Source organism: Colossoma macropomum, unplaced genomic scaffold (assembly GCF_904425465.1).
Source record: "Colossoma macropomum unplaced genomic scaffold, Colossoma_macropomum, whole genome shotgun sequence".
NCBI classification, from domain to species: domain Eukaryota; kingdom Metazoa; phylum Chordata; class Actinopteri; order Characiformes; family Serrasalmidae; genus Colossoma; species Colossoma macropomum.
Genome location: NW_023494786.1, coordinates 34,407,131 through 34,529,985, shown reverse-complemented (window position 1 = coordinate 34,529,985; position 122,855 = coordinate 34,407,131). Strand labels below are relative to the sequence as shown.

Genomic DNA, 122,855 nt, shown 5'->3' with positions numbered 1-122,855 from the left:
GGCAAGGAAAAACTCCCTAAGAGAAACAGGAAGAAACCTTGAGAGGAACCAGGACTCAGAAGGGGAACCCATCCTCCTCTGGTCGACACCGGATAGTAAACATTGTTAGTATAGAGTATTATAGTACAAAAAACAGGGTAAAACGTGAAGGAAACAATTAATTTGAATAGTTCAGTTCATGCAGCAGAAGCAGCAGCATCAGTGGGGTCAGGTTGTGAGGGTGAGGTTTGCACGGTGAGCAGTGGCACCCGATCAAGGCAGCAGAGGCAGCAGCATCAGCAGCAGGATGGGCAGCTGTTCAACTCGGCAAAAGAAAGAGAGGAAAAACACAGTCAATGGGTGATTGATTAATTTGAATTAGTTTGAATGATTGATTGGTTCAAGTGAATAATTTTGAATAGTTCATGCAGCAACAGCAGTAGTATCAGTGGGGTCAGGTTGTGAGGGTGAGGTTTGCACGGCGTTGAACAGCAGGAGGCTCAATGTTGGTAACCCGGTCCAGAGGGCTGGCGAGCAGTGGCACCCGATCGAGGCAGAAAAGGCAGCAGCATCAGACGCACAGGACGGGCAGCTGTTCAACTCGGCGAAGAAAAGAAAGGAAAACACACAGAGAGGAAAACACACAGAGTTAGTTCTGTAATGGGTGACCGATCACAAATTACAGTGTTAGCAGAGACTCTGGCAGGTATAGAACTAACAGGGAAAACTAATTACCAAAGGCTTGAATATACAAGTAGGTTTTTAGCCTAGACTTAAAGACTGAGGCTGAGTCTGAGTCCCGAACATTAACAGGAAGACTATTCCAAAGCTGGGGGGCTTTGTATGAGAAAGCTCTCCCCCCTGACGTAACTTTATTAATTCTAGGTACTAATAGTGAGCAGCACCTTGTGATCTAAGTAGGCGGGATGGTTCATAGTGAGAGAGAAGTTCACTCAGGTACAGCGGGGCGAGTCCGTTTAGTGCTTTATAAGTCAGCAAGAGAATTTTATAATCAATCCGAAATTTTACTGGCAACCAGTGTAAGGCTGATAAAACTGGGCTGATATGGTCAAACTTTCTGGTTCTAGTAAGAACTCTGGCTGCAGCGTTCTGGACTAGCTGAAGCTTGTTAAGGCTTTTGCTGGGACATCCAGCCAGCAGGGCATTACAGTAATCTAGCCTTGAAGTAATAAATGCATGAACTAACTTTTCTGCATCCTGTAGAGAGAATGCATTTCTCAATTTAGCAATATTGCGAAGATGCAGGAAGGCTGTTCTAGTAATATTAGTTATATGTGTGTCGAAGGACAGATCAGGGTCTATAATGACACCAAGGTTTTTTACATATGAGCTTGATGCAACTGAGAAATTGTTAAGTTTAAGTGTAAAATCAGACAGTTTGTTTCTAGACGCTTTTGGACCAAGAAGCAGAACCTCTGTTTTATCTGAGTTTAGAAGGAGAAAGTTACTCGACATCCAGTCCTTTATGTCTTGTATACAGTCTTCAATCTTGCTAAGTTTAATTCTATCATCTGGGTCGCTTGCTAAATATAACTGAGTGTCATCGGCATAGCAGTGGAAGTTTATGCCGTGTCTACTGATAATGGTGCCCAGTGGTAGCATATATAATGTGAATAATACAGGTCCTAAAACAGAGCCTTGTGGAACACCATATTTTACTTTTGTGAGAACAGATGATTCACCGTTTATATTAACAAACTGATACCGATCAGTGAGGTAGGACCGGAACCAGGAAAGAGCTGTTCCTGTTACCCCTACAAGGTTTTCTAGTCTGTCTAGTAAGATAGTGTGGTCTATTGTGTCAAATGCCGCACTAAGATTGAGGAGGACTAACAAGGACACATGATCTTGGTCAGAAAATAATAATAGATCATTTACAATTTTTACTAGTGCTGTTTCTGTACTATGATGTGGCCTAAAACCAGATTGGAATTTTTCATGTATTTGATTCCTATGTAAAAAGGAGCTTAACTGTTTTGCTACAACTTTTTCCAAGATCTTAGATATAAAGGGGAGATTCGAGATGGGTCTATAATTTGAAAGTTCGCATGGATCGAGGTTCGCTTTCTTAATCAGCGGTCTAATTACTGCTAGTTTAAGAGATTTTGGGATGTACCCAAGGCTAAGAGGAGTTTATTATTGACAGAATAGGCTTGGTTATTTCTGGCAGAATTTCCTTGAGTAAACCTGTAGGAATCGGATCTAACATACAGGTAGATGATTTCGCGGAAGAGACTATTTTAAATAGTTCATTTTCTTGGAGTAAGGTAAACGATTCCAGCCTCTCTGCAGGAATTATAATATTTTCAAGATTGAGGCTGGCATTATGGGGAAGCAGGTTTCTAGAGTTTAATTGCGTATTCTGAATTTTCTGCCTAATTTTTTCAATTTTATCACTAAAGAAATTCATAAAATCGTTGCTGCTATAGGCTGATGGCATCTGGGGTTCACTAACTGTTTTGTTCTCTGTTAGTTTAGAGATTGTGCTGAAAAGTAATCTAGGATTATTCTTATTGTTTTCTATGAGAGAGGAGAGATAAGCTGAGCGTGCTGTAGCAAGTGCTTGTCTATAGTCTGTAAGGCTCTCCTTCCAGGCGGACTGGAACACTTTTAGCTTAGTCAGGCGCCATTTACGCTCAAGTTGTCTGGCGTTCTGTTTTAAAGCCCGAGTGTTGTCATTATACCAGGGGGCGAGTTTTTTCTGCCTTACTATTTTACTTTTTAATGGGGCCACACTATCTAGAGTAGATCGAAAACTATTCTCTAAGAGCTTGGTCATAGCATCTAGCTCAGTAGGATTAGATGGACAGATGAGAGCGGCTGATAATTTAGGAAGGTTTCTAATAAAGCCACCAGCTGTGGAGGGAGTTATTGTCCGCTTGACACAATAACATGGTGATGAACGCACATTACCACTAAAGTGAATTTCGTAAGAGATTAGGTAATGGTCAGAGACTGCTGTGCTCTGGGGGAGAATGGCTAAGTTATCTATGTTTACACCAAAAGTCAGTATTAAGTCTAGAGTGTGGTTGTGGTAGTGTGTGGGCCCCTTTATGATTTGGGTGAAACCTATGGAGTCTATGATAGATATAAATGCCTTGCTTAGTGCATCTTGGGGATTGTCTAAATGGATATTAAAATCTCCGACAACTATTATTTTATTTGAAAGCGTTATTAGACTTGATAGAAACTCAGAGAATTCCTGTAAGAACTGAGAATACGGCCCTGGTGGCCTGTAGACTGTAATTAGTGTAAAGGAATTTTTATGTGTTCCTTGATCACTTATATTAAGAAAAAGAACTTCAAAAGAAGAGAATGTATAGCCTACTTTCTGCCTCACGCCTAAAGCTTTAGTATGGATGGTTGCTATACCTCCACCTCGGCCGCTTAAACGAGGGCTATGTGCATAGCTGTAGCCTGGGGGTGTGGCTTCGTTTAGACTAAAGTATTCATCGGGTCTAATCCACGTTTCTGTGAGACACAGAGCATCAAAGCTGTGATCGGTAATAATTTCATTAACAACGACAGCTTTAGGAGTAAGGGATCTTATATTAAGCAGTCCTAGTTTTAGACCAAAGGTGCTGTCACTGCAAACTGGTGTAACTGGTCTGATATTAATCAAGTTACTGAAGCAAACTTTTCGAGGCTTTTTGATGCTTTGTTTTATTCGGGGAACAGACACAGTCTCTATTGGGAGAAACCTATGAGCATTTATATTTATAGAATGAGCATTTGTTACCCTATTTACAGTATAAAAGCTAGCAATCGCATAATCTTCAGCAGTAGCACTATCATAATGAGCTGTAGCGTTTCTATCTTTGCCGCTACTTACGTGGCCTTCGCTCTGGAGTCAGCGGATGGCCCTCTCGATGTTCCGTGAGAGAACTATGGATCCCAGGCGACTGGGGTGGAGGCCGTCCCTCCGGAAGAGCGCTGGCTGTTCCCAAAACGAAGCCCAGTTGTCCACGTAGGTCAAGCCGTTGAGGGCGCACCAGCCGCGGAGCCAGGACTGCAGCGCGAAGAGCCTGCTGAACCGCTCGGATCCCCTCCTGTAGGTGGGTAGCAGTCCGGAGATGACGATCCTGGCGTCCGTCTTCTTCCTGGCGGTGTCCAGCAGCGTCTGGTAGTGCTCCTTCAGGACCTCACTTTGCTGGTCGAGGATGTCGTTGGTCCCGACATGGATCACCACGGTCCCGAAGGCGTTTCGTCTGAGAGCCGAGGGGAGGCGCCTGGCTATGTCTAAGACACGAGCACCTGGAAAACAAGAAACAGTGGCATGGGTGTTTTTAACCTTTACTTGAACGTGGCGGACAATGGAACTACCAATAACGTAAACAGAGTCCTGTGTAGAGCGCCGGGGCGCTGGGGCGGGTGACGAGGTCCGGGGCGCTGGGGCGGGCGGCGGCGAGGAGGCCCGGGACGTAGGTGAGGGCGTAGGCGGTGAACAAAGGACGGCGAAACGGTTGCCGGAGGTGAAGATCGGCTGGGGCGGCGGTGAGGGTCTGCAGGGCCCTCTGTGGCGCTGGCGTTCCCAGGGACCATGCGGGGCTGGCGTGAGAACGGTGTCTCCCGGCATGCGGAAAGACGACGCTGGCGCCACCACCGAGGGGGAAACTTCCCGGGTGGCTTCGAGCATCGACTTCTGCCGAAGGAGCTCGTCCTGCTTCTTCAGTAGGACGGTGATCTGTCGGTCCAGCCGGGCCAACTCTACGCTCAGAGTCTGGAGGGCGCGTTTCTGGGCGGACGCCATGGTGGATGGGCTGAGGGAATAACAGAGAGATAGATAGAGAAAAAGAGAGGGAGAAGACAAAATAAGAGGGAGAGGCGTGAGGGGGTTAGCGGCCTGCTAACTGCAGAATTTTCAACTAATTTTCAAGTAAAGTTTTCAAGTAAAGTTTGGACGCTGCTCGATCTGAAGTTCTAAGGTGACGTGCTCTCTGTCGCTCGCAGTGACGTGCTCTCTGTGTGAAGGCACTGATGAAGAGAAGTTATGGAATTCCGTGTCCGTTACACCACCAGACTCTGCAACAGCTTCTTCCCTGAGGCGATGAGGTAAAGCAATTTTAAGCATAACTCTATAGATGTGTCCGAATTCACGGTGTATGAAGGCGTGTCCTTTGAAGGCTGCATAGACCCATGAAGGCTGAACCAAAATGAGACGGTCTGCACTACCACGGTTTCCTCCCTTACCCCTGAAACGCCACTCCTGCCGCCATGTTCCTGAATCCTTGCCGGCATGCAGTGAATCTCGGGATATGCTGGCTGGTGAAGGATCCTCCAGTTGGCTCCTTCGTTGCCATGGAAGAGAAGGACACATTTCTTGGCCACATATGAAGAAGCCTTCGAAATGGGACAGCCAATCGCACCGCTGTGACACAGTCGGCCTTCAAATGCAGCCTCCGAAGGATGCAGCCCCTGAATTGGGACACAGCTTTTAAAAGATGTTTACTGCGATTGGCTGTTTGTTGGTGAGTAAAGGAAGGATTGTTGGGTTTGTACTGCTGGTTTGGATGTGTGGGTTTTAGAGAGAGGAACTCAAAAGTAAAGTAATGTGTAGTGAGATTTACTTTTTCCAGGCAGTAATCAGCAGAGTTGCTGTGTAAAAGTAGTGATGGCTGAATATTGAATACACTGTCCTAAACACAGTAATGTATTTTGGTACAATACATCAAAACGTTACACTGTAACACTGAGATTAATAACTGATCACACTGATTTATCAGTCTACTCAGGCTTTAGCAGAGCTCAGTAACACTGAGATTAATAACCGATCATCACATTGATTTATCAGTCTACTCAGGCTTTAGCAGAGCTCAGTAACACTGAGATTAATAACCGATCACATTGATTTATCAGTCTACTCAGGCTTTAGCAGAGCTCAGTAACGCTGAGATTAATAACCGATCACATTGATTTATCAGTCTACTCAGGCTTTAGCAGAGCTCAGTAACACTGAGATTAATAACTGATCACATTGATTTATCAGTCTACTCAGGCTTTAGCAGAGCTCAGTAACACAGAGATTAATAACTGATCACATTGATTTATCAGTCTACTCAGGCTTTAGCAGAGCTCAGTAACACAGATTAATAACTGATCATCACATTGATTTATCAGTCTACTCAGGCTTTAGCAGAGCTCAGTAACGCTGAGATTAATAACTGATCACATTGATTTATCAGTCTACTCAGGCTTTAGCAGAGCTCAGTAACACAGAGATTAATAACTGATCACATTGATTTATCAGTCTACTCAGGCTTCAGTGTTTGTAAAGAAGCTGTCTTTAGAGTTTGTCTAACGAGCATGTTTGCTACATGTTTTGCACTGTTTCCAAAACAGTTCATAAACAAGCATTGATGGTGTTTCTTTTGAATATTGTATGTTTTATTTGTATTTAGTGGGTCAGTGTTCTAAAAGCGTTCTCCTAACAATGTGAAAAGTAACCACAATCTGAATACAGACTTTACAAACTGTAACTTGGACTGAATACAGATTATTCATTTCTGTATTCTAAATATGTATTCCAAATACTTGTATTGTGTTACATCCCAACCCTTTTAATCAGTATTCTGTAATCCCATCACAGTTTGAGAGAAGTAACTGCCCCAACACTTGTTTATATGTATAGAGCTGTATCAGTAAAATATAAAACATTCTGTTTCATATAAACAATCCAAACCATTCAAATAAAAAACAAACATTTAGCATGACATCACTGTTTATATGCTGCTTACAATTTCAGCTCCTCCAACTCAAAACATCTTCCAGCATCCTTGAAAGGCAGTATATTGATATATTGCCACCAAACCACAAGCTTTTCTTTTACTCACTGTTACATATGTCGCTGTTGTCAGAAGAAAACCTCGTATTTCCATTTTCCTCAAATCTGGACGTTAACCAGGCCACAACATCTGATTAAAGGACGTTCTCTCCAGCTCCAGCTAAATCTTGCATGCAGGAACATTACCTTGCTGAAAATTTCTCATGATTGGTGATTAACTGGAAATTATTTCTCAATATTAGGTCTTGGCAGTGGTGCAGTACAGGATCTGGTTTGAAGCCCAAAGCCACAAAGGTACGGCTAACTGACAGCTGTAGTTTATGGAAAAGACTTATATTGAGGAAAGCAAATAAACAGAATTGTGTCCAGGAGAACTGTTGTGAGAGACTGTCTGAAACCGCCCCAAGGTTTCCAATGAGTCAAACTGAAAGGTCTTGACATGCCCATGTATAAAGTGCGGTCTGCAAGTTAATACAAATGATTTGACTATTTCAAAAAATTGAATAAAAAAATCATTTCCATATTACAAACCTCAATTCCTCAGTGCAGTGCTAATAATACCACAAAGTATTACATTCGCTTTGATCTGTGTCAAATTGAAAACAGTACATAAACACAACACTTGATATTTTACACTACATATTTCATTTTTGAAAATATTTGTTAATTCACTCTTGCAACCCGTTCCAAAAAAAGTTGTTACAGGAGAATGTTTACCACTGTGTGACATCACCTTTCCTTTAACAGCACTTATTAATGGTTTGGGGACTGAAAACACAAACTGATCTAGTTTTGAAAGTGGATTTTTTTTTTCTTTATACAAAACCTTTACAACTGTACGGGACCTTCGTTATTGTATTTTGAGTTCAATAATAAGACACATTTACACATGTAGAATGTTTCTTGGTGTGTCATGTTGAAATAAGCATGGGCGTCCCTGAAAAAGACGGTGTCTAAAAGGCAGAATATTTTGCTCAGTGTTCAGTGTTAATGGTGCTTTCACAGGTGGAACATTTGGAACATTGCTGCGAACACTGTGTTTACTCTTTGTTTACTTAATTCCTGTGTATATCCTACCTCAGTAACTGCTGTGTTTGTGTATGTTATCTGACTGATCACAACATGTTAAATATCTCTGCACCTTATTCTCACTACCTCATGTCTAGAAATGAGTGCTGTGTCAGTGCTGCACTGTCCTGTCCGTTTACTGTGTTTAAGGTCTGTTTTATTTATTGTATTTATTGTATTGTTTCTAGTTTAATGTTTTGCACATTCACATCTGCACGTTTGCACTTTGTACTGTCTATTGTGTTCCATGTTGCCCCATGTTGTTTCTGGAGGAACGTAATTTCACTCCACTGTGTACTTGTACATAGATGGAATGACAATAAAAGCCTCTTGACTTGACTCTTGACTTGACTTGAGGTGCAGGTTACCCCCTAACACCCATACACACACACACACACACACACTATGACAGACGCTGGATTTTGAACTTTACGCTGGTAACAATCTGGATGGTTCTTTTCTGCTTTGGATCTGAAACATTGACCCATCAGACCACAATACACATTCCCACTAAGCACCAGTCCATTTCAGATGAGCTCAAGCCCAGAGAAGTCGGTGGTGTTTCTGGATGTTGTTGATATATGACTTCCACTGTGCAGAGCACGGTCTTAACCTGCATTTGTGGATGCAGCGACGGACGGTGTTTATTCACAATAGTTTGTCAAAGTACTCCTGAGCCCCTTTGGTGACCTCCATCACAGAAATATGCCAGTTTTTAATGCAGTGTTGTCTGAGGGGTCAAACGTCACAGGCGGTCATTTGTGGTTTTTGGCCATTAATGGACAAAGATTTATCTGGATTTCTTGAATCGTTTGGTGATATTTTAGACTGCAGAGTGTGACTTCTCCAAAATCCTTGCAGTTGCTCGCTTAGGAACACTGAGTCTCATTCACCCACCGTTCTTAGGAAGAAATGTCTTCTTAAAACCCACTTACCCACTTAGGAAAGAACAGAATCTACACACACTTAAGAGCACAAAGGTGAGAACAGTTCTGCGCTTTAAGAACAAGTCAAGTCAAGTCAAATTTATTTATATAGCGCCTTTTACAACAGATATTTTCACAAAGCAGCTTTACAGAGAATCCGGGTCCACGCCCCCCGTGAGCAAGCCTTGGAGACAGTGGCAAGGAAAACCTCCCTCAACAGGAGGAAGAAACCTTGAGAGGAACCAGACTCAAATAGGGGAACCCATCCTCCTCTGGTCGACACCGGGTAACAGCACAACACCGGATAACAGCACAGTCATGAATCTGACATAAACTTTTTCTTAGGACCTTTAAGAACAAATTTTCTATATTGAAGAATGAGGACCGATGTTTTTAAACTGTTGGACTTTTTGCTGATCCATTTTTGGTAAAGTGGTGAGCCTCAACTCATCCTCACTTATAAAGGACTCAGCCTTCCTTGGATTATCTTTTTATACTCATTACTTCACCTGTTTAAGAACATTAACAACATTTTAAACAACATTCCTAGTCTAAAGTTGCTCCTGTCCCAACTTTCTTTGGAAGGCGTCAGTTTCAAAATGAGTGTGTATTTACTAAAAACAATAGTGATGAGGTAAAACATTACACAGCTTGTCTTTGTACTGTTTTTGCTCAAACGCATGTCAAAGTTGGTTAATAAATCACTGCTTTCTGATTTTATTTGCATTTCACATCTTTTTTCCAACTTTTGAAAATTGAGGTTTGCATGTTGCTTCAGTTTTTTTTATTTGTTGACTATTTATTAATCACTAAACTAAATATACCAAATTTTATGCTTTTTTTTTTGCCTTGCCCATTCTTTGCCCCAGAATATTCAGATTAGAAGAGATTAAAAAGTGTCCGTTTAACAAAGGCAGTTTCTTCTGAAGCAGCTCATTCAGGACAGAGGTTTATGATGTTGTGACTTCTGTAACACTGCCAGTATTCCAGTGAAATACGCTTAGGGAAATCTTCTGAAACCTGTTTGGTTAGAGACACGGTGCCGGAGGGAAGCTGCACTGAGATCAGGCTTTGAAGACACAGAGGTAATTGACCTCAGCTTTTCTCACTCACATATTCCTTTATGTTCTTTGCTTATTTCCAGCTAATTGGATTCATTATGATTGCAGAATGTTCGGTGGCCGTCCGCACTGTTGACAGTACATGAATTACTGAACAAAACAGCAGTTAAAAAGAGTTGTTACAAGATTGTTTGAAAAGATTGTTACAAAGGAAACACTTTACTTTCATCTTCTGAATCTGTTTGATTTTAATCTTCTCTGTAAAACATTTTCATTTTTTGTAGGAAAAAAAAATTAAATGCATGTAAATAAACCACACGTATCCTGTACCTCACACTGCTGTTGTTAATTTACAGAAATAGTATTTAAATCCACAATAAAAAACGATCACCTTTACTTTACAGACATTTTAGTTTATTTTATGGTTGTTACTGTTATTATTATGGTAGAATAATGTATGTCAGAATGTCTAGTGACTTAGTATTGCAAAGTAATGTTATCATTATCCAATGCTATATACTTATTATTATTGATTTTGTTGGATCTGCTAACTCGTCCCAGAGTTTTCGAGATATTGACACCATTACAACTCTGGAATGTTCAGTCTGATCGGGAATGATGTGCTTGTCTACGGCTTTTTGATCGGGTGTATGATTTCTGTACAGTTGTTGTTAAATGACGGTTTTGCTCGCCATAAGAAAGAATGGGGTGCAAAAGTTTGTGCACCCAACTTATATCATGTTGATACAAGCCCATTAACAACACTCTATTAACCATGCGGGGACCCATAGCAACCACCTTGCAAAACCCTAACAACCACCTGGAATACCATAGCAGCCACTTATCAACACCTTTGCAACCACCTAAAATACCATAGTAACAATCACTCTGCAGCTTCTTCAGCAAATGCCCTTTTGTATTAAATTGAATTATAGTAAAAAATTGTATTTCTGAAAAAAAAAGAATAATTTTATTGATTTTCGCATCATTGAAAAAGCACTCACAGGGTTTGTCTCATTTTTCACAGGGTAATGTTAAAAAATTAATTAAGGTTTGTCTGCTGTGAAGAAAACTCTCTTCATCTTTGTAGATATCTATCTCTGAGCTGCTATCTGAGGACATATTATCAGACTGTAGGCCGGTGTGGACAAAAAGGGCTGGTTTATTTGGATTCCAGTCTGGCTGGGACTATTTCTGGGTCTTCAGGGCCTCCGCTGAACTGAAATAGGAACTATAAATAAAAATGATGCCAGTGTAGATAATGATTCATTCCGGCAAACCTCCTTAAGTAAATGAATAGGAGATTGGTATAACCTGTTAAAAGTTACGAGTGGACAAAAACAGGCTTGACTTTGTTTTAAGATTCTTGAATGTTATTTTTATTTGCCTCCATCCAAGTGATGAAAAACAAACATTCTGTTCGTTGTGATGTCAACATATGATGAAATGATGTTTGGAAAATAACTGCGATATGCATACGAATATTACGGGGAATTTAATGGGGCCTAATATTGTTCCTTGGGGCACACCAAAAAATCATATCAAGGGGGTAGAACAGTTCACAGATGCCTGGTGTGGACATTTATAATAACTATGAAAAATTATTTATATCAAAAATTCACTGAAAGCAAAATCGCAATTCAAATTCATTTTAAGGTAAATCAGGGCTGCTGCCTCTATTCTACGTTCCTCAATAAATAAATAAACAATCAGTTTATAAAACAATAATTAAATAATTAAAATAAAGTAATTAAATTAGATACTGTTGTGAATAAATGATCTACAGTAGGTATTTAAACTATAAAAATCAAGAAAACTGATTTAGAGGTCATTTCATTTTATAAAAAAATATATTTTAAAAATATTTTATCATTTTTTTACATAACATTTATATATAGCTAAATTATATGATATCAACTTAATTATTAGAAGTTCGTGTTGTTAACAGACACGCCCCTCGAAGTGAAGAGCCAATAGGCGAGGAGCTTCTATGTTCCGTATATTTCTAACTGATTTTATAAAATAGGTTTTCTGTTTTTATGAAAATGATAATAAGCCATTCAGCCTGGCTACTAGCGTCCCGCCTCAGCCTGGCCAGCGTATTTGCATATCGCGCTAGGATTAACTACATTAACTACATATGATGATTTGCATATAGCGCTGGGATTCTAAAAACTCACAAGGGGGGCGGATAGCCAGCCAATCGCAGCGCGGGTGGGCGTGGCCCGTCGCTCCTAAAGAAGAACAGTAACTCGGCTGGAGTCAGTTAGCGGAGAATCTGAGCAGGGCATACCGAGTTTCACCTCTCACAGCCCGGCATACAGCAGCACGCACACCGCCGCGGAGTAGCAGCCTCTCCAGCACTGAGACGGAGCCAGAGGAGCGCAGTTTAACCCGACACGCGAAGAAATAAGAGAACAATAAAGACATTTCCACGGAGTCAACATGGCGAGCGATTCTCCAGCGCGAAGTCTGGACGAAATCGACCTTCTTGCTCTGAGGGTGAGTTTATAGTGATTTTATAAGGATTATAAGGGCTTTAAGGTGCTGTAATGTCACCCTGTCGCGTAAATAACGCAGCCCTGCTGCCCTCTCACTGTCTGTCCGTGTCGGGATGGAGCGCTGAGGGCGCTTGCGCTGCTTTTGGATTTCTGCTGTGCATATTTTAATTGTGTAATTTGTGCAACTTTCTTTCTCTGACCTTGTCTGTCTGCTGGAATGTGAGCTGCAGCTGCACTCAGGTGCACATGTCACATGATGTTGGACATTAGACGTTGTGCCGTCGAGGCTGGATGGTTTGAGCGCGTTTCTGAGCTGAATGGACTCTGAATTCTGAGATTATTGAGGTTTTTATTGATGCTCTCCAGTCTGGTTGAGCTCCCCGAATGGAGGCCGGTGTGGTTGTGCTTTGCACCATCACTGTGCAGCCTGTCAGATCTCAGATGTGCGCTGGTAGGTTGCACACTCCCCGGCCACTTTATCAGAAACCCTTGCTTTGTAGCTCTCCAGATTGAAGCCCATCTGTTGATGCACAGTTTGTGTAAGCGGGCCTCCAGCCCTCCGTCAGTGGTCAGTTTCTCTTGGATTTTGGATGGATGTTTTTGGGTGGTGGACCCCTCTGAACCTAATCAACCCAATAAACTGTGTGGCAGCATATGGGCTACAGTTATGGACTGCACCTACAGATGGACTACATATACACCTATACAGTAGAAGCACAAGGTAGGTGTTTTCTAATAAAGTGGCCAGTTAGTGGAAGCACAAAGTAGGTGTTTCTAATAAAGTGGCCAGTTAGTAGAAGCACAAAGTAGGTGTTTCTAATAAAGTGGCCAGCGAGTGGAAGCACAAGGTAGGTGTTTCTAATAAAGTGGCCAATGAGTGGAAGCACAAGGTAGGTGTTTCTAATAAAGCGGCCACTGAGTTTTATAGTGCACTGACCTGTCTTGGCTTCCATCTAGAGGTGCTGGTGTCCTTCAGTGTTAGTGCTGGCAGTCTGCCTCTAAGCTTTAGCCTCTAATGGACTAAGAGGATGGTGGTGGGAATGTGGAATGTGTTAGGAAGGCGAGACAGACAGAGCTGCGGATGGACAGATTGCAGCAGTCTGAGTGTTTTTAGTACAGAACATGCATTTGAGTGTTTTTCTCTTACTTTGTACATGAATGTTGTGCTGCACTGCAAAGCGTGGTCTTGGCATGTGAAATAATATTAAATGTCAACTTTATATCTAATATTTCTCAGTTTTGAGTCTATCGGAAGAATATCATAACATTATTTATCCTATTTTTATACATTTGTAGGGAAATTCTCCTGCACTTATAGGTACAAACATGACTGAAAGTAGGCAAAAACATCTAGAAATAGATTGAATAATTGAATACATGTTCTTACAGCAGCCTCATGATGACACATCACATGTATAGCCTACATTTAAGATGCCCTCGTCTGCTAAGCGTGTTGTGTGTTTCAGTTTGACGTTACAAAACCTGCATTGCATCAAGTGTTTCAGTGTTTGAGGAAGTGTTAAAGCGATAGTCCATGTTTGTAGACAACAGTGAGTCACAGAGTGTCAGAAACATAATCAGGCCTATTAGAGACACTGAACAGCTCCACACAGTTTAGGACAAGTGTGTGATGATGTAGGCCTGCAGGTAGCACAGTGCTAATTGTTGGGCTGCAAACATGTATTCAGAAATGGAGCTTCCTGGACTTGTGGTGCTGTTTGGATGCACTCTTAAAAAAACATGGTTCTTCAAGGGTTCTTTAGTGAAGAAAATGGTTCTATATAGAACCACGAACACTTAAAGAACCATTTGCATGATTAAACGGTTCTTTGAATGGTGAAATCGTTCTTCAGATTGATGGAGGATGTGCTGTAGATGGTTCTATGTTTGATCTTTTTGAAAAGTGTTCTATATAGCACCAAAAAGTGTTTTTCTGTAGTTTTTATCATAACAATAGCAGAACCCATTTTGGTGCTACATAGAAGCCATTTCAAAAAGGTTCTATATAGAACCAAATACCACACATTCACCATCAAACTAAAGAACCATTTCACCATGCAGAGAACCCTTTAAGCATACAAAGGTTCTTTGAGGATTCATGGTTCTATCTAGAACCATTTTCTGTATTAAAGAACCCTTGAAGGTCCATTGTTTTTAAGAGTGTTGTTACAACAGAAGAGCTCTTTCATGATGCAAAGGTCGCTTTGATCATGCAAATGGTTCTTTCAGTGTTCACGGTTCTATATAGAACCATTTTCTTCACTAAAGAACCCCTGAATAACCGTTTTTTTAAGACTGTACATTTGGGGCAAGTGGGGGAGACAGAAGCATTTTTCTCCATCAATCTAAAGAACCGTTTCACCATGCAAAGAACCATTTAATCACGCAAAAGTTTCTTTGAGCATTCATGGTTCTATCTAGAACCATATTATTTACTAGAGAACCCTTGAAGATCCATTGTTTTTAAGAGTGTTTATACAACAGCAGAACCCTTTCATCTATCACTTTAATCTGCAGTTTAAAGCCCAAGGGAACCTAAGTCTGTGTTTTCTTCATTAGTAGGTTAATGTTGCTCTTGTATGTTTACAATATACAGGTACAGACTCCTCTGAATAACCTCCACTGTCCAGTAAACGGTCAGCGTGTCTGTCCAGTAAACGGTCACCGTGTCTGTCCAGTAAACGGTCACCGTGTCTGTCCAGTAAACGGTCAGCGTGTCTGTCCATTAAACGGTTAGTGAGTCTGACCACTAAATGGTCAGTGTGTCTGTCCAGCGCTGCCCTCATTCCCAGAGTGAAAGATAACAACCAAGCGAAAGCTCAGCCAGCACCACTGAGCTCACACCCTGCACTCCTTTCTCCTCGCCTCACTCCAGCTGCTGTGTTTAGTTCTGCTTCACTGGTGTAGCAGGCTGGGAGTGATGGACTGAGTGCTGTCAGTCAAGCATGCTCATTAGAATATTAGACCACACCCACACAGTTCTCAGAGAGTTCTAATTTTTAAGCCACGTTTTTTATATTTTTATATTTGTTTTTTTGTTGAATGCTTAATATAACACTCGATTTTAGCATCACGCACTCTTAAAAAAAGATGGTTCTTCTTCAAGGGTTCTTTAGTAAAGGAAGTGGTTCCATATAGAACCATAAGCACACAAAGAACACTTTGCATGATTAAAGGTTTCTTTGTATCATGAAAAGAATTGATGATGTATGGCTGTAGATTGTTCTACATCGAACATTTTTAAAAAAGGTTCTGTATAGCACACAAAAAGGGTTCTTTAATTGTAACAATGTCAGGCCTTTAACAATAGAAGAACCCTTTTGGGTGCTATATAGAACCTTTTTAAAACCGGTTTTATATAGAACTGTGTACAGCACATTCCCCATCAATCTGAAAAACCCTTTCAGGATGCAAAGAACCCTTTAATTATGGTTATGGTTCAATATAGAACCATTTTCTTCACTAAAGAACTTTTGAATAACCATCTTTTTTAACAGTGTAGAAGGACTGTGGCTGTGTGACAGTGCGCTCTGTGGGACTGTAAGCAGCGTGTCTGTGTAGTGTCTCATTAAAGACTCAGTCAAGGTCTCTGCTGGTCTGCATGAGGAGCAGTGCTGTGTCTGTCGCAGTGGAGGAGATAACTGGACTCACCTTGACCTTCACCTTGTTCCTCCTGCACGTTCTGCCAGGGTGCTGGCGCTGTGGAGTGATGGAAGGTGTGATAACGGCTGTGTGCATGTGGGCTGTTTTTAGATTTTAGTTCATATGGTGAACTCAGTGTCCTCTGAGTCAGTGTCTGTTTCTGGAGTCTGGAATCTGCTTTCTTGAGAAGTTTGTAAGAATTGCAGAGAGTCGCTGAGAAAGCTGGCCTTCCTGCCCGGCGTTTGGGTCTCTGTGTTGGGCTGGGAATTCTCACCTTTCTCACTGGGCTTTACCCATCAGGATAGCCCAGTTTTATTACATGGATTAAATGACAAATTATTTAAAATGCAAATTACAATTATGAGAAAAATTACAAGCCAGTAATTTGAATATGAAACTGAAAAAACTGCATTTGTAGATGTTGATAAGAATGTTTTCCATGTTGTCCATTCATGTCCAGCAGCCAAATTTAGTGTGATGAGGTGTAAAAAACGTCACAGAAAATGTTCTGATGGGTATAAAGAGATTAAACTGTGTGCACACGCTTAAAAAGGGTTCTTAGGTAAAGGCAGTAGTTTTATATAGATATATAGATCATATGAACTGTTAAAGAAGCATTTAAGTGCTTAAATTGTCACAGAGCAAAATGTTATTGGTCAAAATGAGCTCTTTGATGGATTAGGAGGCTTAAAGTGCTTTTATTGTGGAAAACTGAATTTAGGTTCTCTTTGTTGTTTATTTTCTGTATGCAGACTGTAGAGTGGGAAGTGATCAGCATGTTTTGAAACTTAATGTTTTTTTTTTGCAATACATCAACTGTTTAATTTCAAAAGAGAGGGAAATGAGTTTTTTCAAGATGTGGGCCCTTTAGAGATCTCTTTGATTTTTTTATGGGGTTGAATGTTTGTTCTTTATGATGGGAAACACTGTTTCTTTAAGTAACTTTTTAGAAAAAGGTTCTGTATGGGATTAAAAAGCATTGTTACAAGTTGAGAACCTTTTTAGGTTCTGTATAGAACTCTTTTTGGATTCTTCCTCTTCCTGTTACATGGTCTGGCTGTAGATTTTCTGTCTCATGGCAGTGGACCACTGTTTTCAACATGACAGCATTGTGACCAATCAGGGACAGCCGTCTGACCAATCAGGGATGGCCTTCTGACCAATCAGGGACATTCTTTTGAACAATCAGGGACAGCCTCGGACCAATCAGGGACAGTCGTCTGACCAGTCAGGGACAGCCTTCTGACCAATCAGGGACACTCTTTTGAACAATCAGGGACAGCCATCTGACCGGTCAGGGACAACCTTCTGACCAGTGAGGGACAGCCTTCTGACCAATCAGGGACAGCCTTCTGAACAATCAGGGACAGCCTTTTGAACAATCAGGGACATTTATTTTGAATAATCAGGGACAGCCTCGCGGCCAATCGGGGACAGCCTCCTGACCAATCAGGGACATTCTTTTGAACAATCAGGGACAGCCTTGCGACCAATCAGGGACAGCCGTCTGACCAGTCAGGGACAGCCTCCTGGCCAGTCAGGGACGGCCTCGCGACCAATCAGGGACGGCCTCGCAACCAATCAGGGACAGCCTCCTGGCCAGTCAGGGACGGCCTCCTGGCCTGTCAGGGACAGCCGTCTGACCAGTCAGGGACAGCCTCCTGGCCAGTCAGGGACAGCCTCCTGGCCAATCAGGGACAGCCTCTTGACCAGTCTGATGCAGAATCATATAAAACAGCATCGTAATTGGGCGGTTAACGGTGGTCTGGCTGAGCTGTGGGTGAGAGAGCAGAGAATCAGTTCACCCAGAAGCAGATCTGTGACTCATGTGGAGGATAAATGCTTCAATGAAGCGCTGCAGCCCCACCATTCATAAACACACGCTGGCATCATCCGCCGCCACTGAGCCGCTGTTACACCCCTCCACCCCGCGCAGCACAGAGCCGTCTGAACGGGCATTAAAGCGGAAGATCAGCTAAAAAACCCAAGTGCTTTACAATAAAACACAAAAAGGATCACCATCAGCACAACAGCGTACAGACAGTCTTGGTGGGGCGACTGCAAAAGCACGATCCCCTGTCTGTTTAAGGCGAGACTGCAGAACGGTTAAAATGATTGGGACGCAGACCTTAAAGATCCTGAGGGCGCATGCATACAACAGCATGTCCACAGCATACGCAGGTGCATAAGACTTCAAAGCTGTGAAAACCATCAGTGCCACTTTAGACTGGATTCTGTAGTGCACTGGGAACCACTGTCTGTGTTTACATGCAAAGATTTTGGCCAGTCTGATTGAATACACTCCGATTATAGATTAAGACTGAGGTGTTTATTCTCACTCTACTCAACAATCTGATGGAAAATCTTTGTTTACATGCTCACTACAAGTAATCTGATCCAAAATGACGCACATGCGTAGAAAACCACTTAGTGTAGACATTACCATGGCAACGAGCATCACGTGAGTCCAGTCAGAGCGAAGCGGGTTTTCAGCTGTGCGCTTGTGTTTTTAAATCGCTTTAACAATAACAGTAGAAGAACCCTTTTCAAAAAGGGTCTACACAGAACCATGTGTAGCACGTTCAACCCTTTAATCATGCAAAGGGTTCTTTGAGTATTCAAGGCTCTATATAGAACCATTGTCATTACTAAAGAACCCTTGAAGAACCATCTTCTGTACGAGTGCAGTAAAATAAATTTTTATAAGTGGAGATACTTATTACTCAGATTTCTTTGGAAAAGAACCCATATAGGGTTCTGCTACTATTACAAGCTTGTATCGTAACAGTAGCAGAACCCTATGTAGTTTGTGTGATACAGAACCCTTTTCAAAAAGGCTCCATACAGAACCATCTACAGCACCATATGAAGAATCCTTTCATGATGCAAAGAACACTTTAACCGTTCAGAAGGGAGCGTTCAAAGTTCTACGTAGAACCATTTTCATTGCTAAAGAACCATCATTTTTAAGAGTGCAGTTCAGACTGATGTGTGGTGATGTGTTTGTTGGACTCCAGATAAGAGTTACTGCACTAATCTGCATTTCATTCACTTTACTGCATTTATCACAGAAGTAAATGCTGTATTTGTATTTCTGATGCTGGTAGATTTAATCCCAGTGTATACATTTTATGTATTTCCATCAACAGACGGGTTCATGAGAAATATCAGTGTTGGAGATTGGCCCTGTGGTCAAACTCCATGTTGTTGTTGATCCTCTGAGTGTTAATAAGTTACAGAGACACACTTCTGCTCATTTTACTACACCCTTACTGTTTATTTACTGAATTTAACACACTGGAATGCTGACACGCTGTAAATGCACCACCATTTAAACCTTCACAGTCGCCTCAGATATCAGTCGGGTATTAACAGTTACTGTTGTTTCTTCTACAGTAGTAACTTGTAATACAATATGTTTGAAATCAAAAACATTTCAAGCTCTGAGTTATTGTTTATTGTACACTCTGTACTGTAATGATCTGTTTAGCCTCGTTTTGGTCAGGTTATCTACCTGGAGCTGATCTCCACTTTGAAATGTGATATTGCAAAGAATTGCTGTTTATTTGCTGAATTTAATCTTCTGGGTAGAGGATGTGTCAACTTATTTACACTTCGAAAAACAACAGGACATGGAATCTGACCCAGCGGTGCTCACACTTTTGCGCATGACTGAAGCACAACACAAATATCAGTTCTAGATATCAGCTATCAGCAGATACGTATATCAGTACCATCAGTCTATCAGTATCGGCCCACGGTTCCCACATCGGTGCGCCCCCCTTTTCAGCAGGGTGAGTGTGTGTTTTGTTTCCCCGTTTGCAGACACCACACCCCACCACACACACACACACACACACACACACACACACACACACACACACACACACACACACACTGCCGAGTGTGAGAAAAGGTGATATCACTCTCAGTGTGAGACAGTAGGAGTGTGACAGGTCCTGCAGATGCAGCTGGCACAGAGAGGTTTACTCTCTGTGTGTGTGTGTGTGTGTGTGTGTGTGTGTGTGTATGTGTGTGTGTGTGTGTGTGTGTGTGTGTGTGTGTGTGTGTGTTTAGCCAGAATGTACTGACAGTTAACTCTTACACATCTAGACTCATTACTGTCTCACTGTGATAATTTATGTCACAGTACAATATAATATGCTTTTTGAACATATTGTGTATATCATCAGTACATGACCAACACTGACACTGCATGTTTCATTATAAAGAGAGCAAAATTAGTCCTGTTTAACTGGATTTAGTGCCAGATATTCAATAAAAATTACTGTTTTTGATAGTATTTTTAAAATGTTGCACTACTGGTTCTTTTTTATCTGTTCCAACAGATCAGATCTCTCAAAAATAAATATTGTGCATCATGAAAACCTCTTAAAGTATCACAATATTAAATTGTTGCCCTCCACTGTTTACATATATATATATATATATCCATTTTCATTTTTTTTTGCTTTACTACACTCTTAAAAAAGATAATGGTTCTAACCTTGAACACTCAAAGAACCATTTACAGTGTGAAAGAGATCTTCAAATGGACAGACAATGTGCTGTAGATGGTTCTGTGTAGAACATTTTGGAAAGGGTTCTATATAGCACCAAAAAGAACCTATATAGGGTTCTGCTATTGTTATGATGCAAGCTTGTAACAATAGCAGAACCCTATATAGGTTCTAAGTTATAAGTATCTCCATTTTAAATAAAATTGAAAAAAAAGAAAAGAAAATGGTTCTTTATAGAACCTTGAACACTCAAAGAACCCTTTGCATGATTAAAGGGTTATTTGCTTCTTCATATGGATGGAAAATGTTCTGTAGATGGTTCTGTATAGAGCCTTTTTGAAAAGGGTTCTATATTGCATCAAAAAGAAGCAATATAAGGTTCTACTGTTGTTAGGATATGGGCTTGTAACAATAGCAGAACCCTATATAGGTTCTTTTCCAAAGAAATCTAAGTTATAAGTAACTTCATTTTAAATAAAATTAATTTGTCGCACTCTTAAAAAGGGTGGCTCTTTAAAGGCGCTAAAGAAAATGGTTCTATAAGAAAAGAACCATTTGCATGACTAAAGGGTTCTCTGCATGGTGAAAGTGTTCCTCAAATGGATGGAGAATATGCTGTAGATGGTTCTGTATAGAACCTTTTTGAAAAGGGTTCTATATAGCACCAAGATAGGGTTCTGCTATTGTTACGATATAAGCTTGTAACAGTAGCAGAACCCTTTTTGGTGCTGTATAGACCCCTTTCACAATGCAGAGGACCCTTTAATAATGCTAAGGGTTCTTTTGGGTGTTCGTGGTCCTATATAGAACCATTTTCTTTACTAAAGAACCCTTGAAGAACCATGTTTTTGAAGCGTGTGCATCATTTGAGCTCAGCAGCTGTGCGTCACACTGTGTGGGGGTTTCCTGATGAGTGGACCAGTAGAAGAGCTCTGAAATCACTGGGATTCAAAGCTCTTTACATTGACTCCCATTGAGAGTAAGGAGGTTTTTGGCCTCTGCTGTAAAGTTCCTCTCATGATAAATCATATTTATACACACAGTCTCTGTTTCAGTAACTCAGACCCTTCTGCCTTTTTAATCTCGCCGTCAGAAATAGTGTCAGAGACGCAGTGTCGGTCATTTCCGCTCCGCTGAAAAAGAGCTGACCACACATTCTGGAAGGTCAGCTTTGACTTGAGTCTGAAAGTGAGTCAGCTGAGTTGTCTGATGCTTACCACACTGTGGATCCACTGTATTTACAGCCTCGACTACAGACCAGAAGGTTGGAGGAAAGATCAATTTTAGGGCTGCACAGTACATCGGTTATTGATTGGTATTGCTTTGTTACCCAGAAATAAAGGTGCTAAACTGTCACTGGGTCAGTGCCCCTCTTGAACCCTCAAGGGTCCATCTCAGTACCTTTAGTCAGGGAACATAACTGAACCATAATCCACTGAAATGATATGTTCTAAGCTGTACTGACTCCACACACCCCGTCTCGCCTCCAGGCTTTTATTTTACTGTTCTGTTTAAAACATTCGGTTATGAAAAGGTACAAATACGAACTTTTCACCTGGAAAAACTTATTTAAGGTTCACAATCAGACCTTAAAACCACTGTTGTACCTTTGAGGGAACATTTACACTGTTTAAACCTTGATGAACAAAAAATGTACCTGAACAGAACCTTTATTACTAACAGTGTAGTCTTCAATACTGATTTCACAGATTGATATAACATGCAAATGAGCCCTCTAACCAATCACAGACAAGTGATGCATGAAGACATGAAAATTTGGTCAAAACTGAAATCTGATTTTTATTTAATTTATTTAATATTTTGAATTTAACATTTTAGTCACTGCTTCTCAATTTCATTACCATTAAAATGATTTATTAAAGCTGCAGTACGTTAGTGTTGGGGATTTGGAGACCCCTCTGGTGGAAATGTGTAATTGCACCCCGACGTGTGAAAGAACATTCTGTAGCGTGGGTTGTGCTTCGGCCCCCTTCCCTGAGCAGATGAATCTGCTGATTATAAAGAGAATTTAAAGAGACCTCAGTCTAAACTTGGTGAAGGTGCATCTTCCAAGGATGTGAGTGAATTATTACTATTGTCATTATACTTACTTGCAGTTTGTAAGGTGGGCTGTGTTTCGGACCCCTCAAACTGTTTGAGCTTTGATCTGTGCTGACCAGCACAGGAGTGTGAAACAAACAGCATTTATAATCACTGTTTATTGTGTTTATTACTGTTAAAATTATATAATAAGAGTTAAATCTGGTCTACGTTAAAAAAATTAATAAAAAACTATGGCTGTTTTTCTGTTTTGGCCAAAAACAGAAAGAGCCGTTTTTGAGTAATGTTGCCTGAAAATGCTCAGTGATCAAAATTTCGGTGTGCGTCTGTCGCAGTCTGTGTGGGTGGAGAGCTCTAGACACAGGGGAAGTAAGAGTGCAATAGGAAAAGGTGTTGTGTCATTAGCAGAAAGCTAACGCTAGTCTCTCCAGCAGCGGTTTAGTAATGAAGGAACTGAGAGTGTTTAATAAGGTCAGTGCAAAAATGGTCAGTGTCTGCCTTTCAGTCCACTCTTCTCATTTGGTAATACGATTTTACACTGCTGCTGCTGTTCACTGCAGAAAATGTATCTTAGTGAGAGTAAACATCTTAAACGTAGTCAATAAATCTAAGATTTCTCACTTATGAGACTGTCGTAAGAATATTGTGAGATTATTTAACTTATTTCTAGACATTTTTACTTGTTTTTAAGCAGTTTTATCTTATAAAAGTATCTTATTTCATTGGCAGATCATGTTACTTGTTTTAATCATTATTTCTCGAAATGAGCAAAATTATCTTCATTATTTCTAAAACAAGTAAACTAATCTGCCAATGGAATAAGACACTTTCACCAGATAAAATCACTTAAAACAAGTAAAAATGTACAGAAACAGGTGGAATAATCTTATAATATTCATATAACAGACTCATAATGAGTAATATTAAATTTACTGACTACATTTAAGATGTTTACACTCACTAAGATAACATTTTTTGCTTTAACCAAATCTGATTCTTTTTCAGTTTGTGTCACAGCCTACCTTTTAAAATATATATAAACACAGAAATATGAATATACTTAATACTTCAGTGGCCTTTTATTGTTCCTCTAATAGACAGATCAATAATAAGTGTTTCTATAGCAACGTGATTTGTGTTCTGAATGTGTCTCAGTCGCATTGCATCCAGCAGTTCAGGCCTCTTTTACACAGTGATAGGAAACACAGTAGTTTTCTTTGCCCCACAACACCCTGTGTGTGTAGTTTTAGAATGAAAAACATCTTTTATAAAACTACCATAAAACAGTGTCTCAGTCATCAGGCAGTGAATTCATAACCATTTCATGTAGGAACTTTCTGTGAGGGAGCTTTTAGAGGTGGACGTCTGGTTCCTATCACCACCACTGTGAACAGTAAGTTTCTCACCAAACCACTCTGTTTACATCTCAACCACTTAGTCATTCAGGGATTTTTTGCCTTTTGATTTTAATATCAAGATTAAGTTTGGTTTTCTAAATGAACTGTTAGTATGAACTGTCTTGCAGCCTACAGGACCACCCAAATCCCAAATCTCTTGCAGTTTGGTGCAGTCATGTGGCCCATCGTCCATCCAGTTTGACCTGAAAATGGCGTTTGTTTTTGTTGAAAATTAGAACTGCGTTATTTTAAGTGGAACTGAATTAGAACGTTTTCTTCTTTTTAAGAGGAAAATTTCACCTGAGAAATTTACTCCACTGTTGTTCACCAAAGCCTGAACTTTGTCCATGCCAGTTAGCGATTAGCACAATGCTAATTGGTGCACATATTCTTCCCTTAATTGTTAGCTACCTCAGCTTCATAACTTCGTTGCCATGCAAACCCCAGACACCAAACACGTCTTGGCTGATCAGCTGGGGGTGTTAATATAATCTAAATGTAAGTATGACTGTCGCTTTAACTCCAGACCTCCGCGATCAGGGCGAACGCCGTCTGTGCCGTTTGAGTCTGGATGTGAAAGAGCTGCTGTGGTGATGCTGTCTGAGCCGAACTGAACCCAGATCAGTGGAGGCTGCCGCTCACATCTCTCTGAACATGAAGAGAAGCCCGTCTGAAGAACATCTGAGACGCGGTTCTCAGAGAATCCTCAGAGAACAGCTTTTTATTCTGCTTATTAAATCAGAGACGCGCTGGAGCAGAACAGCACTGCCTTCACGCTGGTCATAGCGCTGTTACAGCTTTCCCTTCACACTCCGCTGTGTCCTTTATTACTTTTGTCCATTTCTTACTTCGGTAACTTTTTCCATAGCAGGCCCGTGCCTGGCGTTAACTGAGTTACCATGGTAACAGCCCCAGTGACGGAAAAATCTCATTTTGTGTTGGTTTAAAAACTCGTTCATTTATTGTTTCATGCAAAACATAACAAAACACTTAGATTCCCACCTGTAAACATAATGACACAATCAAAAGTTCACCACTGGTGAAACAGCATGGATAAGAACCCATCAATAGGAAAACAGTAGGGGTAAAAATCCACCAATAGATGAACACCGCTACTAAAAATCTACCAATCAGAGAACAACACTGCTGTAAAATCCAAATAGAAGAAGGACACTGCTAAAAAATCAACCAGTAGATGAATGACACTGCTAAAATCCTCCAGTAGAACAACATTGCTAAACAATCAACCAATAGAAGAACGACAACACTAAAAATCCACCAATAGAAGAATGACGGCGCTAAAAATTCACCAAGAGGAAAACGGCACTAATAAAAATCCACCAATAGGAGAACAGCACTGCTAAAAAATCAACCAGTAGGAGAACAGCAGTGCTAAAAAATCAACCAGTAGGAGAACAGCATGGCAAAAACTCCATCAATAGGATAACAGAATGGCTAAAAATCCACCAATATGAGAGCAGAATGGCTACAAATCCACCAATATGAGAACAGTACACCTACAAACCCACCAATAGAAGAACAGAATGGCTACAAATCCACCAATAGAAGAGACATATGGCTAAAAATCCACCAATAGGAGAGCAGCATGACTAAAAACCCATCAATAGGAGAACAGAAAGGCTAAAAATCCACCAATAGAAGAACAGAATGGCTAAAAATCCACCAATAGAAGAACAGAATGACTAAAAATCCAACAATAGGAGAGTAGCACGACTAAAAACCCACCAATAGGAGAGCAGAATGGCTAAAAATCCACCAATAGAAGAACAGAATGACTTAAAATCCACCAAAAGGAGAGCAGCACGACTAAAAACCCACCAATAGGAGAACAGAATGGCTAAGAATCCACCAATAGGAAAATAGCGTGGCTAAAAATCCACCAATAGGAGAAAAGCAGGGCTAAGACAGCAGAAAAAGCAGGCTGTGTGAGGCAGTGTGACGCTCTGGTCGTCTCTCTGCCCGTCTGAGTTATTTCGGTTCAGTAAACACAGGGAGAATCCAGAGAGCTGCAGAACTAGAACACACTCCATTTACTCCCCCCAACCCCCACCACTCCAATCCAGGGTTATGAGACCAGGGAGTCATCAGGGACAGAATTAAAGCGATAGTTTGGAGAAATATCTAGTTGTTGTGATATCTTTCTCCACACATTCGTAATACGAACACTCAGGCTGACTCAGTGTCTGATGAGGGAGGCTTTGTGTACAGTATTTTTAATTGTTTATTAGTTATTGTCACAAATATTCACACATGATATTGTTTTCTTATAAATAAACCTGCTTAGGCTTTAAAATGAAAACCAGGAACCAGGGGTCGCCATGACTACAACAAAAATATAGGCATTTTATTTACTATCCAGAACCACCAGTGAATCTACACGAGTCCTCTGAGTTTATATGGAATGTTGATGATGAAAATAGTGGAAAATCTGAAATAATAAGTTTTCTTTGGGGACTATTTTGCCTCACAGCGCCCTGCATGTATCCCTCCACCATGAATGGAGTTTAAGTTCTCTAAACTATCATAAAACAGTGTCTCAGTCATCAGGCAGTGAATTCATAACCATTTCATGTAGGAACTTTCTGTGAGGGAGCTTTTAGAGGTGGACGTCTGGTTCCTATCACCACCACTGTGAACAGTGATGTATCATTGTTATACATTTACTACACATTCTTACAGAACCTAGAGGATCCTGTAGACTCTCCACGATATACAGACGTAAGAAGAGAAACTTATTCCTGAGACGAGTTGTCTTGGTTGTAGACAGTGCAGGGAGGATGTGGTCAGTAGTGGTCAGGAACCCAACACTGCTGATCTTTGTTACAGGAATGACGAAGCTGAACGTGTGGAATTTACTGATAACCGTTCTCAGCATAATATATCTCTATGTAGTTTATTCTCGCTCTCTCTCTCTCTCTCTCTCTCTCTCTCTCTCCTCTCTCTCTCTCTCTCTCTTCTCTCTCTCTCTCTCTCTCTCTCTCTCTCTCTCTCTCTCTCTCTCTCTCCCTCTGTTTCTCTGTCTCTCTCTCTCTCTCTCTCTCTCTCTCTCTCTCTCCTCTCTCTCTGTTTCTCTGTCTCTCTCTCTCTCTCTCTCTCTCTCTCTCTCTCTCTCTCTCTCTCAATTATTGTGGTGATTAATTTGAGTACATTTGGTATTTTGACAAGACGTGAGTTGTGGATTACAGTGTGTGGTTATTTTGAAGGGGAGCTGTTGGGTTTGAGGGTCCGTCTGGCTGAGTGCTCCGCCTCTCGATGTGGGATCTGAGCACTACCCTCAGTTGAGCTGTCTGAGTGCTGTTGACTCTGTGAGGGGAGTGATGAACGGCCTCGTCTGCTGTGGGATGCAGTTGAGTGGTGATGAATATCAGCGCTCTCTGAGAGATAATTACTGTTCTGTACCATAACCTTCATCACTCTGTTTATGAGAGGAAGCCGCAGGAACGTCTTCATTTCCACAGAACAGCTTTAGTTAGTCCCCCCCCACGTAGTTAGCATGGTGCTGACTGTATGCCTCAAGCATGTGGAGGTGTTCAGTATCTCATACAGTCTTGATTATGTGGTTTCTGACACTGTATGATACGCTGTTATCTACAGACGTAGCTATCTGAGGGTTTCAGTCACATGAGTTTTCTCTTGTAGCCGTCATATTTGGGACCAAATTTCTAGCTTTGCTGCTCCACCCTAATGTGTGTAACTAGAGGCAAAAGATAGCTAAAATTACTCTCCTGAACTCCTGGTCCCACTTAAACTGGTGGAAAGCTACCAAATTAGTGTTTTCCTGATATATTTATCTCATACTCAGCCCCTCGCTATTCTGGAGAGTCCCTCAAAGCATTTAACAGCACAGAAACCCACCGTCTCTTCACGTCAGGGTGGGTAAAGGATCCCATGGTGTTGCATAAAGAGGAGAAAACGAGGCGAACGACATCAGCTAATTAACACAGATGTGATCAATGCTGGCCTTTAGATATCTTTATCTAATGTTATCAGCTGAGAGATGAACAGTCGCCCCCTAACGGAGCTGCAGACAGCTGGTATAACTTTACTCTCTGTTTCTGATTTAAATGAGGTTTGAATGGAGAAACATAAGCGTTAAATATCAGACTGAATGTCGTGGGTCGGAAAACGGCGTCGTGTTTCGACAGACGTGATTCTGTAAGTTTGCTGGTGCAGTTAGTTCAGAGTTCAGCTCCAGTCCTGAAACCCCTGCACTGCATAACTGTGGTTTCCTGGTTAAAATACCTGATATTATTAGCTGATTAATCCCTTCCTGAGCTGAACGAGGTGAACAGCAGAGAGAAACACTAAACTATACAGTGCAGGGGCTCCAAGCCTGGAGTCTGAAACACTGAATTAAAGGTCTGTGTGTCTCTCGTCTCTCAGCTTCTGTCGCGTCTTACAGGTGAATCATTCACAAAGCACAGCAGATTGAAGGCGTCACGCAGCACAGTCACTCCCTGATTCAGTCCACAGAATGGCAGTGTGACGTCATGCGAAACACAAGAATAGCTTAGCTAAATATAGTAGCAGTCTGAATTTGTCCGTCCTGTTGTTTCTGATTACAGTGTGTCATACAGTCGGCACAGTTTGAGGCCTGTGCTAATTGGTGCCATAAAAGCTTTCGTTATCTGTTTGCTACATCAGCCTCGTAGCTCCAGTGCTAAAACTAAAGGATCAAACATCAAACACCAAACACGTCCCAGTTGATCGACTACATTTGCTGTATTGTGTAAATTTTTCTGCCAATTTCTTGATTTAAAGGTCCCCAGTGTGTGTTTATGACTGTGCATTGTTGTGGTAAATGCTGACCTCATGCTGTCCTCTCTCCAGGACCCTGCTGGAATCTTTGAACTGGTGGAGCAAGTGGGCAACGGCACATACGGTCAGGTGTACAAGGTAAGAACATCATTGTCTTCTTCTTATTAGCTGTGTTCCTCGGTCCGCTTTTCGCTCTGTGCGCATTTTATGATTCGCTAGACTGTTTTTCAGGCCAACTTACTGTTGTTTGTTTTCTTCTTATTATTATTCTGTGGTCAAAATTTTGCGTCGCTTCTTTTTCTACAGCTTTCGAGCTAGAACCACAAAACTTTGCTGATACCTGATAAGGTTGCTTGACTGATCCAACTTAGTGTTGACAGTGTTTGTTCGAACAGGTTCTGACCGACTGTAATACACTACAGGAAGTGTAGGGGGCGATATGGCTTCTACTGTTTCATTTAAAAAGCCTCTATAATGTTCATATGATCCACACAGTCACTCTGACAGACTGTTATACACTACAGGAAGCGTAGGGGGCGACATGGCTTCTACTGTTTCATTTAAAAAGCGCTCTATAATGTTCATATGATCCACACAGTCACTCTGACAGACTGTAATACACTACAGGAAGTGTAGGGGGCGATATGGCTTCTACTGTTTCATTACCTGCATACTACTGTAATGTTAGGCATGCAAAAACACATACTGAAATACTGGAATATTGGATATTGGAATGTTTTATCTATTATAAATCTATAAGAAAACATTGGTGTATTGTTTTTATTTTCTATATTACACTAATGTACTTCCTCCTGTTACAGTTTTCATTACATCTTTTATTTTTTAATAATTCTGAATCGTACCAGAAGAAATTTCCTGAAGAAACGTAATCCGCTCAGCACTCTGCTCCGTTGCTGTTCATCCTACAATCTCCCAAATGGCTGGATGTGTGTGTCTGGGTGGTTTGGGATGTAATTCTGCTCGCTGTTGTAGTTTTAGTGTAGTGTGATTAAAACGTGTCCGGCGTAAGCGGTTTGGACGGACAGACGGCGTTAGAGAGGAAGCCGTGCTGGAGGGGCCCGAGGCTGTGAGCAGAGCTTTAAATAATTCAGATAATTCAGCTCGGCACATTTACAGCACTCACTCTGTCTCTCTGTCTCTCTGCTGCTCTACTGCTCAGTCCATTACTGACCACCACACTATAAAACCTCTCACACACACAGAGAATGGACCTCCAGCAGAGGAGAGGCAGGTTAATGCTTACTGTGAATCCCATATAAACACAACATACACTCACACTTACACCTGCAGCGCAGTACATCCACAAATTATATACATTTTAGATTTGATTTTAGTGTCTTAGTTGATTTTGTTTTCCTCATTTTACTTTTTTTATCATTCTTTGTGTTCCACTTAATACAACCCCCTTTCCAAAAAAGTTGGGACGCTGTGCAGAATGTGCAAATCATTTAAACCCTATATTCATTGAAAATAGTACATAGACAACATATCAAATGCTGAACCTGAGAATTGTTATTGTTTTTTGAAAAATATTTGAAAAAAAATCATTGCATTTTGTTTTTATTTACATTTTGCTCAGCGTCCCAACTTTTTTGGAAATGGGGTTGTACTTGTATTTCGGAAAAAAGTCTTAAATTACAGTCGAAGTTGATGTAAAAATATTTCTTTCCAAGTAGTTTTGGATCATTTCTGTTGGTCTGTTTATCACAAAATTTTAACACAATACAAAAAACAGCTGGAATATTCATCCCCAAAATAAAAGGCAACAGTGGAGATACAATGTTTTTGCATGACCGTGATATTTTGCTTGTTTTGATAATTGTGTGTTTTAAAGTGCCTAAACTTCATTTTAGCTTCCATACTGTGCTAATTACAAACGTGTGCAAAAGTCTTGGCACCCCCCAGTCAATGTCCGTGGTATTCTAAGTGAAAAAAGTTTCAGAGAACACACTTCCACTCATTTCAATGCACAATTCTTGTTTACTTGCTGAATTCATGCATAAGGAATCGATACATAAGAATCTGGTATCACTGTAGGAAGGAGAAAACTGTCATCAGTGCATCCCTAAGTTATCGCTGCTGTCAGAACAAAACCTAGTATCTCCAAAATAAGACCTTTACAGGAGAAGCAAAAAACATACTTTACTGTTCATGTAAGTCAATGGATCCAGACTTTTTTCTAAGCAAAATGACAAAAATGGAGATACCAGGTTTTCTTCCAACAGCAGCGATATATTAATGAAAAATATCACATTCGATTTCTATTCCGCTGTTGGAAAGACCACTAGGGGGCCCGCAGGAAGAGGCAAAGGGACAAGACCCCACCCCAGCCCTCCCTGTCTGTCTGTCTGTCTGTCTGTCTGTCTGTCTGTCTGTCTGTGTGTCTGTGTCCCAGTGTACGGTGGTGTCAGTGCTGGAGGGATTGGCCCACATTCACTCTGCTTTATCTCCTCCTGCTGTTACCATATGGTCAGTCAGCAGTGTGTCTGTTCGACAGCAGAGCTCTGAAGGACTCAGGCTGCCAGATGAAGGGTGTTCGAGTGTGTTTAACTGTATGCAGCCTGGCCGACGCCTGCGTGTTGTGTTCTTATGAGTCTTAATCATGTTAGGCCTGTAAGGATTAGTCCATCATCAGCGCTGTTGGCCTGGGAATTTCCTGGGAGTTTTTCAGGTTTTGACATAATGTGAAAATTTACATTGTGTGTAAATTTCATGATGAATGGACTAAAAGAAACGACCCAAATGACTTGGAAAAATGTCCGGTTCCATTGACTTACATCACAGCAATGTATACTTAAACCTGTACTTTATGGCCTGGCATTATTGCACTATTTATGTTTGTACAGTCTATTACTGCACTATTCATATATGTACAGACAGTTACTGTACATTTATTTACTCTGCATACTTATCATTTTACATATGCTGCTCTCACAGTACACATTACCCACATTTGCATTCTCTCCGCTTACTCAGTATGCATATTACATTTATTCTTACAACATCTGTATCTGTCAATTGTCGGTTACTTTCCTGCACTTCTTATGTAAATAAAACTGAATTTGGCACTTCTGGTTAGATGCTATCTGCCCTTCATTGGTTCTGTACCTGTACTGACAACAAAGTTGAATCTAATCTAATCTAATCTAATCTCATGTCAGGTTTCCCAAAGTATGGCTCTTGAGGCCAAACTGGCCCACCAGAAAGTTATTCTACCCCCAACCCCCCCAACACCCATATATATTTTAATGCTATATAACACTTATGAAATTATTTTCTTTTCTTATTGTCTTTTAGTATTTTAGTAAAATACAGTGTAACGTTATAAAATCCACTTTTATGTGAAACTCTTTGGTAGGTAGGATGGTGAGCAACAATGGTTTTAATGACTTGCTGGATTAATACAGAATTCAGTCGATGTCATTTGTGTGTTTATTTTTTATCATTTTATCGAGAAAGATGATCAGATTTTAGAACAAAAGCTGTCATTTTATAACATCTGCGATTATGATTTTGATTCCTAACACCACTCATGAATACATACCAGGCATTAAAAATGCATTAATAAAGTCATATATTCTGTACTTTTTTTAAGAATGTAATTTTAAATGTAATTTTAGAAGTATGAGTCTAGTGTTTATTTGATGTCATTCCTGACAAAGACAAATTTGCTAGTAAAATAATTTTACATAAATCAGTTTTTTCAAAAAATGTCAAACCGTTAATTAGACTGAACAATACATACAATTCTATCAACCATTTATATGTTTGCTGCAGTCCTTATCTACATTGTGCCGGTCTTGCAGGTCTTCTGTGCAGTTATAGAAAGCAGAATCTGGTTATTTCAGCAGCTCAGTCAGTGCGACAGTGAGAGATTTGTATGGTGGCTGATTTCTGAGCCCTTTTGTTGCTTATTTTCACACCAGAACAGCAGCGTTTCCAGATTTGCTGAGGGAACTCAGCAGGGCCGAGAACAGAGCCCTGTGGCACGCCGGCGTGTGAGGTCTGAGGGTGAGAAACTGTGTGCCTCCTCTTTAAGGATTTTGGGTGGCAGGGTTGAGAGAGCAGCGTCCAGCTTCCTTAATGAAGTTCCCTCGCTCCTTTGTTTTTTTTTTCCTTTCCTTCTTTGTCCGAGTACCACGGGGTGAATGTGTAATTGGGTCAAGGGCTGATAAGCCTGAGTCGTGAGCTGCTTTTTGACAAGGACAGCAGTCACTGTGGTGCTCCTGAAGGCTTCAACACAATCAATGTCTGTTAAATCAAGGCTGTGGAGAGCAGTGGTGGGGCTGTGATCGGGGGCCCAGTCCTGCCCCTTTGTCGTTGGTACACTGCTCATATTTGAACTTCTGCTTCTGATTTTGACCAATCGGAATTCCAGCTTCACTGATAAACACAGCAACGAGGCGTTTGCTAAGTGATTCGACCTCGGAGTGGAGCAGCTCCTTACAGGGGGAAAAATCTCTTCAGAGTTCATCACCACCACATATGGACTAAAAGCCTGAACACGACTTATTCAGAGCACAAAAGTAACTAAGCAGCCGTTGTAACTGTACACACTGAGTCAAATTACACGTTTTATTGATTTTCACATAAGTGAACACATCCTCTACAGAAAACACACTTCTACATTTCTACAATTTAGTGCACTATTTAAAATGTGGTCTGTGCAAAATGTTTGTATACTTTTTAATGTGTACAGTTCAGCAAATAAATAGAAATTGTGCACTAAAATATGCAGTAAATTCCATTTTACATTTCGCTTATATCTTTCAAAAAACAATAAAGTTTCTCAGTTTCAATATTTGAAATGTTGTCTTTGTACTATTTTCAATCAAATATAGGGTTGAAATGATTTGCACATCATTGCATTTTGTTTTTATTCACATTTTGCACAGCGTCCCAACTTTTTTGGACAGGGGGGACTTGTATTTAGTCGCTGTCGGAACAAAACCTCTTATCTCCAAAATGGTAACTTTACAGGAGAAGGAAAGTCATTCTTAAATTACAGTGGAAGTTAATGTAAAGATATTTCTTTCCAAGTGGTGGTGTAATGTAACGTGTGGACAAAGACACATGATAAAATGTAGCCTGTGCAAAATGTTTATTATATTTTTTTATGTGTACAATTCAGCAAATAAATAGAAATTGTGCACTAAAATATGCAGTAAAATTCAATTTCATGGTCTGTTCTCTGTAGAGGATGTGTTGAACCGGTTGGTTGGTCTGTTCCTTCGGTTTGTTCATTCGTTCATTCATGCATTCATTCTTCATCTGACCCGCTAATCCTCCTGGGTTATGAGGGGGGGGGTGTTGAAGCCTATCCCAGTGCTCACTGGGCAGTTCAGTCTTTTGCATATGGCTGTGTTTATATAACTTACTAGAAGCGTTTTTTTCATTAAGGGTGTATTTTTGAAGTTTTTCAGTAACAAAATATCAAAATACAGTGTAATGTTATACCCCCCCCCCTCCACCACCACCTGGTTCCCCTCTTTTTTTCTCTTAAATAACGTGACTTCTTGAAGCTGCTTTGGAGGAACTGCATGATGATTGTGGTTTTGGTTGTTTGTAAATTGACTTAAAATATTAGGAAAAAAAACTGCTGCTTGTTTCTGTCATGTCCTGCTGTAGTGAAGCGATGGTGGGACCCGTGTCAGTCTGTCAACCAGGAGGAGATGGTGGGGGTCTCAGAGGAGGCAGAATCTGGGGCACAGCTTAACCGTAGCTTAGCCGAGAGAGAGAGAGAGAGAGAGAGAGAGAGAGAGAGTCAGAGAGGTTATTGGGATTTTTTTACTGACTCCATCATCATCTTCTCTCTGCTGAGTCACGTCAAGCCGCGACGGTTTCTGCGTATTGGACAATTTCCACATCACACCCACTTAACCCTGTAAGACCTGAGACTACAGACGGCCTCCTGAGCTCATCGTCATGTTTCTGACTGTAACCTTGTGGTATATTAAACTGCCATCAAGTGATCTGTAGTGTTAGCATTAGCTCATTAGCTCCTATCACTTCCCCTTGTTCATTTTTTTAGATAATAAAGCATGTTTTCACATTGTTTCCTCTGTGTGCTGATACAGTTTGGAGCTTTCACCTCAGAAGAAACCCAGCAGCTCTTCATTAAATCCGGCTGAGGACCTTTTACTTTGGGACGCTGTTTGCTTCCCTGCAGTTCCCCGAAAATCCGCTCATAAACTCTTACAGAGGCTCTAATATCAGAATTACTCAGTCTGCTCGACCCTAAACAGCACCAGAGACCACGTAATCAGTCTGTTAGAGATTCCTGAACAACTCTGCACGCTTCGATGATGTAGGCGTGCGGTTAGCACCATGCTAATTACTTGTTAGGCTTGTAGCTCCAGTGCTAAAGCTCACAGTCCATTACCCCAGCCTGACTGACTGCTGGCGCTAATTAAAGTGCCTGTAAAAATAACCTAAAAAAGAAACAGACTTTCCCCCACAGAAGAGTCCAGGTGCGGTCCACTCTCCCACACGCTTCAGCAGGACAGAACAGGAGCTGTGGTTGTGGCTGATGTGTCCAGCTGTGGTTTCAGACATTTAACATCTGCAGTTATACTATTCCTCAGAAAACATCAGATTTGTTTTTATTTTGTTAGGGTGTTGGTACCAATGACAAAAAAATAATAAGCAAAAATATACAATTGTACACATATGTATATAATGTACACACACACACACACACACTTATCACTGTTGGAAGAAAACCTCAAATCTCCAAAATGATAACTTGACAGGAGAAGGAAAAAACATACTTTACTTTTAATGTAAGTCAATGGAACCAGACTTTTTTCCAAGTCATTTTGAGTCGTTTCTTTTGGTCCATTCATCATGACATTTACACACAATGTAAAGAGCAACAGGCATTTTCAGATTATAGCAAAAACTGAAAAACAGCAAAAATGGAGATACGAGGTTTTGTTCAGACAGCAGCGACATATATGTATATATGCATATGTGTGTGTGTGTATGTGTGTATATATATGTATGTGTGTGTGTGTGTGTGTGTGTGTGTGTGTGTGTGTGTGTATATATATATATATATACATACATACATACATACATACATACATACATACATACATACATACACATATATGTGTGTATGTACTGTACATTACAGTGTGTGCATTATAAGTGCATGTATCACTAATATATCTTTAATGATCTTGTGTGTCTGGTTCACTGTACACCTGATTAATTGTGCAGTAATGATGTGTATTTGGGTGTTATGAGAAGCTCATGCACATCTGTAGAAGGTTCTGAGAGGATCAGAGAGGAATACCTGCTCCTCTCCGTCTCTGCAGGGAGGGATGGGAATAAAACGCTGGCGTCTCTGGATCCGCACTGTCGGGGCTGATCTGAGAACAGACGCAGAGTGTTTTAAGTTATTTTGGATGACATTGACCTATTTCTGACTGAGCTTCTATAAAAATCCCTCCCTCTGCGTCTGCAGGGAGAGAGAGAGAAAGAGGGAGAGAGGGAGAGAGAGGAATACTGTAGCTGAATATGGTCATGCCAATAAAGCTTATTGAACTGAACTGAACTGAGAGGGAGAGAGAGAGGGGGAGAGAAAGACGGAGAGAGAGAAAGAAGAGAGAGGGAGAGGGAGGGAGAGGGGACAGAGAGAGGGAGAGAGTGAGAATGAGAGGGAGAGAGAGAGGGGGAGAGTAAGAAGAGAGAGGGAGAGGGAGGGAGAGAGAGGGGACAGAGAGAGAGAGAGAGAGAAAGAGAGAGAATGAGAAAGAGAGAGAGGGAGAGAGAAAGAGGGAACGAGAGGGGGGGGAGAGAGAAAGAAGAGAGAGGGAGAGGGGACAGAGAGAGAGAGAGAAAGAGAGAATGAGAGAGAGAGACAGAGAGAGAGAGTGAGAGAGGGAGGGAGAGGGGAGAGAGAGAGGGAGAGAAAGAGAGAGAATGAGAGAGAGGGGGGGAAGAAGGGAGAGAGAGAGAGAGAGAAGGTAGAGAGAGAGAGAGCGAGGGAGAGGGGAGAGGGAGAGGGGGAGAGAGAGAAGGAGAGAGAGAGAGAGATGTGGTTTTACTGGGCTACATTATGTGGACTTAATCATTTTACAATCATATTCTAATATAAAACGATTGTGCTATATCATTTATAGGGTACTTTTATTTTTGATTAATATTCAAGTTGAAAGATTTAGAGTTTCATTTTTAAATGTAAAAAATGCTTTACCACATTTTCATGTCACTACTGAAACACAGAGTTTTAGTCTTTGGACGGGGCCTTATTTTAGCCACGCCCCTGCATTCTAGAGCAGGAAGTGAGGCTGCATCCCTGTCCCTCACGGCCACATGGTGAGCAGTTAGATCCCACTGTTTTGAAGTAAATTGAGTCCCAAAGTCTGAAAATCAGTGTTTTAATGTAAAATATGATGATTTTCTGTGTGAAAAGCTGTTCAAAGCTGTGTTTTGGAGCTTAAAATGAGCTAAAATTGTCACTGAAACAGTCACTACTGAAACATTCGGTACAGTTTGGTAGAGTTATGATTGTTTTGGTAGTGACAAAATGGAATGTTCAATCATTAGTTTTAATAAAATAATCATAATTCAGGTTTAGAGTCACTCAGAGCAACAGGATTTTAGTCTAAAGTCCAAATCAGTTAAAATCCCAAATGTGTTTCAGCTCTGACTCTGAACCAGTTCAGCAGAATCATCCGTCTATAAACTAAAACAATGTATGAAATTGAATCAGAAACTTTACACACACTGGACTATTACGTCTTCTGTAAGCGTTCTATAGCGCAGTGTGTAAGGTTTCAGCTCCGAGTGCTGTGTGCTTGTGTGTTAATGCAGTCACTGTTCTGTCTCTCTCTCCGTGCTGACCCTCTCTGTTTCCCTCCTGATGGAGTATCTGCTCAATCTCCTTCAGAGGAACATTCAGATAAAGCCCTGGTGGAAACCCGACACACACTCTGCTCTGTTTTTGTTTGTTTTGTTGCTGTTTTGTTTGTCTTTGTTTTATTCCTGCACGATTCAGATCTAAACGGCTAACGGCGTCTAAAATCAGATGATTCAGACTTTATTTACCATTAAAGAGATTTTGTGTTGTGTTATAACATAATGTATCGTATGTGATAACGTCATATTTTATTGTATTGTCATGTTTTGCTTTGTCGTATAGTGTCATATTGTATAATAGTGTGCTGTATTGTGTCGTGTTATATCGTATTGGGTTGTCTTGTGTCGTATTGGGTCGTACTGTATTGTATGTATTGTATTGTGTCGTATAACAGTGTGTCGGATTGTGTCGGATTACGTCGTATTGGGTTGTATTGTATTGTGTCGTATTGTATAATAGTGTGTTGTATTGTGTCGTATTATAGCGTATTGTGTCGTACTGTATCTTATAACAGTATGTGGTATTGTATAATATTGCATAACAGTGTGTTGTATTGTGTTGTAATATATTATAATGGGTTGTATTTGGTCGTATTGTGTTATACTATATCGTATGGTATTGTGTCATATAACAGTGTGTCATATAAGGTTGTACTGTATGGTATTGTGTCATAACAGTGTGTCATACAAGGTCGTACTGTATGGTATTGTGTCATATAACAGTGTGTCATATAAGGTTGTACTGTATGGTATTGTGTCATATAACAGTGTGTCATACAAGGTCGTACTGTATGGTAGTGTGTCATATAAGGTCGTACTGTATGGTATTGTGTCATATAACAGTGTATTATGTTGATTCACCTCATGTGATGTTGTATTGTGTCATGTTTTGTCTTGTCATGCTGTGTCATATTGTATAATAGTGTGCTGTATTGCGTCGTGTTATATCGTATTGTTACATCGTGTCCTATTGTGTCGTATTGTTTCGTATTGTATAGTAGTGTGTTGTATAATGCTGTCGTGTTGTGTTATACTGTATCGTATTGTATTGTATTGTATAATAGTGTGTCGTTTTGTGCCATATTGTATAATACTGTATAGTATTTAATAGTGTATAGTATTGTATAATAGTGTCATTAATAGTGTGTCATTGTGTAATAGTGTGTTGCATCGTATTGTATCGTATTGTATAGTTGTGTGTCGTATTATATAATGGTGTATGGTATTGTGTTATACTGTATTGTGTTGTATAATGGTGTGTCATTATGTAATGGTGTGCCATATTGCATCATATTGTGTCATATAATACTGTGGCGTTTTGTGTATCAGTAACACAGTAATTTAGAGCTCAGAGAGCATTCGGAAGTCCAACATTCCAGATCTGGACGTTTGTAAGGTCATGAAGAAACTTGAATTTGCTCAGCACTCAAAATTCAGTGTCCAGTGCGTGTAAATGTTCTATAGCGCAGTGTGTACGATTATAGCGCAGTGTGTACGATTCCAGCTCTGAGTGCTTTACTGTGATGTTTGTGTGTTAATACAGTCACTGTTCTGTCTGTGTGTCCGCGCTGACCCTCTGTTTTTCTGAGTATCTTCTCAATCTCCTTCAGAGGAACGTTCAGATAAAGCCCTGGTAGGAACCCGACACACAGTCTGCTCTGTTTTTGTTTGTTTTGTTTGTCTTTGTTCCATTTCTGCACGATTTAGATCTAAACGGCTAATGGCGTCTAAAATCACACGATTCAGTCTGGAGCTGGTAGAACCCGCCTGACGATCGTTCGCTCCAAAACAGAACCAGACTTCCGTTATTAAAGCGAATCTTATTCTCTCTCCTCCCACTCTTTAGCCTCCGCTTCACTCTCACTGGATGGAGAACATCACAAATATTACAGTAGTGCTGATGGTTTATTTCAAATTTAACATCATGAGTATTTCAGGAGTTACACCGCTGACACGGTCTGTCTGCTGCACATGGATCTGTCAGCATTTTAGCCACATTTATCAGAAATATTAACAGGGATTTCATCAACACACTTCTCAGAGTGAGCCTTTTTTCTCGAATGAGAAAAAATACAAAAAGACGTTTATTTTTCTTTTAAATGACATTTTATTTTTCTGTAACTTCAATGACGGAAAATCTTGGGATTGAGAAATACTATTTGGTGCACGTATTTACAATAATTGTAGCACAGGACCGACGATTTGAATGCACTTTTACATTTTACACCAAAATAAACAACCACCAAAATTGGTTTCACATTAAAATATGACTAAAGTCATTGGTGTGACCTGCTTTTCACGCATAGCATGAGTAAAAACCACTCAGATCAAAATCAGATGATTTATCATGTTTTTTTATTGGTTATTTTAGGAGTAGAAAAGACAGAGACTACACAGACATCAGCGTCCTGTGGTTTACTGTGATTTTGAGCTCTGTTTTCTTGGCTTCAGACTAGGGCTGCACGATTTTGACCTAAAACGCGATGTACGATAAAGCTTGTAGTAGTTTTTAAGTTGTGCACCTCTGTGTTTGTAACTGGCTGTTTAGCCTAATGGTTAAGTTACTGGCCCCTGAATGTGAGAGCAGGTTTAACCCCAGAGCAGAAAAGCCCTCGTATGGCCTCCAACGGTTTGTGCTGGTGACGTAGTGAAGTCTCTGTGGTGCTGTGTGAGGGATTCTGATCTGTTTGGTCATTAAACCGCTCTTCAGAGTAATCACGGTTTCTGTATACAGGTTCCTGTGGGAGGTGAGACCCTTTTTAAGCTCATTTCCTTCTTCCCTGTCGAGCGACAGCATCATAGCCCTGCAGTGAATGTGTGCAGCAGGTACGCTGGAGCTTCGCCACAGTGCTGTTAATGATTACATCTAATTTTCTCCTGTGAGTCAGATGGAGCGGCGTTCCGCAGTAACTGCTGCTCTTTTCCTCATTCCACAGCCGTGAAGTGAGTCAGTGTTGTGCTGTGAGTCAGTGCTGTAAAGCAAAATTAGCTGCGGATACGCGGGCCTTAACTTTTAAACAGGGCCAAATATCACGGGAGTTAAAACGGCTACAGAAAGCAGTCGTAGACTCCGCAGCGAATAAATCTACAGGAAAGAGAGATCAGTTCACCGTGGAGGATTAAGTAATTCTAACTCAACATGCCGCCCGGCTGCGTTTTAGCCTCGGGCTCAGGTTCATAAGCGTCCACAGCATCGAGACGCACACAGATACACCTTCAGTTTTAGTTTAGCAGTAAACCTGCAGTGGTTCTGCTGAGCTGGGCAGCATTGTGTACTATTGTGTCGTATTGTGTAGTATTTTGTCATTTGTTTGCTGTCTATCATTGTTGTATCATATTGTGGTGTGTTGAGTTGGATTGTATCTGATTGTATCATAATGTACTGTATTGTGTCATATTGTATTGTCATGTTGTGTCATATTGCACCATAATTGCTGCATTGTATTGTGTTGTGTGGCATTAGATGGTATTGTTGTATCGTATTGTATCATAATGTCAATCAATCAATCATGAGTACATTGAGGGAGACCCTTATTGACAATGTAGCCGAGCCAATACAGAGATCAGGAATAGAGAAGTTGGATGGTAAAAATAACACAGCATGTGCTAGAAAGTAATCATAGTGCAAAAATTTAAAAAGTTAAAAGTGAAGAGTAAAGAAATCAATAAACTGTGAAAACCTCAATAGTATAGTAGCTTAATAAATAGCAGATCAGATAAGGATGAAATAAATGAAAAATACAATTCATGAAATAAAAGATCATTAGAAGATGTAAGACAAATAATAAAAATAATAATAATAATAATAATAATAATAAATAAATAAATAAATAAAAGCCAAAACGTACTAAAATAATATTAAAAGTGAAGAGAAATCAGGTACTACTCAGAGAACATTCAGACCAAACTCAGCTTTCAGCTCTGGGCCTTTGTAGGTCAGTGCAGGGATGTGTTGATTTGCTCAGCACGGAAAATTCAGTGGAAGTGGATTCTCACCTCTGACACCCCCCAAAAAAAAACAGTGTCACTCCTACCATTCATTCAGGCCACCACTTCAGAGGAAATCTGATGCAGTGTTTGTGTAACGAGGGCACGCCTGGACTCGCTCTTGGCACAACTCACACACGTTTACCTCTTTCAGAGGAATCCCACAGTCAGTCAGGTGAGGCAGACGGGGATTTAAGTGTGTTATTAATCTCAGCTGAGTCAGTTCCAGTGTATTCAGACTCTTTATTGTGAGTGAAAGGAGGAAAACTTGAGATCATTTCTCAGTTACTGCTGTTAAACTGGGTCTCCGTGATGTGTGATACACACACACACACACACACACACACACACACACACACACACACACAGCCAGTCAAAAGTTTGGGGACAAATACTTTGTGGTTTTTAATACAAACAATCAGGATTTCTTTGTCTGTTTGCACTAACATATTAAACATGTTAAACAGGGAACTGTTTTAATCTAGTCATTTTTCTTTGGTTGCAAAATTGAGCGAACAGCTGCTAAAAGCCCTTTTCTTTCACTTTTCAAAATAAAAGTGCAGGGTAAGACAAGCTGGCGTTCCACTGGTTGGTTTGAGTGCCAGTCAGACGTCCTCTTATTGTCTGAGTTGGCGCTTCTTGGCCACATTGACGAGGTCTGGCTTGTGAGCTGGATTGAAAAGTAAAAGTAAAAGTTTAAATGTTAAACATTTGGCAGATGAGGTGAGGTGTGTGAGTGGTGTTATTCTGTGTGTGTATGTGTGTGTGTATGTGTGTGTGTGTGTGTGTGTGTGTGTGTGTGTGTGTGTGGACTTGTCTTGCTACCCCTGTGTGAACCAAATATCCTGACGATGACAGAACAGCATGACATTTTTGTACAAGTGAGGACCTTTTTTGCTCTTCCTCGCTTGAAAACGTGCTGTTTTCACCACTAATTCAACTTTTTCAGCAGAAGGACATTTTTTGCGTAATTCGGTGTGTTCAGAGTGATTCAGAGTGGTTTGGTGTGAAATGGTTCAGATGTCTTTACAGTGTGTGATAGGAACCAGGGGTCGCCATGACTGCAACACAAATATAGACATTTTATTTACTATCCGGAACCACCAGTGAAAATCTGAATAATAAGTTTTCTTTGGGGACTATTTTGCCTCACAGCGCCCTGCATATTATGTATCCCTCTGGTTCCTATCACCACCACTGTGAACAATTCTGACTCGGTAAGTTGCTCTAGAACACCAAACCACTCCGAATGACCTATTTTCATCTATTATGCTGGAATTTTGAAAAATAGGTGGAATTCCCCTCTAAGGTCCGGCTTAGCTTTAGGTGTAGGTGTGATATTATTTGCCCGCAGTAGTACAGAAGTCATAGAAGGTCCTCACAAGTATAGTGATACCAGTTTGGTGTGTGTTTAGATTATCTCCAAGGATGAAAATTCCTTCTCGCTTTATTTCACCCAAACATGTGCCAGCCAACTGCCGACCGGCACAGAAACATTGCCTCTCTCTCTACTCTGCCTCTATTCCTTATCTTAGGTCTTCTATTCCTTTTCTTATCCACTGTTCCTCCCCCGGGAGAATTCCTCCCTCCGTCCTGCACGCCAACCTCACCTCACTGCAGCTCACACGCTCCGCTGTAACATTCCCAGGGTTGGTTTTTCCCACCCAGAATGTTGAAATGTGTTGCTGTGCTTATATATAGATGCTTAAAAGTCCCAAATATAGGCGCCGCTGTTAGGAGTGAATAATTTAAGCCTTCCTCGTTGCTGGTGAATTTTTAATGATTCTGATTCTGGAGTTCTGCTCAGAGATGTGTTTTCTTGTTCATCTCTTTCACATCTGCTACACGGAGCGACTGTATCGATGACATGAAATCAGGAGGGGGCGCAGTTTGAGCCTTCGAGCCTTTACTGACAGGTTACAGTGAGATGCCGTGTCACAGTGGACAGGAAACGCAGCGTAAGAGTCACTGTAACTCTCCAACCTGCCTTCTGTCTCATTCATAGTGTTGGATTACATCATTAAGGACGCCCCGCTGGTGTTCTGGTGGGCTGTAACTCTAATAGAGCTCGTCTCATCACTGCTATTGCAGCTACAGCCCTGCAGGTGGATGAAGACCAAACAAAACAGACCAGAATGACCACGAAGGAGACCAGATGTGTGAACACTTTACTCAGATAGCGAGCATATGTCGGTCCAGTGGTTTGATAAGGGTGGCACTGCAATGACTGCTTGCCACTGCTGGTCCACCCGCGGACCACCCAGATCCCATGTGTCTAACACAAGGCCCGCGGGCCAAGTCAGGCCAGTGACACAGTCCTATTAGGGCCACGAAATTATTTTGACCTTAAAATCTTAAGCTTACCTCAGAATCAGAATCAGAATCAAGCTTTATTGGTTTTGGTTACAGGAGCTCACAGTGCACAGTATGAGACAAACATGTACATGTAGTAAATAAAATAAAATAAAATAAAATAAAATAAAATAAAATACTAAGGCTTATTGTTAAGTAACTACAGGGACTTCAGTACAAACTGGTTGAGCTATTCTTGTGTGTAATGACGCTTCTCGGTGTTTAAAGGGTTAATTGTCTGTTATTTTTATTATTATTATTATTATTATTATTATTATTATTAGTCCATTTCATTCTGAGATGCACTACAGTTCCCAGCATGCACTGCAACATAGTGTGTGTTCTAACCCCCAACAGCAGTCTGAACAAAAGGAAAAGATGCCTGGTGTGTAGGTCAAGCAAACAGGCAGTTTAAAAAAATACCTAAAACAATTTATTTTTATTTAGAATTATTTTTCAATAAGTATTCAGTGCCCGTTTTATTATTGCAGTTTTAGCATATTTTGAATAAACATAATATTTTTATTATTTTTTATTTATTTTTCTTACATAGCTCCCTCCTGTCTCTGTAGTTTGTGTATATTTTGTGTATATTTAATGTATTTCAGTTTCAGTATTTTCTTTGTAGTTTTATTTCTACTTTGTTTACTTTCTGTAGAGTGACTATCTGAGCCTCACCACAAGCATTTCAATGCATGAATGTCCTGACATGTTGTGCAAATGACAAATAAACTTGAAACGTGAGACTTAAACAGTGGCCTGTTCGGTCATGGCGGAATGTTGAGTATTAAAGACATATAAACACAGATCTGCTGAGATTGTTTAATACGGCCCTATTAGTGGTTGAGTTTGACACGCCTGACCCAGATTACTGTCCTGCACACAAGCTCTAACTAGTCTTTAATCTCCTTTAAAAACCGATTTTAAATGCACACAGACTTTTAATTTGGAAAATAAAACTAAAGACAAATGTTACAAACAACTGAGAGAGGAAGAATAACGACTGGGCCTGATATAAAATGATTTTATAGAAAGTGTTGCTCACACATTTCTAGATTAAAATTATTAACTAAACTAATTTACAAAGTTTAATTAAATAAAGGAATGAAGGAAAAATCAGGAAATTGGACTGTAGGTGGAAAATGAGTGATGATAAGAGGAATTTTGTCTAATACACTGCTTGACCACTGATGGGCTGCCCGGAAAACGCTCAGCAAAACACCAGTGGACCACCAGCTTTGCCATTAGTGGGCCAACAGTGGTCCACTGTCCTAATAATATCAGACTCTGCAGAAAACACTGCGAGGAGAGTATTAGCTAGAATGATGGACCGGATGTGGAACTTGCAAGTTCAGAACAATCCAGCATTTGAGATTTGATAAAAATGCATAAACGTGTCCATCAAAACTGCCAAAGCTCTTAAATAGTAAACACAGTTAAGCTGGAGTGACATTCGTATTCTCCAGCGTCTCACTCAGACTCTCGGTTCCACCTTAAACGGTGCAGCGGAACCTTTCTGAAAAGTGTTCTATATAGTACCAAGAAGGGTTTCTTCTTTTCAAAAAAGGTAAAAGTAGAACCATCTACAGCATGTTCTCCATCAATCTGAGATTCTTAGGCCTTCACGATACAAAGAACCCTTTAATCATGGAAAGGGTTCTTTTGAGAGTTCGTGGTTCTATACAGAACTGTTTTCTTTCCAAAAGAACCCTTGAAGAATCTTTTTTTTTAAGTGTGTTGTTTGCTGTTGTAACTAGAGCAGAACCATTTTTTGTTCTATAGAACCATATACAGCGCATTCTCCATCAGTCTGTAGAACCATTTCACCATGCAAAGAACTGTTTAAGCATGGAAACGGTTCTTTAAGTGTTTGTGGTTCTATATAGAACCATTTCTTTACTAAAGAACCCTTAAATAACCATCTTTTTTAAGTGTGTGTTGTTACAAGCTTGCTGTTGTAACTAAAGCAGAACCCTTTTTGATGTTACATAGAACCATATACATATGCGCATTCTCCGTCAGTCTATAGAACTGTTCAAGCAATGTTTAAGCATGCAATTGGTTCTTTAAGTGTTTATGGTTCTATATAGAACTGCTGTCTTTACTAAAGAACCCTTAAAGAACCGTCTTTTTTAAACTGTATGAATTAAAATTCGTTAGGGAGTGATTCAGTGAGTCATCTCTGTTTGTCCTGCGATTTGATTCGATTGTTTTGGTACGATTCAGAATCACTTCATTTGAAAATAACTCACTTTTTTTTTTTACTTAGACCAATATTTATCATCGTTAAAGTCAATTTTAAATGATTATGTCGTTCTCAAACTGTAATCTTCTGATCAAGGCGTTCCATCAGCACGGTTCTAGACCCTCGGTGCCCACCGAAGATCCTGCAGATGATCTCAGCAGCATCTTTCTCCAAAATAAAGCAGCAGTGAAATCTCGTCTGGGCTCCACTTTCCTGCCCTACTTTCCACCGAACGCCAGCTCGCTCAGCGTCTGGAGGGGTTTCATATCTTTTTAGCAGAAAGAAGGAGACGTGACTCACCTGGGTGGTGAGAAAAGAGCTGTCGTTGTTCATTTCACAAGTTAAAAATAAGTAAATGAATAAAAAACTAAAAATCTGAGAGTAGCACGTCTTCAAATGCAGAAGTTTGAACACCCCTGGTGGAATGGCTTTTTATTTTCGGAGTTTCTCGTTCTTTACAGAGGACACGCTGTTTAAGCAGTAGAACACAGAGGGAGTGTGTTATAATGAAATAACATCACGGCTGTGATTTGGTCGCTGTAGATCATCACAGCCGTGATGTTATTGGCGATAACACACTCCTCGAGTGTTCTGTTGCTTTTATACAACAGTCAGAGTACGTCAGAGTAACGAGCTCCGCCCACTCACTGCACAGCCGGCAGTTCGTTCTCCAGCTCCTCACACTAAACTCCCAAACTGTCATCACCACTGAGCAGCTTTTCAGTCGGCAGCTGTGACAGAAGAACAGCTAAACAACCTGGAATCAGCCAGAAATGAACCCAACACCATTCGCCAAACGTGTAGTCTGATCTTCAGAGTCTGACCAAATCAGACTGAGCCATAAAACTGCCGCAATATTAAGTTCAGCTCAGTTTTGTCAGTTTTTCCAGATCAGTATTAATGTTGTTTTGTTCCAGCCAGTCTGTAAAGCATCTTACAGCCCATTTAGTTTGGCGAATGGTGTTGGGTTCATTTCTGGCTGATTCCAGGTTGTTCAGCTGTTCTTCTGTCACAGCTGCCACCTGAAAAGCTGCTCAGTGGTGATGACAGTTTGGGAATTTAGTGTCGTCTCATCTTCAGAGTCTGACCAAATCGGCTGTCGGTCAAATGTGATCTTAACAGTGTCCATTTTCTGTTTGTGGGAAAGTAAGAAGTAAAAATGAAAAAAATCATTATGTTTTCTGCTGATTTTAGTGCACAATTTGTGTGTATTTGTTCAACATTTTGGAAACATTTTTGGAATTTAAAATATAGAATGCAACAGGTGCCATAACTTTTGCACAGGCCACATTTTATGTAATTTTTTTTCAGAATGTGTTAAACTCAGTAAATAAACAGTAGTTGTGTGTTACAGTGTGCAGTGGTCTCTGTAGAGGATGTGTGATTTATTTACACTCAGAAAATCAACAACAACATGGAATTTGAGCAGGGGCGCGCAGACTTTTGCAGTTGGCGGTGAATCGGTTCCTGATGTGTTCCGTCAGCTCGTCACGCTAAAGGGCAGCGACTCAGGTTCTGGCTCTGGGTTTTCTGTGCTAAGGTGTTGATTGGGCATTACTAACCAGGCTTCATACAAACTCTGATACATACAAGCCCAAATATATGTTGATGTCTGTTACAGTCTTTAGATAAAACGTATGGAATGTCTCTTACAAGGTTCCTCCGTCCACGTTTAATCTAGAACAGCTTCTAGAACAACAGAAATTAGCATGGTGGGGGTGTTTTTCCTTGAGTTTTGGCATTTATGTCCTGAACTAAAGGCCAAACTCTAATAGTCACAGTTCACCTTTTGAAAAAACTGATCGCTTTTGAAAGTATTTGCGTTATTATTGAAGGTAAAGGTGCTTTCAGCAGAACGTGAGGGATGGTTTAGGGTGTGTTGGTGGGGGGGGGGTTGTTCTTCAGTCCAGCGCTGGTCTGAGTCTGTGTCTATGTAAGGCAGTGGAGCTGTGCTGAGTTTACATTGAAGCTGTTGTTGTAAGTGGGGGAGCACAGAGCCGCTAATACACCACAGAGTGGAATCAGGGTCATTTCTGCTGCACACGTTAGCGTTAGCCCTTAGCGCTGCTCTCCGGAACATTCTTCGCTCTTTTTCAGGTTAAATATGACAGCATTATCGGGACATTTGTAAACAAAGGTTTAAGTCAGGGCTGGACTGAGGTGGCTTTTCAGTTTAGATTTAGCTTTCAGTGCAGTAATGAATGGCACTTACAGGGGAAGTCCACCAATTTTCCATAATTCCCCTCATAATTCAGTGAGGTTTGGTGTGAAATGGTTCAGATTTCTTTTCAGTGGTGGTGATAGGAACCAGGGGTCGCCATGACTACAACACAAATATAGACATTTTATTTACTATCCAGAACCACCAGTGAACCTACACGAGTCTTCTGAGTTTATATGTTCACAGGGCTGAATATGGAAGTCAAGTCAAGTCAAGTCAAATTTATTTATATAGCGCCTTTTACAACAGATGTTGTCACAAAGCAGCTTTACAGAGAATCCGGGTCCCCCAGTGAGCAAGCCTTGGAGACAGTGGCAAGAAAAACCTCCCTCAACAGGAGGAAGAAACCTTGAGAGGAACCAGACTCAAAAGGGGAACCCATCCTCCTCTGGTCGACACCGGATAAGAGGACAAATATGGAAAACTGCAAGCAGTGCGCTGTTTGGGGAAATCTGGGTGGTTGCATTTGTAAACAAGCGAAATGTGAATACGTGTGGTGAGGCATGACTGGACAAGAGTTTCTGATCTTATCACTCTGAAAAATTCCATGTTTTTCTTGTACAGGAGAAACGCAGAATCAGACGAGTCTCTCTCTCTCACTCGCTTAATATGTGTAAATAGACACCAAAGTACACAGTTTAAAACTGTTTTACCTGTAAAGTTTATAGAGAACATTAGAAACACACAAATAAACATAAATACAGCAAAACATAAGAACAATTTCTTGTTTTCAAAAAGTTGATATCTGAGGAGCTGTTTAGGAGAACACAGGTCACATCGGTCTGTCTGTCTGTCTTCTTTTTGTCTTTCTGTTTGTCTATCTATCTGACTATCTATCTGTCTCTTTGTCTTTCTAACAGTCTGTCTGTCTGTCTTTTTGTCTTCCTGTCTATCTATCTATCTGACTGTCTATCTGTCTATGTGTCTGCCTGTCTATCTGTCTATCTGTGTGTCTGTCCATCTATCTGTTTGTCTGTCTGTCTGTCTGTCTATCTATCTGTCTGTCTGTCTGTCTATATCTATCTATCTATCTATCTATCTATCTATCTATCTATCTATCTATCTGTCTATCTGTCTGTCTGTCTTTTTGTCTTTCTGTCTGTCTGTCTATCTGACTATCTCTCTGTCTGTCTTTTTGTCTGTCTGTCTGTCTGTCTATCTATCTGTCTTTCTCTTTGTCTTTCTGTCTGTGTGTCTGTCTGTATGTCTTTTTTGTCTTTCTGACTATCTCTCTGTCTGTCTGTCTATCTGTCTGTCTGTCTGTCCTGATTCAGTCAGCTTTATGGCTGTTATGACTATATTTCCATAGTTCTTGACTGAGCAGCACTATGATGACGCTCATCAATCAAACAAATACCGATTTTAATATTTATATAAAATTGATAGAAAAATTGGTTTCTTGCTAAATGGGGCTATTTATCCCGCCCACCTCACAGCATACCAGACTGCCTCTAAAGCACTAACGAACACTAACGAGGACGCTCGTTCCACTAATACCTTTTTGTTTATTCATCCATAGACCTCAGTTTATGTCTGAGGACCACATTTTAACCCTTTAATCATAAAAACGAGTGTTCAGTTAGGCAGGTCTGACCGGTAACGTGTATAACTCTACTGAACCTGGCTGCGGTCAGTCTGTATGTTTGTCCAGACGGCTTTCTTCAGTGAGGCAGCTCAGGAAAGAGAAGGAGGAGAGAGCAGAGACATGCAGTGAGATCTGGAGGCTGTAGATCGACCCTGTTCGCCCTCAGTGAGCCTCACACAGCCGTTTTAATTGGCTTCTCTGTTTTAATTAAAGCCGCTCTGCAGAAGAAAGCCGGTTTGGTGGAGTGAATCAGGCCGCGCTCGCCGTCCGGCGGCTTTAGAGAGCTGATTTGTGTGTTATCTGGGTGTTTGTCTTTTCATTGAGCACGGCCCGCTGCCTTTCTGAAGTGTATAAATAACCCTCTCTAAACTGCACTAACTTCTCAGCAGTGAAACAGGGCCGGCGAGAAGGTGAACAGCAGCAGCTCCTCAGATCTTCATGACTGCTGTATTATTTACATTATTCAGAAAGGATCCAGATTACAGTGTCCCAGAGCAGCTTCTCTGAGATCTGCAGTCCAGAAACATCTCTGGTTTAAAGTTTAGGGATGGTGATGATGTTGGAGTCGTATCAGTATCAGCGGATATTTGCTTATATAATGATTGGAACTGGACAGATGTTGAGATTTGTCTGATGTTTCAGGCTGATGTTTATTGAACTCCAGTAGAGCAGAGAGTTCAGGTGACGCTGAGTTACTGAACTGAAATACCTGTATTTTATTCACTTCACTGCATTTCTAACTCTACACAAATAAACATTGTATTTATCATATTTCTGCTTTTTATAAATGTTTAGGTATCGGCATCACATATCGGTGCACCCCTGTCTGTCTGTCTGCCTGTCTGCCTGTCTGCCTGTCTGCCTGCCTGCCTGCCTGCCTGTCTGTCTGTCTGTCTGTGTCTGTCTGTTTTTCTATCTATCTTTCTGTCTGTCTTTCCATTTGACTATCTATCTGTCTGTCTGTCTGCATGTCTGCCTGCCTGCCTGCCTGTCTGTCTGTCTATCTATCTGTCCATCTGTCTGTCTATCTGTCTAGCTGTCTATCTAGCTATCTGCCCATCTGTCTGTCTGTTTTCTGTCTATCTTTCTGTCTGTCTTTCCCTCTGACTATCTGACTATGTCTGTCTGCATGTCTGCCTGCCTGCCTGCCTGTCTGTCTGTCTGTTTTTCTGTCTATCTTTCTGTCTGTCTTTCCATCTGACTATCTATCTGTCTGTCTTTTTGTCTGTCTGTCTATCTGTCTATCTGTCTAGCTGTCTATCTAGCTATCTGCCCATCTGTCTGTCTGTTTTCTGTCTATCTTTCTGTGTGTCTTTCCCTCTGACTATCTGACTATCTATGCCTGTCCGTCCGTCCGTGCATCCATCTATCCATCTGTCTGTCTGTCTGTCTGTCTGTCTGTATGTCTACCTGTCTATCTATCTGTCTGTCTGTCTGTCTATCTGTCTATCTATGTATCTATCTGTCTATCTATCTATCTATCTATCTATCTATCTATCTATCTATCTCTCTGTCTCTATGTCTGTCTGTCTGACTATCCGTCCGTCCGTCCATCTGTCTGTCTGTCTGTTTAGAGTCTGAACCTGACCTGAGCCTAACACAGTTCTGCTCTAACCTGACTGAACCACATTACCCTGTTTAGAGTCTGGAAGTGACCCGAGTGCGACAGAATTCTGTTTAAAACCGACCTGAACCGGTCAGTCATCACCCGCCTGAACCAGCACACCACACAGTCAAATACCTTCAGCTGTGGATTGTCACTGTGCTGGTTTGAACCTGCGCTGAATCATCACTGATACACCTGCTGAACAGAACAGTGTGTCATACAGAGGCCACAGAGTTCAGTGTGTCAGAGGTTACTGAATACTGAGTCTTTGGCCTAAAACTGCAGTTTAATCCTATTTGTTGTGTTGTGTAATGTTGTGTAGCACGGCGCTGCTTCCTTCAGCCTCATCGGTTTTGTAACCTTTCTGTCTTTTTTGTACATCTTTGCTCTCACACTACAATACCCAGCACGCATTAAACAAATCTTCCCTCCATGAGAAATGCAGATAAATCCAGACGTGATATTTTAAAGTTAGCTATCTGGCTTTCTTTTGCATGATCAAGCTAAATAAAGAGTCAGTAAGAGTCAAAAGGGGAAAATGAGGGGAAATTAGATCCTTTGCTTTAAAGCGATTCTTTGTCTGTATTAGTCCTGTGCAGGTGAAAGTGGTGTTATTTGCTGGTGAAAGTGCCGGTAGGTGCAGCTCACATTCCAGTCCTCTACATGATATGTAAATCACATTCCTTCTTCATGTAGGTTTTTAATTGGAGTGAAACTATTCTAAGTATCCAAATCTGGGCAGTAATGGATCAGACGCAGCAGTGCTGCTGGAGTGTTTAAACACTGTGTCCACTCACTGTCCACTCTATTAGACACTCCTACCTTGTCAGTCCACCTTGTAGATGTAAAGTCAGAGACGATAGCTCATCTGCTGCTGCACAGTTTGTGTTGGTCATCCTCTAGTCCTTCATCAGTGGTCACAGGACGCTGCCCACAGGACGCTGTTGGCTGGATATTTTTGGTTGGTGTTTAAAAACTCCAGCAGCACTGCTGTGTCTGATCCACTCAGACCAGCACAACACACGCTAACACACCACCACCACGTCTGTGTTACTGCAGTGCTGAGAATGATCCACCACACACACACACACACACACACATATATATATATATATATATATATATATATATATATATATATATATATATATATATACAGTTACCTATGAACATGCTTGAAAAGATGGTTCTTCATCGGTTCTTTAGTAAAGAAAATAATGGATCTATATAGAACCATGAACACTCAAAGCACCCTTTGCATGGTTAAATGGTTCTTTGCAGCATGGATGCGTTCTTCAGACTGATGGAGAATGTGCTGTAGATGGTTCTATATAGGACCTTGGTTCTATATAGAACCTTTTTGTTATAGCACCAGAAAGTGTTGTTCTGTTATTACAGGCTTGATTTTGTGACTATATCAGGACACTCTTTGGTGATATATAGAACCCTTTTCAAAAAGGTTCCGTATAGAACCATATACAGCACTCTGTAATCTGCAATGTGGAGAACGCTTTCACGATGCAAAGAACCCTTAAACCATGCAAAGGGTGCTTTGAGTGTTCATGGTTCTATATAGAACCTGTAGAACTTTTGAAGAGCCATCTCTTTTAGGTGTGTAGTGTAAGTAAAAACGGTACAATATAGAACCTGAAGCCTGAATAGTGTTAGAGATACCTGACCTGAACTGAGCTGGTCGTCTGATTGGCTGCGTTGTGTTGAGCGACAGGCCGTCGTGTGGGCGGGGCTTAATCACCCTGTGATTCTGGGTGTGATGACTTTACATGGCTCACTGCGTTTCTCCATTAGAGCCAGAGGACTCTCCTCTACCGCTCGGCTACTCCATCTCCTCTCATTCCTCATCCCCCTCTCCTCCTCTCCACCACTCCACCGCTCCCCCTCTCCTCCTTTTCACCACTCCACCGCTCCCCCTCTTTCCCTCTCCACCACTCCACCTCTCCCCCTCTCCCCCACTCCCCCTCTCCGCTGACAGACTGTCAGATCAGAGCTTTGACTGGAAAAGCTGCTATGGAGGAATTCAAAGCTGATTGTTTTCCAGTGTGTTGTTGTTGTTGTTGTTGTTGTTCTTGTTGTTCTTGTTGTTGTTGTTGTTGTTGTTGTTCTTGTTGTTGTTGTTGTTGTTGTTCTCTGGTTTTCGGATCACAGACTTTATGTTCTGTTTAAATGGAAAAGGTTCCTGTAACTGTGCAGACTGTGAAATATTGAGTGAATTCCTTTTTACACATACTGCTTAACCTGCACTATTAAAAAAAGATGGTTCTTCAAGGGTTCTTTAGTAAAGACAGTGGTTCTATATAGAACCATGAATGCTCAAAGAACCACTTGCATGATTAAATGGTTCTCTGTATGGTGAATTCTTGTTTCAGCTTGATGGAGAATGTGTTGTATATGGTTCTGGATAGAACCTTTTTAAAAATGGTTCTATATAGCACCAAAAAGGGTTCTGCTATTGTTACGAAGTCAAGCTTGAATACAATAGCAGAACCCGTTTTGGTGCTACATAGAACCATACATAACACGTTCTCCATCAGTCTGAAGAACCATTTCACCATGCAAAGAATCTTATAGGCATGTAATGGTTCTATACAGAACTCATGGTTACACTGCCTTTGCTAAAGAAACCTTGAAGAACCATTCTTCTCTTCTCTTCTCATCTGTTCTTATCTGTTCTCCTCTTCTCCTTTTCTCTTCTCTTTGCTTCTTTTCTCTCCTCTCCTCTTCTCTTCTCACTCCTTCTCTCCTCTCCTCTTCTCTTCTCACTCCTTCTCTCCTCTTCTCTTCTCTTCTCTTCTCTTCTCTTCTCTTACTAATGCACCTGTAACTATTATAGAGTTGTTATCTGTCATTAATAAGCTTGTAATAAGCTTGTTAAGCTGCTATTTATGTGGATCTTTTATTATGAAGTGTTACTCAGTAAACCTCTCCTGAATCTGGAATCCTGAGCCTTCGTGTCTGGTTCTTCGACGTTCTCAGGCCTGGCGGGGTTGCTAGGCTGCGTTAGCGGAGAGCCGTGCATGTTCCCGTCCTGCTGTGGGCTGATTTGGCTGCGTTGGTATGCAGAGGAGACGCGCCGTGATTATAAACACTGAGCTGAGTTCTTTACTGCCTCTTTATCCACTGACACTGTGAAGTGGGACTGGAACAGCTACAATGCTGAGAACAGACTGATTCTACTCTTCCTTTAGGAGCTTTAATTACAGCTTTTCCCCTCAGTTGGCAATGCTTTGTGGAAATTTAAATTTTGCTGAACGTTTCCTTTAAAGGGGAACTCCACCAATTTTTAAAATCTTTAAAATGTCTACATAAATAGTAGAAACCTCTCTTCTCATCTGTTCTCTTCTCTTCTGTTCTCTTCTCTTCCCCGTTTCTCTCTTCTCTTCTCTTCTCTTCTCTTCTCTTCTCTTCTCTTCCCAGTTTCTCTCTTCTCTTCTCTTCTCTTCTCTTCTCTTCCCAGTTTCTCTCTTCTCTTCTCTTCTCTTCTCTTCTCTTCTCTTCTCTTCTCTTGCCCGTTTCTCTCTTTTCTTCTCTTCTGTTCTCTTCTCTTCCCAGTTTCTCTCTTCTCTTCTCTTCTCTTCTCTTCTCTTCTCTTCTCTTGCCCGTTTCTCTCTTTTCTTCTCTTCTGTTCTCTTCTCTTCCCAGTTTCTCTCTTCTCTTCTCTTCTCTTCTCTTCCCCGTTTCTCTCTTCTCTTCTCTTCTCTTCCCAGTTTCTCTCTTCTCTTCTCTTCTCTTCTCTTCTCTTCTCTTCTCTTCCCCGTTTCTCTCTTCTCTTCGCTTCTCTTCTCTTCTCTTCTCTTCTCTTCTCTTCTCTTCTCTTCCCCGTTTCTCTCTTCTCTTCGCTTCTCTTCTCATTTCTTTTCTTCTCTTCTCTTCTCTTCTCTTCTAACTCTCATAGTTGAGGGATACATGCAGCTCAGTGTGAGACAAAAAAAAAAGTAATATTCACATTTTTCCACTATTTTCCATCATCAACATTCCATATAAACTCAGAAGACTCGTGTAGGTTCACTGGTGGTTCTGGATAGTAAATAAAATGTCTATATTTGTGTTGTAGTCATGGCGACCCCTGGTTCCTATCACCACCACTGTAAAGACATCTGAACCATTTCACACCAAACTGCTCTGAATCACTCTTAACCACTGAACTATGGAGGAATTTTGAGACATTCGAGGGATTCCCATCTAATTTCCCTGTAGTTGTTGTGGAAAGTTGCAAAGTGAGTGAGTGTGGGAGCAGTGGAAAGAGGGTGGCACCGCTGACAGGGTGTGATGATGATGGTGTGGTGAGGCGTGCAGTGATGCTTTGTGTTAATCCAGGTAAAATCTTGACAGGTCGCTTAAGGACGGAAACCGGTTCTGGTTTTGGAATATAGGATAACCCTCATCAGGGTGGAGCTCATGACCCAGTTTTCTCTCTCTCTCTCTCTCTCTCTCTCTCTCTCTCTCTCTCTCTCTCTCTCTCTCTCTCTATCTATCTCTATCTCGCTGTTATTTGTATCCTATATAAATACATATTTATATGTGTTTGTTAAAGTGTTATAACATGTCTGTGTCCTGTTTTAGATGATTTAGAAGATATTTACTCCCTTGCTACTTTGGGATGCATGACCTTCAATGCTTAGTCAATCAGTATTAAATGGTTATTGTATAATTAATTATATATATTTTTAAACACTAATAACCACTAATTGGACCCCCCGTTACAACTTAATAATGTGTTTATAAAGATGTAACATGGCATTTACACTTAAATATAATACATTAATGACACTTTTATGAAGTATTTACTGTGCTTTAATTATTGGTATGTCACTAAGAAACGAGTTAATGACTCAAATACTATATACTATAATAGCACTTATTAAATCATAGCACTTGTCAATGCACAGATAACAGTTCTGTCACCATTGACCATCGTTAACAGACTATCAGATAGAGGCCTGTGATTATAGCGCTACTAGGAGCGGGTATATATGGCAAAAATATTATTTCACAATACTTGTTGTTTTGTTTTTCTGAGATTTAATGAGTTGGAACAGACAAAATAGAACCTGTCATGTCACATATAATAATAATAAACCTACAACTACAGTGATTTTATTCAGTGTTTTATGAAGTGACTGCACTAAATCTGATTAAACAGGATTAATGATGCTCACTTTGTAATGAAACATGTATTTAGTCAGTGTTTTATAAGTACTGAGAATATTTACTATATATATATATATATATATACACACACACACACACACATATATATATGTCGCTGCTGTTGGAACAATACCTTCAATGGTAACTTTACAAGTGAAGGAAAAAACATACTCTACTTTTAATGTAAGTCAATGGAACCAGATTTTTTTCCAAGTCATTTTGGGCCGTTTTTTTGGTAATATATAGTAATTTATATATATATAAATATGCAGTTTTGTTCTGGCTGTTGATATATAAATGAGCTCTACTCTGATTGGCTGTGCCTCATCCAAAAAGCAGTCCAGGCTAAAACACTCCTTATAACTAACTAAACTACAGCCTGAACATACTTACAATATATTTAGATGTGTTGGGTTTTGTGACTTCACAGTAACAATGAATTCAAAGTGGGCGGTTTGATCCCCGTATATGGACCCGAATGTAAACAGTTCATACTGAAACTGAGACTGTGTTTACTTACCACATTAGGGCTAATGGTTTTTCTGAAAGTGTAATTTTCAGATCCCAAAAACTGCTATTTTAATTATTGTCTATACATTTTTTTACATTTGGATATTAAACTCAATAACACAGAGCTGATTAGCTGCCTGTAGATGATTTAAACCAATCAAAAGCAACCAAATACCCACGTGTTGTGACATCACAACCACAACAGTGCGGCCTGGGTTCGAGCCTCAAGCCAGAAAAAGTGGATATGCTGGTCTTCTTGGCCATAATAACAGGCCTGGGCCTCAACTTAAAGAAGAGAGTCACAGTTTAAATCACAGTGACAGAAAATTGCAGTTAGATGTTCCCCCTAATGGCTCTGGTCAACATCAGACTCTTCCATTTCAGAAAGGCGGGGTGTGCTTTAGCATGGTACGGGCCGTTTAGCGTCACTTTAAAGACACTTCATCTCCAGGCCCGTAAAGTGGTGGAGGTCAGGAGGTCAGGGCTGTGTGAGATGGAGTGAACTCAGGGGTGGAGGAATGATAATAGAGTCAGTTTGGTCTTATCTATAACAAACACCTGCCGCCCTGGGCTGCTGGGGCTCTGAGCAGCTGAACATGCTTTATGGGCTCCAGAGGAGAAACTCACAGTGAAGCCCTGCAGCTCCGCTCAGCGCCGGTGCTGCTGGACCTCCCTGATAAATTCAGTATGTCATACTTTCTGAATATATCACTGTGTTTAGATTCCAGATGATATTGAATCTTTGCATTAATAGAGGTTCTCTCTCTCTCTCTCTCTCTCTCTCTCTCTCTGTCTTGCTGTCTTTCTCTGTTTTTTTCTATCTCTCTCTTTTCTCGCTGCTGTTGGATTAAAACCTTGTATCTCCAAAATTATGACTTTACAGAAGAAGGAAAGAAACGTTTACTTTTAATGTAAGTCAATGGAACCGGAGTTTTTTCCAGGTAAATTCTTTTGTTCCCTTCTTCCTGAGATTTAAACCCAATGTAAAGAGCAGCATTATGATAAAAACTGAAAAATGAGAAAAATGGAGATCCGAGTTTTTGTTCTGACAGCAGTATGTGGGGCAGTCGTGGGCTGGAGTTTAGGGAACCATCCCTGTGACCGGAAGGTCGCCGGTTTGATCCCCTGAGCTGACAGTACGTGACTGAAGTGCCCTTGAGCAAGACACCTAACCCCCAACTGCTCCCCGGGTGCTGTGGATAGGGCTGCCCACTGCTCTGGTTAAGTGTGCTCACTGCCCCCTAGTGTGTGTGTTCACTAGTGTGTATGTGGTGTTTCACTGCATGGAGGGGTCAAAATGCGGAGGTGAAATTTCCCTATTGTGGGATTAATAAGAGTCACTTAATCTAATCTTAATCTAATATGTATGTATGTGTATGTATGTATATACATGCACATACATATTAGATTTCATGTTGCCTCTCTACTTTCCTTATGCGAATGGATTATCTAATGTCTAATATTCTGTTTAATATCGCTGATACCTCGCTAAGATGCGCCTGGATCTGATCGTCCCTCCGAAAAATTTCCTTAGGGTGGACCTGCACTTTAGACTGCTGCTGAGGATTTGCGGGTTTAGCACTTCTGAAATTCTCCTGCGTTTAAGGGGTTTATGTTCTGATCCAAGCGCAGTTCGTCTGATCTGTAAGTAAGAGCCGTGTACTGAGGGATCAGCCACACCGTAAATCTCCATGTGACCAGTAGGAGAAAGGAGATGATCCTGGGTTAGCAACCTGCTAATGCCGGCGCAGGGGCTGGATTAAACACGATTCACGATTCAGTGCTGTGAAACCTGCAGTTACAATAAAACACTAAAAGACCATTAAATTACAGTAAATAACAGCTAAATAATTCCAAAACTCCACACTCACCTGCACCACAGGACTACTGTGATTCTGCTGTACACTTAAATTTCAATGAAATACAATAACTGTAAAAGTAATGCAGCTCAAAAGGTGGTAATTTACTGTAAATTTACATGTGAAAAAAAGTAAAATTTTAATAGACTTTATAAATACTGTAATTTATCAATGCACATATTTATCTGTGTAAAGTTTATTTACACAGCACCTTTCATACACTGCAGTCATTCAAAGAGCTTTTACAAGCGAAAAAATACAAAGATAATTCAATAAAAAATGTAGAAAAAAAGATTAAAATGATGGATTTTAGAAGAAATGAATCACTAAATTAAAAAAAATCAAATTAAAAACTTTATTATAATAATTTATTCATGTTTTTGATTGTATATGCACAGAATAACAAAATAAAACATTTTTAAAATGCAAAAACACGTTTTACAGACATTTTAATGTATAATTTGCACAAACAAGGCCAAAAACTCAAATCTGGCAAAAAATAAACAATAATGAACAAAGAAAATCCTCTTTAAAATGGCAAAACCTAAATCATCAGAATAAAACCACTTCAAATGCTTTATATTTAAATGTTTAGGTCTTTTCAACTGATATATTCCACAATGCTCTGTGGTCCATCAACATCGATCACACAGTACTGCACTGTGTTACTTACACATTCATTTTTTTCACTGTACAATGATGAATACAGCATTTTTACTGTGTTAGAAATTGTGAACTCCTGGCAGTGTAACATGTTTTTCTTGTTTTTTATTCACAAAAACAGTGAATTGAAATTTTCCCCACTTATTTTCCATATATGTGCCTTATGGAAACTGAACAGCACATTTTGAAACTTTCACAATGTTTACATACTGCAGCAAACTATTTTATTTAAAAAAAAGCAAACAAATGAGTTTTCCCATGATACGGGCCCTTTAACGTACAGAAGGGCCTCGTTGTTTAATGATACGGCCCTTTAACGTACAGAAGGGCCTCGTTGTTCAATGATTTGGGCCCTTTAACGTACAGAAGGGCCTCGTTGTTTAATGATACGGCCCTTTAACGTACAGAAGGGCCTCGTTGTTTAATGATACGGGCCCTTTAACGTACAGAAGGGCCTCGTTGTTTAATGATACGGCCCTTTAACGTACAGAAGGGCCTCGTTGTTCAATGATTTGGGCCCTTTAACGTACAGAAGGGCCTCGTTGTTTAATGATACGGGCCCTTTAACGTACAGAAGGGCCTCGTTGTTTAATGATACGGGCCCTTTAACGTACAGAAGGGCCTCGTTGTTTAATGATACGGGCCCTTTAACGTACAGAAGGGCCTCGTTGTTTAATGATACGGCCCTTTAACGTACAGAAGGGCCTCGTGTTCAATGATTTGGGCCCTTTAACGTACAGAAGGGCCTCGTTGTTTAATGATACGGCCCTTTAACGTACAGAAGGGCCTCGTTGTTCAATGATTTGGGCCCTTTAACGTACAGAAGGGCCTCGTTGTTTAATGATACGGGCCCTTTAACGTACAGAAGGGCCTCGTTGTTTAATGATACGGCCCTTTAACGTACAGAAGGGCCTCGTTGTTTAATGATACGGGCCCTTTAACGTACAGAAGGGCCTCGTTGTTTAATGATACGGCCCTTTAACGTACAGAAGGGCCTCGTTGTTTAATGATACGGGCCCTTTAACGTACAGAAGGGCCTCATTGTTTAATGATACGGGCCCTTTAACGTACAGAAGGACCTCATTGTTTAATGATACGGGCCCTTTAACGTACAGAAGGGCCTCGTTGTTCGATGATTTGGGCCCTTTAACGTACAGAAGGGCCTCGTTGTTTAATGATACGGGCCCTTTAACGTACAGAAGGACCTCATTGTTTTCTCAGTGTGACAGAAATAGTTTTAGTTGTACCTGTTTTTACTGACGTACCTGTTTTTACTGGTGTACCTGTTTTTACTGACGTACCTGTGCAGTTAAGTGAGAGCTGATGGAGTTTTTTGACAGCAGGAATTAGCACTGGGCTGGTTTCGCTGGATGTTTGGCTCTGAGAGGCGTATTCAGGAGAACCGTGCACTTCTGAGGAACCGTGTTGTTATGCTGGTTAAACACGCCGCTGTGAAAGACTTCGCCAGCGGTCACTGTGCGTGCAGCGCTGCATTAGAAAGTGAAATGTGTTCTGGCTAAGAGGAAGTGGACGTTATTAAACATCACCTGCCCGTCTGTAGACGCTGATTAAGCTGATCAGGCGGCGAATGATTAATAGGTCTGGTTATGCCGGGTTAGTCACCGTCCTGTGGTTTCCCTCATGCTTATTCCTCTGTTTCTCTTCTTCTCTCTGCAGGGTCGACATGTTAGAACAGGTCAGCTGGCTGCCATTAAGTGTATGAACGTGACCGGGGTAAGATACTGTTCTCCCTCAGCCTCATCAATGTCCAGAACCTTCACCCACACACAGGAGCAGCTCACCTCCAGCTGACCTCCACTGCCCACATATCAGTTTATACAGATCAGTCCACCCACTTTATATACGCCACACATTACTATTAATATTATTATTATTAGAAGTGGTAGTGGTAGTGTCTGATATGAATTATTCAGTATTTACTGTTAATTATTCAGTATCTACTATGAATTATTCAGTATTCGTATTAGTATGTACAGAATTTGCTATGAGTTATGAGAATTCTTATAATTTTTAATAATATTCTAATTAAAATATTAGATCATATATATATATATGCTTATCTGTGGCTTTTAACCCAGGGAAAATGATTAGAACAGTTAACCGTCCTCTCCATATTCACACAGTCATACAGTCAGTTCTTATGGCGTCACTGCTGAGCTGTTTGTGTGTGAAATGACGGACGGCTGCTGTTCTGCTGACTCCTGGACACTCACCCTCAGCTGAGTGGACACACACTTAACCCACAGCTGTTCTTCCATACGTCTGCCCACACGCATTTCCCCTCATTCGCTGGTTAAATGGTCATGTGGTGATTCAGACTGACCCACTGACCTGTTTTTATCCCCAGCTCTGATGACTCTTCACCATCACAACACACACCCTCATCTGACTCACACTCTCTTCGCTATCGTCAGAATCAGGCTTTATTGGACAAAAACGTGTCTGTATGTTCAAGTAATTTGACTTAATTAAAAGCGGTAATTTAGAGAGAAATGAAAAAAGATTATTTGTTAGCTTTTTGCTGATGTTTTGTTTGGTGTTAGGTCTCAAAATTTAGTATTCTGATATTGTGAGAGCCTTTATGTGACTCACTGTTATCTATAAACATGGATTAATGTACGTTAGTATAGCTAAAAACACCAGCAGCCGTCCTGAAACCTGAATTTTGCCTCCCTGAGCTCTTTACTTTCTGCTTTCTGCAAAATCAACTCTCCTAAAAAAAGTTAAGGCCTTACGGGTTCATTAAAAAAAAAAGCTCTATATAGAACCATAAACACTCAAAGAACCCTTTGCATGCTTAAAGGGTTTGCAGCATGGTGAAAGCATTCTTCAGAGTGATGGAGAAAGTAGAACCTTTTTTAAAATGGTTCTTCTGAGTGATGGAGAATGTGATATATGGTATATGGTTCTGTTTAGCATCAAAAGGGTTCTACTGTTGTTACGATGTCAAGCTTGTTACAATAGAAAAAGCCTTTTGGGTGCTTTTTAGAACCCGTTTCAAAAAGGTTCTATGTAGAACGATCTGTAGCACATTCATGCACATTCTCCGTCAAGCTGAGGAACCATTTTTCCATACAAAGAACCCTTTAATCATGCGAAAGTTTCTTTTGGTGGTTCATGATTCTATATAGAACCATTTTGAAACTATGTTGATCACTCTTGAGAGTGATGGAGAAGGTGTTGCATATGGTTCTATAGAGCACCAAAAAGGGTTCTACTGTTGTTACGATGTCAAGAACGCTTTTCAAAAAGGCTCTATATAGAACCATCTGTAACACATTCATGCACATTCTCCATCATTCTGAGGGACCATTTCACCATGCAAAGAACCCTTTAACCGGCTCCACAGTGCTGTATGTTAGACGCTAATTGGCGGTTATATTTTGCAGGACTATTGCTTTAAAGTCAATTAATTAATTAATTAATTAATTAACTAATGCACTCCACTCTTTCCCTGCGTCAGGATGAAGAGGATGAGATTAAAGCGGAGATAAACATGCTGAGGAAATATTCACACCATCGCAACATCGCCACCTACTACGGAGCGTTCGTCAAGAAAAACCCGCCCGGCGTGGGCGACCAGCTGTGGGTGAGTGAGGACACACCAGAGCTCTGCTGCTCTTACAGAAGATGGGTCTTCAAGGGTTCTTCAGTAAGGACAGAGGTTCTATATAGAACCATGAACGCTCAAAGAACCATTTGCATGCTTAAATGGCTCTTGAGATTGATGGTGAATACGTTGCAAATTCTATGTAGCACCAAAAAAGGTTCTGCTACTGTTATGATGTCAGGCAGCGTCACCCTTTTTGACGCTATATAGAACTAATTTCAAAAAGGTTCTACATAGAGGCATATACAACACATTCTCCAACAGACTGAAGAACCGTTTCTCCATGCAGAACCTTCTAAGCATGCATATGATTTATTTGAGTGTTCACAGTTCTATATAGAACCATTCCCTTTACTAAAGAACCCTTGAAGAACATTTTTTAAGAGCATAGTTGACCCGTCCGATATCCAGCTCAGGTTTGTTTTCTAATGAGTGATTATTTTATTTAGTAGATTTGTTTTAATGAGATTAGTCCAGCGGTCGGCAACATGCGGCTCTTCTGCTGTCCTGTTGTGGCTCCACAGCTGAATCAGATTTGTAGGTAAAAATAAAATAATCCTCCTTTACAGTAAAATAAAGCTCTGCTGATCGTTCAACACAGTTTAACAATAAATGATCTTAAACTCTGGAGTTAATGTAGAACTGCTGATTCACCCTTTAACCCTGAAGATCAGCGCAGACTGCTGGTCACCATAGCAACACAGACGACAATCTCGCCTAGCTAGCAGCTAACGAAACGGCAGAGAGAGAGATTTAAGATAAACATCGATAATTTAGCGATGAACGGACTTATTTGTGTTTATAATCACTCCAGCTGGTTTCCTGATACGTTTAATCTGCAACAAGAAACTGAAACATTAAAAAGTCACTGAAGAGGCTGAAGTTGCTTCTCGTTCACCAGCGTCTTGTTCATTTTTTCCCTTTCCACCTGAAATGGTGCAGCAGTTACATTCATTTAAGGTGGAAAGGGAGAATTTGAACAAGAAGCTGGCGAATGAGAAGCAACTTCAGCCTCATAAAAAGTCAAACATTGAGAGACATTTTACAAGAAACTCTACTTTTGAAGGAAAGTTTCCTGCTGGAGATGTGAGAAAAGCAGCTATAGCTGAGCTAAAGCTTAAAGCAGAGCAAAGTGAGTCTGTGTTTTTGTCTATATTATGTTTTTTAGTCTATACTAGGACATCAGCTCATACTGAGACATCCAAGATGGTAAAATCAACATAAAATGTTGTGGCTCCTGAGGTGGTTTGATATTTGTTGAAAGCACAAAATGGCTCTTCTCAACATTTGGGTTGTGACTCCTGGATTATGCTGGGGTAACTTAGCACGCACGCTTCCTGTTATATAGAACTGCACTGGGAACAGCTCTGGAGTTTGAGGAGTGGGTGAACGCGCCACTGAGTAAGACCGGGAAAGTCGTTACTCTTTTTCACAGTCGCTGCAAAATAATATTTCAACTTTGATTTTTTTTTAAAAAAGTAGTTAAACTGCAGTTATATTTTGAAATCAGCTTTATTTTTTCCTTAATATTAATAAAAAATATCCAATGAGTCGATTACACCATTAGCCGCCGTGCAGGACGGGGTTAAAAAAGAGCGCACAAACTACAGAAGCATCCATGAGGTCTGATATGAGTTAAATTTTATTTTATTTTTATTATTATTTTTTTTTATCTGTTAAACTCTAAAACTGTTCATCTGTGAAAGGGGCTCAAGCCTTTGTTGCTGCCCTTTGGCACAAATGGACACAATCCAAAATACGCGGACTATGTCACTGTAACTCTGGCTGAACGATTAGGGGAAAATTCCAAAAATACCTGTGATTTTTCTCACCAACATTGTGAAATTGTGGGCTTTTGTTTTGTCAAGGAGACCCGAACATCTGCTTTTTATCATCTGAGGCTTTAACACTGAATGTAGTGCACCAGTGAAGTCACAGCGTGGTGTATAGTCGTTTATGGTCCTGATGTTCTGATGTTAATTAATTGATCATTCTGTTCTGATTTATCGATTCCTCTAAATTCCTTCCTCTCCCAGCTCTATGAAACTTCCCTCAACACAGCAGTGAAACCCAAATGATCAAAATGATAAAATGATATAAATATAAAACACGCAAGCTTAAACACATACCTCATAATTTCTCCGAAACCGGTCGTACTTACTCACGGATCACCTGCAGTGGTATCAGAAAGTGAGTCAGTGGACCAGAATAGAAAAGCATGCACGTACACAACAGTTCAGAAAATTATGTAACTCTTCCTCTTTTCTGCAGACGGCAGACAGGATGTGATCGCCAGCTATAAAAACAGAAGTAAACTCGTGCAGAAACACATGATCGTCTGCTAACGGCCTGTTTTTATTCTTAGTGTGCATTTAAACACGTACAGTGAAGCTGATTCGCCTTTATTTAACTGACACAACAAATAAAGAATGACCCCTAATGTTCATATGATCCACACAGTCGCTCTGACAGACTGTAATACACTACAGGAAGTGTAGGGGGCGATATGGCTTCTACTGTTTCATTTAAAAAGCCTCTATAATGTTCATATGATCCACACAGTCACTCTGACAGACTGAAATACACTACAGGAAGTGTAGGGGGCGATATGGCTTCTACTGTTTCATTTAAAAAGCCTCTATAATGTTCATATGATCCACACAGTCACTCTGACAGACTGTAATACACTACAGGAAGTGTAGGGGGTGATATGGCTTCTACTGTTTCATTTAAAAAGCCTCTATAATGTTTATATAAGCGTTTATTTGTTTATAAAACTATAATTTTAGTATAGTATAGTTACCATTCAACACCTAATCTGCTGTGGATTCATAGCATGTCTCTCTGTGTGGTTGTGCAGCTGGTGATGGAGTTCTGCGGAGCCGGTTCTGTAACAGATCTCATTAAGAACACGAAGGGGAACTCTCTGAAGGAGGACTGGATCGGCTACATCAGCAGAGAGATGCTCAGGGTGAGAACACAAACTTCCACTCATTTCTCCTGTTACAGGCTCTGTGTTTCAAAGCCAGCCGTCTTCATTTACGCTCCACCTTGTAGAAGCACAGTCAGAGGAGTTAATATCACGGTTTAATTCAAATTATATCGCAGTATGAATATATACTCATATTAAAAGCTTTTAAGATATTTAAAGTAAACCTATTAGCTTATTATTCTGTCTGTTTTTAACTACACACTTTAAAAAGATGGTTCTTTAAGGGTTCTTTTGTGAAGAAAATGGTTCCATAGACACTTAAAGAACCCTTTGCATCAATAAAGGATTTTTGTGTTGTGAAATGGTTCCTCAGATTAATGGATAATGTGCTGTAAATGGTTCTATCTAGCACCAAAAGGGTTCTGCTATTGTTACGAAATCAAGCTTTTAACAATAGAAGAATGCTTTAATCATGAAATGGTTCTATGTAGAACCTTTTGAAAAGGGTTCTATGTAGAACCTTTTGAAAAGGGTTCTATATAGCACCAAAAAGGGTTCTGCTACTGTTACAAATTTAACATTGTAAACATAGAAGAACCCTTTACCATGCAAAGGATGACTGAATCATACAAAAGGTTCTTTGAGTGTTCATGTGTCTATATAGAACCAATTTTTAAATAAAGAACCCTTGGGGAACTATCTTTTAAGGGTGTACCAAAGTAAATCTGAAATATTTTTATTGAATTATGTTATTTTCTTCTTATTTATTCTGAAGTTGACTTCTTAATTCACAGCTTTTAGTTCTGATTTTCTCTTCCACCTCTTCCTCTTAAGTTGAGCAGCAGTTACATTCAGGCGCCTAAACAGGCCTGAATGTAACGTATGCACCATTTAAGGCGGAACGGAAAATTCATCCACAGTCATTTGTCAGCAGGGGTCCTGTGGTGGTCCCGACCATTTATGTTCACTCAGTGTCGTATCTAGAACTTCCAGAAGGCCTAGACTCACATTCTCCCTCAGTGACCTGGTCCCACCCATCGTAAATCAAAACGTGAATGGTTGATTCTCTGTGTCGCTTCCTTATTATGTTGTAGTTAAAGCTGCACAGTGTACGTTTTGGGGATTTGGAGACCCCTCTGGTGGAAATGTGTAATTGCACCCCGAAGGAACTGAGAAAGAACGTTTTGTAGCGTGAATTGTTTTTGGCCACCCTGAGAGGATGAATCTGGTGATTAAAAGAAAGAATTCAAAGAGAGCTCAGTCTAAACGTGGTGAAGGAGCGTCTTCTGAGGATGTGAGTGAATTACCTACTATTGTCATCACATCTTCACCAGTATGATGTTGATTTTGAGACCATTTGAGGCCGAAACATCGAGCCGGACCTTCTTTATGAGTCTGTGTGTGACGTTAATGCGTAAAGACGTACGACGTGGTGTGAAAAACTCTCGACTCTCATTTTTAAACGATTATTTCAGGCTTTACAGGGCGACTCAGAGCAGCTCACTCACCATATTTTAGCCTGTTTTTATTCTCCTCACTCAGTAACGTCAAAGCGTACATAGCGCAGCTTTAATCTAACGTGTAAGGCCTTCAGTGCAGCTCCTGAAGTCCTAACCAATGGGAGAGCTCGCTCGGCTGTATCTACTTAGATACCACAGAGAAAACAATCCTGATTGGACGGTTTTCCGCTGGACATTTTAAGATTTACCATTTTGTTTCCAATTAAAACTGAATAGTGAAACCAGTACTGCAACACTGTAATAAGAGTATCACTACAATACTCAGAGTTTACATTAAAAAAAAAGATGATTCTATTAAATATAAGTGAACTAAATGTCTCTGAAGGCCTAGAAGGTCCTGGCGGTTCCCCACTGCTAACACTGTTTCTCCAGCTGCCTGCAGAACCTCAAAAAGCCTCTACTGTAATGAACCTGTGTGTTTTTCAGGGTCTGATTCACCTCCACCAGCACAAAGTCATCCACAGAGACATCAAGGGCCAGAACGTCCTGCTCACAGAGAACGCTGAGGTTAAACTAGGTGAGAGCGCCGCCCTGGTGGCCTGGAGGACGTTCTGTAATCACTTTTCTGTGGGTCATCTTGTGCATTACGTTAAAATTTTATGATTAACGGACCAACAGAAACGGTCAAATATCACTTTAAAAAAGGCTTAAAAATAAAAAAGGATAAAATAAAGATGTGTTTTTTTCCTTCTGTAAAGATTTGGTTTCTGACAGTGACAATGTTTTATATTTATCAATGTATTTTATATATATATGTTGTTATTTGTTGTTTATTTCTAAGATTAAATGAAAAAAATCACTTTTGGACTTTTTGCACTGCAGATAAATTTGTAGTATATAGTATTAATAGTGACGCTTGACGTTTCTTTGATTTTCTGGGAATAAGTGTGACTTCATTTATTCAGCTCTGTGTTCTCTGTGTGTTCTCTGTGTAGTGGACTTCGGTGTTAGTGCCCAGCTGGACCGGACGGTCGGTCGGAGGAACACGTTTATCGGGACCCCCTACTGGATGGCCCCGGAAGTGATCGCCTGTGATGAAAACCCAGAGGCTACGTACGACTTTAAGGTGAAACATCTCGAGTGCTCATTTACCTTTCAGCTTTACCTTCACATTTATGTTTACATTTGTTTTCATTTGTTTGTTTATATTTATGTTTACATTCACCTTTACATTTACATGTACGTTTACATTTACGCTTGTTCTAAGTTCACATTTCGTAACACTGTTCAAGCTTGCGTTTACATTCACGTTATCTTATGTTGATGTTTACGTGTACTGTTTGAACTACACTGCTGTTCAAAATCACTAAAATATTTGGTAAATTACTGGCAGATTATTTCAGTTTATTACACCTTTATTATTTATTTTATTTAAAAAGCAAAATCATTAAAGTGGTTTGATATGATGAACAGAACCGTTAGACTGGTTAAGGTGTAATGAAGAGTTCATACAGGACAAGAAACAGCGACAAAAATCAGCACAACCTTCACTTTTTTCCTTTTTTTCCACTTTTTCACACCTGACCACTCACTTTTGTAAATGGGTCATTCTACAGAAACGTCCATTTTTTTTGTCCCTAGCATTTACAGATATATTACACTTGAATAACATGTTAGGGTTACAATTTATTTATATTTAAAATAAAACAATAGGTTATTTTAACAATTACACCTTCTTGAGCCTCAATTCAGCAATATCAGTTTATAAATCAATCATATAGAATTCAAAGCACCACAGAAGAGCTCGTCCCCACAGTCATGTGTGAAGGCTGAGGCCATATTTTGAAGACAATCTGCAGTTTTAACTACAATAATCTATACATGACTATGAAATATATTATTTAAATATCATAAAGAAAACAAATATCAAATAAATATTATAAAATATATAATGAAAGTTGTCCCCAGGAGTCGTGTCACTGGTGTTACTGTGTGACAAAAAATCTCTTATTTTGAAATAAAAGTCACACTGATGACATCACTCGACTTCCTTTTACCTGTTTTCTGAGGATCTATGAAGAAAAGCACATGGTGAGTCCACTGTGTCTTTCAGTTATCAGAGATTTTCTCATTTAGCTCATGATTTCATATGAAGCTTTTAGCTGAAGTCACTGGTGTGACCGACTTTATTCTGAGGTAACTGTGAAAAAATAGAACACAAATGGACTAAATTCCATATTTTAGTGGATATTCCCTGATTGACAACATGTGGTTTGATGCTCTGTAGCCCCATTAAAATGTCTCTGGTGTTCCTTTCTTATGTGTACCACCAATGAGGATCAGTAACACCAGTGACTCCTATGTACAGATAGAAAAGTGGACGCGTCTGTAGAATGACCCAAATGTGTTTTCCACGTAACGCGCAACGTGAAATTCCTGTTTTTTCTCTGAGGGTTGTATGAACCTTGTGTGGTAAATTAGGCCTAATTAGAAAGTTTGTGTAATTGGTCCTCAGGCTGCCCATCATGGTCTTTTGGAAATCAGTCTTGCAGTTTTGTGCTGATTTATTAGTGACGTTTTTCTTCCTGGACGCCGTCTGCAGAGGTTGACTTCATGCAGCGTCCAGCGCTCTGTCTGGTCACTCACTGAGAGGCCGCTTTCTGGAGACAAATCCTGCGCTAATGTGGAAGAGCTGTGAGAATAACGAACTTCTGATTCGTCCTAATAGCCGCTGCAGTCGTGTGTGTTCAGTGTTTAGTCAGTGTTCTTGTAGCCGTTTCTGTCTTTGTGAAGCTTTACTGTGGGAACACTGAGAGAACTCAGGCGTTAACAGGGTGGTTCAGTCTCTCAAACAAAGAAGCAGCCATAAATACTGTGGTGAAAGGGCTTAACGAGGCGTAAATAACTCATTAATTAGCCTTAATTGCAAAATCCACAGGTGTGCTCACCTGCAGCTCACTGACTCTCTGCAGTGGAGCCCTGATTTCACCATGACCAGACTAATAAAAGATTTCTTATATAATAAATATATATTCTTCAAGGGTTCTACTATAGAACTATATACGACAATGTTCTACTATAGAACCATGAACACTATTAGAACCATTTGCATGCTTAAGTGGTTCCCTGTGTGGTAAAATGGTTCTTCTGATTGATGGAAAATGTGTTGTATATGGTTCTATATAGAACCAAAAAGTGTTCTTTACTCTTAAAAAAGATGGTTGTTCAAGAGTTCTTTGGTAAAGACAGTGGTTCTTCTATAGAACCATGAGCATTCTTAGATCCATTTGCATGCTTAAGTGGTTCTTTGTGTGGTGAAATGGTTCTTCAGACTGATGGAAAGTGTGCTGTAAATGGTTCTATACAGAACCAAAAAGCGTTCTTCTAAAGAACAATGGTTCTATAAAGAACAATGAACACTGAAGGAACCCTTTGCATGATTAAATGGTTCTTTGCATGATGAAAGGGTACTTCTGAATGCGTTGTAGATGGTTCTATATAGAATCCTTTTGAAAAGGGTTCTATAAAGCACTCAGAAGGGTTCTGCTATTGTTAAAGTACGAGCTTGTAACAATAAAACAGCCTTTTTGGGTGCTTCGTTCACATTTTCCATCAATCTAAAGAACCATTTCAACATGCAAAGAACCCTTTAATCATGCAGAGGGTTCCTTGGGTGTTCATGGTTCTATAAAGAACCAGAACCCTTTAAGAACTGTCTTTTTTAGAGTGTAGATGGTGGTTGCGGCTCTTAGGCTGAATCTGTCAGTGTTTTTTTCTTTCTGTCTCTCTCTATTTTTGTCTTTGATGTATTTTGGCTTCTGTTCTGTTTTTCCCTCTAACACTGTTCCATGTATAGACATGTTCTCCAACAAGTTCTTGTGGTTAAGTGCTTTTTAAAGCTGCCGTCTTTCTCTTTTTCGCTCTTGGCTTCTTCTTCTGCGGTTTTTCATCGTAACTGTTCTGGTCCAGCGAGGCTCCTGTGGTTAAAGATGGATCTGATAAAGCTGTTTCTATTATAATTATATTATATTATATCATAATTAATCTCAGTAACGAAACAGTGGCAGTAACAGCCTGAAGGTGGCGCTGCACTGTGAGATGATGTGCACTGACATACGACCACAGCTCACCTGAGCCATCGTCTCGCACTGTAGAGCCATACCGAGAGTTTTACTGCAGGACTGACTGGGTGAACTACACTCTTTCTTTAAGCGTTCCTTAGTAAAGACAATGGTTCTGTATAGAACCATGACCACTCAAAGAACCCTTTGCATGGTTAAAGGGCTCTTTGCATGGTGAAGCGTTCTTCAGATTGATGGAGGATGTATTGTATATGGTTCTATACAACACCAAACAGGATCCTTCTATTGTTACGATGTTAATCTTGTTACAATAGAAGAACCCTTTTTGGTGCTGTATAGAACCCTTTTCAAAAAGGTTTTATATAGTCCCGTCAACAGCATGTTCTCCATCAGTCTGAAAAACCCTAGCACGGTGCAAAGAACCCTTTCATGCAGAGGGTTCTTTGAGTGTCCATGGTTCTATAGGGAACTATTTTCTTTACTACAGAACCCTTGAAGAACCATCTAAATACTGGACTTCCTTGAGAAGAGATCTGGAACTGGTTAAAATCACTCACACAGAACAATCTGCCTGGATTGTTTATGTTTATTCTGTGGATAATTTTGACTGATATAGTTTGTGTGTATTGAGCCGTGTGAATTCCTGGATTAGTTAACACATTTAAACCTCATCTGGAAGTGTGAGCACAGCAGCATTTCTGACTGGTCAGGAGGTCGACAGGTGCTGAGTGATGTGGTTTAGAAATGCCTGGAGTGACAAGCTGACTGTAGCCGTGGGGCCGAATCACTCAGCGTAAATAAATCAGCATTGATGAGAGTAATTACGTTTAACAGCATCTCTTCTCTGGGAGTGTTTCAGCATTAAGGCCTGCAGTGTTGCTGCACACAGCCACAAACATGCCAAGCATTCTGCTGTGTTTTGCCAGGAGGGGTTACATAACTCACCAAATGGGAGGGAGAGGCTCGTAGGTTCTCAGGGCATGTGAACGTTTGCGTAGTTTTGCTTTAACATTTTGTTTACCTGGACAGCACAACACGCTTGGAGGAGAACGGGGCTAATTCTGTTGGGCCACCTAACAGAAGAGTGATAGAGGGCCAAACCCAGCAAGAACTGCCTAAACCATACCACAAACTACTGAACCATATCAAGAAATATCGAACCATATCAAGAAATATCGAACCATACCACAAACTACTGAACCATACCTAGAACTGCCAGACCATAACTAGAACTGCCAAACTATGCTACAAACTACTGAACCATGCCAAGAACTGCCAAACCATACCTAGAACTGCTAGACCATACCATAAACTACCAAACCATATCTAGAACTACCAAACCATACCACAAACTACCAAACCATTGCAAGAACTGCCAAACCATACCTAGAACTGCCCGACCATAACACTAACTACCAAACCATACCACAAACTACTAAACCACATCAAGAACTACCACGTTATATCCAGAACTACCAAACCATACCACAAACTACTAAACCACATCAAGAACTACCACGTTATATCCAGAACTACCAAACCATACCACAAACTACCAAAATATACCAAGGGCTCCCAAATTATACTAAGAGCTACTAAATCATATCTAGAACTACCAAACTAAATGAGCCGCTGCCGTGCTGCTCCCACAGGCTCTCACCTGTTATTATGGGTGCCGAAATGAAGGAGTAGTTTGTGTGAAATGAAGCTGTAGTTTCTCTCAGGAGTGACGAACTAAACATATAACAGCTCCTACAGACACTGCAGCACAGTCAACATCAAACAGCAGACAGTAAAGACACAGAGTTCAGCACAGCGTCTGTTGTTTTGTGTTTCAGAGCGATCTGTGGTCGCTTGGAATCACAGCCATTGAGATGGCAGAGGGAGCCCCACGTACGTAAAATTCACACACCTGCACATACACCTGAACATATACCTACACACACCTCAATATACACCTCAACATATACCTACACACACCTGAACATACACCTGCACATACACCTCAATATACACCTCAACATATACCTACACACACCTGAACATATACCTACACACACCTCAATATACACCTCAACATATACCTACACACACCTGAACATATACCTACACACACCTCAATATACACCTCAACATATACCTACACACACCTGAACATATACCTACACACACCTCAATATACACCTCAACATATACCTACACACACCTCAATATACACCTCAACATATACCTACACACACCTCAATATACACCTCAACATATACCTACACACACCTCAATATACACCTCAACATATACCTACACACACCTGAACATACACCTGCACATACACCTGAACATATACCTACACACACCTCAATATACACCTCAACATATACCTACACACACCTGAACATACACCTGCACATACACCTCAACATATACCTACACACACCTGCACATACACCTGAACTTATACCTACACACACCTGAACACACCTGAACATATACCTACACACACCTCAATATACACCTCAACATATACCTACACACACCTGAACATACACCTGCACATACACCTCAACATATACCTACACACACCTGCACATACACCTGAACTTATACCTACACACACCTGAACACACCTGAACATATACCTGCACACACCTCCACACACCTGAACACACCTGAACATATACCTACACACACCTCAATATACACCTGAACATTTACCTACACACACCTGAACATATACCTGCACACACCTGCACATACACCTGAACATATACCTACACACACCTCAATATACACCTGAACATATACCTACACACACCTGAACATATACCTGCACACACCTGCACATACACCTGAACATATACCTACACACACCTCAACATACACCTCAACATATACCTACACACACCTGCACATACACCTGAACTTATACCTACACACACCTGAACACACCTGAACATATACCTGCACACACCTCCACACACCTGAACACACCTGAACATATACCTACACACACCTCCACACACCTGAACATATACCTGCACACACCTGCACATACACCTGAACATATACCTGCACACACTTGCACATACACCTCAACATATACCTGCACACACCTGCACATACACCTGAACATATACCTGCAGACACTTGCACATACACCTCAACATGTACCTGCCCATACCATAATATAAACGTGCACACACCAGAGCATATACCTGCACACACCAGAACATATACCTTCACACACCTCCATACACCTGAACATATACCTACACAACCCTGAACATATACCTACACAACCCTGAACATATACCTGCACACACCTGAACATATACCTGCACACAACTGCATATGCCAGAACATACCTGCACATACAAATACACACCTGCACACACCTCAATATATACCTTCACACACCTGAACATTCACCTGCACACACCCACATGCACCTGCGCACAGCTACATACACCTCACCATACACCTGACCATACACCTGACCATACACCTGACCATACACCTGAACATACACCTGAACATACACCTGAACAAACACCTGAACAAACACCTAAACATACACCTGACCATACACCTAAACATACACCTGACCATACACCTAAACATACACCTGACCGCACACCTGAACGTACACCTAACCATACACCTGACCATACACCTGACCATACACCTAAACATACACCTAAACATACACCTAAACATACACCTGACCATACACCTGACCATACACCTGACCGTACATCTAAACGTACACCTGAACGTACACCTGAACATACACTTGACCATACACCTGACCATAAACATGAGCATACATCTAAACATACACCTGAACATACACCTAAATATACACCTGACCATACACCTGACCATACACCTGACCATATACCTGACCATACGCCTGACCATACACCTAAACATACACCTGAACGTATACCTGACCATACAGCTGTAGACCTGCACCAACCTGAACACCCATCTGAACTTATGCCTTCACATACACCTGCCTGTTCACCTTAACATATGCCTCTGTCTGTGCCCCGTTCTTCTCCCTCTCCCTCTCCCTCTCTCTCTCTCCCTCTCTCTCTCTCCCTCTCCCTCTCTCTCTCTCTCTCTCTCTCTCTCTCTCTCCCTCTCCCTGTCTCTCTTTCAGCTCTGTGTGAAATACACCCTATGAGAGCGTTGTTCCTGATCCCCCGGAATCCTGCCCCCAGACTCAACTCCAGCAAATGGTGAGGTCATTTTTCCTGTTTTTCCGTCTGCTTTAAGACGCTCCTCGTGTTACCCCTACCCCTTGTTTTCGAGTGTTGCCCCTTGGAACTGAGTTACAGGGTAGTGGTTGAACTCTTCCCTCTGAAATGGGACCCTCAAATAAAAAGAGCATCACTTCATTAACAGCTACCAGCGCTGCTCTGTAGGCGACCCTGCCAGTCTGCAGTGACAGCAGAGGAGGGTAAAGTTCAGCTCCTCACTGCTGGGCTTTAGTTACATTTAGGGCATCATAACCTCTTTGATCTTCAAAGAGGGGGGCAATTATTTATTATCACCCACCCCTAATTCTTCAGTGATATGAAGCTGAAGTCAGATATTCACCAGATTCTCGTTCGAAATTTCCCGTTCCACCTTAAATGGAGCAGCAGTTACATTCTAATGCTTCAGGCGTCAGAACTGCTGGACTATTTAAGGTGGAACGGGAAAGTTAACTAGCTACCGAGATTTTTTTATGCTTCTTCTGAAGAAAAGGACCATAATACACTGAAATAACATCAAACAAAGATAATACAGTGATTATTGTAATTTTTTAACAGAGAAAATTCTCACATTTGTGGGTTTCTTTGGTCTCTTATTCAGCTATCTTTACATTTTTCTTTTTTTCTAATATCACTCTGTTTGGAGTGTCTGAAAAACCTCTGGAGGGTCATGTAGCCCCAACACTTCACCCTACCCCTCTATCTGAACCAGAACTGGGACACCCTAAACCTAAATGTGACAAGGGGTGAAATGGGATTGGGCCAAAGTGAGGCATCAGACATAAATATTGCTTTATATTTTATATATTTACTAGAACTAAAAGCACAAACTAAGCTTTCTTTCGGTTTCCTGAAGCTCCAGCGTCTGACCGTGTGGCCGCTGTCCTCACAGAGCGCTTACGGTGTTTAACGCTGAGGTTCACTCTGTGGTTCTCCTGCAGGTCTGCGGAGTTCCACTCGTTCATCGAGAGCTGTTTGGTGAAGAATCACACGCAGAGGCCGAACACAGAGGAAATGCTGAAGCACCCCTTCATCCACGGCCTGCAGAACGAACGGCAAACCCGCATCCAGCTGAAAGACCACATCGACCGCACCAGGAAGAAGAGAGGAGAGCGAGGTGGGACCACCTTCCACTCACCCTCCGCAAGGAAACGAGCAGACATTAGAACAGAGAGTGTTCGCAAAACCTTTAAGAAGCGCCGCGCGGCCGTGTTACTGACGTTCCCTCAGCAGAAAGTGTACGAGCAGCCAGTGTGATTATTCTACATTATTCTATAGTCTATATCATAAAACGGGTAGTTCTGGTCCTAAAATCTGATTGGCTGAGCCGCGTTCGAAGACATTGTAAAGTCCATGATAAACACACACCTATGACGCCTCACAGTGACTGAATTGTGTATCACTGCGCAACAGCATGAAACATGCTGTTAATGGAATAATCCTCGGCTCTCATGCAGAACCCGGTTCTGTTTAAACTGAGGGGCTGGCAACTTATGTTCTTAACTAGAATGTCTGGTCAGCTAGCTAACATGCTAAACAGCTCCATCATTAATATCACAGGCTTGAATTAAAGGACTTGCGGTCTGATTAACTGTAAAACTACATTATAAAAGACTAAAAATGTCACTTGAATGTTTTACACACTTCAAATGTTCGTGTTTCAGTCAGAAGTCGAGTCAAACCCAGACTGAACCCCAAACGGCTCTGTACTCCCTAAGTAGTGTTCTAGCTATGAAAGTTTAAACTCCTACGTAGTGCACTATGTAGGGAGCAGGGAGCCATTTGAGATTCAGCCCCAGTGTGAGAAGAGGGCGCCGCTGGATTGGTGCTAAATAAGACTCGTGGTGGTGATTTGGTGACCAAAATGTACTTATAAAGCAAAAGGTTTCTGCATTAAACAGTGCTGTGATATCATATGTTCACTGTTATACAACAAAAAGTACCTGCAGCGTACAGTGATTTCCAACACTGTGAAGTGACGCAGCGACGCAACGCGATAAAGCGGCCGGAGGTCATTCATGTTCAATGAGAGTTGCCGGCACGAACGTTGGCGACGCGAAGTGGGCGGAGTCGGCCACACAACGAAGTTGAGCAGAGTATAACTTTACCAATAGGAGAGAGCTTTATCTCCGCCACTGTGAAACAGTGCACTCCATTTTTGGTTCCTAGATAATTGTTCCTACTACAGAGGGAATAATGGTGGCGGTGCGTTTGTCACAAATAAGACAGTAATCACAAAGACCAAATACCATTTTCCTCACAAACTGACCGCACAGACACAGGGATTAAATAAAAATGAGCACACGAGCGATTTCTCACCAGGATCTTTATTTCTAGCAGGAACACCTCTGATTTGTGCTTGGCATCAGTGAAGCCATGGCAACCAACGGTCCGCGTTGAATTTAGGAACGCCCACAGGCGATGAGCGACCAGCGTTTTGGGTGACAAGGCGAAGTCGCTGCCGGTGCGAACGTAGCGTCAGACTGATGAGAGCAGACGTTGGTGGGGTTATGAGGAGATGCTGAAAGCTCTTCCTGTTTATTCTCTCTGTTGAGGATTTCTCCTTGGCTTGTCACTACAGTCGTGAAACACACAGCTCACCATGGATGTATTTCATCTGTCAGGACGCTTTATTAACTAACGCTGTACAAACGGTGGCTCTACCAGCACCACTGTTGACCGGCGGTATGTAAACAATATGGCAGCGTCAACATGTGTGACATCAGTTGAGTCGAATGTGCTTATTAACCTTTTAACAGTCGCCCCATTTTTGCCTGAAATGACATACCCAAAGTAAAGGGGGCGCTGTTCCCACATACTTTGTTCTACAGTCATGATCTCGGTCTCATCTGAAAGGAAACACTGTCAACAGTCAGAATAACTGTACGAATCACTCTTGCCGTGTTATCAGACCACATGTTTTGGATTATGGTGTCGCTGTGGAGGTGGCGAGGCTCTGAAGGTGAGGACGCACAGATTTGATAGCGTTTGCTCATTCAGATCTGATGAGGAGATCATAACTGCCGCGAGTAACGGATCATAAAATGGTTTATGGGAATGGAATACTGAGATTTCAAGCTAACGGCGTACTGTGTCAGGATATTGCTGGGTGATTTGATGCATAAAAACAATGTTTAAAACCTAGAAGTGAATGACATAAATGTGCCATTACCAGTACAGTGATTTAGCAGAGGTGAAGAACTTGGGCAGTTTTGGCTGCAGTGTTTATTCATTTGTGTAAAATATTATGCAGTGGAAAGTTCTGAATTGCAACAATATTAATTACACGAACAATAATGAAATAAAGAAATGTATTTCAGTAGTTTGCCTGCTCACTGCTGCACTCTGGTATCCGTCGTTCCCTTGCACGGTGGTTGGGAACCCCTGCCGGCTTCAGCTGAGGCTGTATGTGTGGACACTAAGTGAAGGCGACAGCCTCTGCTGTGTTGTAGTGGCCGTTGTCCAGCAGCAGTAAACTCAGGCAGAGAGAGTGTTGCTCTGTATTTCAGACATGCTCCCTCTCTCTGAGTGACCCACTCTCACTCTGCCTCTGCGGCGTTATTGGAGTCGACAGTTTCCCATTAGTGTTCTATGGTTTACGGCCAGTGCTGCCTGTGTGATGCTCTCGGCCTGCGGCAGATTAGAGGAACCGTACGCTTTTTATTTACCACGTCAGGAATTCTGTTATACAGGTTCTGACGTCCTGTTGAAAATGAAGGTGAATGTTTACGTGTTTACAATGTTTATGGTGCGCTGGCGGAAGCAGCTGTTTGAGGCTCTGGATGTAATTCCTGAGTGATTCCGACACAGATGCTCTCGGTATTTGTATGTCATCACCGTCGGGACAAAACATTGTTTCTCCAAAAAGGCAGCTTTACAGGAGAAGGAAAAAACAGCTTTAACTTCAAAAGAATAACTTCCAATTAGAGAAATGATTTAGTAGTGTAATTTTGGACCATTTCCGTTTGTCTGTTCCACGTAAAATTTTGACACAGTGTTAAGGGCAGAAGGTGATTTGAAATGATGTCAAAAAATCGAAAAAGGACAAAAATGGACATAAGAGGTAGAGGTCTGCACTCCTATACGTTCCTGCTCGACCCACCACAATATCTTGTGGGGCAGGGCCAATTTTCAGTGTGCACGGGAGCGGGCGGGAACCCAGCCCACTGCAGGCGGGAGCGGGACAAAGCACACATGAAGAGAAATCCCGCAAATGAATGAACAGCCTAAATAAAGTGGAACAATCACTAAATCATATATAAACAATATCCAGTGATAACAGTAAAACAGTTAAGATGAATGAAGTCATTGTAAAGAGCTGTGAAGCAGCCGATCACGTGAATAACGTGCTCTGTGGTTTCATTCCTGCTCTGTTTACTGGGAATGATGGCTTTTGGTGAATTTCCTCACAGTGAGCCTGATGACCGTGACTGCTGTGTTGTTTCAGCAGAGAATTTCTGTGAACAGACTTTTTGTGTTCATTGTTATCACTTTTAGGAGTGTTATGGATTGTGTTAAATAGAACTACAGCAACCACACATTGTAGAACTCCAGCTCTGTACTCAGAATTGCAGATGTCCTCATAAACCATGAAAAACCAACACACACACTCCTCTGGCTGTCAGACTCTAATTAACCTGGCGCTGCTGTTGTTTCAGTTGAGTTGGAGTACGAGTACAGCGGGAGTGAAGAGGAGAAGGAGGAGCACGATGTTGGAGAACCAAGGTACTGACACACACACACACACACACACACACACACACACACACTGATACACACTCAGTACGGATTGGTCATTCCAGCTCCTTCATTAATGTCCTCTTTTTCTGATTGGTCCTTCAGCTCCATCATTAATGTCCTCTTCCTCTAATTGGTCCTTCAACTCCATCAATAATGTCCTCTTCTTCTGATTGGTCCTTCAGCTCTATCATTAATGTCCTCTTTTTCTGATTGGTCCTTCGGATCCATCATTAATGTCCTCTTCTTCTGATTGGTGCTTCGGATCCATCATTAATGTCCTCTTTTTCTGATTGGTCCTTCAGCTCCATCATTAATGTCCTCTTCTTCTGATTGGTCCTTCAGCTCCATCATTAATGTCCTCTTCTTCTGATTGGTCCTTCAGCTCTATCATTAATGTCCTCTTTTTCTGATTGGTCCTTCGGATCCATCATTAATGTCCTCTTCTTCGGATTGGTCCTTCAGCTCCATCATTAATGTCCTCTTCTTCGGATTGGTCCTTCAGATCCATCATTAATATCCTGGTCTTCTGATTGGTCCTTCAGCTCCATTATTCATGTTCTCTTCTTCTGATTGGTCCTTCAGCTCTATCATTAATGTCTTCTTCCTCTAATTAGTCCTTCAGCTCTATCATTAATGTCTTCTTCCTCTAATTAGTCCTTCAGTTCTATCATTAATATCCTGTTCTTCTGATTGGTCCTTGCAGCTCCATCATCAATGTCCCTGGTGAGTCGACTCTGAGGCGGGACTTCCTGCGGCTGCAGATGGCCAATAAGGAGCACTCTGAGGTCCTGTTGAGACAGCAGCAGGAGCGGCAGAATGAGGAGTACAAGCGCCAACTACTAGCAGAAAGGCAGAAGCACTTTGAGGAGCAGCAGGAGCAGAGGCGCAGACTAGAGGAGGTACACAGTCGAATATTTACCACATAGTAGAACCAGAGATAAACAGAACCAACATAACGCTCCTCACTTTAAACGCTTTTATCAACAGATCCGTGTTTCATTTTATAATAACTGAAAGAGCAAAACCATTTCTTTAGGATTACACTTCCTATTACAAACAGCTACGTACAAAAGTAAAGTACACACCGGACATATTAATACATATAGGTACTTACATGTACATATAATGGAGCATATTATTACTGCATATAGCTACTAACATATATGATGTATATGGAATATTTTTATTAACATTACATATGGCTGCTAATATTGTCGCTGTCATACTAAAACCGTGTATCTCCCTTTATGCATAATTTGAAAACTCCAATTACCCTTTATATTATACTAATTTCATAATGAACCGACCAATAGAAATAGTATAAATTTACTTGGAAAAATTCTTGTTTTGTCAACTTTCTTCATAAGTCAGGCACATTTTCCCTTCTACTGCTAAATTACCATTTTGGAGATTTTATTCCAACAGTGAATATATATATATATATATATATATATATATATATATATATATATATATATATATGTATAGTCATTATTATTATTAGTATTATTATTATTATTATACACAAACATGTAGTAATATTGTTACATACAACTTTACAAATATATGCTACATCATATATGCTGTTGTCGGAAGAAAACCTCGTATCTCCATTTTTGTCGTTTTTCAGTTTTGTAAATTTCATGATGAATGAACTAAAAGAAACGACCCAAAATTACTTGGAAAAAATTCTGGTTCCATTGACTTACTTATACGTAAAGTAGGTTTTTTCCTTCTCCTGTAAAGTTACCATTTTGGAGACACGAGGTTTTCTTTCCACAACAGTGATATATAACGTACATATATATACACACAATGTGCGTTACTGTTACGAGTAAATGCTTATATACATATATATGATACATGTGGAACACAAAGTTTGAAACCAGAGCGTACTGTGTGTATTACAACAGCAGAGGAAGCAGCAGCGGAGGCAACGTTATGAGGACGAGAGGCGACAGACCGAGAGAGAACAGGTATACATACACATACTGCAGATAGACAGACACATAAACACTTATACTCCCATACGGTACTGTGGAACAGTCAGAGACAGGAGAGAACTGGAGTTTAAAAACTGATTACAGTCTACAGAGAAATGAGGCTCCTAACAACCACCTGGAAGAACTGGTAGACCTCAAAACTGCCCCCGTCTCTCTCTCTCTCTCTCTCTCTCTCTCTCTCTCTCTCTCTCTCTCTCTCTCTCTCTCTCTCTCTCTCTCCAGTAAACCTCTCTGCCCCGTCCACATCTTTTCCCTCTCAGTCTGTGTCCCTCTGATCCTTGATTGGAGTAACTCTGTACACCGAGAGGTCTTCAGCTGTCACTGCCTGCGGTTTTTGTCACAGATCACAGTTTTCAGCCTTACTTGGATGAGCGTGAAGAATCGGCTTTAGCTGGGCTAATTTGTTTGTCTGTAGTTGGGCTAAGTTGTTTGTCTGTAGCTGGGCTGTTTGTCTGTAGCTGGGCTGTTTGTCTGTAGCTGGACTGTTTGTTTGTAGCTGGACTGTTTGTCTGTAGCTGGGCTGTTTGTAGCTGGCCTGTTTGTCTGTAGCTGGCCTGTTTGTCTGTAGCTAAGCTGTTTGTAGCTGGCCTGTTTGTCTGTAGCTGGGCTGTTTGTCTGTAGCTGGGCTGTTTGTCTGTAGCTGGACTGTTTGTTTGTAGCTGGACTGTTTGTCTGTAGCTGGGCTGTTTGTAGCTGGCCTGTTTGTCTGTAGCTGGCCTGTTTGTCTGTAGCTAAGCTGTTTGTAGCTGGCCTGTTTGTCTGTAGCTGGCCTGTTTGTCTGTAGCTGGGCTGTTTGTCTGTAGCTGGGCTGTTTGTAGCTGGCCTGTTTGTCTGTAGCTGGGCTGTTTGTCTGTAGCTGGGCTAAGTTGTTTGTCTCTAGCTGGGCTGTTTGTCTGTAGCTGGGCTGTTTGTCTGTAGCTGGGCTGTTTGTAGCTGGGCTGTTTGTAGCTGGCCTGTTTGTCTGTAGCTGGCCTGTTTGTCTGTAGCTGGGCTGTTTGTCTGTAGCTGGGCTGTTTGTAGCTGGGCCGTTTGTAGCTGGGCTGTTTGTCTGTAGCTGGGCTGTTTGTCTGTAGCTGGGCTAAGTTCTTTGTCTGTAGCTGGGCTGTTTGTCTGTAGCTGGGCTAAGTTGTTTGTCTGTAGCTGGGCTGTTTGTCTGTAGCTGCGCTTTTTGTATTTAGCTGGGCTAAGTTGTTTGTCTGTAGCTGGGCTGTTTGTATTTAGCTAGGCTAAGTTGTTTGTCTGTAGCTGGGCTGTTTGTCTGTAGCTGGGCTAAGTTGTTTGTCTGTAGCTGGGCTAAGTTGTTTGTCTGTAGCTGGGCTGTTTGTATTTAGCTAGGCTAAGTTGTTTGTCTGTAGCTGGGCTGTTTGTATTTAGCTAGGCTAAGTTGTTTGTCTGTAGCTGGGCTGTTTGTATTTAGCTAGGCTAAGTTGTTTGTCTGTAGCTAGGCTGTTTGTCAGTAGCTGGGCCAGTTTGTTGGTCTTCAGCTGGTGGACAGTGTGTATGCGTGTTGGCCGTCAGCTGTAGTTTTCGTGTTGTGTTAATGTAAATTTTAACAGCGTTAGTGAGGCGATGGTGAACTGGCAGAAGGTGATTAACAGTCAGTGTTGGCTTGTTCACTTCTAGGTTGGCTAAATGTGTCAGATCTCTGAGATAAGCGTCTTCTGTTTCTCTCTCTGCTCTTTTCTCTCTTAATTTCTGTCTCAGGTCCGTTTTTGTCCTTTGTTCACTGGAACTGCGAAGTGCTAATCCAAACTCTCACTGTCAGCCTGTTCTTCACTCAGATCAACACTGTACTAACCTGCTTCTGTCTCTTTATCTTTTTCTCTTTCTCTCCTTTCCTCTGTCTCTCGCTGTCTGTGCTGGTGTGGGAGTGCAGGAGTATATTCGTCTGCAGCTGGAGGAGGAGCAGAGGCAGTTAGAGATTCTGCAGCAGCAGCTCCTACAGGAGCAGGCTCTACTGCTGGTAAACACATAGCGATGGATTTACCGCTTCATCCCTCTATTCTTCCCCCCATATCTTCACCTGCTGTGCCCTCTGTGCCAGTGCATGCCCACCCCAAATCCAGACCCATCAGCAGATGTCCAACATCCCTTCATCATGCCCCAAAGCTTTTTTGCAGGGCTCTATATGGTGCCTGATCAATAATAGCACAGTGATAATCCACCAATATGGGACTCAAAGTACTGGAATATATTTAAATATCAGATTCTAATATCTGGCTCAGTACTGAGCAGCTTAATTAGGGGCAGTCCGACACTCATAGCTGTGGTCACAGGGAGGGGTCAACACACACTTAGGCAGAAAATGTCTAGACAAGTCCAAAATCGAAAACCAGGACCAGGCCTAGGTTCCAAAACACAAAACATCACTATGACAGGGAGTGAAACAAGGAGCTGGCATTAGAGCCAACACTGGAGTGAACCATTGAGCTGCCACTGGAGCCCTCAGTAGTGCCAGCAATGGAGCCTTCTGTGAGCTGGAATTGGAGTCCTCTGTGGAGTTGTCATTGGAGCCAAGACTGGATGATCCATGGAGTCAGCGCTGGAGTGATCCATAGAGGTGGTGCTGGAGTGGGGTCAGCACTGCAGTGATCTGTGGAGCCAGTACTGGTGATCCATGGGGTCAGCACTGCAGTGATCTGTGGAGCCAGTACTGGTAATCCATGGGGTCAGCACTGCAGTGATCTGTGGAGCCAGTACTGGTGATCCATGGGGTCAGCACTGCAGTGATCTGTGGAGCCAATACTTGTGATCCATGGGGTCAGCACTGGTGATCCATGGAGCCAGGACTGCAGTGATCTGTGGAGCCAGTACTGGTGATCCATGGAGCCAGCACTGGTGATCCATGGAGCCAGGACTGCAGTGATCTGTGGAGCCAGTACTGGTGATCCATGGAGCCAGCACTGGTGATCCATGGAGCCAGTACTGCAGTGATGTGTGGAGCCAGTACTGGTGATCCATGGAGCCAGCACTGGAGTGATCCATAGAGCCAGGACTGCAGTGATGTGTGGAGTCCGTACTGGTGATCCATGGAGCCAGCACTGGAGTGATCCATGGAGCCAGCACTGGAGTGATCCATGGAGCCAGCATTGGAGTGATCCATGGAGCCAGCACTGGAGTGATCCATGGAGCCAGTACTGCAGTGATGTGTGGAGCCCGTACTGGTGATCCATGGAGCCAGCATTGGAGTGATCCATGGAGCCAGCACTGGAGTGATCCATGGAGCCAGCACTGGAGTGATCCATGGAGCCAGCATTGGAGTGATCCATGGAGCCAGCACTGGAGTGATCCATGACTTCCTCAGACGCAGACGGGGCAGCTTCCTCAGCCGCAGGCGGGGCAGCTTTGAGCAGAGAGACTACAGTGTGGCACCTTCAGTAGCAGGAAGAGACACTGTAGTGAAGAAAGCAGCCCCACATGGACCTGAACTACTGAACAGAAGTGATTCTACATGTGTGCATGTGTTTTGTGTGTTGTGACTTCAGTGCACTGTGCATGTATTATGTGACTTTAGTGTTATTGTGTTGCTTCACCAACACCCATGTACATCGAGTGCTGCATGCCACCAGTGAGCGTTTGTATAGACTGGTTCATTCACACATTAACAAAACATTTCTCTCGCTCTCTGTCTGTAGGAGTATAAGAGGAAGCAGGCGAAGGAGCAGCAGCAGGCGGACAGATTGCAGCGGCAGCTCAATCATGAACGAGCCTACCTCGTCTCCCTACAGCAACAACAACAACAGCAACATGAGTCCAGACAGGGAGAGAAGCAGCCACTGTATCATTACAAAGATCAAGTGAACCCCAGGGAAAAACCCGCCTGGGCCAAAGAGGTAACCCTGAGGAACTCCCACTTTCACTCGAGTTTATTCAGCTAGATTTGTTTGTACAATAAATTATTAAGTCGATCAATTAATGAGTCAAAATGACACATACGTCTGCGCCTGGCAGACGCTGTTACCCAGAGCGACTTAGTTTTGATCAGAGGTAGGCGAATGTAGCGTTAGGAGTCTAGCCCAAGGATTGTTATAGTGTGGTGGGTTTGAGAGAATCGAACCCCAGTCCCACTGCACTACGCAAACCAAATTACTTTAAATTAAAAATGTCTTGCCAGGGCTGCCGAGTGGCGCAACCGTCTAAGCGTTGTCCCTCATCAGGAGATCGCGAGTTCGATCCCTGGTGATGCTACAGCCGTCCGTAGCCGGGAGTCCGAGAGAGCACAATTGGCCTCACTCTCTCTGGGTGGGTGGGATGGCCCCCCCTTCTCCCCCCATCACTCAGCGCAGTGCTAGTCAGCGCAGGCGTCTGTTAGCTGACGTAACAGATCTGGCGGTTGGCGCTTTCCTCCGAGCGCGTTCGGCTGTCCAGTGACGTTGCGTGACCGGCAGCTCGAAAAGAAGCGGTGGCGCTTCACAGGTCTCGGAGGAAGCCTGTGTTAGCCTTCACCCTCCTAGCGTTGATAGTATCGTGTGATTGGGGGAGTCCTAACTAGCGGGTGGAATTGGAGACGACTAAATTGGGGAGAAAATCGGGTAAAAATGAAAAAACATAAAAAAAAAAAATAGATATATATCTTGACAAATCCAAAATCGAAGATTTTTTTACAATAACAATCTTATTAAAACATATCATCTTAATGTTTACAATATGGTCAGATTATAGTGCTGGGTGTCGGAAAACTCAGTTGTGTTTTGGCTGGAAATTTCGACCCAAATAAACTCTCTCTTTTTCCACAGGAACCCTGACCGCTGGCTGCTCAGTTATTAGAGGGCATATTTTCTGTCTATAATAAGCTGTATAGTACTTTGTGAGGGGTTTTGATGCTTAAATAATTGGAATTTTTTTCGAAGGCAACTATAATAACATCACTGTCACGTCTCAACGCGTGGACTGTGAAAATGGTCCAGAATTACTGGGAATAAAACAGTGTTCCATGAATTTACATTGAAGTATATTAAAGTTACAAACCTTCTTTGCTAATAAAGGAGTTAAACCAAAGTTGTGAAAAAGTTTGTGCACCCACGGTCAAAGATTTAAATACAGAGAACACATTTTAATGCACAATTATTGTTTATTTGCTGAATTTAACATAATGGGGGGAAAAAATTAAACATAAAATGTGTCTTCTGCAAAAGTTATGGCACATTTTATAGGTTGTTTTTTTCCCAATATGTTAAACTTGGCAAATTTTTAGAAATCGTGCAGTTTGTATATTAAGTGTGTTCTCTGTAGAGGATGTGGTTACATTTGCTTTGAAAATCCAAAAAAACATGTCATTTGTTCAGGGGTGTTCAAACATTTACCTGCTTAAATACCTGAGAGATAAATATCCCCACTGTCATATCAGAACATGATGATTAATGGACCAGTAGAAACAGTCAGTAATTATATGGAAGTAATTACTGTTCTATTGACTTACTTTAAATGCATTGAATTTGTAATGTTACCGTTTAGGAGATCGGGGGTTTTGTTTTACTGATAAATATGGAAGCTAAACCTATATATGTTTGTGTTTTTCACCGCTGCATAATTCCATATCTCATTTCATAGTTTTGATATTTTGTGAGGTGTGAAAACTCCAAACTTTTGGCTTGTTCTCCTCTTTCTTCACGTCTGTGTTGACCGAACTCTCAATTGTAATTCTTCCAGAGAGCCCACAGCAACTCCCCTCATCCGCACCAGAGACAAGTGCGCAACTGCAACAAGCTGAAGCCTTTCTCCTCCTTCTCCTCCTCCTCCTCATGCCAAAACCTCCCCTGCCGCACCCCCTCAGCCCCCATAAACCTGCCGTCCTCTGAGCGCTCCAGAGCCGCGAGGCAGCCTCAGCAGCACCGCGGCCGCCGGCAGCCGCTTCCCCAGATCCAGATCTCAGAAAGCAAAGACAGCAAAGCTCTGGAGCACAAGATCAACCAGCAGATACGACACATCCAGGCTATGGAGAAGTCCCGCGGCCGCAGCCCTGGGCCCGCGGCCCATAAACTGGTCAGTCCGGCCTGGGCCTCGCAGTTTAAACCCCGAGCGGCCTCCCATTCACCCTGCCGTAGATTAGATGTAGACGTAGATGATGATGATCTGGTGAATGCTAATCCAGGGCGGATGAGGTTGGCCAGCAGTCAAGAATGTCTGGCCATAAATATGCAGATCGATCTGGCCTCCTCTGCTCCGACAGGCTCTCTAAGGCAGCTGGTTACGCCCAGAGAGAGGCGCTCTTACTCCATTCCTGCCAGTAACCTCCTCTCCGTTCCTAAGTACCACCTGCAGGTGCCTGAGTTTCAGCAAAGTCTGGAAGAGCTGAACTATGACGATGACGATGATGATGATTATGGTGAAGGCAAACATTGCTCTTCATCCCTGAAACTCTCCTCCTCCATGTCGAAGGCAGATTTTTGGCACAAATTTACCAACCATAACCTTAGGCGCTCTAGCTCTACCTGCGGCCAGGGGGAGCTGCTGGACAATCACGGTGTCGACCTCTTTAAAAAGTCGCGCCCCTTTAAAAACAGCCACGGTGTGGTGGACTCCATGAAGTCTGTAGTCCGCTGGTTAGGTCTGAGCCCGCGAGGCTCGCCCCATCGCAGCCCGTTTTCCTCCAGATCCCCATCACCCAGCTCACATTCCCCCTCTCCCTCTCCGTCCCCGTCAGACTCGCCCTTCAGCCCCCCTGCTGACTGGAACACCTTGGTCCATTAAAATGACCAGTACAGTTCAGAGGTTTGGAATCGCTCGTCATGTTAACCTTTTTTTGCTGTTTTAATCTGTAGTATCTTAAACAAGGTCTGCAATCCTGGAAGCTGGACCTTAACATTTTTTGAACATTAAAAAGTAGTTAAATGATAAAACTAAAAATCCATCTAGAGAGATTTATTGCAAAGTAATCTGCCTTTAGATTTGATCCATACTTTGCAAAATACACAGAATTCTGAACATTTTCATGCTATTAGAATCTCAGTCTGCATATTAATATCATTAGAACTCTATTCTGGGTGTTCATTTTATGAGAACCATTAGAATTTCACTGATTATTTGAATTCATTCATATCTTTGATTCGTAGCTAAATTGTTTATATATATCTAAACAAAACCTCGTATCTCTATTTTTGTCGTTTTTCAGTTTTTATCATAATTATAAATGCCTTTGGTTCTTTACATTGTGTGCAAATTTCATGATGAATGACCCAAAAGAAATGATCCAGAATTACATGTTAAAAAGTCTGGTTCCATTGACTTACATTAAAAGTAAAGTTTGTTTTTTCCTTCTCCTGTAAAGTTACCATTTTGGAGACACAAGGTTTTGTTCCGACAGCAGCAACATATGTTTATGTGTGTATATAGATATAAAAAAGCAGCGATTCCAAACTTCTGAACGTTACTCTACCTTCACTCATTGTAATGGTGGCAGAACCTTTTCTTGTACAGTGTTTAATTGGGTTTTATTTGTTTGTTAGCCTTTCTCGTTTCTCCTACGAAATGTTTTTATTTTTCTCTCGCAGTGATTCTCGCTTATTTACACGTATTTGTAGAGTTATTAACTGCCACCATCACCGATCTGTACTTTTTTGAGTCTCCTTCGCACAGAGCGCTTTCCTTTTTCTACTTTTTCACTCAAAAAGGCAGCACGTTTTGACTTTTGCGTGATGGATGGCTCAGTAAACTGCACTTGAGCACATTAGCAGTGCACAAAATAGCACCGTGGCATAAAACAGCCCCTTTAAAAGCCCCTCCAGCCCCCCTCTTCCCTGAAAACACCCCTCAATTGCCCCTCCAAATGCCCGTCTTCCCCTGCAGCCCCGCCCTGACCCCCACCCCGGCTGCTCCAGGCTGCAGTGCGTGAGTGTAAACTCGTTATTTCTCCTCTCCTGACCGCTCTGGGTGTTGCTGGCCTGTCGGTGGTGGATCTCCTCCGTTATTCTGGTGTCTCAGATCAGCTGAGCTGAGCTGGGAGGCTGATATCCGAGCTGTCAGCGGGATTTGGGTCGATGCACTAACGCTGTAGAGTTGACGCTGTAGTTCTGTGTAGTTACGTCAACACTCGGGGTGTAAAATTTCAGATTGCAGCAATTTTACAGTGTTATTATCAATAATCTTCAGTTCTAATGATGTTTAATACAGTAAAGACAAAAATAAAAGTCCTTATGTTTGAATATGGAGTTTACTTTTTACAATCATATTGAGTCACACTAACATAACCGAATTGAACTCAGTTGTGCAGAAATTTGAAATTTCATGCATTGTTGTGTTGAAAGAATCCTAAAGATTCAAACCGCTGTACTCTGAGATTTACACCCTTTGTGTGATAATAGTCGGGATGTGAAATTTCAATTTATGAATGTCTCAGATGCCATTTAACCCTTTGACGTCTGTCAGCTTTAATAACAAAGTCATGCTGTAATTCTTCACGAATGATTTCTGACCACGTTCGTGTCTGTAAGCAGATTTTATTAGGATCTTAATTTCTTCTGAAGTTATTGTTTATGTATACAGTAATGTGCAGGCTGTTTAAAACTGTTAGCAGGGAGAGCTTTTTCAACTAACACTGTTTGTCATTAGGACCAATACAAATAAACGTTAATACAGTAGTCAGTTCACTCAAACAAGTTGCTATATGAACTAAACTCAGCCAAACAGAGTCACATACTGAGACGTTGTAACCTCAGCGTAAAATTCTGCTGGAGTAATTTGGTTTTCATTAGAATTAAAAGTTTGTCTGGATGAAAATAAATAGATTTATTAGAATACTTTCATTCATTCTTATCAATTTTGTGCAAAAGAGTTACCTAAAGATAATACCATTGATTTATTCACTGTAAAAATTGATATCTTGTTAAGTAAAATTATCTTAAATATAGTTGATAAGTCTAATATTTCTCCTGTTGAGATTGTTGTAGGCATAATTTAAGATTATTTACCTTATTTCCAGACATTGTTTGCTAGTTTAGGTCGTTTTATTAAGTAAAATTACTTCAAACAGGTAAAAATGTCTTGAAATAAGCTAGATATTCTTATATGTGCACAACCATCTCAAAATGAGAAATGTTAGATATTTCAACTAGATTTAAAATCATTTCACTTGACAAAACCCCATTTTTGCCGTGTTTACTCTTGACTTATTTTCAGTTTGTAAATAAAACAACACTTTTAGTTCATTTTATTAAAAATCATGGTCAGATTGTGCTGTTTTCAGTGAAGTTGTGAATATGTTGAAGAACATAGGTTTAGTTCCTGACGTCTCTCTGCTCCCAGCATCACATTGATCTGTTCAGATCCATCCGATTAAATGTAATGAAGTATTGATTAGATAAACCAGGTATTTTTTATCAAATAAATGTTTACTGCTCAGATAAACAGACCATTTTTCACACAGAAAAAAGCCCAGAAATGTCAAAACAATAATCTTTTAATGGTCTTAACAACAAATCATTACACAAACAGCTGCAGTCAGTCAGTGTGGAGCGTTTTCCCCTCTGATTTCTTTAAGGGTTGTAGTTTAGTGTGTGAACCTGCAGACAGTCTTTTACAGAAATAAGAGTCAGTATTGATCCACTCAGCACTGACGGCTTCACACAGCTGAAAAACACTGCTGAGAGAGTTCGAGTTTAGTGTGAGACCAAATATTCACTACAGGGGTTAAATCTGGACTCTGACCAGCCAGAACCAGCAGTAAAAGTTAAAAATTAAATTATATTTTTTAGACTTGGCCCATTTTTTGCACTGGACTGTGAATCAAATGTAAATGAAACATAACAACGTAATCAAGTGTGTAATTGTGCAATTATATTTAATTATATTTATATTTAATTAACAACAATAGTGTCTTCTACAGACCTCTAAGGGTTAAAGTCGCATCTGAAACAATCATTTTTTATTAACCAGCATCTTTGAGCTTGTAGATCTTCATGTAAACATTTTGTCTTTAACGTAAATCTCTCTTTTCTCCTAGCAGTGAATGGAAGCTGTGTCTTCTGGAGGTTTTGAGTGGAATAACTGAAATCTTTCTGGTCTTTGATGGAGTTTGTGTTGTTGCACTGTGAGGAGCTCCGTGGCACATTTACACGATACACACAGAGCCTAGTGACATCACAGACTGTCCTCCCATTCCCCAACACATCCGCACACGTTTACAAACAGATAACTCACCCAGGGTTGCCACTTCACTCCACAGAATCCCTCATCAGTGCATAAACTCATGCTCCATCACACGATCTCTTTCTCTCCTCCAGGCCTTTCAGGAAGCTCTAGTCTCTCTGAATAACGTCGGCATGAATCACAAAACTGTAAATAAGAGCTTTAGTGCACTTCTGATGATTATGGACTGCTGTAGATTAGAATAATTAAAGGAATAGTTTGGCAAAAAATCTAATTTACCGAGTTTTTTTCCATTTATTCTGTATGTAGTTGATCAGTCAAGAGAGTTGTTGCTGAGGAATTCCACTGATTTTTAAAAATTCCCTCCATAACTCAGTGTTTCAGACGTAATCAGAGAGATTCAGAGTGGTTTGGTGTGAAATGGTTCAGATGTCTTTACAGTGGTGGTGATAGGAACCAGGGGTCGCCATGACTACAACACAAATATAGACATTTTATTTACTATCCAGAACCACCAGTGAACCTACACGAGTCTTCTGAGTTTATATGGAATGTTGATGATGGAAAATAGTGGAAAATCTGGAATAATAAGTTTTCTTTGGGGACTATTTTGCCTCACAGCGCCCTGCATGTATCCCTCCACCATGAATGGAGTTTAAGTTCTCTAAACTATCATAAAACAGTGTCTCAGTCATCAGGCAGTGAATTCATAACCATTTCATGTAGTAACTTTCTGTGAGGGAGCTTTTAGAGGTGGACGTCTGGTTCCTATCACCACCGCTGTGAACAGTTCTGACTCTGTAAGTTTATCTAGAACAGAGCGTTTCACACCAAACCACTCTGAACGACTCTGTTTACGTCTTAACCACTTAATTAGGAAGGAATTTTGTAAAATGGGTGGAGTTCCCTTTTAAATAATCTGTAATAGACTTGATTATGTGACACCGTATGGGACACTATTATCTATAAATATGGACTAAAGTACATTAGGTGATACATTGTTGATTTTCCGCCAGACTGTTCCTTTAATTTGCCGTAGGGTGGTCTCCTGCCGTGTCATAGTGGTCACCACTGGGTTGCTTTGGTGCTGGCCGGTGATTGGGTTGTTTATAGAGGGGTCCGGCTCTGATGCAGCTCTGTGTTCTGTTGAGCAGGTGGAGGAGCGATCCAAACTGAACCGTCAGAGTTCTCCGGCCCTGCAGCACAAAGCGGCGAACCGGATTTCTGACCCCAATCTGCCGCCCCGCTCCGAGTCCTTCAGCAGTGGAGGAATACAGGCTGCACGGACACCTGTGCACAGACCTGTGGAACCGCAGGTACGGCTACCCTCACACCTGTGTTCCACTGACATTCAAATTTAATTTTATTTTATACATATATATATATATATATATATATATATATATATATATATATATATATATATATATATATATATATATATATATATATATTTAATTTGTGCTTATTTTTACGATTAGTGTTTAGTGTTTATTTAGTGTCTATTTAAATTCACACTTTTCCTGTTTACTTTCTATTTAATGTTATTGCTACACCATGGGGTCTGAGAGTAACGCAATTTCAATACTCTGTATGTCCTGTACATATTGTAGTATTGACAATAAAGCTGACTTGACTTGACTTGACTCCAGGTAGAAGGTTTAATTGATAGAACATCTACAGAAACAGCTTAAACCTGTTAACTGCAGCCCCATTTTTGCCTGAACGACATACCTACAGTAAAGGGGGCGCTGTTCCCACATACTCTGGGCTACAGTCATGATCTCCGTCTCATTTGAAAAGAAACACCTTCAACCATCAGAATAACTGTATGAATTAGTGACACCGAGTCACAGAGTCTAGAATGGAGGAGTTTATTTCCTCCTGACTCATAGATCTCTAAACTGATCTCTGACTCTTGCCGTGTTATCAGACCACATGTTTTGGACGATGATGTCTCTGTGGAGGCGGCGAGGCTTTGAAGGTGAGGACACACAGATTTGATAGCGTTTGCTCATTCAGTGCTCATGTTACAAATGAGACTCAAGACTCGACTCGGACTCTCACCTCAGAGACTCGAGACTCGACTCGGACTCTCACCTCAGAGTCTGACTCGACTCGGACTCTCACCTCAGAGACTCGAGACTCGACTCGGACTCTCACCTCAGAGTCTGACTCGACTCGGACTCTCACCTCAGAGATTCGAGACTTGACTTGGACTCTCACCTCAGAGACTCAAGACTCGACTCAGACTCTCACCTCAAAGTCCCAAGACTTGACTCGGACTCTCACCTCAGAGATTCGAGACTTGACTCGGACTCTCACCTCAGAATCTCAAGACTTGACTCGGACTCTCACCTCAGAGTCTCAAGACTCGACTCGGACTCTCCCCTCAGAGACTCAAGACTCGACTTGGACTCTCACCTCAGAGACTTGAGACTTGACTCGGACTCTCACCTCAGAGTCTCAAGACTCTACTCGGACTCTCCCCTCAAAGATTCGAGACTCGACTCGGACTCTCCCCTCAGAATGTCAAGACTCCACTCGGACTCTTACCTCAGTTTCACACAGAATGTAGACGGACACACGAATCCGCCAGTTCCACACGGTGAGAGGCAGATGACGTGTATCTCAGCCCCTCTTCATAGGCTCATAACTCCGGATGTGAGTCTCGTATGATCTCGTGATAAGATGGAGTGGAAAGGGCGACTCTACAGATTCAGGAAGTGTTTGAACTGGACTTCTGAGCTGGATCATCACAAAGATACAGATATAGAATCAATAACCAGCCAGATGCTGCAGATGTGCTGCAGTATTTCTGTAGGAGTAACGGAATATTTAAAGGTGTTTAAGAGGTTAAAGCGCTCCCTTCTTTCTCTTCTCAGATGGCCCACCTGGTTCCCGTGAAGTCCCATGGTTCCTCTCTGTCCGGTTCTCCGTCCCTGCATGACCAGTCTAAAGGTGTTTCAGCCTTTCAGGAGGGTCTAGGAGCCCATCGGCCCGAAATGCCCCGCCAGAACTCTGACCCCACGTCAGAGACGCCCGCTGTACCCACTGTGCCCTCTGTGCTGTCTCGAGGCCGTGAGGAGAAGTACGAGCGCAGCTCCCCCTGGCTGATGGAGGACGACAGGCCACACAAGGTCAGAACAAGAGCAGCAGACGCTCTCATCAAACGCTGGACTTGGAGAACTGAAACAGGATGTTCTGTTAGTGGAAATGCATACAGTGTAAATTTAAACAGCCCATATCATAGATTTTCTTGTACCTCAGTTTTGTCCCTCAGGATTGAACAGGCTGGTTTTGTTACTGTGCCTTTAAGACTGATGTATGTAAATGAGCTCTGCTCTGATTGGCTGCCTCATTCAAAATGCAGTCTGGGCTGAAGCACTCTGTACGACCTCGGCACTCTTAGGTGGGGGCTGTACTGCTGTAGGCTGAATAGGTGGATATATGTAAATGTGTGTAAATACTGCTTTTTGGATTTACATACTACTGTTTTATTTTTTCAAAAAAGTAAAGGAATTAAGTTTTTTATGAAATGGGCTCTTTAAATTTTATAAACTAGACATCAAAAGGTAATTTTTAGATATTTAGAGTTATTATATATTGTACAGTACTGCAATTATTGACAGTAATGTTTTTGTCATGTTATCTATCTCAAGATTTGATCATTATTTGATCATTCTGGATATTGAATTTATTATGATTCTTGATGTTCTCTTGATGTTTCTTAGCCATTTTAGAACATTTCTGCATTTTTATTTATTGCTTCATACTGACTATCTAAAAGCTGTAAAGTTGTTCAGGATGAGCAGATTATGCATTTTACACATTTATCTGCAGCCAGGCTGTGTTTTTATTATTAAAAAACAGTATTTTTTAAAACTTAGCGAGGCTAAAATCAGTAGCCGTCTTTAAGCCTGTATTTTAGTGTGTTTTAAATGTGTCCTACAGTGTCAGAAACCACATAATCAAGTCTAGTAGAGATACTGAACACCTGTAACTAACAAACTAGAGTGAAAACTAAACACATCTTGTGCTGGTCGACCTCTTTTGTGGTTAGGAGGAGAAAATTGTGGAATTTTTCACTGAGTTGTCACTGTAATGTGCAGTCTTGGAGCTGCACAGCACCTCTTTGTGGTTCCTGTGCTCTGAATTATACACTCTTAAAAAGATGGCTCTTCAAGGGGTTCTTAAGGAAAGACAGTTGTTCTACATAGAACCATGAAAACTAACAAAACAAGCATTTGCATGCTTAAATGGTTCTTCAGACTGAGAATCTGAATCAATCTGAAGAACCATTTTACCATGCAAAGAACCGTTTAAGCACACAAATGTTTCTTTGAGTGTTTATGGTTCTATATAGAACCTTTTGTTTTTAGTAAAGAACCCTTGGAGAAACATCTTTTTAAGAGGATATCAAAGCTGTTCAGGATGACTGTGTATCTGTGTACATATTAAATTATTTATCTATTTATTATGCTGGGCTGCGTCAGCAGTGCTGGTTTCTCCTCTCTCTGACGTTTGGCCATCTGTGTTTTTGTTTGAAGTTGAGCGGAGTGACCGCAGCGCCCCCCCGGCCCGCCTCTGTGTCCCCAGCGCTGGTGAGGAAAAACTCCCCTGGGAACGGATCGGCGCCGGGCGAACTCGGACCCCGAACCGGATCTCAGCTCGCACGCAGCAGGTCAGTGAACTCTCAGCTCGGCCCATAGAACCATAGAAATCGGTGTAGTGTAACCATGGAAACGAGTCTAGCATAACCATAAAAATGTGTGTAGTGTAACCATGGAAACGTGTGTAGCATAACCATAAAAATGAGTGTAGTGTAACCATGGAATGAGTGTAATGCAAATAGGTTCAGCGTAACTATGGAAACAGGTGTGTGTAGCCACCGGAGGAGTCTAACCATGTAAATGATTTCAGAGCAACCATGGAAATGGGTGTAGCGTAACCATGGAAACAGGCATAGCACAGCTGATCCATATTTCAGCTGAGCTGTTGTGCTTCAGATGGATTCTGAGTGTGTGTTGTGGTGTGTGTGTGTGTGTGTGTGTGTGCTGTGTTTGTGCAGTAATCCTGACCTGTGCAGGACGGAGCTGTCTCTGGACGTCGGTCTGCAGAGGATGGGCAGTAACAGCTCCTCCAGCTCCAGCACACCCAGCTCACACAGCGACACACAACCTGGATCCAACAACAGGAGACACACTCAGAGTGAGAACACACAACACACTACTGACTAATAGCTCAATCGGAATAGAATTCGTCCATGTAGACGCCTCAGTCGGAATAGCCTAGTCCGATTGAGACCATTCGGAATACAGTCTCTATCCGACTGATCGAGGTGGGTAATCCTGTAAATAATCCATTAAATAGAAGAATAATATCCGTGTAAACGTCTGTATCTGATTACATTCCCTATCGGAAAGTTTAAGTCCGTTCTGATCATGTTCGTCGCGTCATAGTGAGAGTTTATACCGTTCAACATGGCGGAGCAGAAACTGGTCTGCAGAGGAGACGAAGTTTCTGCTCTGATCTTTAAAAGACGGCGGTGGGACGGACGTCCAGCTTATGTGTCTCAGAACACGACGTCTTCCTCTCGGCCTTCTTTAATAAGGACATGTGAAGGACGTTTTCCTGAGTCTGACATCATTTTAAAGTGATTAAAACACAAGCGCTGCTCACTGCTGCTCATCTCACTCTGACTGGACTCATGTGATGCTGGTTGTCATGGTAACGTCTACACTAAGTGGTTCTCTATGCATGCGCGTCATTTTAGATCTGATTACTTGTAGTGAGCATGTAAACAGAGATTCTCCATCAGATTGTTGAGTAAAGTGAGAATAAACACCTCAGTCTGAATCTGTGATCTGAATTTATTCAATCGGTTTGGCAAAAATCTTTGCGTGTAAACACAGACAGTGACACTGAACTGAGAGACTGAACTGACTGATCAGTAGAGGCATAATAAGCCAAAAAAAAAAAAATATATATATATATATGCTGTCAGCACTGTAAATAGGAATAATATTAATATGCCAAAGATGAAATAACAATAAGAAAGTAGTAAAAAAAAATAGAATAACATAATTAAAACCATATAAAATAGAAAAGCTAAAGTAAAAAGATACGTTTTAAGCTGCTTTTAAAACATACACACTAAAAGCAGCTCCACCACCTCGTCCAGGAAGAGAACGTAACTCAGTGATGTCCTTCTCTCTCAGTGTGTGTCAGTGTCTCTTACCTGCCGGCTGTACTGGTGTCTGATGATGTGTCATGGTGTGTATGTGTTGTGTTGTGTAGGTCCCGCTAAGACAGATGGTTCTCCGGTGGCGTCTCAGGAGGCTCCGAAACCCCGCCAGGAGGAGAACCGAGACACGAGGATCAGCCGCCCAGCGGTGAGTAACATCAAGGCACACACATACTAAGGCTGAAAATAGTTTAAACACATCAGCAACACGAGGCAGTTTAAAAATAATCACCAGTAGGAGCAAAGTAACATAGCACAACGAACACTGGCATAAACAGCTGCTCACAGTAACCTTATGTAGCTATTCAGCTGGCTGTTTAAGCTGAGTAGGTACCAGCAAATAAGCAAGCTTTGCAAAAGTAGCATTTGTTTGTGGTTCACTATGTAAAGCTAGCTGAATCTAAAGGTAACCACCATAGCAATTTGTGAGAAGAGCCCATACCATAGAAAACTGAATGTAAACACAAAGTTTTCAGTGTGCCGTTCACTCCCCCCATATATGGAAACTAATACAGCCCATTTTCAATTTACCTGTACACCTATAGAAGTATAGAGCAGAGCTTATTTACAAATCCCTGCTGTCGGATCAGAACCTCGTATCTCCAAAATAGTAACTTTACAGGAGAAGGAACAAAACCTACTGTACTTTTAATGTAAGTCAATGGAACCAGACTTTTTCCCAAGTTATTTAGGGCTGTTTCTTTTGGTCCATTGACCATGAAATTTACACACAATGTAAAGGGTGACAGGCATTTTCAGATTATGCCAAAAACTGAAAAACGACAAAAATGGAGATATGAGGTTTTGTTCCGACAGCAGCGAAATATCAGTCTTAAATGCTCGGTAACAAAGGGGTTAAAAGGTCATGTAAAAATGAATTCTGAGTATTATTTGGTGCATAAACTGACTCTAATGTTATAAGTGAAGCTCAGGGGATAAATGTAGGATATGGGCCCTTTAAAGCTTCCCTCTGCGTCTCGCTGCTGTTTCTCTAAAGCGCTGCGTCCCTCGGAGCTCAGCCTTGAATTCCAGTCACAGTCTCAGAGGCAGACGTGGAGACTTTCTCACACAGAGACACAAAGCCGAGTGTTTGTCATGCTCTGGATGTCGTCTGCTGCTGCACCGTGTTAGCCGAGTGACTGACGCTGCTGTGCTCGTCTGAGGTGAAGATCGGTCTCCAGTCGGGGGGCTCGGGCCCCCCACCACGTCCCCTGAGTGATTGAAACGCCCCTTTTACACATCACTCTGTTTATGACAGTTACATTAGCAGAATGGGAAACACAAATGAGGTGTTCCTGCATGCGGAGAGAGAGAGGGGGGGGGTGGATGGATGGAGAGAGAGAGAGGAGGGGGGTGGATGGAGAGAGAGAGAGGAGGGGGGATGAAGAGAGAGTGCCTGGATCAAGTAGTGCAGCCAAGGTGATCTGGTCGAGGCCTCCTGCAGTGAGCGGAGGAGGAAGAGAGCTCATCATGAACTTCTGAGCAGACTGGACTGGATTGGCTTTGAGGGCCGAATAAAAAGAGAAGAGATGAGAAGAGGAGAAAAAGAAAAAGAGAAGAGAAAATAGATGATGAAAGGAGAGAAAACAGGATAAGATAAAAGAGAAGAGAAGGTAAGAGAAGAAAGGAGAGAAGCAAGTAGAAGATAAAAGGGGAGAAAATAAAAGAGAGAAGACAGCAGAAAAGAGAAGAAAGGAGGAGAGAAGAAGAGAGAAGATAAGAGGAGAGAAGAAAGGAGAGGAGTGAAGAGAAGAAAGGAGAGAAGTCAAGAGAAGAAAGGAGAAAAGATGAGAGAAGAGAAGAAAGGATAAAAGAGAAGAGGAGAGAAGAAAGGATAAAAGAGAAGAGGAGAGAAGAGAAAGTCCATTGAACTGTGATGAATATTAAATATTTAAACTGATGCTGTTGACAAAATTAGCTGACTGACCTACAGTCTACACTGACCTTCATCTCTCAGTCTCTCTCTCTCTCTCTCTCTCTCTCTCTCTCTCTCTCTCTCTCTCTGTCCTCTTTCACCCTCTAAACTTTCTCACAGAGCTCAGTCACACACTCAGTCCACTGTTCTCAGTGCCGTGTGTGTGTGTGTGTGTGTGTGTGTGTGTGTGTTCTGTGTTGCCCAGCAGCAGCAGAGCTTCAGGAACAGCACAAAACTCCTGAAAGTCTCAGTGTTTAATGTTGAGTCTTCACGGTTCTCACTGTTACATTTTACAGACACTAGAATTTTTTTTTTTTATTTTATTTTTTATTTTATTCTTCTTTAATATCACCAGCTTTCTAAGCCGCTTTGGCAGTAAAAAAGCAGTTATGTATTAAACAAATAAATCGAACTGAACTGTAAAATGATGCGTAGATTATTGGCCACTTTATTAGAAACACCCACCTTGTACTTCCGCTAACTGGCCACTTTATTAGAAACACCCACCTTGTACTTCCGCTAACTGGCCACTTTATTAGAAACACCTAACTTGTATTTCCACTAACTGGCCACTTTATTAGAAACACCCACCTTGTGCTTCCACTGACTGGTCACTTTATTAGAAACACTGTTGATGAAGGAGTTGAGTTATTGAGTAATCTCTCTCTCTCTCTCTCTCTCTCTCTCTCTCTGCAGGATCTAACTGCTTTAGCTAAAGAGCTGCGAGAGCTGCGAGTGGACGAGTCTAATCGGCCGCCCGTTAAAGCGACCGATTATTCGTCCTCCAGCGAGGATACGGAGAGCAGTGAGGAGGAGGACGGAGAAAACGTTGCACATGATGGCACCGTGCCGGTCAGCGACATCCCCAGGATCATGTAAGCACACACAAGCTTTCACTCTGCATCGTAAGTTCAGATGTTCATCGTGTCTGCAGAAAAATAAGTAGCCTCAGCTAAGAATCACCGAATCAAACAAAGAAATACGTTTACATAGTGATGGCGAACCAAAGCTTTCCACCTAACCGTGTCGTAAAAAGGGTTCATTACTCGAAAGCTTCATGACGCAGTGCACATTAGCGGCATCTGGTGGCCAAAACCGCAAAGTGCTGTGTATCTGGTGGATTTTTTTTTACAGATTTTAAAACTGTTCCAGTGCATTAAAAACATGACATTTGTTGTTTCAGTAGAAACAAATGATAAAACCCAATCGTTTGTTGTGCATGTCCTCAAAATCCTATTGCTGTGTTGGATACAAAATATCCAATGTTTAGAAAAAGTAGTGATGGCTGAATAACGGAATCTGTTCTATTACAATGCATTAAACAGTAATGTATTCAGAATAAATTAAGAATGCACCCAGAACACATCTTGACAGGGCACACTGGGAAAAACTATTCTGTTGTAAAATTATTACATTCACACTGTTACTGGTTGGCACTTATTGTTATGTAATTATTCTGTTAATATATATATACAGTTTTAAAGTTCTAATTTTTTTGACACACTCCCGAGCAAAGCAGGGCTTTTAATCACCTACTTATTTTAGTCCAGTGCCTATTTTTCTGTAGTCAAGGCTCATGTGGGCTCTCTCTCTCTCTTTCTCTCTCTGTTAATCCTTGAACGACCCTCGAAGCGCGATGAAAGATTGGCTAATTTTGAGTCACTCCCTAAGCAGTCACGTGGTTGTATACCGAAACGAAGCCTTGGACGTCAGTCGTCACACGATAAATGTAGAACGAACCCAGCATCGGCACAGTGGTTCGAAGCAACCGGTGTCTAGTTTAATAAAAGCAAAAAGAACAAATAAATAGACTATTAAAATAAAAGCATGTGACATACATAATAAGAACTACATAAAACTACATAAAAAGAACAAGAAAATGAAGATTAAAGCAATGTGTGTGTGTGTGTGTGTGTGTGTGTGTGTGTGTGTGTGCGCGTGTGTGTGTGTGTGTGTCGTGTGTGTGTGTGTGCGTGTGTGTGTGTGCGTGTGTGTGTGTGTGTGTGCGTGTGTGTGTGTGTGTGTGCGTGTGTGTGCGTGTGTGTGTGTGTGTGCGTGTGTGTGTCCAGACCGTCAGCACAGAGCAGTGAGTGTTACAGCAGCCGAGAGGATTCCTACAGCGGTTCTAAAGACAGAACGCTACTAATGAGAGAGGTGAGAACGAGGGTCAGTCACTGCACTTTAACTCCGTTCACACTCACTCACTCAATTCAGTTCAGTTTAATTCAGTTCCCTTCAGTTTGTTCTGTTCATTTCAGATCAGTTCAGTTCACTTCATTTTAGATTCATTCAGTTGTGAGCTGATCTGAAATTTACTGAACTGAATTGAAATGAATTGAACCAAACTGAATTGAGCTGTTCAGATCAATTCAGTTCATTTTAGCCAGTTCAGTTCATTCAGTTCAGTCAGTTTACTTTCAGATCAGTTCAGTTTGAGTCAGTTCATTTGAAAACGTTCAAGTCACTTGAGCTCTTTGCAGATCAGATACGGTGCAGATGGCTTAATTTAAGGGTTCTCTCTCTCTCTCTCTCTCTCTCTCTCTCTCTCTCTCTCTCAGGCCAGTGAGAGTAATGGGTTTGTGGGTAATGGTAATTTGCCGGATTTGGTTCAGCAGAGCCAGTCTCCCTCCGGCACGCCGACTGAGTCTCAGCTGGACCTGCAGGAGGTACGAGATCCAGCTCTGCTATAACAGCATCACTCACGGCTAAATGATCGGTGATATTGATTGGTTTACTGATTGATTGTCTCCAGCCCTCATAGGTGTACATACAGTACTGTACCTCCTCACACACTTCTCTAAATCCAGATTTTGTCCTCCCACATCTAAAGTGATCTACAGTTTGTGGGGAACTCTGTAAATATTGCATGTCATCTATTACTGTCCAGCTCTCATAACCTGGATTATAGAAATACAGTTATACACTGTACACCACACCAGTTTCCACTGCTGCACTACACACATCTCCATGGTTACACTACACCTGTTCTTTAGTTATACTACAACAGCTTCAATGGGTATGCTACACCCGTTTCTATGGCTACCCTATTACCCCTTTCTATGGTTACAGGACACTAATTTACATGGTACAAAAAAGACAGTTGTACACGGTCACTCTAAAGCTGTTTCCATGGTTACACTACACCTGTTTTCGTCATTATACTACTCCCATTTTCATAATTACACTACACCCGTTTCCATGGCTATTGAACACACATTTTTATGGTTACGCTACACCCATTTCCGTAGGTGCACTACATACGTTTCCATGGTTACACTACACGCGTTATCATGGCTACGCAAAACCCATCTCACATGGTTACATTACACCCATTTTCGTGGTTACACTAATCCCATTTCCATATTTACACTTCACCCGTTTCCATGGTTGCGCTACACCCATTTCTCTTGTTACCATGGTTCAACCACTCGAATAGTCCATAGTGTTCCAGTGTTACGGTACACCTTTTTACATAGTTATCTAATTAATAGCCTGATGCTACTACAGGAAAGAGAACTTAGTTTGGAAAATTCAGAGCTACTAACACTATAAGTGCTGGGAACACATACAGCTTTCCTGTCTGAATGCTAATATGTTAGATAAACAGTGAAATGAGATGACTTAGCTGGCATCAGCTGATGTTCCCGTCCAGAGAACTGCAGAGACTGACCAGTGTTTGTTGTTTGGTAGTTCACTCTGGGCGGCGGATCTAAAGCCTCCTTCACTCCCTTCATGGATCCCCATGTGTATCAGACGTCCCCCACCGACAGCTGTGATGAAACATCAGCCGCAGGTACACACACACACACACACACAACACACACACACACACACACACCTGCTAAAGCGTATTACATCGGTACACATATTATTTCTCTGGAAATCACAGAACAGTTTATCTTTATCTGTGAAGCAGACCTGTAATGGTTCTTAACCTCCTAATGGAAGAGTCAGTGTCATTGGTTTTATCACTTGTTTATTCACAAGAGAGTACAAAACAGAAAGATGCTGAAATCACTGCAAACAAAACCCTACTAGTACCCTGTACCGTACTGAGTGTGCTATGAGTACGCACGTTTAAACTTAACAGCTTGGAATAATAATCTGTAACAACCAGGTAACAACCTGTAGTGTTGTTCAACACTGTAGCTGAACATGTACCTGAACCTGTGGCTGAAGCTATATTAGTACTTGTAGCTGAACCTGTACCTGTACCTGAACTTGTATCTGAACCTGAACTTGTAGGTGAACCTGTTGCTGAAACTGTACTTGTAGCTAAACCTGTACTTGTACCTGTACTTGTAGCTAAACCTGTACTTGTAGCTGAACCTGTACTTGTAGCTGAACCTGTACTCTTACCTGTACTTGCACCTGTACTCATAGCTGAACCTGTACTTGTACCTGTACTCATAGCTGAACCTGTACTTGTACCTGTACTTGTAGCTAAACCTGTACTTGCACCTGTACTCATAGCTGAACCTGTACTTGTACCTGTACTCATAGCTGAACCTGTACTTGTACCTGTACTCATAGCTGAACCTGTACTTGTACCTGTACTTATAGTTCAACCTATACTTATACCTGTACTCATAGCTGAACCTGTACTTGCACCTGTACTTATAGTTCAACTTGTACTTGTACCTGTACTCATAGCTGAACCTGTACTTGTACCTGTACTCACAGCTGAACCTGTACTTGTACCTGTACTCATAGCTGAAACTGTACTTGAACCTGTACTCATAACTGAACCTGTACTTGTACCTGTACTTGTAGCTAAACATGTACTTGTATCTGAACCTGTACTGTCCTCCTTTGCAGCTCTGTTTGCTAATGAGCTCCTGCGTCAGGAGCAGGCCAAACTCAGCGAAGCCCGAAAGATCTCGGTGGTGAACGTAAACCCGACTAACATCCGACCCCACAGCGACACGCCGGAGATCCGCAAGTACAAGAAGCGCTTCAACTCTGAAATCCTCTGTGCTGCACTGTGGGGTGAGTGACCTCTGACTACAAGCTACAAGTCAGAAGTAATTCATGTAGAGTAACTGATCTTGTTATGGCTGGTGATAATGTTTAATAACTCCGCTGAGGGACTGAGGTAACCGTCCGTTCTCTGTGCTCTCTCAGGGGTGAATCTGTTGGTGGGAACAGAAAACGGTCTGATGCTGCTGGATCGGAGTGGACAGGGCAAAGTCTACAACCTCATCACCCGCCGCCGCTTCCTGCAGATGGACGTGCTGGAGGGCCTCAACGTTCTCGTCACCATCTCAGGTAGGTCTGATTAGAAAGCCTCACCTGGGTGCCCCTGAGGTTTTACCGAATGATGAGGATGCTCCGTTAGCTAATGGTGAATCTGAGGTGCTTTGTTTTCTCTCACTAACGACTCGTACCTGCCGTGTCTGTGTGCTCAGGTAAGAAGAACAAGCTGCGGGTGTATTACCTGTCCTGGCTGAGGAACAGGATACTACACAACGACCCTGAGGTGGAGAAGAAGCAGGGCTGGATCACGGTGGGGGAGCTGGAGGGCTGCGTGCACTACAAAGTCGGTACGTACAACACCGCCACCTACTGTCAAATACCACTACAGCACTGTGTTCTTAATCTGACTCGATTCAGTTAATGATACAGTTATTACTAATCATTTCTAGTATCTACTACGAATTATTCAGTACCTACAAATAATTTTTAGTATGTACTATGAAGAATTCATTACCTACTAATCATTTTTAGTAACTACTATGAATTATTCAGTATCTACTAATAATTTTAGTATCCACTATAAATTATTCAGTATCTACTAAACATTTTAGTATCTACTATTAATTATTCAGTATCTACTAATAATCTACCATGAATAATTCAGTACTTACTAATAATATGTATTAACTACTATGAAATATTTAGTATCTACTAATAATTTGAGTATCTACTACAAATTATTGAATGTCTACTAATAATTTTCAGTATCCGCTATTAATGATTCAGTATCTACTAATAATTTTTGTGTATCTACTCTGAATTTTTACAGTACCTACAAATAATTTTTAGTATATTCTCTACATTATACAATCATTTTAGTATCCACTATGAATAGTGAATGAATAGTACAAAATGGTAAAAATGGAGGTTTTGTTCTGACAGTGATGAACACATAAATATGCAGACTGCACATATTACCCAGAGCAGAAACAGAGCAGAAAGAGAACAAAGAGCCGATTACAGAAACACTGAAGTGCCTGATGCGTCTGATGTGTGTAGTTCTGATCTGTAGTGTGTGAATGTGTCAGAGCTGAGAGCTGCAGGTAGCTGAGCTGAGTTATCGTCTGATTTCAGTGAAGTACGAGCGGATTAAGTTCCTGGTGATCGCGCTGAAGAACTCGGTGGAGATTTACGCCTGGGCCCCCAAACCCTACCACAAATTTATGGCCTTCAAGGTACAGAGCGAATATTTCTCTCTCTATCTCTCTCTCTCTCTCTCTCTCTCTCTCTGTCTCTCAGACACCTTTTATCACACTCAGGTTTTTCAAGCACTAATATTCAGGTTTAAAGGGTTCATATCTTACATTTCCCTGCTGAAGCTGTTTTGGTTACTGTGGCTTTAAGACTGTTACATGTAAATGAGCTCTGTTCTGATTGGCTGTTCTGTTCTGTGTAGCTGAATAGTGGAGCTAAACTGCTGTAGCTGAATGGTGGGGCTAAACTGCTGTAGACTGAATGGTGGGGCTAAACTGCTGTAGCTGAATGGTGGAGCTAAACTGCTGTAGCTGAATGGTGGAGCTAAACTGCTGTAGCTGAATGGTGGAGCTAAACTGCTGTAGCTGAATGGTGGGGCTAAACTGCTGTAGCTGAATGGTGGAGCTAAACTGCTGTAGACTGAATGGTGGGGCTAAACTGCTGTAGACTGAATGGTGGGGCTAAACTGCTGTAGCTGAATGGTGGGGCTAAACTGCTGTAGACTGAATGGTGGAGCTAAACTGCTGTAGCTGAATGGTGGAGCTAAACTGCTGTAGACTGAATGGTGGAGCTAAACTGCTGTAGACTGAATGGTGGAGCTAAACTGCTGTAGCTGAATGGTGGAGCTAAACTGCTGTAGACTGAATGGTGGAGCTAAACTGCTGTAGCTGAATGGTGGAGCTAAACTGCTGTAGACTGAATGGTGGGGCTAAACTGCTGTAGCTGAATGGTGGAGCTAAACTGCTGTAGCTGAATGGTGGGGCTAAACTGCTGTAGACTGAATGGTGGAGCTAAACTGCTGTAGCTGAATGGTGGAGCTAAACTGCTGTAGCTGAATGGTGGAGCTAAACTACTTACATTATCTGAGGTTAGAAAGGTTCTCAGAGTCTCTCACTCTCTTTCTCCCTCTCTCTCTCTCTCTCTCTCTCTCCTCTCTCTCTCTCTCTCTCTCTCTCTCTCTCAGTCGTTCACAGAGCTTCAGCACAGGCCTCAGCTGGTGGATCTGACCGTGGAGGAAGGCCAGAGGTTAAAGGTCATCTACGGCTCCAGCGTTGGTTTTCATGTGATTGACGTGGACTCTGGAAGCCCGTACGACATCTACATCCCCACACATGTACGTACAGAGTCACGCTCACCATACTGACCACTTACAGCAGCACTGACGGGTCAGAAATAGCCTTAAACATCACATAACATAACAGAAATCTGACCTCTGAAATGGTCACTTCACGAGATCAAGAAAAAATGTTTTAAATAGATAACATGATTTAATTCCCACGTAACTTTGGACTGTTTCTGTAAATTCATCATGTGCGTTAACACAGTTCACAGAGCAGCTGAAGCAAATGAGAAAGTGAAGTTGCCATAGCGATAATATAGGTTTGTAGGCCTGGGTGAATCATAACTCGATAGATTGGGTTAAAATGAGCAGTAAAACTAGGAGTCTATACAAATTGGTTATATCCACCGCAGTTTCCATTTGCACCAGAAGGGGGCGACAAAGTCTACTGAACTTTTCACACTGAGCCTGAGTTTTACAGCACAAAGCCTCGTGTTTTGGAAACGTAGACATGAGCGCTAGTGACAATTAGTTTGTGGGGAAATCTGCCTCTGACTGAGAAGGAGAAGGAATAAAGTGGGGAAATAAATCATAATAAACTAAAAAAACGCTTAAATAATAATTGTATTGCACTGTTTCCATTTATCCATTAGATTTAAACACAAACATCTAAACACACACTCTCTCTCTCTCTCTCTCTCTCTCTCTCTCACACTCTCTCTCTCTCTCTCTCTCTTTCTCGCTCTCTTTCTTTCTCTCTCTCTCTCTCTCTCTCTCTCTCTTTCTCTCTCTCTGTCCCTCTCTCTCTCCCTCCCTCTGTAGATCCAGTCCCCTGTGAGTCCTCATGCGATCGTGGTTCTTCCTAAGACAGACGGTATGGAGATGCTGCTGTGTTATGAGGACGAGGGCGTGTACGTGAACACGTACGGCCGGATCACTAAGGACGTGGTGCTGCAGTGGGGGGAGATGCCCACGTCTGTCGGTACGTCACATGGCCACTGCAGAACGCTCGCGCACATGCTCACGGGTACACAGTGTGACCACACATCTGTAGACTCACAGCAGTGCAGCAGGACCTGTAGGGGTCCTGTGGGGGTCCTGACCATTAAAGAACAGGGTAACAGAGTATGCAGAGAAACAGATGGACTACAGTCTGTAACTGTAGAACTACAAAGTGCACCAATATAGTAAGTGGAGCTGGACAGTGAGTGTAGAAACAAGGTGGTGGACTTAATGAAGTGGCTGGTCAGTGTGTAAATATAAAGTGTATCATTACTGTCCAAAGAAAAACGTGTATCTCCATTTTTGTCCATTTTTATTTTTCTACATTTTTATCACTGTAGCTGCCCTTTACAGTGTGTGAAAGTGTCCTGATGAGTGGACCAAAAGAAACTGTGGGATGTTTTTGCTCTCTCCTGTAAAGTTATTCTTTTGGAGATACTTGTTTTTCTTCAGTAAATTTTAAAGATATATGGAATAAAACTTCAGAATATTTTCAGGTTTCATTCTGTATTTTCTAATTTCATTCCATATATTCAGACTATTATTCCATATTCTCAAGTTTTATTGAATGTATTCAGATTTTATCAGTCATTTTATATATATATATATACACACACACACCGATCAGGCATAACATTCTGACCACCTCCTTGTTTCTACACTCACTGTCCATTTTATCAGCTCCACTTACTATATAGGTGCACTTTGTAGTTCTACAGTTACAGACTGTAGTCCATCTGTTTCTCTGATACTTTGTTAGCCCCCTTTTACCCTGTTCTTCAGTGCTCAGGACCCCCATGGACCCTCACAGAGCAGGTACTATTTGGGTGGTGGATCATTCTCAGCACTGCAGTAACACTGACGTGGTGGTGGTATGTTAGTGTGTGTTGTGCTGGTCTGAGTGGATCAGACACAGCAGTGGAGTTTGTCCGAACTCTGTCGTACAACCTTATAAAGGGCTGTAATTAAATTTAAAACACTGGGCTGTTAAAACTATATTCTTTAAGCCATAACATGCTAACATGGTGTCTGTCAGGAGGAGTAAAGAGATCTGAATAACAGATCAGACTCCAGTGTGAGGAGTCAGTGTTGCAGGTCTGTCCTGACTGTGATGTTGAGAGTGAAGCTGGTTCAGTCTGAGGTTCTGAGACGTTCTGTTTGTCTGTGCAGCCTACATCCACTCCAATCAGATCATGGGCTGGGGGGAGAAAGCCATAGAGATCCGCTCGGTGGAGACGGGTCACCTGGACGGGGTCTTCATGCACAAACGAGCTCAGCGACTGAAGTTCCTCTGCGAGAGAAATGACAAGGTAACACACCTGAGCCTCCTGTGCAGCTCTTTAACGATGAGGACTTTCCTTTATTCTTACTGCTTTACACATTTTAGAGCAGCAGCGACGATACGTTCCCACATACAGTTGTGTGCAAAAGTTTAGGCACCCCGACTAAATAGCATGTATGTGTTGATTTTCTGAGTGTAAATAAGTCACAGACCCTCCACAGAGGCACACTACTGAACATTTAATACACTATTAGTGTTTATTTACTGAATTTAAAATGTAAAATATAAATATATGATAAATATAAAATGTGGCCTGTGCAAAAGTTTTAGCACATTTAAGATTTTATGTTATTTCTTTCAGCAAATGAACAGAAATTATGCACTAAATTTGGCCTAAAATTGTGTTCTCTGTAGAGGATGTGTTTACTTATTCACACTCAGAAAATCAACATGGAATTTAACCAGGGGTGTCCAAACTTTTGAATACAACTGTATGTTATGTAAATTTGTAGCTCAAACTTATTCAAACTAGCTTAAAACATATTAAGTACTTTTTGGAAAATGAGAAGTTTGTATTACTGTGTACTATATTAAGTTTTATTTGCATACATATAGACACAGGTAAATATACATATACAATATATATATATGTTGTTTCTGTCTGTATGTACATACATATTTATACACACACATGCATATATATGTATGAATATATATGAATACATGTATATTTTAGAAAAAAAAATGTGTATCTTGAATAAAATGTAAGCATTTTAGCAGCATAAACCTCTAGATGAATAATAAAGGTGGGTCTATACTTTTGACTGGAACTGAACTGCAGTGCTGTATTAAAGGGTCATTAAAGGGAGAGTTTAGGGGTCCAAGCACCCCCAGTTCTTCATCTCTGACCGCAGTGCTTTGTCTCCTCCTCTCCGTGCAGGTGTTCTTCGCCTCAGTGCGCTCCGGTGGCAGCAGTCAGGTCTTCTTCATGACGCTCAACAGGAACTCCATGATGAACTGGTGAAGCTGCGGACGGCTAACGAACGCCGGAGCCTCTCGTCCAATCAGCGGCCGCGTCTCTGATCTCGCGGCACGTTCCAAACTAGCTCTGAAAAGACGTGACTGTGAGCAGGACGTGTCCCGGAGCTCAGAGTCTGGGCTTGAGACCCACCAAGCGGCTCAGCTCAGCCGCAGTGACGCTTGGCCTCCACACGGGGGCACACTCCAGACTAACAGAGGGTTCTAGACTTTTTTGTGGCCTCTCGTGAAGCCAAAGCGGCATTTCTCTCACCACATGCTGCGTTCAGCCCATCTTAACAGTGTTCCCATCACTTCTGACGAGCCTTCGTTCTTTTTTCCGTTAACAATTCGAGCCATTTTGTTCATGATTGTAAAACATTGGGCAAGAAGGACTTTTAACCTCTCAACCTGCAAAGTCTCATAAGTTCAAAATTCACATAGTTTCATAGTAGTTATCATGTGTGATGTTAAATATATATATATTTATATGTGCTGTTTTAACTGAAATATATGCCTGATATATCGTCACTGTCCAAAAAAACAGAACTTTACAGGAGAGGACAAAACGAGTTTCATTTTAATGTAAGAATTTTTAATGTAAAGATTTTATTACAGGCAATTCGAGAGCATTTCTATTGGTCCATTATTATGAAATGTCTACACAGGATAAAGGACAGTTTTTTTGGGCAGCGATGGTATGCATGCATTAAAATATACACGTGTAGATTAAACATATGTAATAGTGTCAGTGTTGGAAGATTGACTAACATAGTCTTGACACATATTTTGAAAAAGTACATGTAAATATATTTCCTAAACAAACTGCTGGTAAATAGTTTTGACTAACACTGGAACATTTCGTCCCCTTGGAATTATGAGGTTCTGTCTGACATTTTGGTCAAAATATTTCCACATATTCTTATTATTGTGATTCTTGGCATTATGTGAGGTGTTTTTTTTAATTTCATGAATTTTGGGGCTCTTTATCTAGAAAACAAAAGTCAAACTCTAACTTAGTTCTATAAGGTTCTATCTGTGAGCCAATCAGCACTTTGTATACACACAAGCGGACCAATCAGTCGCCGCTCTGCTCAGTGAGGGCAGGAAAAGTTTATAAAACTTTGTGAGACATGAAAACATGTTGCTAAAGCTCTGCCTGTCGTCTTACAGATCGATAAAAAGTCTTAATGTCTTAAATTTTTAGAAATTAATAAAAGTCCTAAAAATAAATAAATAAGTAAATAATAATAATAATTGTCATAAAACAATGTCATAGCGATAAATTTATCTTTCTGATAATGTCGTCACTCTGTTACACTGATTCTACGTTTTAAACAAATTGCGAGTTTAAACTGTTTCTGTTCCTTTAATAAAAACATTGCTTCTTTTCATGTTCTGTCAGATAGAACCAAGCAGAAAGTGGGTTCTCAGGATTAGAAGGTTCTCTCTGCATTTGACCTGTTCCAAAAAGCTCATTTACAGATTTGTTGATTTTTATATTGTATATTTAGAATAAATTCAGTCATTTCATGTATAAAGAGACGTGTTCACATGTCAGTTTTGCTATTTGGAATCCAAAATATTTGAAGCTCAGCATCTCAAAACTGCTCAGAACTCAGACTTATAATTCCAAGGGGACGATTTGCTTTTATGCTGATTAATATGCATATAAATAAATAAATTAATTAATTAATGAGCCTGCAGGTTAAGAAGTTAACCGCTAACCCGGCAGCATTAAGCTGTTTTATACACAGCAGGCTGCCTTTGACTTTTTTTTGCTATTAATCTGATATGAAGTTTTGCCCAATGTTTAAAAAAACCCATCAACCTACAGATGGAGAGTGACTCTCGCTCTGGTGCTCATTTGTATATTTTCCACTCGAGGTCCTTAAACTGTACAATCAATCCAAAGTACTGTCTGAGAACCCTGATTTACGTTAAACACTGGATCTGTTTGGGTAAACGAGGTTAGTTTGGGGAACTTTGCGGTGGATCTCGGCGTCGGTAGTGAACAGTAGGCGTCGACTCCGGTTACTAACCTACCTCAGCTTGGTTTTCCTTCGTCTACGTTTGCTTCCGTGTGAACGAGGGCCGGGTCGGTGAAACGGTGGAGATCCGGTCGGGCTTCAGTGCCTACTTCAACCCAAACCCTCCCGCGGGCTGCGTTCGTGCACACTCGCTGAAATTAGGGGCGTTTATGAGCCGCTATTGAGAGAATCTTAGTGGTGTAGTCTCTGTAGGAGCGTCTCTGTCTGTCCAGCGACTCATCAAGGTCAACTCCTTTACTAACTCAGCTCCATAAAATGTGCTGTGGGCTGTGTTTTTGAGTCTTTCGCTGAGTTATTCACTGTTTCTCAGCTGATTCGGTTCGTTTACCAGTTTACACTGTTTATACACTCTTAACAAAGCTGGTTCTTTGCATGGTGAAATACACAGGTTTTAGTAACGAAAATGGTTCTAAATAGAACCGCGACCACTCACAGAACCTTTTTCAAGGGTTATTTCCATCATGAAAGGGTTCTTTGGAATGATTGAGGATGTGTTCTTTCTGTATAGCACCAAAAAGTGTTCTATTGTTACAGGTTTGACATCATAACAACAGCAGGTGCTATATAGAACCCTTTTCAAAAAGGTTCTATATAGAACTATCTAGAACACTGCGTCTTTTTTAAGTATGTATTTCAGCATGCAAAGGGTTCTTTGAGTGTCCATGGGTTCTATACAGAATGATCTTCTTTACTAAAGAACATTTGAAGAAACATTTTTAAGGGTGCAGTTCTTCAGATTGATGGAGGATGTGATGTACACGGTTCTAGATAGCACCAAAAAGTGTTCTTCTATTGTTACAGGTTTGACATCTTAACAACAGCAGAACCTTTTTTGATGTATATAGAGCCCTTTTCAAAAAGGTTCTATATAGAACTATCTAGAACACTGCAGTTTGCAATCGAAGAACCTGTTCACATGCAAAAAACCTTAAATCACATAAAGGATCCTTTGAGTGTTCATGGTTCTATATAGAACCATTTTCTTTACTAAAGAACACTTGAAGAACTGAAGTGTGCGTTTCAGCATGCAAAGAACCCTTTTACGCATGCAAAGGGTTCTTTGAGTGTCCATGGTTCTATATAGAACGATCTTCTTTAGTAAAGAGCATTTGAAGAAACATTTTTCAAGGGTGCAGTTCTTCAGATTGATGGAGGATGTGTTGTACATGGTTCTATATAGCACCAAAAAGGGTTCTGCTATTGTTTATGATGCCAAGCCTATATACAATAGAAGAACCCTGTTTAGTGCTGTATAGAACCCTTTTCAAAAAAGTTCACGCACATTGTCCGTCAACCTGAAGAACACTTTCACCATGTAAAGAACCATTCAATCATGCAAATGGTTCTTTGAGTGTTCATGGTTCCTTACTAAAGAACCCCTGAAGAACCATCTTTAAGAGTGTACAGTTCAGTCAACATATCTACATGTACTGCATTATATCGAGGGCCAGAACAGCCCTGAAAAAAGGGACGAGTTTATTAATCATGTTTTGATATTAAAAATAAATACAATAAAAAGATCAAAGCTTTCTAAATGGATCAAAAGCCAATCAGTGTAAGCGGTGATGGGTGAATAAACACCGCAAACAGGTTTAAACGAGTAAAGAAAAGAAGAGAAACGCTGTCTAATAACACAAGCTGTGGACCTGTGAAGCTGCATGGTCACCTTTCGCTGTTCGGTCACCTTAAAAACATCAAACACGCCCACGTTTGACGTGTTTTTGAGGATCTTAGCATGAAATAAACAACAGTGTGGTGCTCAGTGACTAATTTTAGGGCTTTATGACGATCTTACAATGTTAACGGGTTCTAAACGTTCTAAATCTCACCGCTAGCTTCTATAAAGCACTACTTCTGTTCCTCCGTTCATATCGTCGCATCAGCTGAGATGTTTTCTATTTCAGGGCACCGTCTGAATGCTTTAGGTTTCTTCCTGTAATGTTTGCACACTATATAGATATTTATAACAGAGATATGATGCTCATGAAGATGTTTAGATTAAAAGCGAGGCTGGAGGAGACGCTTTTGAGCAATAATGAGATGTTTTTAGGTGGAAACACTGTGTTTGCCAGTGCTGGGTCACCTCACTGAGCCGTCCTTATGTTAATGCCATTGACACTTTGACACGCCAGAACGGCTCTTTATTGTTGTTGTTGTCATGTTTGATTTCCTTTTTGTTCTTTTTGTTACTAATTTTTTTTCTCCTAAAACTTGTACACCTTTTAATTTGTGTCCTTTTTGTTACTGATATTGTTTGAGAAATGAAATGATGAGGAAGAAGAAAAATAAATGAAATGAAAATGAAACTTTTCTTCTGGTGTTTCTAAATGCTGTTTGTTTGTTACCAGTTTGTGATCCCTTACAGTTTTTCATTGTGCCTTTATGACTGACATATGCAAATGAGTTGAGTTCTGTTCTGATTGGCTGCCTTAATTCAGAAAGCAGTAAAGGCTAAAACACACCTTATAACTTCTGTGTGAATGGGTGGGGCTAAACTGCTGTAGACTGAATAGTGGAGCTAAACTGCTGTAGCTGAATGGGTGGAGCTAAACTGCTGTAGCTGAATGGGTGGAGCTAAACTGCTGTAGCTGAATGGTGGAGCTAAACTGCTGTAGCTGAATGGTGGAGCTAAACTGCTGTAGACTGAATGGTGGAGCTAAACTGCTGTAGCTGAATGGTGGAGCTAAACTGCTGTAGCTGAATGGTGGAGCTAAACTGCTGTAGCTGAATGGTGGAGCTAAACTGCTGAATAGCAGCTATGGAACGGTTCATTTGGAATTTCTCCAGTCAGAAATGTCAGCTTTCTATTAAATAGTGCTATTTAGACCCCGCCCTCTTTTGTCATAGCACAGCTGATTGGCTGAAATGCATTAATGAGGACACACATTCCTCTAATTAACTTCTAATGAGAAACATCTATAAATTAGGATGATAATTCTGGTTCCAACTCCTCATTTTTCAGCTCTAAACTTCGCTAAATAAGTGAAAACTACGTTTTGTGTCAAAAAATGAAAATAATATTTAGTTTTGGACGTGAGGATTAATGGGTGGGGCTAAACAGCTGGATGTGAAAAACATACAATCAGGTGTGTCCACGTGTTTGACTGGCTCTGCGTGTAGATGTGAATTCAACACAGGCTGTGCAGTTGAGTTTCCCTGTATGAGCTGTTTGGTTCTGGCTGAGTGAGCAGAACATTTCAGGACTTTGTTTATGACCTACATCAGACTCTCGTTTCCTATGATACGAGCCCTTTAAAGGAATCTCACAGTCACATATTTGATTTTTGGCCGAAGCCTCACTTCAATAACAGACTTTATCTCTCTCTCTGGGAGGTGGGTGGGGGGTGTGTGGAGGGGGTGTCTTTGTTTTTCTGCCTTGTTTATAAGTTCCTCTGTTTCTGGTCGACCCTCAGACTTTGCTCTGTCTCTGAGCTGTAATTTATTAACTCTTCTTACTCGAGCACATTTTACTGAATGCAGTAAGCAGTAGTTACTGTTTTTAGGCTCATATGAAACCTGTGAGTGTTTATTTTTCACCTATTTGTGAAAAATAAAATCAAAAATGAAAAAGGCTACTGGATAAAACATTGCACTACATAAAAATTTACAACTTTTTATTGAATTAATACCATAACAGTATTATTACGAACATAAAGTGCAACATTTATCTATATAGCCTTATTGCACTCCTTATAATATTACACTATTATAAATCAATGACAAAACATAGTTTGTGATAAAATCTTTATTGTAGCGGTATTACATTTTACATGGTTTATAATACACCGATCAGGCATAACATTCTGACCACCTCCTTGTTTCTATGCTCATTGTCCATTTTATCAGCTCCACTTACTATATAGGTGCACTTTGTAGTTCTACAGTTACAGACTGTAGTCCATCTGTTTCTCTGATACTTTGTTAGCCCCCTTTTACCCTGTTCTTCAGTGCTCAGGACCCCCATGGACCCTCACAGAGCAGGTACTATTTGGGTGGTGGATCATTCTCAGCACTGCAGTAACACTGATGTGGTGGTGGTGTGTTAGTGTGTGTTGTGCTGGTCTGAGTGGATCAGACACAGCAGTGCTGCTGGAGTTTTTAAACACCTCAGTGTCACTGCTGGACTGAGAATAGTCCACCAACCAAAAATATCCAGCCGACAGCGTCCTGTGACCACTGATGAAGGACTAGAGGATATGCGCTATCGTCTCTGACTTTACATCTACAAGGTGGACCGACAAGGTAGGAGTGTCTAATAGAGTGGACAGTGAGTGGACACAGTGTTTAAAAACTCCAGCAGCACTGCTGTGTCTGATCCACTCGCACCAGCACAACACACACTAGCACACCACCATCACATCAGTGTTACTGCAGTGCTGAGAATGATCCAAATAGTACCTGCTCTGTGAGGGTCCATGGGGGTCCTGACCACTGAAGAACAGGGTAAAAGGGGGCTAACAAAATATGCAGAGAAACAGATGGACAATAAATAATAAACTATAAAATATAAAAACGCCCCCTTATTTAGTTAAAGACCATGATCAGATCATATTTTGCACTTTATTTAGTTGAAACTATGACAAAACACCACAACATTCTGTTATGACATGCTTTGTAACAACATTTGAATTGTAAAATTATTGTATTATTGCATGGTTTGTAATATTACAGTGTTGAAGATACAACATGTAATTTTATTTAATTATTACTGTATTTTGTTTGTTTGGTCAAATTAATAACAACACTAAACAGGAGTTTCCAAAACTGGAGTTCAAAAACTGATTAAAGCTCCAGAGAAAATGTGGCTCCTAACAACCACCTGGAAAAGCTGGTCGACCCCAAAACTGCCCCCATCAGATAAACAGTGCTTAAAGCTTTCATCTCTGAGAGAGAGGAGAAAATCAAGCTGCTTCAGATCTGAAAACATCCACAGGTGTTTCTGTCCATCCTTCCACTGTGAGAAGACGACTCAGCGCTGTGGGTCTGAAAGGATGTGTAGCTGATCAAGAAGAACCTCACTGAGAAAAGGAGACGGACACATCAAACAAAGAAGCTGAACGACGGACTGACCACCCCAGAGTCCAGACCTCAACACCACTGAATGTGTTTGACTACCCCCACTGAGAAAAAGAGACAGAAGAAGAACGTGCACTGGGGCACTGAATCTGTCATCTGAGATGAGGAGACATATTTGTGTGATATTTCCGGATTCGTCCTCTGTTCTCGCTGAGTTTCTGGTCTCCATTCCCCACTTAATGGAAACACCATAGCTGCATCACAGCCACGTAACAGTTTGAGTCTGATTTTTTTTTTAATTTTGAGTCTAATAATTTAATCGTATATGCTGCTAAAAAGAAGAAATCACACGTCGGACAAAACCCTGTATCTACATTTTTGACACAATTTGAAAAAATATACTGCTCTTTATATTGTGTGTAAATTTCACGATGATTGGACCCAAAGAAATGGCCCAAAATTACTTGGACAAAATTCTGGTTCCATTGACTTACATTAAAAGTAAAGTATAAAGTGTATTTTTTCCTTCTCGTGTAAAGTTTCTATTTTGGAGATATGAGGTTTTGGTCTGACAGCAGCCATATTTTACATTTATACACTAAAAAGTGCTGAACTGCAGAAAATATGACGATTCTTAATGTTCCACACTGATTTTCAGACTTTGGGACTCATTTACTTCAAAACAATGGGATCTAACTGCTCACCATGTGGCCATGAGGGACAGGGATGCAGCCTCACGTCCTGCTTTAAAATGCAGGGGCGTGGCTAAAATAAGGCCCCGCCTACAGACTAAAATACTTTTTTTGGTAGTGACATAAAACGTGGGACTCCCAATTGTTCTCCCCAGTTTGGTGATGTCCAGTCACTCCCACTAGTTTGGACTCCCCCAATCACACAGTACCCCCAGCGCTAGAAGGACGAAGGCAAACACAGGCTTCCTCCGAGTCCTGTGAAGCTCCATTGCATCTTATCAAACTGCCACTAATGCAACATCATTGGACATTAGGCTGAACACGCTTGGAGGAGAACACTAACCACCAGTTCTGTTATGCTTTCAATGGTTTATATCGGGCTGAGTGATGGGGGGAGACGGGGGGCCATCCTGCCCACCCAGAGAGCGCAAGGACAACTGTGCTCTCTTGGACTCCCAGACACGGACGGCTGTAGCATCACCAGGGATCAAACTCGTGAACTCCTGATGGGTCAGAACCTGTTTTAATTAAAAAAATGAGACTCTAAGGCCCAGTCCCATTCCTTATTTTTACCCCTACCGCTTGTTTTCGAGTGTCACCTTAACCCCTTGGAACTGAGTTACAGGGTAGTGGTTGAGATCTTCCCTCTGAAATGGGACCCTCAAATAAAAAGAGCATCACTTCATTAACAGCTACCAGCGCTGCTCTGTAGGCGACCCTGCCAGTCTGCAGTGACAGCAGAGGAGGGTAAAGTTCAGCTCCTCACTGCTGGGCTTTAGTTACATTTAGGGCATCATGTTAGGGCATCTATCTCAACAACAATCGGGACACCCTACCCCTAGACGAGAACACACATAACGGAGGGCTAGGGCTGAGTGGTAGGGGGCCGGGGGTGAAATGGGCCTGGGCCTAAATCTTTCAACTTCACTTTGAACCTGTATTATGGGGCTAAATCTGACCCCGGCAATTTAAACATCTGGGAAATATCAAAGTTCTGGTGGGAATGATGTTTCCTCTCCACTATGTGGTGAGAACTCTCAGTGGTTCTCGCTCTACTACAGATGTGGTTCTGTTAGGTTAGGATTCCTAAGGCAGAGGTAAGTTTTGAAGCTTATAAAGTTGCGTGTTATAGTGACCTCAGCATCATCTAAACAACCAAAACAAATGTGTGAAATGTTGAAATTTCATATGTTTTATACAGATAAAACCACCAAACTGACCTCAGAGATCACTGAAGCATTCAAAATGTGTACAGGACACTGAAAACATCATCTTGATAACTTTACGGTAACCCAAGATTAGACAAATCATTAAATATGATTAAATAATTTAAATTATTTAGAGATGTTAAACATTGAATGGGGTCAAATTGACCCCAACAGTAACAGGAGGGTTAAAAGAAACGCAATTAAAATTACAGTAAAATTACAAAAAAGTAAGTATTATTTTCAGAGCTGTAAATTTAGGGGTCACGATTTGGGACGATTTGAGGAGTTTGTGTGTATTTAGCTTATTACTATCTCTATTAATGCCTTATACTGCAAAAAATGATATCTTAGTGAGTGTAAACATCTTAAATGTGGTCAATAAATCTAATATTTCTCATTATGAGACTGCTGTAAGAATACTGTGAGAAGTTATTTCTAGACTTTTTTACTTATTTTTAAGCAGTTTTATCTTATAAAAGTGTCTTATTTCATTGGCAGATCATGTTACTTGTTTTAATCATCATTTCTTGAAATGAGCAAAATTTTCTTCATTATTTCTAAAACAAGTAAACTAATCTGCCAATGGAATAAGACACTTTCACCAGATAAAATCACTTAAAACAAGTAAAAATGTACAGAAACAGGTGGAATAATCTTATAATATTCTCACAACAGACTCATAATGAGAAATATTAGATTTATTGACTACATTTAAGATGTTTACACTTGTTAGGATATTGTTTTGCAGTGTGGGACTAAAAAGATTTGAATATAATTCTTGTAAAAATCCAAATTTTGAAATTTTTGAAATTCAGTTTTTTTTTCTAAAGCTGGAAATGAAATAAACAAAGAGTCTCTGAGTTTGTTTTTTTATAGCACCGTAAATCTGATTTATGTTTTATTTCCTTCTGATTTTATTTAAACTGCACTCTTAAAAAAGATTTAAATACACTCTTCATTTATTTAATTTCCACTACAATCAGCTGTAAAGTACAAGCTACTCAGAATGTCTCTTTTATGGTTCTATATAGCACTCAAAGAACCCTCTGCATGATTAAAACGTTCTTTGCTTCATCAAAATGTTCTCCAGATTGATGGAGAATGTGCTGTAGGTGGTTTTATATAGAATATAATATAATTTATAGGATCTTCAGATTAATGGAGAATGTTTTATATATGGTTCTAGATAGAACATTTTTGAAAATGGTTCTATATAGCATCATGAAGGGTTCTTCTATTGTTACATGCTTGACAAAATAACTATAGCAGAACATGAACCATGAACACTCAAAGAACCCTCTGCATGATTAAAACGTTCTTTGCTTCATCAAAATGTTCTCCAGATTGATGGAGAACGTGCTATAGATGGTTCTACATAGAACGCTTTTTGAAAAAGGTTCCATATAGCACCAAAAGAATTCCGCAATTGTTACAAGCCAAAGAACCCTTTTTTGGTACTGTATAGAACCCTTTTTGCTAAGAGTGTATGATTAAAGGGTTCTTTGCGTCCATCATGAAAGGGTTCTTCAGACTGATGAAGAATCTGCTGAAGATGGTTCTACATAAAACCTTTTCAAAAATGGTTCTATATAGTGCTAAAAAGGGTTCTGCTAATGTTACAATGTCAAGTGTGTAACAATAGAGGAACCTTTTTTATGCCAGGCTTGTAGCAGTAGAAGAACCCTTTTGGGTGCTATTTAGAACACTTTTTGAAAAAGGTTCTGTGAGGCACCAAAATGGTTCCACTATTGTTTCAAGCCAAAGACCCATTTTTTTTGGTACAATATAGATGCCTTTTTACTAAGAAGGTGTGATTAAAGGGTTCTTTGCATCCATCACGAAAAGGGTTCTTCAGATTTATGAAGAACGTGCTGACGATGGATCTATATAGAACAGATTCAAAAAT

At 41.1% G+C, this 122,855-nt stretch overlaps 1 protein-coding gene across 2 annotated transcripts; it reads left to right on the top strand.

Annotated features, from left to right (window-relative positions):
* The first annotated feature begins 12,112 nt into the window (after positions 1–12,112).
* tnika (TRAF2 and NCK interacting kinase a) lies at positions 12,113–113,112 on the top strand. Of its 2 annotated transcripts, XM_036565423.1 has the most exons (33): positions 12,113–12,338; positions 28,809–28,874; positions 61,497–61,553; positions 63,304–63,429; positions 66,311–66,421; positions 68,329–68,419; positions 68,838–68,968; positions 73,763–73,817; positions 76,087–76,165; positions 77,125–77,300; positions 80,842–80,908; positions 81,627–81,822; positions 82,837–82,899; positions 84,803–84,889; positions 86,562–86,759; positions 88,576–88,908; positions 94,164–94,325; positions 95,895–96,149; positions 97,560–97,693; positions 98,081–98,220; positions 99,310–99,404; positions 101,868–102,046; positions 103,241–103,325; positions 103,730–103,837; positions 104,862–104,964; positions 105,990–106,160; positions 106,296–106,439; positions 106,580–106,714; positions 107,502–107,602; positions 108,586–108,735; positions 109,504–109,663; positions 110,854–110,993; positions 111,906–113,112. In XM_036565423.1, exons 1-33 carry the CDS (start codon positions 12,282–12,284, stop codon positions 111,987–111,989), a joined length of 4,239 nt encoding a protein of 1,412 aa, XP_036421316.1. In that variant the 5' UTR covers positions 12,113–12,281; the 3' UTR covers positions 111,990–113,112. The 2 variants fall into 2 exon arrangements, with proteins under 2 accessions (XP_036421316.1, XP_036421315.1); XM_036565422.1 differs by lacking the exons at positions 84,803–84,889; positions 88,576–88,908.
* Positions 113,113–122,855: the final 9,743 nt, after the last annotated feature.

Excerpts from the sequence above, each read along its gene's own strand:
- tnika (XM_036565423.1), top strand. The coding sequence starts at position 12,282 with ATGGCGAGCGATTCTCCAGCGCGAAGTCTGGACGAAATCGACCTTCTT. Across the intron at positions 61,554-63,303 it reads AGTGTATGAACGTGACCGGG|GATGAAGAGGATGAGATTAA; the intron begins GTAAGATACTGT and ends TCCCTGCGTCAG. Across the intron at positions 77,301-80,841 it reads GAAGAAGAGAGGAGAGCGAG|TTGAGTTGGAGTACGAGTAC; the intron begins GTGGGACCACCT and ends CTGTTGTTTCAG.